Below are 144,179 nucleotides of genomic sequence, written 5' to 3'. Positions count from 1 at the left end.
TTCTCACATTGAAAATCAATGCATCTATCGTTTTTCCTGACTTCCATCAGAACTGTCTGGCTATCAGATTACAACTACTATCACAGTTTTGAAGCCAGGTTTAGTAAATAAGAAAGGCTGCTGCAAACAAACTTGCATCCTCTAGTTACAAGCACTACAATTGCTTCATGAAAGAAGAACCCTTGACAGCAGAGTGCTTCTAGCTCAACAGCAGAGCAAAAGTTGAGTAACAGATGGTCTAATGTCCTCTACTGATTCATTAGAAACATTTTTTGCAGCATTTGAATATTGATCACAGTTGACTCCACTTAGTTCATAGGAGGTTGATCAGATCATGCACTCAAACTGTCCCTCTGCTGGTCTGCAGTGTAACATACAGAATGATAATCTATTTGAGTTGACGATTCCTTTGTAAATGAAGCCAAACCACAAGATCAGAACACTGTGATTGCATAGAACGGCAACCAGTGACATGGGTTATTTACTGATTGATACTTCCCTATAGTAATAACACAAGCTTCTATTGGAGAACATCTGGAAACATTACAGTGCAATAGTTCTTTAAAAATAATGAGGTCTATCAATCATTCATCTGACCACTGAATATGAAAGAGCTTCATGTTGTCTATAAAACAACCAGACTCGATGCTACTCACTCATGACTGGTGATTTCACTTTGGCCAGGACAAGTAGGTGTCTGCAGAGCAGCTGCTCTAGTCATAATATAGAGTGTCTTCTTTGAATGGATTCATGTGCCAAGACTAGGGAGTGCACGATGTAGAAAATAGCTCACCAAAGAAAAGAACAAAGCCACAACTACAAAGGTAAATAAGTCAGAGACATAGCTCAATAAGATTTATAGGAGTTATCAAATCTTGAGCATGACTTCAACCATCCAAATGCTAACAAAAATCAGAGCCATTGGTTGTTTAATTTTTTTTTTAATTATGCCACTTCAAAGAACACAGGTAAGTCATGGTCTTATTAATTCTTTCTCAGTATAAACTAGGTAAGACTAATGTGTAAGAAGGAGATGTTACCATACAGGGTAAGCAAAGGCAGGCCAGGAAAAATAGAGGTAGAATTCAGTCTTGTGATCACTTACTGCTTACCAGCGGCAGTGTGATTTCAGAAAAACAAGCCCAATGCTTACATAAGTGACTTGCACTATTCATTATAATATCACTTAGTTCTGCAAAGACAAGCAAACTGAACTGTCAGCTCTTCCCAGCTGTTTCCACTCTCCATGTTGCACAACTGGTCAATCCCACATCTCCTGCTTACTGCACACGTTGCAATGCATTCTGGTGAGCATGAGAAGTGCATGAGTGAGGAACTGGAGAAAGAAGAGAGGAGGAAACAGTACAGATGACAAGGGGGAGAAAACGACAGTGAGGAATTCTTGAAGGTGCAGAGAGGGACAGAAAATGCAGAGAGTTATGTGGTAGCTTAAGAGGCTCTGCATTGCTCGGGGCAAGTAGAATACACTTGAGGGTTTTAGTTTGTGAATTTTCTAATGCCTGCCAAAAAAAAAATGGAATTCAATCTCAGATTTCACAGATCAAATCCTTGATCCAAAATATTCAGACTTGGGCAACTAATATTAGACATGTCTATCCACATGAAGGCATCAAATCAAAGGTCTGAATTTCCTTTGCAGCTCCTACCAAGCAGAATTATTTCAAATTGCTGGAATTAAATGTATATGGAAAACCAGTTACTTGGATCCAGAATATGACTGACTGCCTCTTTCCACACATTTTTCCAGGAAAACTGAAATAAGGGCATAATTCTCATTTACTATCCAAAATGCCATTTCAGGAGAACCTTTTGCCTGGGACCCTGAGTTCAAGCAACTTTCAAGTTCGGTGCAAAGCCGTTTTCTATTTCAATAGTATTTCCTCTACTGTTGAGCCTCTACTTTTCTCACTAGCTTTTCCTTTCTTTGTTTTCATTTCTTTGTCTAGGTGGGGAGGAAAAAATTGGCTAGCCAGTCACATTTCCAAAATAAAGGTAACAGAAACAACTTTGGAGCAGAGAAATCAAAGCTAGGGGAGAAATGCACTGACTTCTCCTATCAAGCACCATTCTACCCTTTCAGCAACACTGCTGTAATACTACTTCCCTCATTATTCCAATCATTCAGTCCTTTCTTTTTAAAAGTTATTCCAAGGGTCATAGAAAAAAATGAAAGTTATCTAGAACAGTGCAAAGTACAAGTGATCAATGAAAATATGGAGAATACGGAAACCTCCCAGGCATGCAGAAGGCCAATGAATTACCCCTGTCACTAGAAGTAAACAAAGTCTGATTGTCAGTTTGTCTATTTTTTCACCCAATTTTGGGGTGAAAGAAAGATCTGCTATCATCCATTTATACTAATAATATATAATACTAGCACATCACCTTAGGGAAACCCATCCAGGACTGTGACATGATGTATCTTCTGATACAGAACAGGCAGCATTTTGTGAAACATAGCCTGGCTTGCACAAAAGCCAGCTCTGGAGAAGGTACAGAAATCACAGAGCAAGAGCTGCCCAGAAGGCAGTTTGACTTTTTGAGTCACAGAGCTTCCTGGTTACTGTCAAACACCACAAGGATTCATTGCCGTTACCCAAAGCCTATGCTTTCTGAAGACTAGCTCTGAGAGTCTCTTTGTGGGAAACCTTGACATAATATATGCCCTCTTGTATTGGTTGGACCATGCTCACTCTCCCCTTTTACTTCAGCCAGAGCAGAAGTGGCACTAAAAGGACTCTCTTTTGACACAAGCTGAACTTGCATCAAGACCCATGCTCATACCACCACGTGGAAGACTCAGCTACCCTAACGTCAAGCACAACCAGCAAACAAGGGCAACAACAGGAGTTTGCAAAAGAAGGGTTGGTAATAAATCTGTTTCTCAAGAAAGTACCTGTTCTACAAGTACATGCACTACAACTCAGTACTTGGAAAGCAGCTATTTATAAGCAGAGAGACAAATTAGGCTCATTTTTCACATTCAGTACAAGACAATTTCTCAAGACCAGACTGATGAAAGGGGTGAATGCAGAGTCTGAGGCCAGATGGAATGTTGCCCTTCCAGATCAATGTAGAAAAATGGTCTTTTGCCAAACAAATAAACAGAGGGGAAAAAAGAAAGCAAGCCTAATTATACAAACCTTTCTAAGAAACATTTCCAAAAATACTTATTGGCCTTATCCGGAGTGGAAAGTTTCAGAAGCAGCACCAGAGGTGTTTTATTTTAGCTTGGCATGAGTAGAGAAATTAGAGGAATGATTTCTAAGCATGGCAAATGCAGCTGCTTCTCAAAGACACAGTTTAAGGGTTCTACATAAAGCCATAAAACCCTTCAAGACTTGTAAAGAGGTGGTGTGGTTTCATTTGAATTTAAGAAATCTGGGAGTTTTTAAAGAGACAGTGGAATTCTGTTTTAACAGAGCTCACGGCAAGACCGTTAAGACAATAGTGGGAATACAGTGATCAATTGCTCCTAAGCATCACCACGTTCAAGGCCAGGCCCTGTAAAACTATTAAAATGACACCAATCCAAAGATTTTAAATAATGAGAGGAGAAAACTTGCCAAGGATTATAAACTCCCTTAGTTTTAGCAGGTCACAGTTACTGTGCAGAAACAGGCAGACACAATTCAGAAGAAGAAAAAAGTCAAATGCCTGACCAAAGCTTGCCAGACTTGTGTTGTGACTACAGGAAACATTCTTCTTGTGTGTGAAGAGATACGAAGGCTGGTGGCCAGCCACAAAGAGAGCTTTGGACTAGGCAGAGATAACATTATATGGGCACATTGCTGAGTATTAACTTTCCCCTTTAGGGGGTCATACCAGCCAGTGCAGCGATAAGGGGAAAGGTTAACACACAAGCAGAAAGTTTCCCAGTTTTCAGCATGAAATTCTTAATCAAATACAAACAAAGAGGAATGAAAAAAAAAAAACCAAACTCCATTGCTGAAAATATTTTGGTCATTTGTGATGCTAACACAACCAAAGATTGCTCCAGGCAGTACAGCAGTATACCAGTTTCCTATGAAAGCTGGGTTTTGGCTGGATAAACCATAAACTCATGTCCTTTAGGTGGAAAGCTTTACATGTCTGTCCTCTGCATTCTTGAAAGGCAGGAGGTTTTCTAGCAAAAAGGTTATTTCACCAAAATACTTCTACAAACAAAACCCAGGTTGGAAGGCAGCAAGTAGGGTTACAGGGGTTGGTCTGGCTTTGAGGGTAGGCACCAGGGGCGTTAGCTGACTGGACGCCAAGTATGTTTTAGACTCACGCTCAGGAAGTCCAAGCTCCGCTGGACTCTTCAGTTCACCTCATGGCTCACACCAAACATTCACACAAAGTTCTCTTACTCTTCCTTCTCACACAACTTGTCTTACTTTTCCTTCATACCTCTTTTTTTCTACTGCCTCACAGGAAAGCAGACAGACTGTTAGGAGTTTGTTCAGGTCTACTCTGCAGATCTACAGAGCACTTGGATCTCAGTAATGGACGAGTACTTAAGATTTTAGAGACCGCTGATGAAGATGGGACTTTCCCAAGGTTCATTCAGCATTCATCACACATGCAGCAAAAATCCCAGTTCCTCTGCTTTGAAATTTCCAGCATATATTTTAAATTTCATTTCCAGTGCACACGCACACCACATTTATGATTTACTAGGAAAATTCCCACATGGCATTCAGTAAGAATACCAATTTTTGTTGTATTTATCATTCTTTTAAAACCTTGCTGACTGTAATTGCAGTTTCTAAGACTGCAGGAACTATTTAATACAGTGCTAATCTAAATCTACAAATACAGTTCATCAGGAAAACAGAAAAGGAGGTTCCGTACATTTTAGCGATTTATCCCAAGCCAGTACTGTTGCATAATGCAGTAGAACCATTCATTCTAGTATTTCACAGAAAGATGAAAGATTGCCATTTCCGCAAAGTGTGAATGTCAACAAATGCCATCCCTAGCAAGCAGGAAGGAAATCATAGCTCCTGGACATAAGATATTTCACTGAAAATACTCTCCTCTATATAAAGCAAGGATATTTCAGTTCAAATATGTCACACAAGCACTAAAATTGTTGCATTTTCACACAAGGGGTGTGGAATTACCAATAAAATCAAGCTACTTTCATCCAGTATAGATTAAAAGCAGCACTTCAGACAAGATCACATTCAGAGACAAATCGTGAAATAAACACAGCACATGTAAGTGAAGATTTTATCAGTAGCAAATGTCATCAAGATGAAGAATGAATATTTTACAGCTATATTTTCAGGTACATTTCAAGCGTGTCTCACTTTGCATCAGGTCTTTAGGCAAGAAGCTTGCTGTTCTAACAACAAATTCACAACATTGCTCATCAGCTGATTTTGAATATAAACAGTTTGCACCTTCACATATGATAATATGAGAACAGAAAATAAATATTCTTAGAGGACTATAACTCTGCCATCTCCCACTATTTGTAGTTCTTCCTTTCGTTTCAGCAAGCAGTGGAGCTGGCTTGAAGTTATGGGGAGTCACTGACTATCCTTTATTTTGAGAAAGTCTAGAATTTCCTTACTCTACAGCAACACAACTCTATATAATAATCAAAAGAATAATCCGCATGCCACCTCATTTTACTTAAAAGCAGAACAAGGGAAATGAATTAACCATTAATAAATTTAAAAGCATGTATTTCATTCTAGGTGTCCCTTCAGTGGTAAGGATGATGATTAACTCAGATTAGGCATATCAACTGCTAAACTTGTCTACTGCAACCCCAATGGGCATGCTGAGCCTTTTACTTCTCATAACAAGCATGTGATTTTCCCCTTAACATTATCTTTCTTCAGATAGGGGACAAGCAGTCTAGCTATATTTTATGCTAACACTCCGTCCCCAAGTCACTGGTTTTATTTTCAGCCTATAGAATTAACCCTCTCCTGGTTTTGGGGTTCTTTTCAGAACAGATAAAAAGTAACTGTTCATACAATGGTGGTAATGATAACCAATTTCCCAGGCTCTGCCAGAATGAAATATGTCTGCAATTTCCTATTTTCTAGGTCCTCTGTCTCTCCTGTCTATCCAAAGCATCAGCATCAGCTTTCTTCACTGCTTTGTTTCACAGTTGAGACTCTGCCAAGATTCATCATTTCCTGCTTACACAGCAATCTAAACCAGACCTTTTAATCAGATTCTCTATTGTGAATCTTTTTCCTTTTCACTTTTACCTAAGACTCACGAGCCCTGAGAATTAGTGAAGTGTTGGTTTGTTTCCATCTTCTCCTCTCATTTCCTTTCTTTTATCACATATTCAAACATGATTTAAAGGTGAATATAAACAAAAATACAGAGATTGTATCTGAACTCACACCAGTTTTTATGCTAGCTGAGGGGCACTGACTAAATTTAAGTCAGTTTCTATCCACAAATTTCTAGGCAAGTATCTGTTCAAGCACTAGTTTAACATAGAACCTATCAGCTACAACTCCTGAACCAAAAGACCAATATTTCACATAAAAGTGTTTTAAAAACTGGGCCCACACTTTTTAGAAAGCATTTTGCCCCAATTATTATTCCTTTGCGATTTAAGAAAAGACTGAGGAATGCGATTTCCCCATAACTGCATTGTTACGAGAATTATCAAGAAAGATGGGAAACTAAATTTAGTTATTACAAGCCCCAAGCAGCAGATTCTCTTATAACATTAATTCTTGGGCATGGGAGAGAAGGAAAGAAATTTTCTGTATTCAACATACAGCAGTTTTAATTTAAAAAAAAAAAAAATCTTTGGAATAACCCCCCCTATTTCTTATGTAGGTTCATGTTATCCTCAGTAAAACATGGTGACAGTTTATGTCTTACATTACTCATTAATAAATATATATTAAAATAAGCTTGTTAACACTACACATATCACAGTAGTGGATTCTTTAACAAGCACAAACTGGTATACCTGTCATTAGCCCAACAGGAATGGTAGATGTGATTTTTTTACTGCTAGGATGTTAGTCCACAAGTTTATAAGTAGTCATTTTGTTAACTGCAGGCAACAGGGATTAACAGAAAAGAAGTTCTGTAACACTCTTCATCTTCTGTGGTTACATGTTGGCAACTCCATCTCCTATTAACTTCCAAAAATTAGCAACAATTTCAAAGCTTCTTTCATTAATGATATTAGTGATTGAACGGCTTAGGGAATTGGCTAGAGCTCAGCGTATTGCCCCTTCAACTCGGAACAACCCTTACTTGTCACTCAGAGTAATAGCTATCTGAAGGTTAACTTCCTTGTGGCATAGTCTGGTGGACTCAAAGACCTAGCACAAGATGGGCTGAGAGCAAATTCATACTGCATTCAAGATGAGACTACATTCCATATACAAATTACCAAACTAACTAACACACATTCTTACAGCTACGTAGTCAGGAGCAGGATGCTAGACCCAACCAACAAGCCGGGCGAACAGTTTGGAGATGTCTCAGACAGCTACATTGGTAAATGATGAGCTTACAGGTTGTTATTCCCTTTATCCTTTGTCATAAAGCAATGGTTTATTCTTGTTAATACAACTGCTGCTGTTCCTGTTAACTGTGTAAATGTTTCATGCTTCTCTTTTTATCATTTTAAGAATATGATGTCCCTATCCTTCACTTGCAAGTATCACAGATATTTTTTTCAACTTTGCCATTAAAGGAACTCCACAGTCAGAAGACGAGCATTTGAAAGGCGCTGGAGCCTAAATGATTTGTATGCCTCTCACAGCTCAGGTTTCCAGAGGAAGCTTGGAAGAGATGGTGCTTGTTAAATGCTAAATGCTACAGAGAAGGCTTCCAGGACTCTCTTTCACTGGCACCACAGTAATGTCTAAACACAGAAAATCCTTGTGTATCACAGACTCAATTCTCTATTTTCATAGTTCACTCCCTAGCTCACCAGAGAAAGAAAACAAGATAATAACTGTATGTTTTCAAAACCAGTTTTGCTGAATACCTTCATTGTGCATGTATGAATAACCAACAGTTTTCGCATTGAAACATCTCAAGCTTACGTTCTACGCCTGCTGAATGCTCTTTGAACTATGGCCTTCTTGCTCATAATCGTTTTGGAAAAGCACAAAAGTACTAACCTTGGGTTTTCTCCTTACCCCTTTCCCCACAGATTATTAGCAATTATGATTTTAAACAATTCACATTTCTATGGCATGTTATAGAAGCATTCTACAACTGATCCCATAATATAATGCACAGTAGGCAGTATGTTACCAGGGGCCCACCAGGCACATGAGACCAAAAAAATGGAGGGTTTGGTCACTGAAAGTCTCATAAATATACTAGCAAGCATCATTAAAATATACAAACTATACTGATTTAGAGCTCTTGAGAAGAGTGCATAGTCCCTTGCTCTTTTAAAAACACCCAAACTCCTCAAGACTTGCTTACAAGAGAGGAAAGAAACTAGTCCTTTTCTAAAAAAATCTGGCTTTCCCAGCTGTTTGAATTGAATTGTCAGTTTTTGCTGCTCACTCACACTTAAGGTATCCTGCATTCCTTCAATACTCTGGATATCACAAATAGAAAACACTACTTTGAAGGAAATAATAAAGCAATAGGACATAAGCAATTAGAATAGGCATTCTTATCTACATCTAAATGTGACTTTTGCAAGAGAAAGGAGATTTCAAAATACTATTGCCAAACTGAATTCTTCCCCCCCCCCCCCCCCAGGTTTCCTTTAAGTGACAGAGACCTTTTTAAGGTGGTTAGACTATTAAATAGTTCAACACATAAGGTTAGATAAAGAAAAGTATCACATAGTAAATATACCCAATTGGTGTAAAAGGTGAATGGTTCTTAAAAGTATCTTTTCTTTTTCATATCAAAATCCAAATAAATGCCTGAAAAAACATTTGCATCTTCTGCAAAGTGTAGGAGAAAATCAGCCATTGATTAAAAAACAATTCTCTCACATGTAAAAAGTAGAGCATTCACACAGTTCAATACATTAATATCAGCTGGCAAAAACTGTTTTCATTTTATAATCTGTATAAATCTACAGAAGTCCCACAGATACAACAACTTTAACAGGGAATGATTTAGCCCAGATTCATTCACTTGCTAAGTACAGGAGTGATTATATCTGAGAGATGGTAAAGACACGCCATTATATTGGTCTTTTATAGTCTTCATTAAGCATTCTTACAGCTGTAAGTAATTTGAAAATTTTTACTGGGTTAATCTCAGAAGTTTCTGAAGCTATCTTATTTTGGAAATTTCTAGAAAAGCAAATTACTCAGTTGCAAGTTAATTATACAAGCTGATGAAAAGGTTTGGCCTATAGACATGGATTACTCTGATAGAATTAGTTTGAAATGTCAAAGTAAAATGTCTTGCAAGATCTGTAGGGCCTAGAGCAGATGTTATCTGCTTGCAATTCCAAAACTACATTGTGATTCCTAAATTATTATCTAAAATTTGTACTCTGTTCAGTGATGAAACATTATAAATTTGTTTAAGCACACAACAGTTTAAGAACAGTCTCTTCCACAGTTCTAGTCCTGTTGTCAGCTTGGATTGGAGGTGGAAGATCTTAGTCATACTGTGTTGATCTCTTGCTATGTCATGAATGTAAGCATTTTTCTATGAAAAGTAACATAGACTGACAATACTACAACCTACATAGGTTAGACAGATCACCAGGTTGCATACAGCTCCCAAAGAGACTAACACAGGTCAAAAATTGGCAATACAACTACATTTTCTTTAGCCTATGAGAAACCCCATAAAAGATGTGATAAGGGAGGCTGACCAGAAGCTGCCTGCAAAAAAACTGGATAAATCATTTAATTAGGTATTAATAACTGCTAAAAAAAAGTACAGAAAGCCAAAGAAACTTCAGTACCTCTAGGAAAAGCACAACCTGAATCTCTCCTATCTTGATGAATGTGGAGTTCATAGGCTCACAGAATTATGACTTCTTAGTCATAATATAAATAGCTCGATATGAACATATTGCATGTACAAACAGCAGCAATTACAATGGAAGCTGATACTTGAATTCCTTAAAAAAAATAAGGCATTAAAGACATAAGGCTGCAAGAATACCTAGGCTTTGACAGGCTCCCATATTGCAGCCTTCCTCTAACTCCTGTGGGCACATTCAAAGTAATGTTCTCCACCATAAGCGATTCATAGTAGGAAAGATGATGGATCTAGAAATGTATTTGAGATACATGTGTATGTACATTGGTATGGCAAAGCTAAGTTGTAGGCAAAACTCTAGTCCTTATTAAATGACAAACATTTCTGTGGCATGGATTCTCTCTTGAGATCTCATCTGAGGAAGGTCCTTGAGATAACCTCATAACCTCAGCAAAATTTCTTTGAAATTTCTTCCAGAACCCTATGCCTGCAGGAGAATCTGAATTATTTTCCTCTGGGCCATTTAGTTCTTTGGAGGGCATTGCATGAGTAACCAGCCAGACATACAAAATGGTTTCACACAGGATTCAAATGCCATTTGTCTTTACTTACTATACTGCAGTACTTTTGAGAAAGTCCCTAGAGGATGTGAAACCATCTAAAATGCTCTGGGATCGTCCTCAGAAAGAGAGAGTTGTTTCAGCCCAGCTTAGCTCACTGTTTTTGACCTTGGTCAACAAAACTACCTCCCATCTTATAAGCATGCCTGTATCTTCTCTCCTGCTGAAAGTATTTTTTGAATCTCCTCTAGTCCCTCTTACAACATCTGGCTTCTTTGTTCTGCCTTTATTAATTTTCCACTACTTCAAACCTCCTGCCTGCAGATAGGAAGAAAAAAACCCCAGCTTTCTCAGCCCATTGTCACAAACTATTTCCATCTCAACAACTAACTTCCACAAGGTAAGCCTGGTCTGCAAGGAATGCGGTGAAGCCCTGGTCATCAGAAACACGTTTGAAAGAGATTTTGAAAAAATTAAGAAGTCTTATAACTCCACAAAGTCAACCAGCTACACACAGATTCTGCAAAGTTATCAAAATCATAAAAGTTCAGCCCAGAAATGCTTGCACACCCTTGGCAAATGCCATTGATTTCCCTGCCAAAGTTTATGGAAGCTTTATCCATGTGGGCATGAATTAACACCAATTCATAAATAATGAATAGTGAAAGACAATTTAAATAAATTATTTGCAAACAACTCATGAGTCAAAAGCTTTTGCTTGAAATGTTCTCTCAGCAATTTCAAAACAAGGAACAAATTCACAGAAATCTAAGTCTTGCACTTAAATAGACCGCAAACTGAAAAAGGGCAACATTTGCATATATTATTTACTACAAACGGACCACCCTTCTCTTGACAAAACTCTTAAAAGGCTCAGGGTAAACTGACCTATTGTGCCTTTTCAGCTTCTTCCTCCATTTTACAGAACAAGGGAGTATTTGTATATGTTTTAAGCAAAAAATACTAAGGACCAGATTCCGAAAGGAACACCAAAAAAATCAGGCCGTGTGCAAACAGACAAAATACATACACGCAGAATGTTTTTAAGGTAGGCTGCACAACAGCCTGCTGAGTAGAAACAGATACATGTCTGTAGGTATACACCTGTGTTAATGCCAGTGTGACATCAAACTAGATATATATGCACCTCACTCAGTTTCAGCATAGCATAGCTATAGGAAACAGCCAAATCAGGCACATGTGCCTGGCCGTGACACTGGAATGTGAACAGTTGATGAATCCTGATGTATAGAGTGTCCATTCAGCTCCTCAAATATGCATGTGGAAGAAATATGTATTTTTAATGTAATATATTATTGTTGTATATTGAAAACATATTTCCAGCATTTACAATATATTGTAACTATAATGAACCTGCCACCTTTAAATAATATGAATAATGTATGGACAATGCTGTATGGCACATGTGCTTCCTATGGATGAAAATAAAATATATTTGACAAATGGTCTTAACTGTCTCCCTATTCTCTAAATACCTGGCCAAGTAACAACTGAAATTGGTGGAACAGCATTGGGCCAAAAATAGCAGTATGTAGGTAAAGGTATGTAGGTAATACCATGAAAAAAACCAGACCAGCACATACACCCCTTGTTGCCAGTTAAGAATTACATGGGTACTCAATAATATTAATGTAATTGTCAAAATGTGTGACTACATGCATATATTCTCACCATCTCTAGAGAGCTTCAGTATTAACAGTGTATAAATTTTAGCAAAAGGAGACTCTGAACGAAAAATTCTGTGCTTTTCAAAATATTGCCTAAAAAGAAAGATAGGTAGAAATGTGATAGTCTTATTTTTTCTCTTAGCTGTGAAAAAGACAACCCCAGAATAAAAGCTATATATTTTTTCCAGAACAGTGGGAAAACTATTTGGGGCAGAGCCCACTTTTATAAAGATTAATGAAATAGTGGAGAATGAAGTGTAAAACAGATTAAATGTTTTATAAGGAACATAAAGTAGTCAAAGGAATATCCTCTGAGTGATAAAGACCATACAGTCCACCACCACTTCTTTTGGTGTTGAGAGAATACTTGAAGAAAGAAAGACTGGGAATCATGTGATTGCAGTGGTAAATGACACTTCATAATCCATATTATGAAGTAATGATTAAAAATAAATGAGAAGAGCTGAGCACCAGTTATGGTGCAGTATTTACACCCACATCTTTGTAAGCTCCATGTCTTGTTGTTTGTAAAGGAGTTGGTTCCTTTTAGGAACCAGCTGCAGCTGGTTGCTTAAAAAATTAAGAACAATAAAAATAAATTGCTAAATAACTCTTGTTCTTCCTCCTTCTGAAAAGAGATGATTTTCTGACTGTCAACATTCTTTTTATGTGCCAAGTTTTATATCATTTTATATCACTGAGATTTCTGATTTTTTTTTTTTTGCCTTCCTATCTACTCAGTGATCTAAAGTGTCAATAAAAAAAAAAAAAAAGCAAACAAACCAAACCAGAAACAAAGCACTGAAATGGATGAAAGCTGGAATACAGACAAAAAGTGAAAAAAAGCTGACTTTTTTTTTTGGGGGGAGATGAGGAAGAACAAGGACTGTTGGTCAGATATGATTAAATAAACCCCTGCTCCACTTTCCCATCATGGAACATACAGATCGCTTCATTAACATTTATATTTGAAAAACAAAGCCAAAATGAACTGAGTAATAAGCTCATCAGAAAGAAAACATTACTTTCTGAATATTCTGTACCAGAGAGTAAAATTTTGGCATGGTCTTTTTTTCCCCACTTCATTTCCTGCTGAGCTGCTGAACAATTAGAAGCTCTGAAATCTGACTACAAATCTTGGACACAAGCTCGCCCACACTGTTCTTGATGAGCCTACAATGTGTTCTTTACCAGACAAAGTGCAGAGGCTGGCAACATACGGCTAATCTTGGGTGAGCAGATAGACACACAAGTCTATATGAAAGAATTTGACATATAATGTGCCACAGGATCGTCTGAATAAAATACCTTAAGTTTTGCATTTCATTTCTTCACAGGAACATGGTCCTTAGATTACGTGTTATAATACACAACTATGTAACTGTTGCATTGTTGTACCAATTACATTATGTCAGTGCTATTTTTCACATAAGCAGTGTTGACAGAAACGTATACTGCAGCCCTGAGGCTGTAGAAATGTGCAAACTCCCAAATGAAGCTTTTATTTTATCCACATTGCTGTTTGATAAATCTGCTATTTGGTTCTTTTTGTTCTCTGTCTCTAGTCTGTATTAGCGCTTAAAGTACAACCCTGGCCATTAAGGAATGTTGTTATATGAGAAAATTATCAGCTCGGGGGGGGAAGGTGATTATATAAAAGACATCATTGTTGTAAACCGAAGTGTTTGATTGGAGGTATTTTATAGCTAGGAGTTATGATTTTCATAGCTTAAAGATAACTTTAAAAAATAAATAAATCTTCTAGGAAAATGTAATAAGAAAACAGAATCTCAATTAATTTTCTTTTCACTGTTACCTTGTCTGTGATGCAGGAAGCCTAACAAGCAAGTGTCTATTAAACTTGTTCAGCTCTATAATCACTTTTGTGTTTCTGTGAGATTGAAAAATGTTAATTTAATTTGGAAAACGTTAGTGTGATTTTTTCCTTATCCCTGTAGGCTTAGGTCCTGCAACTACCTCTGAAATCAATGAAAGACTGCCAGTGAGTACACTGAAAGTTGAATCAAATCCCATATCAAGGGCTTCACCTTATTTTGACTGAGATTAAGGGGCAACAATTGGTTTATGACTTTGGTCTCAGTGTCATAGCATATGAACACCAAAATGCTAAATTCAGTTATATTGCAATATATACTTAACAGGTGACTTTAGAACGAAGGATCAGTCCCAAAATCCAGCAGATCAGTATCCTAACATTTACAGTCACCAGCACCTGGTAGAGCAGAGTGGTCTAAGGCCCTAAGGAAAGTACATATGGGACAACTGTCTGCCCATGAGATGGACCAGCTCAGATAAAGGATCTCAACACCCATATGTAGTATACTGAAGCATTTGCTCCTTTCTGTCTCATCCCTAAGACAGAATCCAAACTTAGGAGTTATGCAGGACAGATTGTTTACACTCTAAATTTTTTTCTTCCTCTCTTGGACTCAGCTATCTGAATCAAGAGTAGAGAGCCTTTCACCCACAAAATCTAAAGCCCGCTCCTGCTGCAAAAGATACTGTTGTAGAGAATTTAACAGGTTAAAAATAGTTTCTGTAAAAGAGGAGTGTTACCTGCCTACCGTAAAAGAGCAAAGAGGTTAAAGTGGTTACCAAAAGAGCGGGGAAACCTTCCTTAAATCCACTCATTAGACTAAGAGGATTCAAACTTACACTTCCCACCTCCCAGCAAAGTGTCATAACACCTAAGTTGAACGCCACTGGGAGAAAAAGTGCCATCCAGCCATCCTTTTGAAACTGGACCTCTGTCTAGTAAAAAATGCATCCAGAAGGTTGCCATATAAAAAGAACAAACAATAGCTGGGTATATAGATAGCAGTGCCGCGTCCCGGTCAAGGTTTGCACTCCCAGGACTTCATACAAAATTGTAAATACTCTCTGGAACAGGGAACAGAACTTTTACAGTCACTAAAATCAGTTCAGATAATTCTAAGTCATTTTGTTGTCTATATAAAACATCCCATTCCTTTTTGACTCACTCAGTTCCTGCCTTCCACGACTTATTATGGTGGAGTTCCCACTCCAACCACACATTCTGTTGGTATTTCTTTTCATCAGTTTTGAATTTGCTTCCTTGAAATTTCATGAATGTGCCCTTGTTGCACTACCCTCTCTGAAACCTTTTTTTTTATTGTTTTATTGCAGCTCTTTCCCTCTTGTCTAAGGGAAACAATTCTAGCCTTTTCATTTTCATTTCTTTTATTTGCATGAGTCATTTTCCACTGGATAACTAGCAAAAAGCATTATTCTAAATGATACAGCACAGTAGGTTTCTATAAAGGCATTTAATATTTTCCATATGATCCTTCACCCTTATACATTCTATTGTATAGCTTACATTTTCAAACACAGCTGCACACTAAACTGTCTATAGTGACATCTTGACATCCCTAGACCAATCAACACAAGCTATTAATACATATATTGAATGCAGCTACACCATGTTATAATTCTTTAGAGAATAGGAAATATTCAGTATTTTATCAGATTCATTAATTAACCCATTCATGCCTTATTTCTTACATGTTTCAGGTTTTCTTCATCTGTTCAGAAATTCATCTTTACCACTCTCTATGGTACCATTATGCTCTGCCTGCTGATCTCTGTCATCAAATTCCATTGGAAAAACATACTGTCAGCTTACTATATTGACTATAAATCCATTAGGAGGTGTAAATGGAAAGGGAAGGACAGTCATTTAATCATCTTCTATGTTTAGGTTGTAAATTTCTGATTAAAAGCAGAAATTTGTTATGGAATAAAGTTGCTCCAGAAAACAGAATAGCTGAATCACAGAAGTAATAGAACTGTATTCCTTTTGCACTGGAAACACACAGACTAGGAGCACTCGAGGGATGAAAGGGAATGGTTTATGTCACTTGGGAATTATTCCATTGTCAAAGAAATTCCTCAGGAGCCATTGCCATTGTGTTTGCAGACCTTCTGCAACAGGGCAACTAAACAAAAGAACCAGGCTAATAAATTATGTAAAACACATTCAGCTGAAATTGCATGCTCGAAGATATAGGAAAAACACAGACTTGCACATTCAATGGAAAACGGTGAATGACATGAAATCCAATACAAACAGGGAAGACCCACTTGTTCCTCAGCTGCTGTTACCTGACAAAACCCCTTGGAAAAGGGGTTTTGATCTAATACCTTGGAGGTGTAAAATAAGGATATATTCCTAGAGTTCAGAAAAAAGAAACAGGAGGAACTAGTGCTGAGTCTACCCTTGAGAGTCATAGACCACTATGCAATAAATGCCTTGTACAAAGATCAAAATGAGCTCTACATTGCACTCCCTGCTATGTGTGTAGGTGGTGATCAATGAGAGTTCTGGGTTGAATTTGGTAACCATGAAATAACTATGTGTGTATTATTGCAACAGCTAGTTTTACAAACATTTGAGGAAAAGCCTAGGAGAAAGTGAGGGATCTGCATCTCTCACTCCAGCTGCTAACATTGGTTCTTGCAAAATTCTGGAATCAGAATTTTACAGAGGATGTACCAGTTCCGGCTGGAGCCAGAACTTCATGGAGTCATCTTTAGCTATCACTCCTATAACTATGAATACTATTTTAATATGCTCTCAAAACCAGAAATAAACTTTTTGTTTGAAACCAATTTTTGCAACTATACTGTAATGAAGACAGTGCACCAAAATTTTGTATAATTAGAACAACCATCATACATGAGAATTTTCTAAATTCTCTGTGCAGGATGAAGTGCCCGATATATTCCTGATCTACCAGAAGAATTGCAAGGTCTCTGAACATTTATGGGAAAGACGTGTAAAAGAAAAGTATATAGCCAACTGGTGGAATTTACAGAGCCATAAATGCTATTGAACTTAGTAAAATGAAAACCTCAAGCAACTACACTTCAGAACAGTACATGTGCTGTTTTGGATCCTAAAGAAGTCAATTATACAGAATAAGATTAACAGTGAAAACTTTTGGAAACACATTACTTGGGTAGATTGCTAAAACTAGATTCTACCTGTGTTATTGTCTATGTGAAGTGGTTAGTCATCTGATGTACAGAGAAGCTATTTTACAAATTAAGAAATAAAACTACCAAAAAATAGAAACGTAAGAAAAACAAGCCTAAGGTGCCCAAGAAGGTGAGCTGAAGAGAATGCACTCAGATGAATGCCTAGACATGGCACAAGACCATGTTCAATTTTACCTGAGCTACCCAATAACAATCTGGACTCGTCTAAAACCATAATTAGGCAAGACAAAAGGTTTAGGTTTACAAGCTATACTGCTGATGTTTTGGTCCTGAGCTCCATTTTATCAAGTTACCATAATTATGGAAATACCAGTGGTCTCTGTTTTCTACTCTTTCCTAGAGCCCACCCAGCTAGGCTTGTGATGTCCTGTGACTGCTGCTTCTTGTGCCATGTCCTGTTTCTGCCCTCCCCCTAACTGCTTGCATGCTTATTTCTCCCCGCATTGTTCCTCATTAACAGAGACTAAGCTGCTCTATTTCAAGGAAACATTACTGTTACAGGCACAGCACTGTCCAAAATAAGGCCATTTATTTCAGAACTTAAATCTGAACAAATCACAAAGTTTAGCTTTACAATAATTTTTTCCACTACATTTGACCAGATGTGGGCCTAAGCAGCAAAAGCCAAAAATCAGTTTATAGTTTCTCTAACACTTAGGAATATACACAAGATTTTGATTTTCAGATCCATGTCTAATAAATTATATCAGCTCAGGTTTTTGTACCCTTAGACAACTTCCCTAAAATACAGACATTTCAATGAATATTAGCAATCCATAAAGCGCACCGTACTGTCACTACTTTTCCTATTATGAAACACAGAAATAGTAATTTCACACACTAAAAGTGACAGAAAAATATCATGGTGCTTTATCAGAACAGAAAAAAAGTTATTCCCTAACAGATGTGCTTATTAGTGCAACACAAAGAGTGGGACAGCACAAGCTATCAGGTAGAACCTGAGGCTTGAAATTATTGAAGTGCCATGCATATAGGTATGTCACCCTATATTTTCTCCCCGAGGCAAATTTCCCACTGACTTCAGGGCCAGATTTGCCCTGAATAAGAGGGAGAACCTCCTCTAAGAAAGATGCCGCAATACAGAGCTTTGTTGAACAAATTCTCTAGGGACCTAGATGCTAGCAAAGGTGCCCTTGGAGAGCTCACCCAACTAATTTGTCTCTGGTGTTTTAGCTCTAAATAGATACCACACTTCTTCTGAGAAATAGCAGCCCTGTGATATTGATGAGTTACAACTTTTTTCTAATTTTGGAACAAACATTACTGAGAATTCAAAATTACGGCTACTTACATTGCATGCCTAGTGTGAACATAACCCTATATGTTAGTGTAACAAAAGAATCAATCCATTAGAAAATACTATTTTAAGTCATAACTTTCAAAGATGACAAATTATTGAAAAGTCTTTACTCTGACTTGCTTAAAGCATGCATGAGAAATCAAGCAAGAAAAAAAAAAAAACAAACCCAAACCCTGAACATCTATACTCCTCCCTCAAACTAGCATCAAACCCAGTTTGCCAAGCAAGGATATCCAAATTCTGAAAGTCTTTGCCTGAGTGATCTTCCTCTGCCAGAACTAAAGAAAAATCTTCAGCACTTCAGAATCTGTGCCAAAAGATGCTGAACACCAACACTCAAGCACTTTTAGCAGGAAGAGAGGTGACAGCACCTGACAGAAGGACCAAAATCCATTGCTGCTTTAGGATATTTGATATACACTTCACATAGTTGGGAAAGTAGGCCTGGACAGTTTGTACACTCAAGCCACATTCTTGCCTCTTCTGTTTTCAACCTGATCACCTCCTTATGGACCTTTCAGCTGATCACACATTTTATATTTAACACAGCCTGGACTGCTCCTTTGTTGTGTAATTTGACAAAATAGCATGCACTACCCTACTAGAAAATACCAGAGATCATACAACCTACTCATGCTTTTTAAACATAATACGTCAATCTGGTGGAAGAGGCTCCTATCTGGAATAATACCCTTGACAAAATTGTTTTAAAATCAATTTGCAATGCAAAACTCATGTCAAAGAAGTAAAAAGGCAAAGAAAAACTGTCATTACAGACAAAAAAGATAACTCACCACCATAAATTGCTTGGTTTCCAGGTGTTGTTTCCTTTTCCTGTTGAAACAAAAATGTCACTGTGTCAGACACCTGACTTGACTCTGCTACACAAAGCATTCAATGGCTCAACATACCTTGCTATCAATCTGTTTCCAGTTTACTGTACTGCTTCCCTCCAGATAATTCCAAAATGGCTAAAGACACATGTTGTTATCCATGGCCAAACACTGCCATGCTGGACAAAGCCAATACAGCTAAAGATATCATCAACCTATATCCTCAGATAGGAATTGCCAGTTCCATCTCTTTCATTCACTCTTCACATGGAGCACCCTCAGATCTTTCTTCCAATCTTTCTTGTAAAAAGAGCTGTTTCTCAGTACTGCGCTGTTGACAGAATGACAGAGCCTAATAAATTTTTATAATGATCTGAACATTTTCACCTAATGAATTCTGTGCAGCAACACAGAAGATTGGTGGTGCCATGTTTTGTTCTTTTTCTGCCATATTGTATAATCCAGAAGACCAACAAGCCAGAAATAATGAGAAAATAGAAAATTGTAGGTCTTTCGCATGCGATAGGACTCTAGTTCACTACCCTATCTGTGGGCACAGAAACAAAAGAAAGATTTTTTTGGTTTTGGTTTTTTATTTTGCCCTGACATATGTTTTGCATATAATAAAAATTCCTTGTAGAAATGTGCTGGTAGAATAATTCCTGTAGTCTTGTTTAAACACCAACTGTTCAAACCCAAATGCAGATCAGTACAACCCACCTGATATTGTACAAACTACCAAGATTTTTACATTGTTTTACATTTTCTTTATAGTTTTCTATCATTGTTTCTCCCAATGCCTACAATCCTTAATTATCTTATTTTTCACAAACATCTCAACAGAATGTTCTGAGGAAAATATACTGAGCTATACAGCTGGAGATCCAGGTTCACAGAGTGAATGAAATTCAAGTTTTTGGTCACAAATATGATTAAAAGCGCAATTGGAGAGGAGAATATAGGCATTAGTAACCAGCAAGTTCATCAAGAAGTAAATTTAGTTCAGCATTATCTGTGCTGACAAATGCATCAATGCCTTTCAAGATATGGGAAGCTTTTCCAATGGAAAAACTCACACCTAAGAAGAGAAATCCTGCTCTACACTGTGATTTATCAGAACAATTGAAATTCGAATTCTCAGCAGAATAAGAAAGCTCACTGACATCTATAGTTGTGAATACTACCTGACCTATGAGGTTTTTTGCACAAGTCAGTAGGATAGTACATACAACTGAAAGAGACTGAAACAGTTGTACAATTTCCACCCCTGGAGGTTTTAAAGAACTGGCTGAATCTGTAACAAATGTTTTAGGTATAGCTAACCTTGTTTTGTGAAACAGGAATAAATGGATTAGAGCTCAGGATGCTTTCTAGCCCTACTTTCTGTGATGCTGTGACAGAGAAAACATGTCAATGTAAATGCTCTGAGCATGGATTTCATCATGGGCAGTACAGCCTGAACAAGTAATAGAGTTTGAAGCATGCCAATTCTAATACTAACATTAACATACAAGTAATATTTATTTTATTGGCGTTGACAGCAAACAAACTACAGAAAGACCAACAATAAAATCTGAGCCCCTTGCTTGTCGGTCAGTAGCGTGACTCAGCTGGTACTCCAAAGACCCTCATGGCACACCCAGGCTGGAATCTTGCCTGAACTTGATATTCCTCTGCCACCACCACATCATGTTTTCCTCAAACACTTCATCCATCAGTACCTGCAAGACTACTAGAAAGAAGTGGTTCTGCTATTATTGCCAGTTAAGCCTTCCTACCCAGTAAGCCTCTTCTGTGCACAGCCTGGCACCCAAGGAGCAATTCTGCCCCACTGAAGAGCTTTAGCTGGAGTCCTTGGGCATCTGGAGCCCATTTGCAGGAGTATTCCCAGAATCATGACAAGACTAGAAAACCCACAACACTTTCAACAAGTCTCCCTGAAGCAATTATAAACAACCCAGCCATGCACAAGATAAACAATCCCCAGTTCAACTGCTGAACAATTACTGTTGCAATAACCAAATAGAAGAACAGAGATTTATGAACAATAATATTCAAGTGTGAGGAGATAAAGAGGAGGAAAACATCAGATAAGTGTGTTAGACTCATTCCCTACACTCAGGGAAGCACCCACATTTGTTCTTGGCTTTTCATTAATCGTGTGCTCTGATGTATACTCATCCAAGCAGATTTTGTTCTGAAGATAATATAACATTATTAATGGAAAAGCAAAGACATTCTTAATAAGTGAGGTGTCACTTCTTCCTGAATCTTCAAGTGTCATATCTGCAGATAGAATGTTCTTTGAAAAAAGGAAATGGAGCAAAACAACAGCTGCAAGGACAATGAAAACTTTTGGAGTTAAGCCATTGTAATGTCTTTGTTTTGCTAAAAATCTTTTGATGAATCATTACTAGTTTTAATTGCCAGTGGCAGTGATAAAAATTATGTACTTTGAACAGCAAAGTGGATCTACAGTCTTTCATCAGGGATCAGATGTTTTTAAAATATACCTAAGGTGTATCCCGTATGTAAGCTGTTTGCTGTAGATGAATAAAAGCATCTGAGGAGTAAAGGTAGGCAAGCATCACAGAGCTAAGAGATTGTTTCAAAAATATTGAGATATTGCCATTTCCACACAGCTGGGGTGGTATTCAATCAAACTGGAACATCAGCTATTCCAACTTAATAACACGAATTAGCCAAAGGAATAAAACAAATAATTAGAGGTAGTTACGGATCTAGCCACTTGAGTAATCTAGGTCATTTGACCCGGGGAGCTTTAGAACAAGAAAATTATGAACAGATGATTTTTTTCAACTAAAAGGACAGTAAGCCTTGTCACCTTCTGTACTGCAGATTAAAATAGTTTCTTTAAAATACAAATGGATTCTTCTTATTTCATGAAATGATGTAATACTATTTTTTTTTTAAACAAAGGATAAGTGATTTAATCAAACCATAGAAGACAAGATTCTGATAAGATCTTGTTATAAAACCTCAGGTGGGCACTGTTTTGAGTTCATTTTCCATGCCTTTTTAATGTTGCACATGGGTATTCACAGGTATAAATTTTCATCTACAAAAATATTCTTAGTTATTCTACCTATGGGATTTGTTTGTTGGCTTATATAACCCCCCAAAGCTATCCAACCAAAAAAAGGTCATCTCATAAATTTAAAATTCAAATCAAGCAAATGACACTGATCAGAGAAAATCCACAAGGAGAAACAAAAGCTAAATATGACAGTGGGAAAAACATACTAAGCTCAAGCTTTTAGAGATGTGAAACATATGAATTGACCACTTATCTTTCCAAAACTTCTCACAGACCAGCAGACTCTTAAATTACCTGAAGCACTACTTCCATGTTTTTCACTTGGGCTCTGTACAGAGTATAATACCAAATATGCAAAGTTTCATGTATGCAACCATGGAACAAAAAAGTCATCCCCAAACTGTCTGCACTTGTCTTTGAAAGTTCTGAAGTAGGCAGCTACAATAAGAAAGAACAAAATGAAAAAGGCAACAAGTTGTCCTTTTTTGCAAATTCAAGATCCCTCCCATTGAGTATTCAGACTCTTTTTTCTGCTACAGCTTCAGTTCCAACAGAGAGGAGGGAATCAGAAGGAGAAGGACAGACCACCACCCTGAAAGCTGGAATGAGATGAAAGAAATGTGAAATTGGAAAGGGGAGGGGAGCAGAGCAGCTCCTGAGTCAATGGCTACAGCAGCAGAAGTTTACACTCTTGATTTTTGTCTCACAGACATAAAATCTTCACTTCCTTTCTTATTTTTGTTTTAGACAATTGCATTCAAAGGGTACAAACTAACACTGCTATATTTTATGCAAGAGGAAGCAGTGTCTAGAAGAGAATCCAAGAAGCAGAAAAGGTATTGTCCTGGCTTTGAAGCTCAATAGCCTTTGTACCACTGTGCTGCAATCCTTTGACCTTCCTTCCCTTTGGATGAACACAACTTAATGTGCCTCCATGACAGCCTATGAAGGCTGCAGGTATTAATCTGGTATTTGGCATTTAATATTATGCATAACTTTCAGAGTTCGTTTTTAAAGCATTGCATATTGCCTCCTACATTATTATCAGAGCTACCATAGAATACTACAGGAGCCAAGCTATACCAAGAGCGCGCTTCTGGAAATACCTACCCTAAGGTACCACATGTAACACTGCTATCGATCGGTTCACAGGGCTACACCATTGTAGAAGAAACAGGCCCATTATTCCACACACTGCAGGTTCATTTTTCAAGTTAGTTATGGGTTACCCAAATCTGCAGCTTTACCTAAATGTAGGGTACCCAATTTCCCATGTCATCTGTGCTGTCACTTTCTCCAACAGGGAGAAAAAGAAGACAGCCAAGGAGTGAAACTGATATGGTTCCAAGCTACCACCCTCGGAATCACTTTGGTTCCATTCCCTGCTCTCCTAGTCTCTTATGACCTCTCTGCAACTCTTCACCCTCTTAATCAGGTTAAGTATCAAAAAATAGCACCTCTTTATCTCTAGACATGCTTGGGAGGATAAGCACACTAAAGGCTGCATGTTAATTAATAAAGCATTGGGAACCAAAAAGTTCCAGGCTGGCTGCTTTGCATTTCATAACAGCAGGCTAAATTTTGTAAGGATTATTTCTTACCCTTACACCAAGCAGGTTGTTTCAAATAACTATGCCCTACAACAGGCAGCAGAGAGCGTGCCTCTGGTTTTGTTCCTAATCACACTTGTGTGTCCTGGAGAAGAATGGCTGGAAAACGTTTCTTGGTAATATTTTTTATTTGATTTGCCATTGTTAATTGAAGGACACACTATTTCATTATGTTTCTTTTCCTGGCAGCCTGCACAGTAGTTGCACACAGTAGCTAGAGACAAGTGGACTAGCAGTTCTGGAATTGTGAACAGGAAAGATGAACAATTTGAAAATTAATGTCATCTTATGGTAACAAACAACTGAGGTATTTATGAAAAAGCAGTTTTACACCAGTTCCATTTTGCTGCACACTGAATAATATCAACCTATTATGAAAGGTTTTGTACTATTTAAATAGTAAATGAGCTCCAGCTCCTTCCTGGAGTTCATTATTCTATAAACTTGACTTTCATGGGGGTCCAAAGGAAAATAAAAGGATTTTAAAGGAAGAGATGCCAATTTCAGCTGGAGATTAGCATGCTTTATTCCATTGCTCCTATTTTACATGACACTGGAGAAGGAACTCCTAGATCAATCCAAAAATGTGGCTTGTTAATGAGTTTGGACTGCTTACAGCATGTAGCATGAGAGTCACGCCTGTGAGAGGAAAAAGGAAAAATATAACCCCAGAACATGGACACAGAAACTGGTTTTTTCCCCTTACTATAAAAGTCAATCCTATTATTGCTATGACAGCTACTTATTTTTCTTTTGTTTTCCTGAACAAAATCCTCAGACAGATCATACTACTGATGTTTAACTGCAGGTGACAGGGTTTTTTTCAGAGGAAATAAAGCCTTCTTGTTAAAACACAGAAACTAGTTCTCACATCAGCATCCAGATCAGTAGGTGGAGTAATACATGAGAGGTGTTGAGCTCTTCAGAAAAGCCAAGTCAGATAGCCAGAACAAAAGTCCTCTGTAGAGGCTGCATTAGTGTATTATTGTTGGTGTATGCCATGGGTTAGGCTCACCTTTCCCAATAACATTAAAGTAGATATTGAACAAGTGTTCCTAGCTCAAACATTGGAGCTAATGTTCTGAAAATTAACACAGGCAGTTTTAACAATTGAATATGTACAATTAGTGAACTGTCATGAATTAGATTTGCAAAGTATTACATGTATAAATTACAATTACATGTATAAATAACTGCATATTCACTGTGAGAATGGTGGCAAGCAATACTGAATAGTTGGGCCAAGCTTCTTTCCATGACAAGAAAGAAGGGAACTTTGTTCAACTATACATCTAAAGCATGGCAAGGAAGAGAAGACTGATAGTATCAAAAAAAAAAAAAAAAAATCAGGAAAATAAAACTGCTTCTTACTGTTTTAAGCATCCTATTTAAGACACAAAATAATATATGTCTTTTTTTCAGTGTTTAAACCTTATAATAAACAGAATAAAAATAAAGGACCAGAAATATAAAAGAAAGTGCTAATAACAGGAGGCATAAGGTGCAGGGTGTTCTGGATAAAGGCCATCTGCTCTTTGTCTCTATAAGGCTCCATAATAGGACCCTTGTTATAGCTTTGTGAAAGGCAGAAACTTAGTCCTTGATGATTTTGTTTTCTTCAGCAGTTTCTTGAAAGTTCTATCTATATGCATGTGAAACTATACCTTCGGGTACTTAAAAGAAAACTAGTACGTCACCTAAGGAAAAGGATGTTAAAGTATTTGAAAGAGTCACTTTTGGGGAACAAATACCTTCTTTCAGATGCAGGGTATGAAATTTTGGGGGGGACACTCTTCAGTATCGGACTGGAGAAGTTTTCTTTCAATTAGTTTAATTCACAGATTGGTTTATCAAACCAGATCATGTTAACATGCAGCCATCACAAGTGGGCATAACTCAGAGCATCATCTTAGGCCACCAATTCATGCAAATGAATGCACATATTCCTGAATCATCTTGGGAACCCTGTCAGCACACCTGTACAAGCTCAGAACTGCCCAAGTTATCCAGGACACCCTGGGAAGCAGGCTGTGTTAGCCTGGACAGCAGGAAGCAATGTGCATTTCCAGTATAAAGATATTTTATTCAGAACTAATCCAGGCATCCCTGCATAAGTCACATCCCTTGTGCAAAAGAGGCTGTCTGTGCTTGAGCATTATGCAGGCTTGATGCAACCTAGAACTCCTAAAAATCTACAAATTAAGCGATAAAATAAATCACAACATTTAATTTAATTGTTGATTTTGTAAACATATTATAAAATTCCAGAGCAGGTTGGAACTCAGGCCAATGTATCCCCGATTGTGCAAGATTTCTTCCACACACATTCTATTTTTTAAAACCGTAATTTAAAAAAAGGAAAACCTCAAATGACAGGATTTAATCAGGAGAAACTGTTCCACAGTAGTGGACATTTTTTTTCCTCCAGATGTTTTGGCTAGAATTTTTCAATTCCACTATTTCCAGTTACAGTCCCCTTTTTTCCAAGTGTGAGTTCTTCGCCCTCTCTGGAATTTCCGTGTAACAACTACAAAGCCATCATGGTCTGTCTTGGAAATTGTTTGGCTAAACTTCCCATGTTTAGTTGCTTTTATCTCTCCTTATTAATATGTTCTTCCACCCCCCTGAGCATGTTTAATTCTCGATGGGCTGTGTTTGAGGGTAGAGATAAAAAAAAATACAAGGAAGAAAGATGGTCTAAGGTAACATCAGATCTTTTCCAGCTAACTCCATAATTAGAACTCGTTCAAAACTGTCCTAGAAGAATATTTTCATAGATATAAGGAGCAACAAACAACAACAAACAAAGCAATTTTTCCCTTTTGTTTGAAGTGCTTAATCCTAACTACTTCAGGTGATTTCCACGTGGTTGACACATAGGAAACCTATGACATACGTGCTGGCACTAAAAGATTGTGTGATGGAGAAGACTGAAGGAGAGGGTCAGCACCGCAGGAGTGAGAGCTAGTATCTTAAAGGTGGATCACATAGTAACAGATATTCACGAGACAGAGGAAGAGCAAACATCTGGAAGGCATATCAAATTACTTGGAGGCGGGGAGGGGAGAACATTAAAAGCATTGAATCTCAAGGATGACCCCAGTCTTCAGTGTTGTAAGGATTAATACATTATTAAGAGTTTATAACACAGAAACTTCAAAAAAACACATCAACACCATGCTGTGACAGATGTGTTTTAGATGTACCTGAAGCAGCCAGCTCTATCCTAGCCAGGGTAGCAAAGCAAAATAGTACAGCAGACTGACAAAACCCCAGCATATATTCAGTAGCTAAAGTCTACTCTGCTGCAGACCTGCTGCTGTGCATATATAAACCTGTTTTAATTGGACAGTTTAGACACGTCATGAGCTGTAATCATTCCTCTGATCACAGCAAGACATACTCAACTCTAGCTGAAGATGTAGATTGTTTTTGATTTTTCCCCCTAGAGTTTGAGAATTGTATGCACCTACCTACATAGAATTACACAAACTCATATATACACACACACACGTGTGTGTGTGTGTATGTATATATATTTTATATATATATATATTGATTTAGGGTTCAAATTTGTGCCTCTGATCCATGGAGTTTCAGATCCAAATCTGGATCCAGATGCTTCATTTGGGGAAGTGGGTGCAGGGAAGAGAAGGATTCAGAGTTCTATGTACAGCAATATGGTTAGAGGTTCTGAAACTAACACAAACTTTGTGCAAACAAACAAAGAATAGATGTATATTTACATTAAAACTAAGGAATAGTCTTTTTGATCTATATCACAAAGGAGAAAAACTTAAGAGCAATGCTCTACAGGTGCAATGTTTGTTCTTGTAATAGCCATCCATTTAGAATCAGGTCTGGCTCACCTGTGAAAATCTGCTGTTTCAATCAACTCCCAGTAAAACCACAACACACCCTTTGCGTGCTGGTGGGCACAAGAAACATTTCCATACTACAGCTCATCTCCTTGAACACAGGGATTTCTGCTTCTTACACCTGAACTGAGCATCTCTTAGAAATGCTAAGACTAACAGGGAGAAAACAGGGAGAAAACTGCTCTTTGTGTATTTCTTACACAGTAAGGCATTTGGCCAACATGATATAGGACTGTTTTGCAAGAGGGCAGAATTTCTCTCCCAAGTAATGGGCCACATTACACTGTTAACCCAAAGCAGAGCCAGTACCTGCAAAACATGAAGTCTCAGCATGAGGTATACAGCTTGATGATTCTTATTCCTTTTCCCAACCTGAAATCCACATTAAAAGGAGTGATCAGAGATAAGAGGACTGTACATAGCAACATACAATATAGTACATTTTAAAAAAGCAAGTTCTTTTGAATACTTTCCATCTAAAGTTTCCCTCTGGGCACCAAACTCGGAGGTTCAGCACTATGAAGAGGATTATTTACACTGAAGCAGAAGTCCATAAAGATAAGTGAACTTGAAGTCCTTATAAATAATTTTTGAATGGTGAGTTCCTGAATTCGACCTACTGATATATTAATACATTACAGATACAGTCTCAAATACATTAAATGGCATTTCTTTCTCACCTGGAATAAATTTTTAAGAATAAATAATAAATTTTTAAGAATAAATTTTTAAGAATTGGTACAGTGTACCAATTCTGTAATTGGTAATAGTGTAATTCAGTATTTCAGCCAATTTATTAATTGGCTAAAGCAGGAACTGGTGTTACAAAATAAGGGAGAGGAATCATTTCAATAGATATAATACATGATTTGCTGTCCCATGAAGCAGTAGAAATTTTTCTACATTTCTGCAGTGCCACAATTAGGAGAAACACGAGATGTAAGTTAGTAATACAGTCTTACACAGGAACTAATCAGAAACATAAATAAAACAGTGAGATTTGCAAGGATCAGAACATAGACAATATGCTTATTTACCAAGAACTAGAAAAACACTTTAGAAGGAAATATGCTAATACATACATAACCATAGGCATGCTCTGACTTATGACATGTGGCTGTTGTTCTCAAGAGCTAAGATGCAGTCCTGTAAATCCATCACAATACTCGAATGCAATTACTGTCAGGAGCAAAGGGACTCAGAACATGACCTGGAGTTGAAAAATATCCCTATACATCTACAGAATGCTTTTATCACCTTTTCACATATTGGGGGGGTATACAGGACTGTAGTGTTATGGGTACATTTAAAAAACCTTTTTAGTGTCACTCAGAGGTCCTTCTCACTGGCCCTAAGATCTTTTACCAGTTCTTTGTTGAAGAGCTGCACATAAAACAGCCTTGAAATCAACTTACACATCCCTTTCTATTGTTGGAGTAATATGCAAAAAAATATCACAGTGTTAAAAAAAATGAAAGGCCACCCCTAATTTACAACTGTGCAACTTCCCACTCCTCCCCAAGACCGCCCCAGTGTTTTGTGGCATATTCAATTACAAGTAAGACCAGACAAGCCCAGTGGAGAATTCATAAAGCAAACATAGCATATCTTGTGTAGCAGTATGAAGCCATTCAGTAAAAGCAGACATATAGGCAACAAAATGCGGCTGTTTGACAAAATAAGACAGATTTTTCTCATTTCTGACCTGTTAGCTTTACCTGCCAAAAGATACGGCATCATAAAGCACCAAAAGAACTAATGGACACTACCGATCAAGAGAGTGACAAACAGAAAGGGCAGGTAGAATCTTCTGGGTCACGGGCAATACACAAAACTGCAAGTAGGAAAACTAGAGGATCAGGAGTCTTTTCTCAAAACCAAGCTGAAGCTGTGACTAGCACAGCATCACAACTACACATTAAAGACTCCTTAACATAATTTTTTCTGTATTAATAAGATCCAGCCCAATTTCAGGCAAAAGTTTTTTTTTTTCCTAATGCAACTTTGATTCAAAGCAATTGGAAAAAACACTGAGGTTTCTAGAGCTATTTAGTCTAACCAAATGTGGGCAGATCCTGCTGATAAAGGAATGATTTAGATGAAATGAATTTCTATAATCAAAAATATACCAGGCTCCAGACCAGTCTGAAAGAAAGAAAACTTTAAAAACATCAATTATTTGTTGCAGCACAGTTAAATATTAATGCATTCTCTTTAAACTCCTTCCAGTCAATCACTTTAAAAAATGACAAACATGGGGTTAGAAGGGAAATAAAATGTAATGTCTGGCTAACTTCCCCTCTGTGTTATATCCAAACACTGGAAAGGCCCAAATAATTTACACAGACGAAAGAGGACAGAACCTGAACTTCAGAAATATATAGCAAAGCCCAGGTTTAGGCCAGACTTAAGCCCCTGCTACAGGAGCCCCTTCTTGTGCCATCCTGCTGCAAGGAGTCTTAAGGACAGCTTCTTAATTCAGTTCCACGGCACAAGGAGAGGCAGCCACCTTTCCGCCACCCCACAGGATCCACAGGGGAAGCAAAGCAAAGCAAAAGTAAAACCAAACAGACCTCTCCTGGCATGCACATGAAGCCTCTCCTCACAGCTCAGCCTCACGCACTGCACTGCTAGCTGCAGGCGCTTGCAGCTGAAAGCCATGAAAGGAGGTGCGGAACACCTGGCTCCCCCTCCCCAGCTGAAACCTATCCAGCCTTACCCAAAAGGTGCCTCGCAGGGCATTTGTTTACTGTCCTGTAAACATTTTAGGCACTCTTTGTGTGTTCAGACTAGGGCATTTTCCCCCTTTCCCCATCTCCCTAACCCAAACCTGCAAGTCCTGGGAGTTGGTTATTTGCAAAATTGAGCAGAAGAGTTAAGCAGATCAGTGCAGGAGGGTGATCTCTCCAGTATTACCTGCTGGGAGGTATCACACCACGCCTACACGCCAGAAACCTCGACAGTTTCTCAGAGCTGTTTGTTTGTAATCTGGTCAGCCTACTTCAGCTTACTGGTTACATCACATTTGCAGGAGAAAATATCTTCAAAGCATTCCTTACCCTGTGAGCTATTTGGTAAAAGGAGAATGATGACAACTCTTCCTCCTCTGGCTAGTCTGAGAAACCCTCTGTTTCCTTTGCTCTTTAGAAGTTCTGACCAAAAAAAAATTATATTTTAATTGCTCCAAACCTCTCTTTAACCTGCAAAATCAGGGTAAAATCTAAAGTTTATGAGGACATTTACAAGGCATTTTCAAATACATGTTTTAGCATATATAAGATAACATTTTCTAAATACATTTATCGCACAGATTACCCTACACTTTCCTAGCTTTCATGTGCAGGATCATGGGTCCCAGCAATGCTCCCAGTAACTGCCAGTACTCAGAAATCCTCCCACAGATGCAGCAGCCAGCTTGTCCTTCCACAGTCAAGTCATAGGAAAGAAGGCAGCCATGCCATGAACTTTTTACTACCCCAGGCATTCTCTTGCTTTCAGCAAATTCCTGGTTTTTTGTGTATGTACTTCTGAGAGGTATGTGTAGACAGCAGGTACCTCAAGCCAACTCAAGAGGCCATCCTTTTTCCTTATCCGAGACAAACAATTAAATTCTAGTTTTCCATTTGTCTTGGGCCACTGGGACAGGCTTCAGTTTTCTTCTACAAAGCCTACAGCAGTGTGCCTGCACCAAATAGCCAGGGGTGCCCCTGGGCTGGAAACTAGAGTACAACATAACAGGATTTTTATTACACATTGCCTCCATCTGCTGCCTTCAGCAGTACTGTCCTTGAGTAAACCACTGCCTACCTCGTCATTTGCTGCCTCACAAAATCAAAGGGGAAAACTTCTCCCTGATGTATGTCTCTGACTACCTGTCATTGTAGTAGCATCTCCAGGACTCAACCAGATAGTCTAGAATAAAGGAAGAGGTTATTAACAAAGGTGCGGAAATACAAAGCAATGCAACAAGAAAGGAAGACATTAAAACTAAAGATGCTTGAAAGAGGTCAAGGTTTCCTCCTTATGCAGTAATAATCCTTAGATTAGACAACTGAAATATCACCTGGAGTGCCATGGAAAGACTATTCTCTTTTTTCACAGACTAAAGTTTCTTGCGTCAACATCAGCCTACATATTCAGTTTTCTATGGCCATTTGCAAGCAATAAATATCCCTTTATCTTGAAGGCTCTTCTGACATAAGAACGTCATTTGTTGAGTCTCAGTTAACACCTCGGATGACTTTGCCTTCCAGATCACACCAAAATTGTAATTTCCTTCATTTGAAACACTGTAACAGTAAAACAGGGCACATTTTTCCTCAAATGCTATTTCTGAAAAACGACAATTTTTTTTTCCCAAACATACAAACACTTGAGCAATACTGTCATATTAAGCAGTGAGGACAAGCTAGGTCCTTATAGATATACAACTGCTGATTAAGAAAGGACTCATTATCTTCTTTTTATTTTTCCAATGTCATCAGTCATCCTTAATGATTTGCCCAAAACCATTTTTGTGCAGATGTTACCATTAATTAGAAGTGTCCTCCTAGCCCAGTTTCCCAGGATGCAAAGTCATTTAACTACAGGTCATTCATATTAACATAGGAGACCACATAGGTGCATAAAAGTGGAGCTGATCTGAGCTGACTTTGGGCTTTCCATCTTTTCAGTGACATTTTGCCTGAACCAGACAAAGGGGTGTTTTATACTAGCAATAGGACCTCCTGCACCATTTTGAGGAGAAAAAAACAAGTAACCTTCACATAACATTATGCTGTCTCAAAATAGACTTTTAACAGTGCATCTTGCAGGATGATTTATTCATTTATAAGTGGATGTTGCAGCCAATTGTAAATTTTTTGCCTGAAATCTTTATTGTGTTGATTATTATGAAAAAACTTCCTTTGGGGATTTTGACTATTTTTGATTAATCTGAATTGTTTAAGCTATTTATTTTACACTCTTTGCAAATATCATAGCAAATGTTAAACTTCCTCAGCTACAGATGCCTACGCTTTTCCAATACATAGAATCAGTCTCACAGTACAGTCCGTGTAACACATAGACAGCATAATCATTTTTGCTACATTCCTTCAATGTCCAAAGTTTACATCTTGTATGGTAAGGCAGATATATTATTCTTTCTTTCCATAGTCTGCACATATCTCCATAAATAAAAACATGCATTTATATCAGATGTGACAAAACAAATATACATACCTCCATTTATGTCCAGTTTACCATATTTATTAGTCACAACTGACACATAGTCACTATAATCCTAGAATCTAGTAAATGTTTTGAACAAGATAAACTTAGTTCCTGGTCTACCTGCCCCAATTCTTAAGATCAGTTTTTCTTTCTTGTAATTACACTGTCATTTTCAACAAGTGTTTTTCCTCTTCTGCTCTACAGAAGACCCTAACAAACAACAGTGAAAACTAGTATGAATTAAATATTTCCCCTTTATGATATAACTATCCACAAAACTGTTCCACAGTTTGTGAACTGTGCCACCATACACGTTTTTAAGAGTATCTAACCCTGAAAAATGTTGGAGTAGAAACAAGCAGAAATTTGCTAGTTTCTGGAACAGCAGGGAAAGGAAGGTACAGCCTTAACTCTGCTCCCTGAAAAACACAGGTATAAATCACTCCTCACCAAAGAAAAGGGAGGAAACTCCTTGGCATTCTAGACACAGGAGTCATTATGAAATAGATTTAATCACTAGAGGTTAACTGTGAAACCATAGGGGTAAAAAACCTACAGCATCATTTTGAAATTGACAGTATGAGATAGATGAGATAGATTAAAACAAAATCCATAGCTAAACAATTCTTAAGAGTTTCTGTTGCTTGGGAGGGAGGTGGGTTGTTACAGAATACAAAACACCAATTATGGAATATGGACATTTTTTGACAGTGAAACTGAAACAGACCCAATTAGAAGTAGTTAGCTGGGGGTTTTGTTTACAAAAATTTAAAAGTATTGATATGCACGTCAAATGTCAGGAATACAATTCGAAAAAGAAAACAATATTGTTGATAGTTATTGCTATTTGCAAGTGCTAGTATGAAATACTAGCACATCATTTTGCTTTAAAGCTAGTTATTCTTTCAATAAATAAGCTAGAAACATGTAGGATGCAACTGTGCAGTGACGTGATAAAAATCATAAACATTTAGCTGTTTTATTACTTGTGCCTTCTTGTATGCAAGTCCATTTTCAAAGCAGGGGAGAGAAGATATTAAGAAAAAATTATTGTTGTAGCTTAAGATTGCACTAAGATTAAATTTAAATGGACTGAAAATGCTGAAAGTTATTGTCACCATTTTAGGTCATCTTTCCCCCTTCTGCACACATAAAATATGTCTTTTGCCTGGCTTTGCCACCAAATACATTCTTTCTACAGGAACTACTGGAGTGTTTGGTGGATCAAAGCTAGTCATAAAGGTCTGTGTTCCTGCAAATCTGGTGTGTATATGTTTTACTTTAGGCACACGCGCTGTGACATGAAACTTGTAAAAGGGATGATATACACAACATTGAATATCTCGATAGTAATGTATGTTCTTAAAGATTTCCACCTAATAGTTTTTTAATAGACATTAGATTGAGAGGAAAGGATGACAAAATAGAAAGGTACCATAAGTGATTTAAATACATTGATGTACTGTTTCTAGCCTAGCCTCTTCTTGTATAGCCTTTCCTTACATTTAAGTAAGTCTGTGATACTGAACACAAAGAAGAATTTTTCGTTCATACATTTAAGTGCATTTGTTGCTAACTGTGCCTTAACTTAGACTTCATCTTTTTGATAAACAAAACAAAAATAAATTAATCATGTTGTTCCATTATTCTGAGCTAAAATGTTTTGCCGCAGGTTAAATGCAGTAGAAATGGATCAAAAAGGTAGCTGTCATATGAAACAATCTGTTTTCTTCCTCTCGTAATAGTATATCTAAGTATAAAAGCATCTCAGTCCATAAGACATCTGAAGTTAGGCAGAATTTAAAAAAGCAGTAAAATTTGGAATGAATTGGACTTTTTGCAGCTGTTTGAATCCCAAGCCTAAAACCTCGAACTCTCAAAATCACAAGGGAGTGAGCTGATTTTTTCAACCTTAGAATTAGAAAGCCTGTTCCCATCTGAAATACACAGATTTGACCTTCTATCATGATAATTCTCTAACAAAACCAAAACAAAACAAAACAAAACAAAACAACTTCGAGAGGTTGGGGTGTTTTTTAATTTTTCATTGCAGACTTACTAATGTAGTTGGAAAAAATAATCAGAATTTTATAGTCTGACAATTCTCCAGAAGACAATCAACGAAACATGGAAATTTTGGGTTACTCTATAGCCACCACATACAGTGAATAAACTCCATATAACGTACAAAGTGAAGATGAAGAAAATGGGACAAGAGAATAAGCTTCCATTCTGCTTTACAAAAAAAAAAATGCACTTAATCACCTCAGTGGAGAATTTTATTGGCTTATCTAAATGGAAATATCTTGATTCTTCTCTTACTTTACACCCCTTTTTATAACCATTGTTCCATAGAGCTCAGCAGAATTACCTGCAATTCAGGTCTGGATCCAGCCACTGCCAGAGCCAGGACTCCAGTTCGAAGAGTCCTGGCCTTTGGAGAGGCATCAATTTTCTCAATGTAAAACAGAAGCAAAACTGATTCTTCTTGGCTTGTCAAAGGAAGAACCTGCAAGCAATGAATATGAAGTATGTCTGGCAACAGTGCATGTAATGAAACAGATGTACAGAAATCCCACCTTGCTTAAATTGGTGAGTTGGTCACTCAGTACTCTAACTCTCTGGGGTCTAAGGCTGTGCCTTATTCCTTGGACTATAGTGCTGCTCAGCAGGACTTCTGATGTCAATGACAAAGCCAGAAGGTGGGGTTGGGCTTGATGATCTCTCAAGGTCCCTTCCAACCCAAAGCATTCTGTGATTCTATGACCTAAGGAGAACGAAAGTTGATGAACAATTTCCCACATGACATAGGAGCCTTCATTTCCTTATGTTATACATTCTTCCAGGTATAGATTTAATAATGCAACAGGAGCAGGACTGTCACCCACTTTTGATCATGATAAAGGATTGGTTTGGGGTCAACTCAGCTAAAGATTCAGTATTAGTTCCAGCAGAGCCAGAATCTTTCAAGGTCTTGAAGGTCAAAAGAAAACTAGCAGGAAGATAACACTTCAAAGGCTCCTATTAATGAGATTACCAATTATTTTACTCAACTTCTTTTGAAGTTCTATTAAAAGATGGAAAGTGCTTTCTCCTAGGTGACACTTTCTGTTACTGTGTTTTTTCAGAAGAATACTGGGTGCCAGTCTTCCGAAACTCTTCATCATCTAAGTTTCTGATTATTTTATTGTACCTAGATGAAAACTCTACATACTGAAATGTAACACACTAAGTCAAAGAAGCAAAAGGAGAATCATAATCAGAGAATGTTATGCAGGCCCATCATGTACAGAAAGAGATGCAGAGCCTGTCAAAGTGGCACTCACACCTCCAAAGAAGTGGGATTGTCTTTAACGGGAGGAATTTCAAAGCTGCCTCCACTAAGTAAGTTAGAGACAATTACCTTGCTGAGACAGAATAGAGAAGAGACTGAATGTACATGATGTGTCCAAATGACTTTGAAAAAAAGGATTGGCTATGAAACCTCAAATATTTCACGAGGAAGCGTTGCCTTCTGAGAAGCTCGACCTGAGATGCACAAAATTAAGGGAAAGAGAATTGCCAACTACCTGCATCATTCTGTTCAAATCTAAGAGACACTTTACAGGTTTAATTTTGGTACAAAATACCTGAGATTTTCTTACATTCCTTAGCCTACGTTTTTATAAGAATCTTTACTTGTGTTGTCTCTTTCAAATATTCTGTTTGCATATTACTATATCATTGTTTGAGTTAAACATAATGGGATAATAACCATTTATTTTTCAACCAATGGCATGGCAGATGTGAAACTGGGTGAAGTGGGACCTATTAACAAGTGTTCAGTTCCCCTCCATATCATCCTAGGCTGTCCAAAAACTAGTGGGCTGTAACAGAATAGTATCTGTACAGACTGATTGTACAGTTTGTATCCCAAGAGTCATATGCAGAAAAAGATTTTTCTGGTGACAAGCAATAGCCAAGAAAGCCAATGGGCACATGGAAAAGATATGAAGCACACCTGATCCTACAAACTCAAAAGGAAATTTATAACAATTGAATTCTTGGGACCAGGGAAATCACCAGGTCTGATGTCATAAAACCATTTTTTCCCCAAGTGAAAAACTGTGGGGAAAGTTCTTCTGCCTCACAGATCACTGGGGAGTATAGCACCTCCTTGGGTTCTTGTCACTACAAGATCCTCAAATATTGCTCTTTTCTGCCTTGAGTTCTGCCTCCTGTTCGGTCTGAAATGATTTATACAGTGGTTGGTCTTGAAAACGGATATTTGGGTGAAGTAATTCTCCTGTGATAAACAAGAAATATGGCAAAATATTCTAAAATTTCCTTCTGAGTTAGGACTTCCTGAAATCCCAGCTACCCAATATGAATCCATGAGGCTCTACAGAGCACTAAGTCTCATCATCTTCCTCTTTCCAGGTTGCTGCCAAGTTGTGACTCTGCCTTCATTCAGTTATAGCATGTACCAAGCATCCTTGCTGTTCTGAGATGGCAGAGATCCAGATAAATAGCTTGAGGTGCTATTGCAGCAGGTAGTAAGAAGAAATGATCGTGGCCACCAGTTATTTAGAACGGACTAATCCGGGAATGCAGCCTATGTGCCAGTGCTTGCCCTGAATACACCCTAACTGAATGTTCTAGGTCAACTTACATAATAATAACATACATAATATTACACAGTTAAAAAGGAAGCTGTCAATAAAACCCTGCTAGCTAAAAAAAAAAACCAAAACCCACAACCAAACAACAACAACAACAAAAAAACCCAAAAAACCACCCAAGAAACCAATGGACTTGCTTTCTTGCTTTCCCAGACTGTTTGACAATGGAACAATTTCTGTGGAATAGATTTCTTAGATAGGACGGATGCTTTCCATTTCCTCAAAAACCCTGATGGCTTAATGGCTTAAGCATTATACATTCCCTTCTGGATTGAGCTGGTAACAGCCTAGTAATGTAAGATCTATTAAGATTCTCAAAAAATCCTGGATTTTGCTTTGTTTGAACTCTTAATTATTAATTCATTTGGACTGAATAATATCCATTATATGCTTGGAGATTTTGCTGTGGAAAATCCCTTTAATAAAGAACAACATCTGAGATCTTGAATAATGCAGAGGTGTTTTTGCAATCCCCGGAGTACAGAAAGCCTTGAATGCTTACCAAAGAGGGTGACGCATGTCTATTCCATCTCCTAAAAATACTTCCTCCTTCAGATTTACAGTCACTAAGAACACAGAGCAATTTTGATCAAAAGAAGCAGCAGCAGCAGCTGTAAGGGAAAAGTGTTCATTTCTGATTGCCTCATCTGGACTAGAAGGGGGTAATAGAATAACTTTATTACACCAGATGCAGTGAAGGGCTTTATTTCATTTAATCTGGAGAACAGAGGAATTTGTCACATAGAGAAGATGAAAATAATCTTGTTCTTCTCGCCACCACCCAGGCATTACGGTTATTGGCTGAGTCCACAGAAGAAGCTGGAGTTTATGATGACTATTTACTAACTTTCTCCTGCATGACTGTCCTAAGAGGGCTGGTATTTTTCTACGCTCCAGAGACATCTTCTGTTGAAAAGTTATTTTTGTTTGGTATTTGCTGGAAAGCATTTGTTTTGGGAATGTGTGTTTCTGGGATTTGTGGTAGGCTCAAATTTTCAACTGTACACCATAGCATACTATTTGTTCCTTGGTACAGGCTTTATATTTAAGTTGGAATTTATTAACACTTATTCTTACAACCTTCTGTATGCTGAAGCCATTCTTGACTGGTGATGCACACTGATAACATACAATAGCCACAGCTGTTTGGGTTTTGGGTTTTTTTACTCCATATCCTTTCAGTGAGAGTACATATACCATGTCATTTATTTATTTGAACTTAGTTTTGAGGGTTGTGTATTCTGTAATTATATTTACACCATTAATTCAATATTATAGCTCTGGGTGAAGTCCTTTTTGAGCAGGAGCTTTGGGCAAAGTTAATAGATATGATTCATCTATGACTTTTTTTGACAAATAAATTTTAAATGCCACTGTTTCTGACATGTTAATATATTACAACTTCTTAGGACAAGCAGTAATATCTATACAGAATGCAAAGTAGGGGGGAGTCAAGCCCAGTATTTACCAGTGAAAGAAGACCAGGCAGAGGTGGGGTTTTTTAGTGCATTTTCTAGAATATAGAAAAGGAAAAGCAAAAGTTATTAATTCTTTTTCCTTTAAAAGAGCAATGATAAGTAATAACTTGTTTTCAATGGACTGGCAGGTTCATTAACACATATTTGGCCTACAACACAGCCAGGAAATCGGGATCCAGATCACGTCCCTTCAAGCAGAGCATCCAATGTCATGACACCAACTTGCTCCCATTCCAAGTCATGAGAGAGTACATGGGGAGAAAGTACTTCAAAGTTAGATACAAAAATATAGTTCTGTGCCTTCAGTCTAAAAGTGCACAGACCAGAAGTGCCAGACCAATCAAATCTTGTAAACATGACTGACCATATAGACATATTTCTGGAAAAAACAAGACTTTATGAAGATGAGTACATAAAGGCCATAAATGGCCCTCGTGCCCAAGTAATGATACAATACTAGGAGAAAAGAAGGATTTTGGCAGACAGACAGTCTAGCAGTTAGACTCTTGCCTGAATTCAGCTCTGTCACCCATCAGTAGAAATTCTCTTAGTACTCAGCATGTTTCTACTACATTTCCCCTGTTTTCTGGTGTCTTGAGTATCGGACCAGAAACCAGCACTACTGACAGAAATCACAGGTAAACCACAGGTAAAGATCTCTTTGAAACACAAAACAATACATCCTCACAGAGATACTCACAAAACATGGTTAGGCATAATTCTTTCTAACACCCTTTTTATATCTCAAGTTGCAAGAATAATCCTGCCTCATTGCACTACTTGTGATCTAGCTGGAATCCCACTTGTTATTACAGCTAATGACTTAGTGGTCACTTCATCTTTGGTATCTTCATAGCACTGACAAGCTTCACAGTTTCCTTAGTTTCCAAGGCCACAGAGGTGAAGCATGATTACAGGGGCTTTGTAAGTACGCAAACAGAACAGCAGCAGGAGGGACCTTTGATGGCCCTGTAATGATCTAATACCACTTGAAATCCTGTCCTGTCAGTGTTTTTGCAATTGACTCTGCTTGCAAGTTGTTCTTTTTATACCCAGAAATACAGATCTTACTTCCTTTTTACCCTTTTCATTGAAATGTCTAATTTCATTCTCCTAGGGCCTCTCTATTAGCATTTACTCCTTCCCACTAGTAACTATATTAGCAAGAAACAGAACATCTTTATAAAAAGATTGGATGGATTATCAAGCACTGGGAGGCAGTGGCTGCTAGTTCAGAGAACAGAAAAGTACAAAAAAATGTTTCTGAAATACGCATTCATGGCACATAGTGCCCTGTGCCTGAGGGATTGCACCTACTTTCTCCATTAATTGCACAGAGAACCAAGAGAGCCAAGGCCTATCAGGTCTGCATTATTAATGCTCCAAACCGTACATTATGGCCCTAAATATCAGAGCTGCCTAACTGGTTTAGTCACTAGAGTAGGCAGTCAGTATAAAACTACTGCCAAAATCCTTGTGTTCTGTTAAATAGAGTAAAATGAAGTCATGCTTTTGCTAGGTTGAACTGAAAAGTTAGCAGCTTGTTCTTAACTGAAATTCTTTTGCACTTGGCATAGGAGAACTGAAACACTTTTCCTAAAAAAGATTAAAAGTATCAAAAATCAGACTGTAATTCAGAAATACTTTTTGCTTTTGTGTAAAAAGCACTGGCTGTTTCTGATCATCCATAAGCTAGTTATTTCCTTGTGCTGATTTCATTCACATTGGTATATGTTTTTGTTATATTTAAGCACATTTGTTAGGTGTGCAGCTCCCAGTTCGGGAAAGTGCTTCCTACTAAGAACAGGATGTTAAGAACACTAATCACATCCTTTCCTGGATCATAGCCATTCCAAGGAAATGAATAATAGTCCTTATACCCAAACCAACTTCACTGATTCCAAAACTTCCTTTCTTCTCACTATTTATTCCTCATCTCCCCTGTTTCGTGGGCTATCACTCTGCTTTTAAACCATGTGTATTAGAAGACACTGATGTTAGCAGGGCATCTTCCACAGCTTTTGCAAAACCTGCAGTGTAAAAGGGTGTTAGCGCTGCGTAACTGGTGCGTTTCAGGGACTCAAGCACCACTGCTGTGGCAGAGGGGTGGTGCATGCTGCGGGAAGCAAACACACAGGCATTTCCAGAAGTTTGAAATGCAAATTTCCTTTCTGAATGTAGGAATAGCCATATGAGAATGGAGTTGGAAAAGATGACCTCCTGCAGGCCTCCCCAACTTAAATTATTTTATCCTTCTAGGAACAAACTGTCAAAGCAAAGGTATTCAAAGAACGATGATTTGTATGATTTTTTTCCCCCTAAGTGTCGGTGCTATAAAGCCACAAAGCCTGCTCTAGATCTGAAACTCCAGCTGTTTGCTTCTTTCCCTGTACTATTGCAGCTAATAAAGATTTTGAAACCTGAATCAAGTAAACAATTGATGATACACGAGCCAAGAAAAGATCCAATTATGTATCTTCCACACTTTGCAGTCCCTGGAGACAAACTTCTGCTGTATACCACTTATACAAAAACTGTTTCTGGAAAGAAAAACTTTAATATTAATCTCTGGCTATCATGCTGGGCTACCAGTTTCACAAGTGAACAGGGCACCTTCAAGAAAAATAAATTACTTGTCTTTTCAGCTGACAAATTGGAATTATTCCATGCTGAGCATGCATTTGGTTTCCACCTTAATTTCTGTCCAGAACCTGAATGAATCCGACGAAGAAGACCCATTACAGAGTCAGAAAAATCGATGGATGCCCATGTGACTTAATGAAAAAGAGGAGAGTTACACAGAGCTCACTGAAGCAGAGAAGCATCAGGCAGAAGGCCAGTCCAAACTAGCAACAAGAAGAGGAGCAGTCCTTGCCTAGGAGGGGCTGTGCTTGGAAGAGGCTCTCCCAGGGCTGTGATGTGCATGTTCCCATTTCTCTAATTAGCCATATCACCCAAAGAGCACCCATATCACGTAAGAGCAAAGAATTGAAACTGACTGAATCATAGAATCATAGAATGTTTTGGGTTGGAAGGGACCTTTAGAGAGATTGACATTAGAAAGAATAAGCAGTAGACTGGGATGGGATTTCCAGTGGTTCTACAAGCAGCAGAAAGCAGCTGATGATAAATTGTTTTAAGCACCAAGAAAAACCTGGAAGAGGCAACTGTGGACTCATTTTGAATTTGCCAACTGACACGCTCATAATTCTTTAATCTATGGTCAGCAGGCTAGTGCCTGAGGACAAACACTGACTCATTACTGCTTCCCTATAGGCAAGGGTAACATAGTAAGAGTTGACCATAATGTAAAAACAATTCCCACTGAGAGAGCCAGCATTCTATCCCCTCACTTCTCATTTTCACCTCAGATCCTCTTCTGAGAGTGGAATAATCACATGCACCTTGTTTCAGTCCCCTGCCTGTGGATAAACTTAATTCTGTGAAAACATAAAAAAGAAGATGAGTAACACAAACCTGCCCAGCAAATTTGCCTTATATCCTATGCATGTAGAAGCTGCTTCCACAGTTGCCTTGGAAAGAGTTCTTAGTCCTTCCCTTTAGGCTATGAGGAAAATACCCATTGGGCTGACTAACTTTTCTCAAGCCCAAAAAGATACATTAGCAATCCGCAGGGAGCGAGCAGCAGTGGCTCTGACTAACGATAGCAGACCTGAGGACCTAGCTGTCCTACCTGCTGGAGAGCTCAGCTGAGCAAACCACTCACAGCTACAGCAGATGTTAAAGCTTTGCAGCCGCATTTGTTCTCCCCTCCCAGCAGCAAGCTCACACAGCATGGAAGTCTGGAGAACAACGGGGCACTGGTACATTAAGAGCACGCAGCATACAATAAGGGATGTCCAAAGGCCTGCTACTATGCTATTCACTGGCATGCTCAGCCTAACCTTTTGCACACTCAGCAGCTTCATGGCTGCACACCAAGGAAAGAAACAAACTAAAGAAATGCAATTGTTGCTCAAGTTGCGTGCTTATTTTTGATTCATTTAATCAAGGAACTGAATTATCAATACTGTTTTTCAGCACTGATGGTGTTTTATGTTTCTGAAAATATCTTAAATGCTTGCAAAGTGAGCTTTTGGTACAGATGAGCTTGGTTTATGCTATCTTACGCAACTTCACAGCTAGAACATTTAAAAGCTTTACAAGATAGGAAGGTGGGAGAAAGAGTCTAAAGACATAGATCCTAGGTTACAGTTACAGGAAAACAAAGTCCACAAGTTCTTAATGATATTTGAGTCTTTTATTAGTTTCAGGTGGATTTGTGTCTTCTTTACAGTTCACTTTCCATGGATACTCTAGCAAAAAGTTTAATGGCAGACACAGCCATCAAAATAAGGATATCTAAAAAAGGAGTACAGAAAGTGCACCTAATGTATTTTAAAGTGGCAGTCCCAAATGTCTATCCTGAAAAATATGTTTTAACGTTTGTTCTGAATACCACTAAAGTCTGTGGAGATCATTATGGAGGGTATAAAGTCAAGCTACAGGAATATTGTGATTCATGCTATTATTAATTTGCATCACAGTAACACTTAGGAGCCTCATTTGTGATCCATGGACTTTTCTGAGCAAGGGACATACAGAAAGAACAAAAACTGATCCCCATATTAATGACAAATAATCTTCATTTGAAGTATATTTTGAATACTCACTACAAATTGCTTCTGAACAAACTACAAGCCAAACTACTCTGCAGACACTGTTTGGTGAGTAATGCTGAACAATGAATAAATTCTAGAAAATTGCAAGCAGAACGGCACAGCACAGACCAGATAATTTTTTCCTCATGGTTTGTTCATCCATCTCTCCTCAGCAGGTACTTCTGGGGCAAGTTGCGATAGGTGGTGTTGATTTATTTGATTAATAAATGTCTGTTCACTTACTAAGCAACCAGTGAAATGAAGTCTCCCTGCAATAAAAGTATTTTATATATTACAGTAAATTAAATGGAGTCTTTTAAAGCCTCAAACAGTAATGTATTTTTAGTAATCATGTTCCCATCACATAATTTTAATGTAACCAGTTCCATCTTCAAATAATTTCTAAAATAAAATGAGACAGAATTATAATGTGCTACAGCTGGTAAGACAAAAATTTTTCTATTCCTCCCATACTAGGTCAGTACCTTCAGGGCTTTAAGTATGATACAGGGCATACTCCATATCAGCTAAGTATGATACAGAAGTCAAGCCATAAATCCAGTGCAATAGGATGGTTTAGCACCAAAAGCACTTCCAGGTTTATTGTCAGCCACACCAAACTTCAGCAAAGTCACCTCAAAATCTTTCACTTCAAAGTGTTCTTTCAATAAAAATACAGTGGGATATCACAGTTCGGAGATAAAACACACATCAACATTTTAAAAGCAAAACATTTTAAAGGAGGAAAGTTGCATAGAAACTACTTTGCTACACGTTTTACACATACAATACAAAAAGGGGTTTCTACAACAACATATGGAAAGTATCTGAATCACTGAGACAATGACCTTCATAAATCACTCCAGGTTCCAACTTTAAATTACGTCTTGTTCCCTCTCTCATGGGATATTCACTGCACCTCATACAAACTCATGGTTATGTGTGCACAGTATTCCTAAGCTTTATAGGGAATGATGTCATATCAACACATAGAGGGTACGTTAAATGTAGAGTAAACACATTTTTATGTGACTCTGATCAGATGAACCCACATACTCCACTCTATCACTTCCCTTTGGTTTGAGGATTTTTTTTCTTTGTACATGATTTATTAAACGGACTCACCAAAACTTTGGGGGATTCCTCTTTAGACTATTTATGCAACAGTGCACTGTGGGTGGCAATGGCCAATAATAATGTGGAACACAAATACCATTTCCCTAACCTCATGTGCATGAAGGCTTCAGGTTCATGCAAGCCAAAATACAGTTGCCCATGAATACAATGAAGATTTACAGTATTTTGATCAAAAGCATCTTATAATTTAGTTAAGACAGCTGCTTGTGGCTAGTCTTACCTTTCCCTTCTCGTCAGGGATATGTTTACTGGACAAACATAGTCTATAGATTCAGCCTTTTGTTTTGTCCTCAAAAGCTACAACGGGGCATATTCCCCTCCTAAAAATAATGTAAAAAGAGAGTATATAACTGTACATGCTCCAATTTTATCTCCTGCTTTCAGTAAATGTCTACCTGATCATCCTGTTTGTATAGTCTCAAATGACCACCTCAAACTAACATAACTTTTGCCCAGTGATTTTAGAGAATAACAATGTAGCTTGAATTGCCTGTTCAGTACGCTCTATTTCTTCTCTAGAGCTTTCTTATCCAGAAAGATCTTCAGAGAAAACTTGTAGTAATTTTAGTCAATGATTTAGCAGTCAATGCTTCAGAAAGAAATCTCTCCAAATCCAAAGTTTAGTTCTACCCATAAAGGCAATTATTTGCACCCAGAACATTCTCATTGAACAGCTGCTAACAACTATTTTCATAAGCTAGGTATGCAAAGTCCTATCTGCCCATTGCCTTTGTAAAGCCAAATGCAAGAATTTACATCATGCTTCATGGATGTGATTGATGTCATCACTGATATATTTCTATCAAACTATTCTCTACTTTAGTGAAATTTTAGTGAAGGCAAGATACAATAAAAGCTGAATTTTACAGTGCTGGCCTTGAACATACATAGGTTTGAACAACACATGATTTCAAAATCTTTATTATTGAACATGTAATAAGAACATAGTCCTCTGAAAGGATGCTTGAACTATTACAACTACTTTAGTTATTTGTGAACTAACTGAACTTGTTCTGGAATATGCTGACACATGATAATCACAAAATCCTAAAACTCAGCTCAGATGAGGATCATACTGCAGTAGAAATCACATATCCATCTGTATAGTTCAGTTGTATGTGGTAAAATAAACATTCTTTCTCCAGCTTTACTTGAATTGAGCTTTAATTTGAAATTGTTATGTAGTTGCTGGAACTTAGAGAAATGAGGTGTCAGTCTACAATCCAGAGATGGTTCGGGTTTCTGATCTGAGACCAGAGATTCTCATAAAATAGCATTTTCCTCCCTCTCAAACCATATTCCTGGGCAAAGTTAAGAATATCAAACCCCAGAAAAAAAGAAAGCATGATATTCAGCTTTAAATCAAGATATAGTTTGGACGTACAGTATGTAGGCAAAGCACAGCCACACTGCAATAAAGACAAATTAATAAACCACAACTACATAGTGCAGGTAGCTGTGAAGAGAAAGAAAATACTACCAGTGCTATTTCTTAAGCAAGATACAGTATTTTTTACTTTACTGGTGCTAAACAATTCAGCTTCCCCCAAGGGTGGCAGGATCTTTCTCATCTTTTCAGAAATACAGATCAGCTTTCTGGAAGTAACCAACAGAATTTCAGTGGAAATTTTGCACCCTCTCCCAACTGGAGTATACAGGTGAGTGGACAAACACTATGAACAACTAGGGGATGTAAAAACAGCCACCTGGAAATAAAAATTCTTGTTCGTGCAGGTGCATGTTAATGACGTTCTCAAGCATAGCTTTGAAATTCATGTTACAGGTCTGCTTCTCTGTTTTTCTGCATGCAGAGCCAAATTTAATCCCTTGGATAACTCCCTTGTCCTCATTAAACTGTGCCAGCTTAAACCAGAGGTAAGGAAAAGTTTTCCCTTTTTTAACCTAACACAGATGAATTTTTCTGTATGTAATATCACCCAGTTAAATATATAAACTGTTTAAGTAGCAGACATGTAGATCTGGATTTACATTGCTAAAGGGCATATATATATAAAAAACACCTTTTTTTTTTAATGCATTTAAGTTAATGGAACTAGAAGATTCTCATTTGAGATTCATCATAACAAAATAAAGTAGTTCCGGCTTTCTGATGTCTGTTTCCCTTCACTGATACCAGCCACATGAACACTGCCAAATTTACCACTTCTTCTTGGAATGTCTCATTTGCATCCTTTACTGCTCACGCATGTGTCAGAACAACTGGATCAGGACTTTCCCCACCAGCTTCTGCACTGCAGTCATCAGGTTTCCTGAATAACCTGACTTCCTCCCCTAAAGTGGAGGGGCCAGAAAAATTCCCGAATGTAACAACTAGTAAAAACTCCTTTCCAGCACAATATAGTGAGGCCATGCCAATAATTCCATAGTCAAAAGGTAAGAGTTTCCTTTAAACCATAGTCCCAATATTGAATTCCTGTAACAGAGGGAAGGAAAGGTGCCTTTCAATTTAAAATATCTCCTGTCTACACCATACCCAGAGGAGGACATTTATCACAAAATAATCAGACAAACCAATTTTTCATTATTATTTTCATTTCATTTTTTCATTATGAGACCTGGAAGTTTGGAGTTGGGGGGGTGCTGCTTGAAAATTATACTCTTTCTTGTCCCTCGCCTCCCCCCCGACAAAGGCTAAAGAACTTCAGAGATTAAAAAATTCCTATGCAAACCAGCCCTCAATGGGCACAAAGGCTTTTTTCCAACAAAAAGAGTAATTTGGATATACATGGAATGATTGGGACAGGGGTCAAGAGCTTCCCTGACATAACTGACAAAAATTACAGTCTTTGCCATGCCTTATGTAAATTTTTCATATTTGTGTTTTACCTGTATACATTTTATCTTCAAGGACATGTTTGCTTACAAAAACAGTAGTGCGTTGGGTCTGTACAGCTGGAGGCCAATTCCTGCATCACTTAAATCATGGGAACAATTTGGATATTCAGCATCTTTGAAAAAATACTTTTGCTTGTATATTTAGGGACCTAACTTCAGGCAAGTAATCTGTTAACTTTCCATTATGGAAGTAAATTATAGCATATAACTGCAGCTCAGCTTGTAAACCTGTCAGAGATGGTTTTTTTTTCCTTCCCCCAAGAATGGTTCATATTGAACCCCCACATATGGTTCAAGTGACCAAAACCAAATTTACTGCATGAAGTCTAAGCAATTAGCCCAAGTTCTATAGTTTTCTTATAAACTGGCAGGACAGTTACTGCGTTTGGTATTCTCTGAACATTGGGTGTGATCAGAAGGATCTGGACCCATAGACACAAACTTTTTTCCCAGTGAGCATCACCACCACTGCCAACAACTTCAGTGCCTCTGCCAGTTAGGAAGGTCTGATAGGTAGAATATTTTCTTGAACTATGGACACCCAGAAGTAATACTGCTGCCCTATAGACATGTTTCCTTCTTCTGGACTATCCAGTGTCACACAGTCTATAGTGCTGAGGAGGACCAATGACAAGTTTCAGACAATCATCAGTCATTTCCTCAAAAAAACCCAAACAATTTTTCGTCTAAATACAACAACCCAAAACTATCAGGGGAAAAAGGTGAAAACTTAAAATGCCCTCACAGCCCAGTGCCTCTCTTAAAGTAAATGTGCAACACAAAATATCACATTGCACATTCCAAAAATAACCTCCTTGCCCTTGTATTTCTACACTGCCTCAGGCTATTGACAAGAACCCTCGTAAACCACCACTCAGCAGCAGCATCTGGCAATTTTTAAAGTTCTGTAATAAAAACAAGAAAGGGTTGATCAATTTACTTGACACTTAAAAATAAATCTAATTCAGCCAGGGATTAACAGCAGAATTTTTAGGCCAAAGAATTTTACCAGGAAGAGTTATACAGGAATAAATACTGACAAATCAGATTTCTAATGAACTCCTGGTCCTAACTTTCATTATAGAGAAAATACCATATCTAAATAACACAGATTTCCTTGAGTATCATAGAATCAAAAAGGGTTTCTCTGATGGGTTGTTGCTTTAGGTTGCTTTTTGCAATCTGTTTTAAGCGTTTTTTAAGCCCAGGTTTTGCCAAAAAGTTAAAAGCCTCATTAGTTAGGCATGAAACATGCTCACAGAAGTTGCAGGCCCCACAGGTAATGCCAGAAAAGTTGATAAGTTTCTGTGGAGACCTCCAATACTTTTTTTGCTCATGCTGGTTATAAATTTGTAAGCTCCTGAGAACTACACATGGTGCCTCATAGGACACCACCGCTCTTGACAGCCTTCTGGAGAACTGTCAGTCTCAGGTGAACTTCTGATGCAATGGAGGTCTCACTACAACTAGAAGTGCAAACTATTCAGTCATTTTTGCCATTTTAGTAAAGGTAAAGGCATTTCTTAATAAATATGCTTAGGTGAAACAGAATTAAGACTGGGGAGAGATTGTCCTTTAAAATACACATCCCTTAAATGTCAGAAAACCTGGAAATTTGTAGTTAAGCTCCTTATCTCTGATCCTGTAACTTAACTGTTCTTCTGTCTCAAACTGTTTGTGCCAACTCTCTTCGCTATACAGACAAGACAACTCTCTACCCCAGCATCTGAATTCTACACTGGACAGCAGATTACTCTCCTTCAGTGCCTTCAAATATTGAAGGGAGCATGACATCTGGAGGCAGACTTGCTCTGGTGGAACTAGTATGGACAGGAACAGACTAGAATTTGACATTGAACTCTCAGTTTGAAGACGCAGGTTTCTGCTGAACTTCCTTAACTGCAGGCATAAAACATTTTCAAAGAGATGAAGAGTAAATCTCTGCTCGAACTGCTTGGATATGCCAAGAGATTTCAGAGCCAATAAGAAAAAACATGCCAGAGTTAAACTGAAATTAAACTAGCTACATTACTTGTGTAGCTTTTGCATTTCTCTCTGGCTGTCTTTGCTGCTCATTGTTACCATTTGGTTTCAGCTGCCTTGGGCACTGCTCCATCCAGTTCAAAATTAATTCTCACAGTGGCCAAAAAGCTTAGGAGATTTCTTCTGTACTGGAGTCCCCAGCCCATTTTGAGAGATCCAACAGGCTCAGATCAGCATCTGCACTTTTTATTGCTATCCAAACTAGAACAAACCTCTGAATATTTTGAGATTCACACATCACCACCATACTATTATTTCTTAGACACTCAGGGTTGCCAGTATAAATTAAACAAGCTTTGTAACCTATAGTTATGGCTACCCATGAAATACGACATAAAGTACAATGCAGAGAATACAGCTGCACTCACTTTAGTTCTACAGGCATACACAATTTTGTCAGACTCTATGAACTCTAATTACATTGGGGTTGCTACTATACCCTTAATTGGTTTAGTGGTGGACTTGGTAATGTTAGGTTAATGGTTGGACTGGATGATCTTAAAGGTCTTTTCCAACCTAAATGATTCTATGATTCTACATTGAAATACCCTTCCTCTCGTTCATGCTCAGAAATCACCTTCTTCTGTGCATTTGTCTCTATAACACACTGCACCTAGGGGACAGAAGGAGGATGACAGCCTTACCTTTCAACTTCCTTTCTGTCCCAAGAGCTAACCAGTGGCTCATATCACATTGCAAACAGTGGTTTTATGGAAACAGGGTAACCCCATAGCCTAGTAGTAACATAACATTTACCTCAGGTTTCTCAGCTATAAACATTAAATCCAAAAAATTCCAACAACAATCTTTTCATTTTCCACTATTTTCCCACACTGAGAACAACATGCTTGTTGACATGTGGGGCATGATACTACACAGCTTCAGCAAGGAATGTTACACAGAAACACAAAGCAAAATGTGATGAGTAAGTAGGACACAGATCACAAGGAAGCCTGATCTGGCATGGGGAAAGCACAGCTGAATAGCCATCAAGTTACTCTTACCTCAAAACCAGAACAAGACCCCAGGACTATAGCTATTAATTAACTCACTAAGCTGATCATGTCATCTTTCACCCACTAACCACCACAATTTACCTCGGCTTTTGAGAATAAGGCCAAGGGAAGAAAAAAGGCCTTCAGCTAGTTAGGAAACTCATCAACGCTGAAACACGTTGGATTAAAGCACAGTGGGCTGGTCACCACCCAAAAGCACTAAAATTGTCCTCCCACCAACTTCTCTTTTGCATGTGGGAGCAAGGTGCACCTGGAACTAATAGGGGTGGTGGGTAGTTTGTCTTGTTCCCTGCTGTTGACGGGGCATTTTGTAGAGTGATGTGCGTAGCAAGACTGTGAGCTATGCACATGTGTGTGAGTCAGAGATCACCCATAAGCTTGTTCTCACAGTGCAGGCAGGTAGAGAGCACCCAATACATGACATGGCCTTAAGAACACTTCAGAAGTAAAACAGCAATTTAAAGAGGGATGGGAGTGAGCTCTTTTGGGATAGGGGGTGGTTTTTTGTGTGTATTTGGTAGTTTAATGTTTGTTTATTTTTTTTTAAAATGACATTTCATATATAGAAAGCAATAATTTTCTACTTCTGTATTAAGTTAAATGGTCTAGATCTGTTGACCTCAAAGCAGCAGCACCAGTTTACACTGACCAAGAATTACATAAATCTGGTTTTATTAAAACCGTAATAGTTGAGCTACAGACTTCCTCATTTTTCCTGTGATCTTGTTCTAATTGCTCACTGCTTGCTAATTTAAAGTGTTACCAGTCTGGGGTTTGTTTTTCTTTCCATTTCTGACCAACATGATAAAAGTAACTGTAGTTAAGGAGAATATTTTAACAGTAAGTAAATGCAAAAGGTTCTGAAAGACTTTTATAAAAAAAAAGCCTTTTTATAAAATGAGGTAGACATTTCTTTATCATTTAAAGTACTCACGGCTCAGACATTGACATATTTTTATGTGTTAGCTTATTGGATCAGACATGGAGGCTATTGTTAAAGAAAGTGGAAGCAGATTGTGGGAAAGAATGTCATAACTGCAGACACAAAAACACATTTCACTCTCACTGAAGTTTGTGGTAGTGATTGGTTTGACCCTGAGGTGTCGCATGTACAGTAAAAGTGGACTGAAAGCAACTGAGACTGGTTTAGACTGAAAAAAGATTAGGAGATCTTCATTGGACCATAAAGAATAAACAACTAGGAGAGTGAACCTTAATGTGAAAGGAACATAACAGAATTCTCATTACCTCACATTAACTTTATGCAGATTTCACAAATGCTTCCTTTCAAAGTCATTACCTTGCATTAATTCTTCAGCAAAATTAAATACACAATAAATAAAACCAAATATTTGGAGGCACGTGCATTATTTCATGGAGCTATCCATTAACAGCATCTGAAAAAAAGACAATTTCTGGTTGCACTTCATCCTGTGAAAGCAAAATTCAACAATTTATAGCATAGCTTTTTCTCAACTTCTCATATGATCAAGGATAATAAACGTTGCCTTCATTTTCTCTTGCTCCTCAAAAATAAATGAAAGCATTACATTAGCCTCCTCCTGAACTCTGTGGCTGGTGAAAAAACCCAGGACATGTCTCTAAAATTTCATTCCTTAAAATTGGTGCACCAGTAGTACTTTTGTGGTTGTAATAAATTGCTTTGCCTGAGACAGTTTTAATAAGAATAGATCTCCTTCCAATTTTATTGTGGTTAGCATAAAGAAAAACTCTCTCATTCTATAAAAAACTGGCTGGGTGGCCGAGCCCAGGGAGTTGTGGTGAATGGAATTAAATCCAGTTCGTGACTGGTCACAAGCGGTGTTCCCCAGGGCTCTGTTTTGGGGCCAGTCTTGTTTAATATCTTTATCAATGATCTGGATGAGGGGATTGAGTGCGCCCTCAGTAAGTTTGCAGATGACACCAAACTGGGTGGGAGTATCGATCTGCCTGAGGATAGGATGGCCCTGCAGAGGGATCTGGACAGGCTGGATTGATGGGCCGAGGCCAATTGTATGAGGTTCAACAAGGCCAAGTGCTGGGTCCTGCACTTGGGTCACAACAACCCCATGCAATGCTACAGGCTTGGGGAAGAGTGGCTGGAAAGCTGCCTGGCCGAAAAGGACCTAGGGATGTTGGTCAACAGCCGACTGAACATGAGCCAGCAGTGTGCCCAGGTGGCCAAGGCGGCCAACAGTATCCTGGCTTGTATCAGGAATAGTGTGGCCAGCAGGAGCAGGGAAGTGATTGTCCCCCTGTACTCGGCACTGGTGAGGCCGCACCTTGAATACTGTATTCAGTTTTGGGCCCCTCACTACAAGAAAGACATTGAGTTGCTGGAGCGTGTTCAGAGAAAGGCAACGAAGCTGGTGAAGGGTCTGGAGCACAGGCCTTATGAGGAGTGGCTGAGGGAAGTGGGGTTGTTTAGCCTGGAGAAGAGGAGGCTGAGAGGAGACCTTATCGCTCTCTACAACTACCTGTAAGGAGGTTGTAGCAAGGTGGGTGTTGGTCTCTTCTCCCAAGTAACAAGTGATAGGATGAGACAAAATGGCCTCAAGCTGTGTCAGGGGAGATTTAGATTGGATATTAGGAGAAATTTCTTCACGGAAAGGGTAGACAACATTGGAACAAGCTGCCCAGAGAGGTGATGAAGTCACCATCCCTGTAAGTGTTCAAAAATGGGTAGACGTGGCACTCTGGGATGTGGTTTAGTGGGCATGGTGGTGTTGGGTTGATGCTTGGACTGATGATCTTAGAGATCCTTTCCAACCTTAATGATTCCTAGTTTTTACTTCCATTAAGAAATAATCCAGCCACCAAGCCAGGAAACATGAAATTATTACTCTACCCTTAATTGGTTTAGTGGTGGACTTGGTAGTGTTAAGTTAATGGTTGGACTGGATGATCTTAAAGGTCTTTTCCAACCTAAATGATTCTATGATTCTATACAAATTAGGCTTTTTATAATGAAGAAACTCAAAGCCCCATAAAGACATGAAGACATGTTCCTTACATATACACAAGACAACAGTGTTGCAAGAATATCCAAATAAAACTGGCAACATATCTGTTTTTCAAGGATATTTATAGACACAAATGAATCTGCACCATTTGAATTAGTTATGCATTCTGTATGATCTGTGTCTAATTTAAACCATAAAATCACTAGTACTGCAATTCAGCTTTTTTTCCATTCCATTGAATGCAGTGTCCTGCTCAACTAGTCAGAAACTGAGCAGGAGCAAATAACAGTGACTTTTTAATGATTTCTAAGACATACCTGGCAAAAAGCTTTAAAAAAAAAAATTCACAACCAAAGTCATTGTCATAGATAGACACAGGAATCCATTCTTGTTTCTTTCAGAAGGTTGTAGTGCATACTAAATCTCCTTCACCAAAAGATTTGTTGCTCTGTCTTTTTTCTAGGAAAAACACTCATTAGCACCAACAGGTTTTTCACAATATGTACTTACATTTAAAAAAAAAAAAATTCTTTCACAAAATGCAGGAAAAAGTGAAAAACTGTTTCCAATTTTGATTTCTTCAGCGTATGAGCAGTCTGTAAAAGACATGACGAGGACTTGATTGTCTGAAAATGAGAAGAAAATTCAGATTCTTCTATGTGTCTCACATTAGAAACATGTAGACTCTTTTAGCAAGGTATTCAAAATCACTAGTCACTTTGGAAAATCAAAAGCTTTTACATTGAGCCTCTCCAGAGTAAAACCAGTAAGACAAGACAGTGCAAATGCAATTAAACTGAGACATCATGGTTGTTCTTTTCAAGGTGCAACCCTTCCATCCGAGTTCCTAATTGGGATTTTTTTTTTCCTGAGGATGAATGCAATAAATTTTTTCATGACTGGATTGCAACAACCTGACAAAGACTGCTTGGTGGCTGCATAATCAGGTATTTATCTGCAGTATAATGATACAGAAACAATAAATATGTCCCTCTGAGTTCTAAGAGACATAGCAGACTCAATCACAGGAAGAAAACAATAAATGAGAACAATTTTTGGCATTTGATTTTTTTGTTTGCTTGTTTAGTTAACAGGAATAATACTTTTTATTTATATACATATATCCAGAACAAACATTTTAAAAACAGATGGCCACAAAAAATGCTACACCCTTTTTAACTATTATATTCCAACAATAAAACCACAAAGTTCAGAGCAACTGCAACAAAGTCAATGCTTCTTTAATAGCTTTATTTGGGATTTGAACTAAGAAAAGTCACAGTGCTACCACTGTTAACATACCTACTACAAACAGACTAAATACCAAGCAACAAAAAAATGCAGGAACAGAAGCTTATCTTTTTTCCTACCATTCGTTGTTGGAATGCTGTTTCACTGCTTGGAAAATGGCTCCTGGCACCTTTTTGCCTTTGATTTAAATAAGGGAGCTACATTATGGAGTTCATCTCATCTGCTAGAGCCACTCTCTTTTGTGCAAATAAACATCAATTGTATCAAACCAACACTGTAGCCAAGAGTTGCAAAACAATCTTTGGGAGGTCCAGACTGAGTAAGGTATCAGACAAGGCAAAACACATCACTCCTCCATTGCAGAAGAAGGCCTATTTATCTCTTCTCTAGCATGTCACTCCTTATAGTTGTTCTTTAATGAATGAACATAGGTTCCAAAATCTCAAAGTTTTATGCTAAACAGAATTCTAGCCAGACCTAATGAAGACAAACATGGAGAAGGCACTCAGCTGCCTTGTCCTTCTCATCTTTCTTCATCTCCTTCTCTCTCTTACAGTTATATCCTTTCTTGCCACGTTAAGCCCTTCTTCCTGGGCTGCACATTACATCTGCTACATTGCCCTTAACCTAAGAACATTCTATTTTAAGCAGCTTCGATCAGTCCAAACCTCAGCAACCAAGAGACTGAGTACAGACGCAAAAGAGATTTTTGCATCTCGCACAACAAGAGTGTGGATCCAAAAGAATAGTTTTCTGGTAGTGTCAGGGCAGAAAATAAAGAGGAAGAAAACAATACAATGAGATGATAAGGAAGAGAGAAAGACCTGGCAAGGGAAAAAGAGAAAACAAACCAAATCTACCAGTACCTGATCTTACCTTCACTGGCATATTGGGCAAAATTGCCAAGGGTGACTGTTTTAGTGAATATGAAATACTTTTTTTCATGCATTTCTGAGCAGTTGAAAACTCACTTATCCAGCCGGATTAAACATTTTTTGAGTCCTCAGTTAAATCTTGTGTTCATATTTTAGCATTTTAAGTTAAAAAATTGAGAAATATTTATTAGGAAAGAATAAAGCAATTTAACATGCAGAAAATCAAAATAATATGTCTTGAGAATATCTACTAATATTTCCCAACATTTTGCACTACTTACAAAGTCATAAAATATCAAAACAGGAAATTAGAAGCAAGAAAGGAAAACCAAACATCTTCAACTGAGATCTGAAAACAAAGTGTATACAAACAGAAGGCAACTACAGTTGATAATATTCTATCAAAAGAGTATTGCATGTGAAACTATCGAACCAACATATCATAACTGGGGTTTCTGGAAGCAGAGTTATAAGTTTAAACTGTAAAGGATATTTTTTGCCATAGGTGAAGAACAAAAGAAAATAGCAAAGTGTTTAAAAGATCATAGAATCACAGAAACATAGAATCGTTTAGGTTGGAAAAGACCTTTAAGATCATCCAGTCCAACCATTAACCTAACACTACCAAGTCCACCACTAAACCAATTAAGGGTAGAGTAATAATTTCATGTTTCCTGGCTTGGTGGCTGGATTATTTCTTAATGGAAGTAAAAACTAGGAATCATTAAGGTTGAAAAGGATCTCTAAGATCATCAGTCCAAGCATCAACCCAACACCACCATGCCCACTAAACCACATCCCAGAGTGCCACGTCTACCCATTTTTGAACACTTACAGGGATGGTGACTTCATCACCTCTCTGGGCAGCCTGTTCCAATGCTTGTCTACCCTTTCCGTGAAGAAATTTCTCCTAATATCCAATCTAAATCTCCCCTGACACAGCTTGAGGCCGTTTGGTCTTCTCCTATCGCTTGTTACTTGGGAGAAGAGACCAACACCCACCGAGCTACAATCTCCATTCAGGTAGTTGTAGAGAGCGATAAGGTCTCCCCTCAGCCTCCTCTTCTCCAGGCTAAACAACCCCAGTTTCCTCAGCCACTCCTCATAAGGCCTGTGCTCCAGACCCTTCACCAGCTTCGTTGCCTTTCTCTGAACACGCTCCAGCAACTCAATGTCTTTCTTGTAGTGAGGGGCTCAAAACTGAACACAGTATTCCAGGTGCGGCCTCACCAGTGCCAAGTACAGGGGGACAATCACTTCCCTGCTCCTGCTGGCCACACTATTCCTGATACAAGCCAGGATACTGTTGGCCGCCTTGGCCACCTGGGCACACTGCTGGCTCATGTTCAGTCGGCTGTTGACCAACATCCCTAGGTCCTTTTCCGCCAGGTAGCTTTCCAACCACCCTTCCCCAAGCCTGTAGCGTTGCATGGGGTTGTTGTGACCCAAATGCAGGACCCGGCACTTGGCCTTGTTGAACCTCATACAGTTGGCCTCGGCCCATCAATCCAGCCTGTCCAGATCCCTCTGCAGGGCCATCCTATCCTCAAGCAGATCGACACTCCCACCCAGTTTGGTGTCATCTGCAAACTTACTGAGGGCGCACTCAATCCCCTCATCCAGATCATTGATAAAGATATTAAACAAGACTGGCCCCAAAACTGAGCCCTGGGGAACACCGCTTGTGACCGGTCACCAACTGGATTTAACTCCATTCACCACAACTCTCTGGGCTCAGCCACCCGGCCAGATTTTTTACCCAGTGAAGATGGATGTAATGTAATTATCAGCAATTTAGACTGCTGCCTTTTTATCATCCAGTACTTCAGAATGCAAGGATCATGTGAAGAAACAGTTAAGAACTTCCTTAGTCTCTCTTTGCAGACTGTCTTTAGACATTTGTGTACCATTGACAGCTACTGAACTAATAACTTATGAAGGCAATAAATTCTAGTTGATACTGTTTTATAAAGCAATAGTCTTATCAAAGACACTTGACTCCCTTCTCAAGGGTTATTACAGAAAAAGTAACTGCATGGATGTAACAGATACAGACTTATACAAGATCTCTGACTTTATTCCACATCACATTCAGTTTAAATCATGAAAAAGTGAAATGCATCTTAGATGGCTTAAAAACAAAGTGTTAGAATCAGTATTAGAAAAAACACGAAATGGCATTATTTCTTGTGGGTTCTACAGTATTAAGTCTCATTCAAATGGGCATTGTCTATACCCTCCAGAAGTCCTTAATGATGATGACAGTAGATATAGTAAAATACAGCAATAACAAGGAAGAGAGGTTTTTAAGACAAACTAATCTGAATTTCCTAGTAACTTGCATCCTTTCAGATTGTATTAATTTCAATTACGTGAAATATGAAGTAATCATTTGGAAACATGACATGCAGGCCATACCTACAAAATGGGGACCAACAATCAGGAGCCAACGCAATTAATGAAAACCAACCTCTCAGAGCTATGCTGTGACTTAAGATGCTGTCATGCCTTTCAGATGTATAAACAAGGGAATGCAAGTGGGAGACAAGACAGGATCTCATCTCTGCGTGCAACAAAGCACAAGGGAGCACCTCATCCACTTTTGATATCTGTGTTTTCTCTACGTTTTTCAAAATTGTTTGTAAAAACATAAGTAAAACAGAAAGCAGTATTTTTTCTTCCTACTCCAAAGTAGAATACAGCTAAGAGATGCATCAAGACTTTTGGCCAATTTTAACACATCATATAGTATTTCTAACCACTGTCTCCTGAGATCTCACTCCATCCCACTCTCAGCTTTTCTCAGTGTGAGTTTGAAAGCTGCTGACTACGTGAATGACTTACTAACCTTCAATCCTCCCCATCCCTGCTCCTGATGAGGGATTCTCATGTTTAACTTTTGCAAAACTGTAAGGGATTACACTGGGGACAGCTTATATACACAGATGTATAGCAATACATCTACATATATTTGTGAAATAACACAAAGTGCCAGAAGACAAAGTTCAACAATGCCCATCAAACTTTGATCAGGAATGAAAAAAGCTGTTTGTTCAAATCCATGTTAAAGGCAATTTTCAAATTTTCAATTTTCAAATCCACTGAGTAAAACTAAATTAAATTAAATAAAGCCTCTTAATCAGATGCCTATATCTGGTCATAGAATCATTTCATTTCAAAAAGACCCTTTAGGTCATCGAGTCCAACCAGAAAGCTAACACTACCAAGTCCACCGCTAAACCATGTCCCTAAGCACCATGTCTACATCTTTTGAACACCTCCAGGGATGGGGACTCAACCACTTCCCTGAGCAGCCTGGTTCAGTGCTTGACTACCCTTTCCTTGAAGAAATTTCTCCTAATATCCAATCTAAATCTCCCCTGACACAGCTTGAGGCCATTTTGTCTCATCCTATCACTTGTTACTTGGGAGAAGAGACCAACACCCACCGCGCTACAACCTCCTTTCAGGTAGTTGTAGAGAGCGATAAGGTCTCCTCTCAGCCTCCTCTTCTCCAGGCTAAACAACCCCAGTTTCCTCAGCCATGCCTCATAAGACCTGTGCTCCAGACCCTTCACCAGCTTCGTTGCCCTTCTCTGAACACACTCCAGCAACTCAATGTCTTGCTGGTACTGAGGGGCCCAAAACTGAACACAGTATTCCAGGTGCGGCCTTACCAGTGCCGAGCACAGGGAGATCATAGAATTATAGAATCATAGAATGCTTTGGGTTGGAAGGGACCATGAGAGATCATCGAGCCCAACCCCCCTGCAGTAAGCAAGGATTGAACCTGTGAACTTGGCGTTTTTAGCACCATGCTCTAACCAACTGAGCTAACCCAGCTGGTCACTTCCCTGCTCCTGCTGGCCACACTGTTCCTGATACAAGCCAGGATGCTGTTGGCCGCCTTGGCCACCTGGGCACACTGCTGGCTCATGTTCAGTCGGCTGTTGACCAACATCCCTAGGTCCTTTTCCGCCAGACAGGTTCCCAGCCACTCTTCCCCAAGCCTGTAGCGTTGCATGGGGTTGTTGTGACCCAAGTGCAGGACCCGGCACTTGGCCTCATACAACTGGCCTCGGCCCATCGATCCAGCCTGTCCAGGTCCCTCTGCAGGGCCATCCTATCCTCAAGCAGATCGACACTCCCACCCATTTTGGTATCTTCTGCAAACTTACTGAGGGTGCACTCAATCCCCTCGTCCAGATCATTGATAAAGATATTAAACAAGACTGGCCCCAAAACTGAGCCCTGGGGAACGCCACTTGTGACCGGTCACCAACTGGATTTAACTCCATTCACCACAACTCTCTGGGTCCAGCCATGCATCCAGTTTTTAACCCAGCAAGAAGTACACCCATCCAAGCCATGAGCAGCCAGTTTGTCCAGGACAACACTGTGGGAAACAGCGTCAAAGCCTTTACTAAAGTCCAGGTAAATAACATCCACAGCATTTCCCTCATCCGTTAAGCAGGTCACCTTGTCATAGAAGAAGATCAGGTTAGCCAAGCAGGACTTGCCTTTCATAAACCCATGCTGACTGGGCCTGATCACCTTGTTGTCGTAGAGACTCTGATTATTATCCAAGCCAACAAAAATAGTAAGTAAACTTTATGACTTCCAATATGAAAAGACAATACAAACTGCCATTATAAGCTGTGTAAATAGCATTAGCAACAACTGATACACCTCATTCACTAAATAATTACAAGTTTCCAGATTATTTTTTTCTCCTGTACACATAGTATAACTATTTCCTTAGTCCCTAAATAATCTAACCTTGAACTAGATTAAAACCTCACTAACGGAAGAGCAAAACGTAAGACCCCTGAAAACAACACCAGGTACAATTTCATTCATCACGTTTGAGAAAAAAATGGCCACTGTTTCTGCAAACAGGTGTAGTTCATACACATTTGTGAAACAGAAAACAGGTTACCTAAGTATCTCAAGCATATTTCTATTATGACACTTAGATAATGTGCTTAGCAGCACACAGGGTATGGAGAAATAGGCAGCTTTTCCCTGTATCTCCAGCTCAGCGATTGCTTTATTGGTTAGCGTTATCACAGAAAAAATTGAACGTTTCCAATTAGAACACCAAAAAAAAAAAAAAGTATTTTCCTCTCTCAAACCAAAGGTGGTTTTTAGATGAGTACAGTTTACCTTTAGTACTAAGCCCTGACAATGCATGGATCACAGCATCAGACAAGATTAGGGTTGCCTCTCTACCTGCACTACAACTGTTGAACACAGCTGGATTGCAAGGGAACAGCTACCGAGATGATATAAAAGATGCTTATTTCAAGCAACCCACCTAGAAATTCCCTCACATTCTTCTTTAGTTTGAAGGCTCGAACTTTTTCTGCAAGCAGGTATCAGCAAGCTCTTTTAAGAAGTGAGATCTGCCTGAGAAACACTCATGACAGAGATAATGACTAAGAGGAAAACTCACGTATCATGTGACACCACAGACACTGCCACACTTAGAACATCCCTTCTGCTATCCACCATCTGCTTCCGTTTTCACAGGCGGTCTAGAATATGAAACAAGATAATAATTCAGAATGATCACTTCTCATCCATCTTGCTGACAACAGCTGTAAGGAAGCGGACCAATCACATTACCTCCACACTCTGTGCAAAAGATTAATAAAGATAAAGAAGAAAAAAAAATTACATTACTCTGATAAATATTCTTTTATAATTTTCTACAAAGGCAAATATGAGAGAATAAATGCATATGCTAGCTATACAATGCATGATCTCATTTGCAGTGCATTACAGAAAATATGCCCAGCAGCATATTGTTTGGACATATGGGTCACATTGACTTTTTGGCTCCTTATCATCAAATGCCAAACATGAGCATGCAGAATAATGTTTGCTTCTTTTATTCTTTTTCTAGTGAAAAGTATTTCCTATAGGTACTTAAGATATAAGAATCTTAAGAAACACAAAAGACTTCTCCTACTGCAGGATTTGCTTTTAAATTTTATTTTTTCCCTAAAAGGCCTAATTTCTGACATCAAGAGAACAAAGGAAATGAGAATAGAGGTCTCATATCTGCTTATAGATGTACTAACTAAAGAACTTCCTAATTAAGGAATGATAAATTGTCTGGGGTTTAACAAAGACATTCCTATTTTCTGGATTAATTTTTAGTCTCTAGAGTGGACAGATTTTCCAACATAAAACAGAAAAGGTTAGCGGGTTGCAGATCATATGCACTGTTTGGCATCATTTTTTCCAACCTATGGACTGACTTGTGTTAGGATATGCCATTATGTCAGTGCATTCAAACAGGATTAGTGGCAATTCTTGCTATTTTTCAGCTTCTCTGATGTCCTCTTTTGAGCCTATAACCTTTTCATTTCATACTCTGTGAACAGAAATACATTCATACAATTCTGGTGGTCTTCCAAAGAATACACCCAGTGCTTTCAGTACGTAGCATAAATTACAAAGATAATCAAATGAAAGGGAGATACGATAGTTGCTTTTTTTCCCTGCCTGGATGAAGAGAAGGAAGCAGGAATAACTGCAGTCCAGCTCTTCATTTTATATATGTTTCTTCTCATCAGCTCAGTTTCTGACATTTAAGGAGACTTATTATTCTTTTTACCATGCCTTCATTTAGAGAACAGGCCATTTATGACAGTTTTCTACATATTATACTGAGCCCCTGTTGGTAAACTATTTATTGTAACAGATGAGTTACAACTAAGAACTTCATAATGAAATGGTAATAGTACGTAAGACTTTCTTCTTCAAAGCACAAGCCTTTACTACTCCAGCTAATGGAGAATCCCTGACAGCCTGTGACAGCTACACAGTTGTAACCAAACCCAACCATAATTTCCTCCTGTTCAATAGAATTTCAGTCTCAAAAGCATTAATGCTGTGCCTTCATGGACATAATAAAATAGATTTCATTATTCAGATAAAGGGCAAAACTTTTGTTTGTTTGCTTAACATAAAAAAATAAACTTCCAAGCCTGTCTCAGGGTATTTAATAAGGGCCTAAGCAATTAAGTTTGGATCTTTAGTGCAGGCAGATCCTGTATTTTGTTTAGATTCACTAGCATTTTCTTTCCAACTGATCTTAGTCAAATTACAATATCAAACTTTTAATCCTTCAGACCCCATCTGAGTTTTCTAAGAATCTGTGGAAGGTTAGAGTCTTGCATTACCTGGCTGGACTTGAAAGCTGGGGGGGTGGTGGAAAGTCAGGAAAAACAGCACTGCAGATTTGCATTAAGAACATTTATATTTGCCTTCTTCATGTGGTTTCCATTCAGTACTTAACATGTAACTCTGCATGGAAAAAAAAGAATTTTTGTTAAAAAGTTCTGCTGTTGCTAAACGAGGTCTCATCTGCATCTGCTGACAAAAGGTTTTATTAGCATAAACTGGAAAGCCAAGGAAACCAACAGCAGCAAAAAGCAAACCGTCCTGACAACTTTATTTTTGTCAATGACAAACAGAAACAACTGCATGATCATTGTCAAGCAAGCCCTGGGGCTGATCCAAATCAGTCTGGTGTCTACTTAATTTCAGTACTTGACTTCAGGAAGATCATTTTGGGGATCTGAGTGTGTAGCACTGGCAGTTATTATAATTTCAAAAAACATGATCAGGTTAGTTGGCTGTGACCTACATTTAGTAAACCCATTTTGTACTTAATTCCATATGCCACTTACCTTGAAATTATCCTTTCCTTTGAAATTTGTTCCAAAGTCCTGAATAATATTGCAGTGAAGCTCATAATCATCCCAAGTTTCCTTTCTGCCCTGTCTTAAATATGCATACTATCTGAGATACTCTTGAGGGACAGCCTGACTAGGCAGACATACTAAAAATACTTGGTATTGTACCTAAAGTTTTAATATAAGCTTTTTCAGAACTCTGGGAAAGATATAATCTAGTTCTCCTTCTCTCAGTTCATTAAGATCTGAGTTTCACTTTTCTTTCATTATGGGAGCTTCTATATTCTCATCTTTATTTTCTTTCTTGCTTTTACCCCTTTGTTTCGCATGAACTTTGATGAAAGCTAAGAAAAGTATACTCTTGGGAAACTTGCCTATACTACCTCTTAAAGTCTTCCTCTCCCTCCTTTGCACAGATATGAAGATGTGGGAAATTTATGACACTGGTAGAATGTAAGAGCAGCTGGAGTCACATCAACAGTCCATTGATCCCCATAATCTTTCTCCCAGAGTGGTCAGACACATGACAAGGGAACAGTACAAGAACACAGCAAGCAGCTGGGGATGCTGTTCCAGAGTATGCTTTCAGCTGCTAACTTTTCTCAACTTGAGAGACTTCACAGGCAGTATCTTCATAGTACGTTAAATTATGGTTTATGGCAATGATAACTGACCCTGTTGACTAATATAAGTAATCTCTCCTATGTCCATGCCAAGAAAAACTTTGTCCTGTATAACTTGCATGGTACAGACTTCGCAGGCATGTATTTGATGTGGCTTCTTCCGTATTAAGAGAGTAAGGTTACTCTCAGGCACATAGTCATCAACCTAAATGACATCCCAAGCAAGTTTCTATCACTGTAATCAGAAGTTTTCAAGGAAGCAGAAGAAAAATAAAAACAACAACCACATAAAGTATCACAGTGGATAAGAATGTTTTATATCCCAGCCAAAACCAGCACAGAGATAGAGTTATTTTTCTTCATAGTAGCTAGTACAGGGCTATATTTTGGATTTGTGTTGAAAACAGTGCTGATAACACAGGGATGTTTTAGTTATTGCTGAGCAGTGCTTGCACAGCGTCAAGGCCTTTTCTGCTTCTCACCCCACCCCACCAGCGAGTAGGCTGGGGGTGCACAAGAAGCTGGAAGGGGGCACAGCTGGGACAGCTGATCCCAACTGACCAAAGGGATATCCCACACCATATGATGTCATGCTCAGCATACAAAACTGGGGGAAGAAAGAGGAAGGGGGGGATGTTAGGAGTTATGGCGTTTGTCTTCCCAAGTAATTGTTACGCGTGATGGAGCCCTGCTTTCCTGGAGATGGCTGAACACCTGCCTGCCGATGGGAAGTAGTGAATGAATTCCTTGTTTTGCTTGGCTTGCACATGCAGCTTTTGCTTTACCTGGTAAACTGTCTTTATCTCAACACATGAGTTTTCTCACTTTTACCCTTCTGATTCTCTTCCCCATCCCACCAGGGGGGAGTGAGCGAGCAGCTGTGTGGGGCTTAGTTCCTGGCTGGGGTTAAACCACAATAATCTCAATTTTATATTTAATAATCTATTTGTCTTTGAAGTTGCTAGCAACAGCAACAACAACAAAAAAATGGAATATTATATTGATCTGGGACATATTCTGAACTTCATTAACAACAGACAAATCATTTACAGAAGACCTAGCAGGTTTGTAAATGACGAAATAAATATGTAAGGGGGGAGAGGGATGGAAGCTAACACAGTACAGTTGAAGAAAAAATAATTGATGACACCAGTAGTCAACTGGAAGAAGAATGTATTGTCAAAGAGAGTTAATGTTATTACGTATCTATATTGCAACAGTGCCTGGAAGACCTGCTGAGAACATGGCCCTACTGTATTAGGAGTTGTGTAAAAACAAAACAAAACAAAAAACCAAACAAACAGCTTGAATCCAGTCCCCAGAGATTTCTTTCTCTGACAGCAAATCAGGAAAGCATGGCTTAAAGTTACATCATGTCAGGACCAAAGAGATGGTCCTCTGCTGTCAATTATGTATAAAGTCACAGCTGTTAACACTGCACTCTTATACTGTGCCCTTTACAGTTACAACGAGAAAAATATAATAAAAGGGGAAAGAAATTCAAATAAGAATTACAAATAATTTGGGACTAATTTATAATGAAAAATTCAGAGTGCTAAATATTAAAAGTAGGGTATGATTAAAAGGCCTTTTCAAACATTGACAGTGAAAACTTCGAAATTTGAATTGAAGTAAATATCAGAAGTACTTTTGAAAGGCAGAGAGAAAACAGTTATGTATTATTAACATGAATAGAATGTCACCCTCAAGGGCAAACCTCTACAGTATTAGCATATCACAAAGTTATTAGGTTGTTTTTCCTTGTGTAACAAGATCAACTACTTCATATCCAAGAGTAGGAAATTACAACTACATGCACCAGGTAGCATTTCCTCACATGACTTCATCATTGGAACAAAAACAACCAAAAAAAATCATCAAAATGTTACAGAATCTGCCTCAGTCCCGCATGACATCAAGCGGAAATTAGGTTAATAGAAAATTGCATTTTTCAACCAATACTATAGATCCCTTCCAGTATATTTTTGTATATTAAAGCAGATAGCAAGAAGCTTTGCTGTTAGTTGTCTATTATGCAAAATGACATAGTATTGTTTAACACTTCAGTAGTTTTGACTCACTTTGCAAAAAGGTATTCTGGGTTTGGAATTTTGTTGATCACACATTTGGAAACTGATTTAAAGAGACATGTTTCTTTTGAGTTTTACTGCTGTGGTAGTTTTCACCCCTTTTAAGCCAGACCCTATTTTTTTCTGCCAAAATGTGCAATTACTTAATAGCTAGCAGAATCTGACTTCAGCTTGTATCCTCAGTACTGACTTCCCAAGTGGCTATCACAAATGGGCACTGGAGGGTAATTAAACCAACGAGATTGCAGCGAGTGGAAAGCTTGCTTATCTTGTACTTGTCAGCATGTATATATATTACAGCTTTCCTGTCTGCCAGGAGCCCCTAAAGCTCTGCAAAATTGGAACCTCCTGCTTCAGCTGATTGTTTGGCAAATTGTTCTTGTGCTACAGCTGAGCACAGTTTTTTTGGCCACAGATTATTCTTACAATATTTTTAAAACACAAACCACTGACATTGAATTTTTTTAAACATGCAACTTTGGTGCACTGTTGGCTAGTTAAGTGTCTTTATGCAAAGTCCATTCCAACAAAATGAGCACTGTTTACTCCAACAGTTTGGATCTGGACTGAATGAAAAAAACATGTTTATTTTCTGATCACCAATGTTTCAAAAGTCTTCAGCAAGGTCCATCCACTGCTACAATCTTTCAGGAATACTACAAATTATCCAACAGATACTGCCATGCTGTTGCAGGCAAATTATTAAAAGGAAAATCTGTTAGAATCAACTCTAAAGTCAACATCAAAGACTAGGGGAAAAGATATTTTAATGTTGAGTTTAATCACAGAAGATGTTACATCCTTTGGTCTTCACTCAGTCAAAGAAACTTCAGTGGATGTTTTGCCTGAGAAAGCAGTTCAGGATTGGGTTTATTACTGGTCTTAGGATCCATATCAAGTTAAAACTAGTGGGGATTATCTGCCTTGTCTCAAACACTGACAACACTATCTATCACTTTCTGGGCTGCAGACAGTCAACTTTCTGAACAGCTTTTTAATATCTGATTAACTTTCTGATTCTTAAATGTTATCTGCTTTTCATGTCCTTTATTAATACTATACATTAGTGATTATTAGGCCAACAGATTAGAAAGCAAAGTATCTGGGATCTATTCTGACCTTCAACTGTTTGCTATGTATCATCACATACATACAATCTCATCTTTTCCTCTATTTCCCTCTTGTTCACTTCAGCTGTTAATACTGAGAAAGAATACTAAGAACTGTTTACTACTCTTAAATATGTTTGTATGGCAACGTTTTAGTTTTGCTCCGGTCATCTGCATTGTATTGTTACACAGTGACACTGTTGAATATCCCTCTGAATTCGCATAATGTTGTTTATGATATGTCTCTGCTTAAATAAGAGCAAACGTAGCCCCAGTAACCCCATATTCCAATGTGAGTCAGTGAAGGCTCCTGTGTAGGTTTGAAAACTGTCTGTATTTAGGTACAGTGATTTCAGGTTAATGTTTTTCATGAGATCCTCTGAATAAATGCATATATTAGGAAGCAAGATATAAGAAATACCAAAGTAAATATACTTGATACGTGCAACAATACTCTAACAAGGTTTTGATCCAATAATGTAATTTTACATGCCATTGGCTTGTAATGGCTGCCAGATACAATAACAAGATGGGAAATTAGGTGGGGAATATATTCCGGAAGAAACTTAAAGTTTCTAAAAAATAACAATAGCATTGCTGACTAATAGCAATGGGGCTAATACACTGCTAACTAAATTTATATTGACCCTAATAAACCAACAACCAACTACTGCCAGTGGAAAACTTCCAATACATTCAAAATGCATTTTTTCAGATAGGTGAGATACCACTACCTACCTTGTTTTGACACAAATGCCATAGTTTCCCATCCCTCTTAAACCTTTGCAAGGCAGGATTAGTAGTGCTTCAGGTGTATTAGGAAACGTCTTTTTTCTATATACTGCCTAGTCCCATGTCTGTTTCCCAAAACTGTCCCTAAGGAACTTCACCCCCTCTGACGGCTGCAGTTCAAGATGTCAGGGGGAGCTGAGCCTGTGTCCCTTAGGCATATGCAACCCCCTACCTCAACACAATTCCCACCAGCAGAACTGCGTTGACCACACCAATGCAGTAGCTCTGCTCCACGTCCTTGCCAAAGAGACAGGAGCAATGCCAGCTGTAGACGCAGAAAGAAATATGTAAAGTATCGACACGCATGATTTTGGGAGGGTTTGGGCACAGGCACAGAGATGAGCAGGAGCACAGGAGGGTCAAAACAAGCTCCAGAAAGCAAGGTGTGTTGTAAATACTGTACTATTACACAGCTACTACACTAAAGCCACAACACTACTGTGGTACTGATACACTATTCACCACTAGTTCACACTTGATAATCCTATGTATTTAATGAAATAGAGTCTAGAAGAGTTAAAAAATATCCATTGAGGAGGCAGGAATAGTATAGTCATTTATTCTCTGCATCAACTTTTCCAGATGTGTCTTTTAATTCAGCCACATTAAGTGATGATTATTTGTATTACAGCATTCACTAGCAGCTACAGGAAAGCGGGGTCGCGCTTACACAGAAAACTTAGCATTTAAATAGAGAGGAAAAGATTCCTTCTAGACAGAGGATCAACAGACAGATAATGCAAGGCTAGGAACAATGAAACCAGTAGGAGATGGATGCCTAAGGAGGGGTGGATTCACCAACAAGGCAGAAGCAATAGCTGTGGTAGGACAGAGCAGCGTGAGCTCTCCATCCTGTGGGACAGCCGCACCCAGCTCAGCTAGGCACCTCTGAACATCTGGCCACAGTGCCTTGCTCCAGGTCACATGGGGAAGAGGCAGCGAAGCCAAATCCATTTCTTTCCAGATCCAGCCTAGCTCTTAATCATAAGAGAGCCCTTCTTTTGGGGATTGAATTCACTAGGTTTAGAATAAGAACGGTGTGCCCAGAACACTGAGACAAGAATGAAAGAGGAGTGCTAGGATATAGATATACTTTTTTTTCCCCTTGAAGCAGCTGCAATTGCAGTCACAAGGTTTGGGGCTCTTTTGTTTTGGGGCTTTTGTTTGGTTGCTGGAAGGGGAGTTTGAAGGGGTGGGTGGGAGCTGTTAAATTTGTTTTTTAACCAATGCATCTGATCTAGAAGGTTTCAGGCATTAAAAGGTACATCAAGCCAGTTCCAGACTTCTTATTTCGTATGCCACAAATAACAAATTATACTTGTTATCAACAAGTAACCCACATTAAACAAACAAACCACTGTAGAAGGACCACTCCTGGTAAATACACAAGGCATTCACAGACATTACACAGAAAAAACCAAACCATTCAGGCACTTGATGCAGACTATTCACTGGGATTTAATGTTCATTATCCAACCAATGGGTTACTAATTTATCAATATACATTGTGTCAGTTGCACAAAATCTCCTGTAACTATAACTTGGACAATAACTTTATGAACTATACCTGACTTACTAAGTTCTATCCTTTTATTCATGTAATAAACCTCCATATCACTTGCAAAGTAACAGGGTACTTGGTGCAACTGATGATGACAGTGTCTTGCTGTTAGTAGAACAATAAAATTTTCATTGACTTGAAGAGGTTTGGAATGAATAGGTTTCCCAGCAAAATGCATAATCAAATGGTTTGATCCCTGTCTTCTTGAGGCTTGCTGTGGAACAAGTGAGAGATTTTGCCAGATGAGCTTAATAAGTTCTTTTGGAATTATTTAACAGCACTGATCTGAAAAGCTTGTTGACATCAATCTGTACCTCACTGCTCAGGAAATTATTTACTTTTTTCATTTCCCCTTTGCCCTTAGCTTTCTTACCTTTAAGCTATAGTGAAAAGTTTATCAGCATAACTTCTACATTTAAATCCTTCTCCACCAGCAGTGTGCTTTCAGTCTCTGTAATTTCCTCTCAGTAAAATGGTGGTTAAAATTGTTTGCAACAGCATTCCCAACCTGTTCTCATTGGTTCCTTACTTAATGCCAGAAAAACTGATGGCTGAAGTGCTGTATTCTCAGTCTTCATATGTAATATGAATTTAGTTTTGCCTTCCTTTAAAAGTGCCAAATGCTGAGCAGGTGGTTTCGATTCATTATACAATTTACACTGTGGCTCACTCAGCCAAAATTCAAGCAGAAAGGTAAAAGACATGCTATATGAGAATACTCAAAATAAGGAAGCAACAGCCAAACCAAGAGTAAAATTATTTTGCAAATTCACTGAATGTTTCTCTAAGTTTTAAGATGGTCTCATGTTTGATGCTGCCCACCTCCCCCTTTTTTTTTTTTAAGGCCCAAGCTCAGCAAATATTTCAGCATAAGCCTGACTGGGTATCTGCCACAGAGCAAAGTTTAGGATGCACTTGACTGTGTTTAGTCAAACAATGCAGTTAAGAATCAGATTGTTAAAGTAAAAGAAAATAGATTAATCATCAGATATATGCTAAGACAGAGGAAGGGATAAGATCATACTTGGACTTCATGCTTCCATAACATACTTGTCTGAAAAAATGAACCAGCAGGTTCACCTTTTCTAGAAAGTTTTCACTCTTTTCTGGAAAAACAGTAGAAATATGGAATCTTACCTTCCCATTCCTGAAGAGATAATGTTTCTAGTTCATTCGGCCACCTTTACAGGTCGGAATCTGGATAATATGAGGGCTGTCAAGAGAGGAAGGTCTCTGACATTCAGTCTGACACTAAAGTCTGCCTTCAGTCTCAGAATTCCCAATCTCTGCACTGCGATGCAAGTCTATGCTTTTTATAACAAAAATAAAGAATTTTGAAAAGGTACATACAACTGTATGTAGCACTACTGCAATAAGTGTTACATCTGATTAATGTCAATAGACATTTTTATTATGTTCTTACCCCATGACTAAAGTGTTACTCAGCCATGCTGCTCCTGTTTCAAAAGAAGTCTTCTTGAGCAAAATTCAATCTTCAATTCTCCAGCTGAAAGACAATTATATGCATCATGATCAAAATAGAATACGGGAATCAAAAAGCATTACTGCTGCTCAACATTATCATTTGCCTAAAAGGTGAGACAATTGGTGGGAGGTGCTTTTTTTGTAAGGCAGACACAGCATATTTGAAGTTAAGAAAATTTATGACTGAGGAGCCAGAGCTGGAAGAAGTACTTACCAAAGTATGTCAAAGAGACAAAGGCAGATGAACAACACCTGAAAAAGGTCAAGCCCTACAATGAAGAATTCTATAACTATTTTTAAGGTATAGGGGCTCCGCTCCTAGAATCTCCAATGTATCCAGACACATTATTCATCCATTTCTGTCACTGCTGGTCAATCTTAGCCAAAGTAGTCAAAGTTGTTTGATTTCCTTTGGAAGTTATCATTCACCTATGTCAATGTGCATGTGAGGCGTTTATTGAACCACAGACTGTTACAGAATAATTATTGTTATATAGTTTATTAATCTGTATAATCCTTATTACAAGCAACAAGAATGGACAATATTTACAACACAGGACAAATTTAATTATTCTGAAGCCAATTTTGTCCTTCTGAATTTAAGGAATTATAAAATTTTTACTCTAAATCCAGCTCGCTTAGTACCTACAAAAAAGAACTAGTAGCACATTTTCATTGTTAATCTAAAAAAAAAAAAAAGTAGTGTTTCTGAGTCTTTGAAATAAACATTGTTCAAATGAGTCAGATAAATTCACATTAAAAACCAAATTAATACTGTTCATGGTATTTTCTTAATTGTTTTTCTATGTGAATACTTTCCAGGTTCCACTCAACATCAGGATCTGGCAAAGATATTGAAATAAAGCCAGGAAGGACACTTTCATGCTCTTTCCAGCTCCCATCAAGCTTCTGGCATGCAACTTGTTGAGCCGTCTGTGGGACGAGAAGAAGAAAGTGGCAGTGGAATCAGCATATGCATGACAGCAGTTAGTCTAAGTCAGCCCAACAAAGAGACCTGATGACATTCAAAGCAATAGAAATAAGTGGAAAAGAAAAACACATCCTAACCCAGCACAGTCATCCTAGGATGCAATCTTTCTGATTTTGCCTATTGTTCTATAACATGAACTGGGACAAGACCTAAGCCTTTGGCTGTTTTGTGCAGCAAAGGTATCCATAATTGACATTTTGAAGACATGTTAACAAAGGTCCATCTTGGATATCTTCATAAATCTCATTCTGCATGATGTTGAGTGCTTTAGCCACCCTTGAGTTCATCAGAAATCAAAAATATCCAATGCTGCTTTGGATCAGATGCTCTTAAGAAATGCAACAAGAAAAGCGGAAAATTTGGCTGAAAACAGGTAGCAGTCTGACAAAACTGCTACGTAACAGCTTATTAGTCGTTTCTGACTGCTCCAAGGAAAGTTGGTAGATATTTATTTGGAATGGACACATCTGGAAACAACAGAATCATAAAAAAGGCCAAGAGAAAAATGAAATAATAAAACATTGTGCATACAGTTGTTCAACACAGTTGGGCTCTGTTACAAAATACACTTAATGTTCCCTTTCCTGTAAAAATAAAAATATAGGTGAAAGCAGTTACTTCTGTTCTTTCCCTTCCTGAATACAATAAGTTTATAGTGGAAAACAAATAGCAAAATATTCATTACTTTTTGACTTACAGGTGCAGAAACTCAGCTGTCCAACAATCAAAGCAAATCCTCCTCAAATTCAGGCTCCTTCTTCTGCCCACAAATGAAGATGGTAGTTTAATGTCCATTTTCCCTCTTCATGGGAACTGGACAGTACCCTTCTTTAAAGAAAAAGCTCATACCAAGAGAAACAGAGCAACTAGATTTATGCCTAAATCCTCTGTGACAGACAAGATGGTTTTTTTGTTTGGTTTGGGTTTTGGTTTTTTTTTTTTTACATTTCATTGCTCCTCTAAGAAATTAGGTGGACAGCTTGGAGAGGGGTGTAAAAGACTGTGCTTGGCAGACACAAGGCAAGATTGATGGAAGAAGGCCAGAGGAATTACAAGATGCAGCAGGCCAGAGTTGCAGCAGGAAGGGGACAGAGTCACTTCACTTCCCCCCTTCATATAGGGGACAGAGTCACTGAATTGACGAGGGTAAGGACAAGCCTGCAAAAAAATAGAGCAGGCAGGAGAACTGGGGTGCAGTGGGTGCAGGGGAAATCTTTAAACCTGTCATGCCTCTCCCTATCAATCAGTCTTAATTTACTTTACTCAAAAAGTTAATTAGTCTATTTTTTTTTTTATTGTAGGAAAACCTAGCCTTGAGCTTAAAAGCATTTGAGTCCATTTTATGGAAATCATAGGAGGTCTAAGGCATGCTAATACTGAGCAATCTCTGGCCTCAAAGCCTTTTCTTACAGTTTGCAAGGATAACTTTCTTCGTCAAAGTGAGAGAAAGACTACAATGAGAATACAACTGAGAAGACAATATTTTTCCTTAGTTTTTCCTGAAGTTCACCTTTTCTTTTTTCCTTCCCCCCCCCCTTTTTTTTTTGCCACCTGAAGATATAGATTAATAAAGCTATGGTAACTCCCATGGAACAGATGTCCTTCTACAGCTGAGGAAGTCGGTACAGTACAAAGATACATAATTTTGTCTTCTTATAAGATGGGGGAAAAAAATCATACATCTAGCTTTGTTAGAACAAACAAAAGCAAGTATTTTTATCCCAAAACACATCCCTCAAAGTGTCCAGATTTTCTTCCATGGGTCAGTTTTAACATCGCAACAAGTGATTTTCATCAGAGCAATAAGATTTTTAAAACCTTTTTCCTAAAACGTTTTGTTCTTCCCTTTTCTCCCCCAGAGTTCATAGAATAATTTAGGTTAGAAGGGACCTCTGGAGCTCATCTGATTCATACCCCTGTTCATAGTAGGTTACTCAGGACCTTGTCTGCTTGAGTTTTTAATACCCCCAAGGATGGAGGTTTCACCTCCTCTCTGGGCAAGTTTTTCTAATATTTGAGTACCCTTGCTGTGAATATGTTTTTTTCTAATAACTAACAATTTCATTTGTTGCCACTTGTGTCTGTTGCCTCTTATTTCTTGCATGTACCTCCAAGAAGTGTCTGTCTTTGTCTTCTCTAAACCCTCCCATTAGGTAGCTGTAGACAGACACAAGATCTCCCTTTAGCCTTCTCAAAGGCTGAACAAAGCCAGCCCTCTCACTCTCCTCTTGTGCTTCATGTGCTCCAGTCCTCTGATGATCCTAGTGGCCACTCCCTGGGTTTGCTCCAGTATGTCAATGCATGGCCACACTTGGCTCATGTCCTCCTTGTCTCCTCCTTGTCTCCTAGCAATCCCAGGTCCTTTTTGGCATAGTTGTCACCTAACGCTAAAGCAAAAAAAGGAGTTAATAGTCATAATTTTAAGTAGGCATTCTGACGAAAGATCCTAGTGTTTTACTTTACCAAGGTCTTAGAACTCTATCGGTTCTCTTCCTGAAGAGTTTGGATTTGGTCTTAAATTGTGAAAAGATGATTGGGCAAGTATTCAAAGAGTCTTACAAATACCCTTAGAATATAAAACCTACAATTATAGTGCTCTTGCATGTGTTATTGGGGCTATTCTACCATAACCTTGCATGATGAATAATGAATCAGGTATCTTTACTTCTCAGTCCAATGTCACATCTTAATAATCCAATTTTTATGGAAAAATGAATCAACTCAATGTGAGTAGTAAATAAAAGTAATAATTTCATTTGCTTCATTTCCAAATAAGTTTGGGCTGAAACCAAACTATTTAAACTGTTGTTTAAAAAGGTCAGCTAACCGATATTTATTATAGCCAAGGGACTCTTAGCTTGCATAATATCAAGACACAGGAGGAATTTATAAAGAAACTCTTAAAAGAAAGGTCTTCTGGGGAAAGGATTATGCTGTCCTCATCATACAAGGGGAAGGAAGAGAAAGTCTTTATTATTCATTAAAAGATTTAAGCAGTTTTTACAATGTATTTTTTAAACATTTTAATTGTATGAAATTCCTGCATCAGAGATGTCTACATATGGTGTTTTCTTATTTAATTTTGCATGTCATAGAACAAATAAGTTCTCCCAGAGTTAATTAACAAACAAAACTGTGCTATTTGTAGTAAAACTAGTGGATCCAGGTGGTGTTCATGTAAATCTCTGACCTCCTCCCACAACTGTATCTAGTATTACTTATCAACATTAATCAAATCATCATCCTCAGACCCTGTTCTTGAGGTAAATGACAGTACAGTTTTCTTTCAAGCATGGAAAGAGAATCGAGGAATTCAAAAAGTTTATAAATCTGAAAACAGGACACCAAATGTACTCAGCATTTCTTTTTCATCACAGGATGCCTTATTACCATTATATTTTCTTATCTTGCAATGTTTTTTTTCTTCTGTGATACTGAAAGGCTGTAAGGTCTTTAGCAGACTGCTTCCCAGTTAACTCAAATTCAGAACATTCATTTCAGTAGGCATGTGCAATGTACACCAGCAATAAAACAGCCAATGAGATCTCTATAATTTTACCACCCTCAACAATTCGATGTAATAGCAGCACACTTTGTACCATAAGATTTTAAAATGTTATCTTCAGGTGTTGATTTAAAAGCATGAATAGGTATTATATCCCACACACTCTGAAAGGACTTTCCAGTATATTGAATACAGAGAAGAGGGGTATTAAGCTCATGTACTTCAAAAGTACACAATAGTTTATCTGTATTTTTATATAGATTTTTAGAGAGTTTTTATATAGATTTTCTTTTTTCAGTATTTTTTAATGTAGAGATTTTTAGATGTATCCTAACACTCTACATTTCTAAGATGGCATAGAATATTCTGTTGCAAAACAAGTTTGGTTTTCAGAATTAACAGCATATTTAAACAACTACAGTATTCCATGCAGGACAGTTGATATCAATTTGTGTGCGAGACGACTGTGTAGTAGGCAATGATGTGATACATACATCCATTTGATATGAATATCAATGTGATTTTATACATATTTCATTTTTAGCCAGTTTATAATCCACTCTTCAAATGGCAACCCTGTGATTATGAGTGTGTGTGCCTGTATGCTTGAACACAAATACATACAAAAGCCTTGAAAACCATCTGAAAAATGGCCACCTTCAAACTTGGGTGGTTTTAGAGTGCATGCCCCCCCGCCCCACCGCCTTTCCCCTTTGGGCCTATTAGTAGCACTAATGGCAACATCCAAATCCACACTTCAGAACTCTTCGGATTTTGATAGAGGACAGTAACTGAGGATTTATTTCAAGTACAGTGTTAGGCTAGCAATGGAAATACTTCAATTCTTTGTAAACACTGCTTGCAGTGCAAAAAAAGTTTTTGCTTCCATCAAACAGGAACGGTATTCTGACCATGGCAGGGACAGGAGTTATTTTATTCCCCATCTCTGTCTATATGCACCTACTTTATATTGTTTCAACCCTCTGTGTAACAAACAATAACATCACACCGGCATAATAGAGCACATAGGGCCCAGGATTTTTATATAGAAGTTGTTCACTTTCTACACATTTTCCCACCACCAGATAACAAACTTACCTCAGTAGGGGCTGGAGTGCGTGGTTACAGCAAGCCTAATACTCCAAAAGAACCACAGATGTGCACACTTCACTTGGGTTACTCCTTTTGAAAGAGAAGTAACTTACCATGAGGCTGTAGAAGTAAGAACCTGCACACACAAGCAATTTCCAGAGGGCAGCTTGCTCTCTCTGTGCTAACATCACCGCTTTCCACTACCAGTTTGTGAGTTTGCACCATTGACCTCTGTGAGTGAATCAACGCTTTCCTCTTGAATACACTTTGTATACTACAAGTTGTCATGCAGCAGTTACACTTAAAAACATTAGTAAGAAGAATATGTTAAGAGGAAGAGTCACACTACTTGATATAAAACACTCAAGGATTTTTTTTTTTTTTTCAACCACAATGAAGAACAATTTGCAGTTTATGAGTGAGAATTTTCCAAAAATGAAGAGTTCCAACCCTTTCCCAGCAACAAAAAACACAGCAATCAGGGCTGGCAGCTGGCATGTTAAATTTCAGCTGGGTAAAATTAGAAATGCCTCACATGTGGGAGCTTAGGAATTGAACTTGCCTAGCAAAAATGCAGCAATTCTGTGTACAAACACTTCTGTTTAAGAGGTTTTAAAGTCCCTCACTACCATAGATGTTTATTTCCATCTTTATAAACTACAATGAATTATTTTTTGTTCAAGGCTTGTATTAACATCTGTTACAAGAAAGACTAATTGTCCTAAAGTAACTTTTTTTTTTTCTTTGCAATTACATCTTCTTGTTGCAGAAGGCAGTACCTAGCTCAAACATAGTCTAATACAAAGTGTTAGTAGCAAGACCTGTTAAAGCCTTGGGCTGCAAACTGTGAACTTTCACCTAGATATGCTGATTGTATGCTGAACTCCTACTTAGCTTCATGAAAGAAGGCCCTGAAACCAGTGCAAACCAGAAAGATAAGGTAGCCACAACCATTAACAGAAGCTGTATCCATTAAGATAAGAAAAGGAATGTCTCGCCTGGAGACAGAGAAAAGATCAGATGAGGAACAAGAAGACCCCAGACCCAAATATTGCTATTGGACTGAACCATTGTGTGAGGGGAGGGGAACTTAAATTGTGAGGGTATAATTGCCCAGGGATTTCTTTGTTCAGTGTCCCTCTCCGGAGGCACCCAGCTCGAGCTGTCATTTACCGGTGTGCCACTCAATAAATTCATCCGACATGTGTCATGTCGGAGACTCTGCTTCAGGGAAACCTAGGGCTGAGCCTGAGGGGAGAGAATGTGCCCAAGAGAGAGCAAGGGAGTGTGTGGGGAGTTGAAAGGGGCACCCATCAGCTCAGTGGAGCTGCCTGCTGTGAAGGGACTGCGGTCCCAGCGGTGAAAGCTCCGGTGGTGTGTGAATGCTCGGGCAGCGGCTGCTCCTTTAACATTCTGTTAGGATTAGGTAAATACCTAAACTAGAAGTACCTTCCATCTTCATGCATTTCTTGCTGAAATCAAGGTATGCCTCCCCAGGTACTCTTGTTCATCTGACATTCACAGCAAACGGTTGCTGACACTAGTCACTGGAAATCAGCAAAAAATACGGGTGATCAGCTTTCAAACACAAAGCCAAAGCAGTGTATTAGAACCATCCATACATGTGCATGTCACACTTGCCAAACAGAAATGCATAATGGATAATGCTGGTCAATAATATACACATTTTCAAACTTTTAATAGGCCATTACCAACAATGGTGGGTAAACAAAAATTTGAACTTAACAATAGTGAGCAGCATTGTCTTTTGAAAGAAGTTAGAAGAGCTAAAACACAGCTTAGCAGTTTTAATCATTAAATGAGTTCTCACTAGAATTGCCTGCCTGCCTGCCTGCTGTTTATGATTTCCATATTCCAAGAGATTTTCTGTAATGAAGCCACAAAACCACCAGGCATTTAGCCCTATTGGCTTTTCTGGAGTGCATAGATCCACCAAGCAGCATAATCAGTAAATACGTTGTTCCTCTTTTGACATCATTAGGCTGCTTATGTTCCCCTCAACCTTATAAGGAAGAAGAATTTGGTCACAGCTGAATGCTTCTGCAAGTCACATTCCTTTATCACTGCACTCAGAGTGACATATGCAATCTGGGAACTTCTCATTCAGGACAAATTATAGTACAGATGAATATATTCTGTAGAGGGACATTCCTATGGACCAACTGTATACCTTTGTATAACTCCTCCTCTTACCTACAGTATTTCACCTGCATACTCCTACATCATGCCCAGTTTTGTCTACACTTTTCAAGGGTCTTTTTATGAAAGAAGAGAAAGAGAAACCATCACATGTCTAGGTAATTTGTTCCAACTGGTGATCATGCTTACTACAAAATACATCCTTATTTCTCATTTGAATTTCTTTGACCAGTTTTGAGACACAACTGTGTCTCTCTAGATCAAGGATCTCTGTTCCTCCCCAACTTTAACATAACTTGGGCACTTCTCAGTTTCTTTTTGAATGAATTGAATGAATGATGGAGCATTTCAAATATCTTTCTGTAAAATGTTTTCCAGTTCTAAATTTATTTTGATCTTACTCTGATTTTTTTGGTATTCTTCCCTCCTGTGCTCACCTAAGATAGAATCTGATGCCAATCCTCCTGGTTCTGTAGAACAACAGAATCCCACACCCCCTTCCTACTGCTGCTCCCATTCACTGTTTATAAAAATTAAGAACTGTAGTAGCCATTATAGTCTCACTGCAAATAAAGTCTCAACATTTTTCTCACTACAACACTATAACCCCTTTTAGTGTTTGCACCCTACAGAATTTGCATGCTATATTGGTCTTTCCACTATTTGAACCACAGCCCTTATGAGAAATAAATGATTAACTCACTGGCTCACATGAAAAAAAAAAAAAGCCAAACAAAAAAAACCAGAAAAAAAACCCTTAAGATGAGCCTCAGTGAAGGTTCTTAAAGTTCACTGCTCATCCACTGAGCTTGGTAACTATCAATTATGAAACACTAAGGGCTTTTAAAGGAATCATTTCCTGATCCATATGAATCTTGCATTTTGTCATTGCTCTGCGTAGAAGGAAGGTCGGCTTTATTTTTTTGTTATTAGAAGGTAAAAACCTAAACCAGGGCTATGAAATAAGTTACTAGAGCTCATAGTTTTGCATTACAGTAAGACCACCTTCCAAGGCTCACCTTCTAAGTTATATTTCATTTCTTCTAAGAGACAAAAATTACATTATTTCTTCCAAAGCTCTCCATGCAGCTGGAAATATCTTGATACCATGACCAATCAGAAGACAAACTACAGTAATGGTGTTTAAAAAAGAAACCCAAAACACCACACTGTCTCCAATTCCCTTTCCTATAATTTTTAGCAATAGGAATAGAATTAATATTTCCTAATCAGTTCCGTATTCTGTTGCCTTGAGCAGTACAGGTGCCCAAAATGCCGATGAAACTTAGAGTTCATACATGCTTTCGGAGGTCATGTGTTTTGGGGTTGTTCCTTTTTTCTTCTTTCTAGTAATCTACAAGACTCCTGGCTATAAATTGTTCCTTCTAGCAACCACATGCCATGATTTTGCTGGCTATTTTTATTCATTAATACCAGCTGCTTCACAGTGCCTAGAGGTAACAGAAAAAATATGTATATGTGTTTTAACCATATGGTAAAAACTGATGAAGGCCTTTTATGTAGGATAATCCACATACCCAGGGTAAAATTCACTCTTATGCAAAGACCAGGCTAAAAGGCCTGTTCTCCACCTGAACCCTCGAGGACCCACATCACTTCAAGTTTCTGAGCCAAATCCAAATGTGTACGTTTTCATTGCTCCCATGAAGTCAGCAGAGCAACACCCATTTCCACCAGTGTGGATTTTCTGATCCAGTGGTAAGCAAGCCTTTATTAGCCTTCTGTATAGGGATAGATTTTACCATTGCATTTAGAGCTAGAAAAGCGCAGGCTCCTTTCTAACAACTATTAGTCATGCTACACTTTGGTTCCAAAAGTGCTCTGTTGTTCTGTTCTACTTGCTAAACAAATAAGGTTTTCTCTGAGATTATCTAGTTCCAAATATTAACATATAGACAAAAATTAAAATGGGGATGAGATAGCTGCAAAAATAATGTATTCAAATTACATGTTCTAATTGTATTAAAGTATTAAATTAAATCAAGGACATTAAGTGCTAGCACATAATCAAGTGTAGAAGGCTTTACTTTGGCAAATACTAACTTTGTGCACAATAACAAGTTTCGTACCTCTTAACCACAATAGTCCTGAACACAGCATCATAGGACACATCAGAACAAAATAAAAGAAGATCAAAATAGAGAGGGAAATGCAGTTGACAGAAGAGTAACAACAGAAGAAGGTGAAAAAGAGTAATGGATGGATTTATCCAGGGGTACTATTAGGATCCCAAGCTAAACTAATTCCAGGAAACTATCTTGATTTCTTTTTCCCAAGGTTACAGACTATTCTACTTGACCCTTTTCTTTCCAGGATGATCTGCCAATTCTATTAATGGGTTATTTTTAATTCATTACATTTCTGTTACATAGCAATAGAACAGGGGTTTTTTTGTATGCACAAATGCATTCATTTGTGAATTTTCTTTCATATCAGTCTCTCATTTTCTCCTTTACTACTATTTTCAGGTATGAAACATTTTCTCATTAACATAGCCAGCGTATTCCCTGGCATAAGAGAAAAGGACAATCAAGTCCTATGAAATCTTGAGCATTCATTTGTGGTGCAACTTAATTAAAAAACTGGACATGGAGAAAAATACCCTTGTATCAACAGGGACAAAATGTTTTCAAGATTTGCCATTGGCTTAAATAGAAAAAAATTCCTAAGCCTGGGACAAAGTTATGCCTACTTGGAAAGTTAATTCTCACAGAACTCCTCAGTGTTATAGAGTAACACTATCTCTTAAAATGACACCAAACTGAATTTTATGAAGTGATTAAATGAAACTTAACAGTGGACTTTTTCCTTACTATACTGTCCGTGAATATCAACCTAATTCAAATCACGATTTTTCTGTTCTATGTATTACAAAAGAAAAAAATGTTAAGAGCTTTGCTTGAATCTAAAATGGCCTTTATGAAATCCTGAACAGTAGTAAAAACTAATAGCAGTGAAAATCTCTTTACCTTTGGCTTAACAGGAAAACTTTTCTCAGTGACATTAACCATTCTTTCTTTGTCATGGTACAAGCACCCTTAAGATAAAACAAAGTATTGTAAAACCACACTGAATGTGCTTCTCTGAGTAGGGAGGACACCATCTTGAATTCTAAAAAGCTTTCCTTACATGTTGTATGTTGACTTTGTTCTCTAATGACAATATTAAGAGGCCAAGGAGGTTTCTCTAGATAACTCGGACAACTGAAGTAAGTAACCTGAAAGTGCTTAAAATAATATTCTGTATACTCCCTTAATCTCCAAGAAACATTCGAACAATGAAAAAGATACCGTTTGCTCTTCCTCACTGATTTTCATACTACTGACTTTCAAAACACAAGGCTTGGTTGTATAGCATGTATCTTTTTCCCAACTGCCAGCAGAGCAAGAATGACAGGATCTGAAAAATCATGTTGTATTATTTCTGCCAGAGGCTTTGCATCTGTCCTCTGCACAAAATAACCAGACTAACCAATCACTTGGCTGATTAAGCAATATGGCATCCAGCTCATTCTTCCTTATCTGTATTAGCCTGCAATGCCAACAGGGATAATCATGTGGCTTTGTCACTGAAGAAAACAGATGAAACTCAATAGAAACATATGTTGTGGTTAAGATACTTTCTCTCTTTTCATGTATCTCTCTCTATATATATCTATACATGTATATACAAACACTTATGAGTACCTTAGTATCTCTTGAATGTGAACAACATTGAAGAAAAAAAATATGCCTCCCAATTGTTACTTCATTATCAAAAAAATCTTTATATTACAGGCAAAGGTATTTTTTAAAAAAAGCTCTCTTGTAGTTCTCATTATGTGATTCCTACTAAATAACACTTAGCACTAGAGCTCTACAGAACTAATTCTGCAAGCCAGAAAGGATCAGTAACAAACTCACCTCTTGGTCATAAGTTAGGATAAAACTCATCTAGTAACACGATTTCACTGTACTGAGTACACCTTGCTCACCCATCAGGCAACTTGTCCTGTGGAAACAGGCTAGGATTTCTAGTGCACATTCCCAGTAAATAAAAAAATCATCACAATACGAAAAATGAATGTAAATTTAGTTTGAAAAAAAAATGTTGCTTCTAACGATGGCTGAAGATTCATGTCTGGTTTTAATGTTAATTGAACTGATTAAGCCACAAGTAAAACAGTTTGGTTTATGGGTGATAAGTACCATTTAGCATAAATCCAGAGAACCCAAAAAAACAAGTGTGATAGAAGTCAGATTTGGCACATTCTTCTGAGAAACAATGAAAAGCCCTACCAAACAGTAGAAAGATGAATCTAGCCTAATTTTATGCCCCTCACACTCTGATGAATAAGAATTCTTTAAGATGAAATAGAAGCCTATAAAACTACATACCTCAAACAAAAATGCAAATAGTTTTGCTTAGGACTTACAGCAAGAGAAAAATTATTAATTTCATTCATTTTCTTTATGACAGAAGTAGCCTGATGTCATTACACTAAATGTAGGCTTCCCTCAGAAGGAAATGAAACAAAAAACAACAAACCAAACTTTAGTGGCTAGATATCTCTTCTTTAAAAAGAAAAAATGTAGAGCAGAAAGGACCATGTTTCAAAAGTTCTACTCAAATAAATACACACTCCACAACTGTCTGCATAAAAGAAAGCTTAAATAAGCCCATAATTAAATCCTATTCAGTTCCTGCTTTTTTATTTGGGCAAAAGATCAGAGCAAATGCAAATAAGCGTGTCACATATGAACAGCAGGTCTGGCTGGTATTTAATTCTGAGGGAGACCAATACAGTCCTGCTTGTTCAGCAGAACTCTGCAAAGGGAAGACTTTTATTCTTCTGCACATATTTACAGAGAATGTTAAATTTTACCAAATAGGACAGAAGGGGAAAAAGAAACCCCTCAGCAACCGCTGAAGTTTTCGACAATATTCCAATCTTCCAATTAAGTCATTCTAATATACAAGACAGCAAGGCCTGCTCAGCAGTTTCAGGAAAAGACCAAGTACTGACTCCTGCAGTGAAACCGCAATGCCCTTTTTTTGCACTTACACAATTACTTTTCCAGGGACAAGGTTCACCTCTGAACGTAAAAGGGTGTCCTGGTTTCGGCTGGGATAGAGTTAATTTTCTTCCTAGTAGCAGGCATAGTGCTCTGCTTTGGATTTAGTAGGAGAAGAATGTTGATAACATGCTGATGTTTTTAGTTGTTGCTAAGTAGTGCTTACACTAGTCAAGGACTTTTCAGCTTCCCATGCTCTGCCAGGTGCACAAGAAACTGGGAGGGGGCACAGCCAAGACAGTTGATCCAAACTGACCAAAGGGCTATTCCATACCATATGACATCATGCTCAGTATAGAAACTGGGGGGGTTGGCTGGGGAGCAGCGATTGCTGCTCGGGAGCTGTCTGGGTATCGGTCAGTGGGTGGTGGGCAATTGCATTGTGCATCACTTGCTTTGTATATTATTATTATTACTATCATTATTATATCGTTATTATTATTATTACTGTTGTACTTTATTTCAATTATTAAACTGTTCTTATCTCAACCCAGGAGTGTTTCTCACTCTTACTCCTCCGATTCTCTCCCCCATCCCATTGGGGTAGGGGGAGTGAGCGAGTGGCTGCGTGGTGCTTAGTTGCTGGCTGGGGCTAAACCATGACAAAGGGTATCTGCCAGCACTGACTGCCGCAGAAACAAGGTCCAAGCGGCTTGAAAGTCTACCAAGGTAAGAACATGCTATGCCAGCTGTTCACATAGCAGCCTGTTCTCACACCAGTCTATGCAGAATTTTGCACTGCACCCATTAAATTAATCCCAGAGCATGAGCAGTAAAGATAGATCTGCTGTTATCCCATTGGGAATGACATCTTCTAATTAGCACAAGGTCAACAGGCCCAGAGAGGCTGTGACAGAGCTCATAGACATGCTCATGTGTAATAACCATCAATCTGCAGATTCAACTTTATATTTTCAGGATGGGTTGAAAACACTCATGGTACCATAGACAAGGGAAAAAACTAAAACATCAAGAAACTTGCCACTTTCCAAGTTCACTTTTCTGCCCTGCTACAATTTAAAAGTGCTATTGATTAAAATAAACTTAGCAGCTCTCGGATAATTGAAAGTCAGCTTAAAAACAAGAAATGGTGATGCTCAGTTCCTTGAACAAGCTTAATCTTGCAGCTTTTATGCAATGAGCTTTTTACTAAAGAGCCCTGCTTAAGACCAATGTTAGTGGAAACACTGAATTCCTTTAGCATTTTGGCTGTGATGATTTCAAGTTCCAACGTTCCCCCATCCCTCCCACTCACTGCAGGATTGGTATGTTTCTACTTGGAGAACAGCAGGCTTCTCTTTTGCTCCTTGTTTCCAAAGAAGCCTGTAACAAATATGCCTTTTTTATTATTTCCCAGTTTGTGCATCAGTACCATGGATGGTGTTAGAACAGTTCTGTGAACATTTTGCAAATGAAGAGCTACCAGATGCATCTTAATTGTGTCACACTGCAAACAAGGAGGCTTTCCTCCCTACCATGATTATTATTTTACCTTGAAATACTGAAGAATCACAGCCTTTATGTCAGATTAATAGCAAACGAGCTTTAATCTCTTTGATCCATATTGCTCATCATGGAAGCATTAGAGAAAACAAAATAGAACAATGGAGAGATGAGGTCAAAAGATGAAGTATGTATTATCAAGAGACATTAAGAGAAAAAGGCAATTCAGAACTCTCTACTTTCTTGATTTCAGTTCAGAATTTCAGTTGCTTCCATGTCGCTCGAGCTCATACTGTTTTTCCTCATTTTTGAGGAGAAACCATTCTGATTGCTGTACTAACAAAGTGATACATCATGGCAAGAATAAAAAACCTCCTACAAATAATTGCAGTGGTCTACTTCCAGATCTGGCACAAATTCTTTCAGCAGTCTTCACACTTACATTGCCACTTGGTGTTCCATTGATAGAAGCATATAGAAGTAGAGATAGAAGCATATGGAAGTAGAGCAGTCACAAGCAATTGCAACTATCTTTACCGTCTCTCTGGCTACATCAGAAGAGCAGTTTCTGCCCAATATGGAAAAATCTCAGGATTTCTGGAGCTGCAGCTGCTCCAGCCTTCACAGCTCTAGTTAAGAAGCAAAGGTTTATTGGGTTTGGTTGGCATGGAGTTAACTTTCTTTACAGCAGCCCATATGGCACTGCATTTTGGATTTGTGACTAAAACAGTATTGGCAACACACCGATGTTTTGGCTATTGCTGGACAGTGCTTGCACAATATCAAGGCTTTCTCTGTTTCTTAGCAAGTAGGCTGTTGACTGGAAGCCATGACATGAAAAGCAGCAGCAGAAGCAGAGAGATGGTGAGCTAGGACCCTTTGGTACATACTACAGTAACTGTTGCTTTCAGCTCCACAAAGCGGGGGGAGTGTCCCTAAAACCACAGACCACGAAAACACACTCCAGAGATAGTAAAAATAGCAAAGCTCACTGAAAAGCACACTCAGGAAACCCAAAAAATCTGGCTGTGAAAGAGATCCAGAATCTGCCACAGTGAGAAAGCAGCTGAGAGTCTGAAGAGAACCAGCTCCTGGAGCCCCACAAAGATAGCTAGTGTCCAGGTATACCCTAAGTATGAAAGGTCAAGGCCAGCAGGCCCAAGACAAATAATCCCAAAGCAGCTGAGGTTAAGGCAGCAACCTCATGGCAGACAATGCTTGCTTTTCTCATTAGAAAAGCAAGTGGAAGAACATTAGCACTCTACATGATTTCTTTTTACACCAACAAGGTTCAATATTTTGTTTACACAAGACTATTCTAGATGCACATTCCACCAGATAAAGTAGTGGTATTTGCCTTGGCTCCAACTCCGTATCTAATGTACAAGAGATCCAGTCCCAAAGTTCAGGGTCTCAGTTCCTCTTTTATTCCACTTCTTTAACTGGAGGGAAAGAGTTGTCTTTCCTTCAGATGCTTGCCTTCTAAGCCTTGGTTGGTTTGGAGCTGTTGTCTTAGCTTTCACTGGTTTCTTACCTGCATTTGTGGTAATGTACAAACCCAGAGAGCCAATATATACCAGCAACTTTCTTGTATGTGGTGGATGTAAAATGGAGTTTGACCTAAACTGGAACATGCTAGCTCCTCAAATACTGCCTACTCCATTTATAATCTTCTTTTATTCTTTCCTTTTATTTTTATTTGTTTCTTTGAATGCTTCTGTACTTTGTAATTTTATATAGACAAAATTTATGAAAACTTATTAACTGTTATTCTAGAGCAATGGTTTTAAACTTGTGAGCTGCACTTCCTAGAGAGTCTCACAGACTACCATTAAAAGAACCTCAGAAGATAACTAAACAATAACAAGATTACAAGCTGACTAATGCTCACTAAAACAAAAACCCAACCAAACAAAAAACCCCTACACACCTGTAGTAGTGTGCAAACCAAAAAAAGATGTAGGCCTCTGTTATACTGGCCCTGACCGAAATCAGAAACTCCATTGACAGAACACTCTCCAGCTCCTTCTCTCAGTTTTCATGGCTGACTGATGAAACTGTAAACTGCATGAATTCCCTTGTAAACTGCGATGCTTCCCTTGGCACATACAAGTCAAGAAAATTTTCAGCCTAAAGCAACAACAGAGTATTTTTATGAAAAAATGAAGATGCAAGAGTGCAATGTACTATGAGCACATTTTATTAAAATTGCACATGGAGATTGAGCAGACATTGAAAATTCCACAGGAACCACAAAATGCATAATAAATTCATACTGCATAAAATCCTCTTCAATGCTGGAATTGTTCACATTACTGGTAGTCTCCCTGGAGATATACACAGGCACAAATCTCTGTGTTTTAGTGGGCAGGCCTTCTTTAATTTGTACTGATCATTTTGTAAGCCACTGGCTAAAAAGCTCCCAGTTTACATTTTTGTCTATTTGGCTAGTTAAGATAAGCCTGTTTCTTTGGAAACCCCCATTGTATCACATTTAAGAAAACACTGACTTACCCCTTTTCTGTCAAAATAAAAAGGCTCCGTGTAGTCAGTCACAGACTTAGAGAGAGGAGAGTTAGCACACACTCTGCAGGCTCTCAATACTATCAGATTCATTTCTCCAGAGGCAGCCAGATCTTTCTTCAAGTTCATATTGATGAATGTCAATGATGTCTTCCAGAGTTAATGTCACAAAATCTATGTTGAAAGTCACCTACTTCCTCAGCATTAATCTCAAGATCTATAGACACATGTAGGATAATAATCAAACCAAGAGTGGGTAAAGAGGCTGAATTTTCTTTCATTAGTTACACAGTTATGTAGAAAAATCCAAAATGAGGAGTTGTTGCAAATTACACACAGGTGGAAAAAGTAAATTAAGTATGTCTAAATGAAAAGATGAGTTTGCTTGTTTGAAACTCTCTAGTGTAGGATTGGTCTAGATGGACCACAGTTTTCAGTTCATTGCCAATATTCAGCAAATCCGCAAACTGAAGACAATGCAACTGTTTGAATAAGAGAGAAAACACATTGGTCCCCCATCAAGACACATCTTTAAGGATGGAAATGGAAAGATCAGGACATTTATATTTAATTTTTCAAGTGCATTACTGTTATTCCTCCCCCCCTCCCCCCCCCGAAAACCACTGACTGAAGAATGTTAATTTCTTTCTGCACATCTTTTAGACAGAACATGCTGCTTTGAATTTGCATTTATATTCCAACTATGATTATAGAAAAGGCACAATATTCTTTTGAAAGAATTACGTATTACAAGATGTAGTCTTTTATTGTTAGTGCTTGAATGAGGCTATCCTGGAGTTCTCCACCACCAACTCACCATCTTTAAATACACTTTTCTGCAGCACATGAAGTATCTGACAAGAAATCCTCACAACATGAAGGAAGGACATCCCTGAACCAAAAGCTTGTATGAAAAGGAAATCAGCTATAGTTGTTTCAATAGTTGATGAAAATTCTGTCTGCAATCTCTACATAAGATTGACCTTTATGAGACTTTTTCTTTGTACAGAGGGAAAAATGACCAAACTGCTGCTATAAGTAAAATAGTCAAGAATGTTTACAAAGAAAAACTTAAAAACTTTAGTGTTCTTTGCAAAGCCATTTCATTGTGGAGCTCAGAAATGTGCATGTATTTAAAAATACTCACAGTAAACCAGTAAAAACTATGAAGAATCACTGCCATTCTGAGTGTCTCTAACTACCAAGTAAGGCAAACAGATTTTCAGCTTTCAGAAAGAAGCAGTATTTTTCCTTGAAGAAATAATGAACAAAGGAGTTATAAATAACTGTCTCTAATGAAGAAGTGTCAATAATACTTAGTATTTTGCACTGTACTTCTGATGTTGACTCTGATGGCATGTTTATTGCTCCGCTGTCACATAGTACGATAGGAAATTTTTGCTCATTAATTATAACACTGGATCTTTCAGACTGTATCCTAGTTTAAATATAAACTATAATAGTGCTAAACTTTTTCCTAGCAGAAAGTTATGCTTAAACATGATCTTCTCTCATGATTGTCTTCATTGTCTGGAAACAATTGAATCAAATGATCAAAATATTGTTTTTCACAGGTGGTAGACGAACTATAAACAAGGCAGAACTCCGTGACACATGAGCAATCCTGCAGACAACCTTCTGTGGACTATCCAGCTGCAGGTTTCCATTCTACAGTGGGCAACCCATTTGAACCCAACATTTAAGGGTCAAGGAGTGTCTTCTGCTTCCACTTAAGCCTTTGAGAAAGCTGTTAATGAAATCAAATTAATAGTACAAAAGCCTAAACATTTTCTCTTTCTCTGAGGAGCACTCCTGAAATCAGAGAAATGTTTCCATGTTAGAGGAGTGGGTTTGTCCTCCTGAACAAAATGTTGTGTTTTGTAATAAATAAAATGCACCAATGATGTTCAGGGAATATTAACACATGGACACTGGTGTCTCTCATCTGTCTCATCACAATTATTGCAACAGACTTTACTACCAATCATTACAGAAATAATTGATTTAGACCACAAAACTTTAGGCATAGGTCATCTGGGTGGAAAGCCTGGAGATCTGGGGGTGCTCAGCAAAAACTAAAAACTCACAGCTTACGCTGCAAGTCTTTTACTTGCAATCATAACTGCTGTTATGAGATGAAAATAAGTGGGTATGGCCAAAATGTTTGTATTCTTCTCGCACAATGCAATTTAGAGTGATAAGTGTAGGACTCCACAGACAAAACAGCTTTGCAGAGGATAAAAGCAAGATTTGGGCATTATTTCCACCCCACTGAAGTTTACACTGAAACTGATTTTTTTTCTCCTTTTATACATAGACAGGTAGCATTCTGACTACAATCATACTTCAAAGCATTGTGTAGATGGATTTTAACATGAAGGTCAGGTGACAGTCCTTATACTGAATCCAAGGCTCCTTGAGTTTTATGGTATATAAAATCTCTGTATTCTCTGTTTTAAGTCGGAGCCATTTACTGTCTCGGCATTCCAGATGTGGCTTTAAAGCAGTGTTTTCTAGCTTTCAGTGTAGTTGCCTCCCCCCCTCAACTTCAAAATGATATCAAGATGAGGTTTCTAGGGCAAATAGCTCTGGAAATGTTGAAGGCATGATTCTGGCTCACCCTCCTATAAAGAAGAAAAAAAGTGATTTTAATAAAGACTAAATAATGAAAAGGGATACAGGTAAAAACAATCCTAATGCCAGAAGAGCAGACAGAGCTTGCAGGAGACTCAAAGAAAACCCTTCAATGGACACTTCAAAAGCCTAGTAAAAATCCAGCTATATTCATAATCAAAGTTTTTTGTGAAATGAGAAAGCAAACTTAAAAGAGGCCCTGCTATTCCAGCCCTCAGGCTTTCTTCAAGGTAAAACAACACAACTGAGCAGAAACCTCAGCACAGTCTTCCTTTAAATCACATATTTACCCAACACCTGTTTGGCTGCTGGCAATGAACTCTCATATCCAATGAACTGGCCATTTAAATTTACCCTTGGCAATCTAGCTTCTCAGCTCCATCTTGTAAAAAACTCTAAACATGAAAAAATGGAACTAGTGTCACTCTCCTCTTTAACAGCATCTAGATCAGGAGTTTTGGTAAGCAAGTTTCCAAGACCAATTCATAAAGAACAACAAAATACTAATTCTGAGCTATCACTTGCTTTCATTCTAGCATCTAATTCAGCCAACTCACTCCAGGCTGAAGTCCGTATTATTTTACAGGTGGTGGTGAAGGATTCTGTGTCAGGTTTGAGGAGTAGAATACCATTCCTACACATTTCTTACTAGTGTTCATGCACCACAGTAAATCTCATTCCCACAGATGGATAAACAGACATGCATGCAAAGTTAGATGAAGATTCAGTTTCCATCTTAAATTTTCCTGTGGATTCTCCTATATTAAGTGAAGGAATAGTTTTCCCTTTCCCTGTCTTTGGAGATGGTGCCATAGATGCAACAAACTTATCTTCTGGCTCACAAGGAAGCAGAGATGAGAGCTTTTTTCTGTGTTCCTAGAGTGCCTAGCACACAAACTTAAAGGTTCATGACCAGAGATACAAGGGATGCTGTGTGTGTAAATACTGAAAGTGACACACACACACACGGTTTTGAAGCTGTCAGTGTTTACAGGGAAAGGGAGCAATACATTGATTAGCACCTTTAATCTATCAGGAAGGGAAAACGATCTGGACTACTCTGTTAGTACTTGGTCAGGATGCTCAAAGTAACTTTTATTCTTTTTGTAGCATGGAAAGGCAGTAAGTTTAACCCTCTGTGTGACCCACCTGTGGAACTTTTTGAAATTAAGGAAATATGAAATGCAAGGGAGGTCCAAACTCAAGCCAATTACAGTATTGGCTACACAGCTCATGGTAGACCTGTTCTGTTTCCACCACCACCATCACGCCAAGACTTCAACTCACTTCCTCCCCCTCCTGACTTCTACTGAATTATTCCAGATGTAGAAGCTTGGTTAGCTCCAAACTGCATCTAAAAAAACCTGTGACCTAGTCTACATTTTCCATTTCACATCTCTAATGTATTACCGAGTTGTTAGTGCCCACATCCCCTACTGAAAGGAAAAAAAAAAAATCAGACAGAAGTCAGCATCCTCAGCATTCATTTACTATTTTTCCATCACAATTTGTAGATCCTTACTTGAACAGTTACCCTGAACATTCAGGCTAGTCAAAAACAGGCATATGGGAGCTCACATAGGAAAACAGAATTCCCAGCCATGAGGTTCTTTAAAAAAAAACAACTTACCTTTTTCTTAATTTGCTCATAGGTACTCCAAGAATCAAAGTCACCTGGAATTAATCATTTCACCTAGGAGAGGTAGTAATCTTGTATCATTTATTTAAATGCAAAGATTAGGGTTTAGTAATCTCCACCTACCTTATTAATCCTTGTATTTTGGAAAGCTGAGTCCAGATTGTCCTTGTATCAGCTATATAGATCGAGGGTGTTATTACTTTCATACATCACATGCCCAATACATCAGAATGATCAGCTAGAAGTGAATAATCATCCTGAGACTGTACAAAAAGCACAGGATAATAGCCATAAATTATCCTGTGCAGGAGTAGCAGGCAAAGAACCATCTATAAGATAGATCAATGTAGAGGCAGAAGGTGGGAGGCAGGGGGAACACTTTTTGACATTTTTCATCTTAATGAACAGAGTAAAACTCCTCTTGATTGTTAAAGCAAAATGACCTTTAGAAAAAGGACATACTTGGAAGTTTGATTTTGCTGTTCTTCATAAGAAGAGAACACACCTATATAACTGCTTGAATTCATGATTCATGTACATACCAGTATTTTTCCAGTAAAAAAAAAGAGTTGTTTCAGAAGCTGAAGAAATGAGACAATGGAGCTTTTTATTTTCCCATCTGGAAAGTTAGGTCCTGCTTGTCCTCATATCCATCACATGGTTCAAGAGTATTATTACTTCTGTATGGCATGCTGCTGAGGTCATTGCCCTTTGGTGACAGAGCAGGTGTGGGAAGACAGGTGTTGGGTGCAACAACCATTACCTCATTAGTCCCATTGCTGCCTCCTGGAAGACACCCAACTGTTGTCTCAGAACACCCTCCAAATACCATAGCACCCTTAATGATGTTGAATCTACTGTTAAAAATTAGAATGTTAGGACTGGCCAACTGACAATGCTACCCACTGAGATAAGGCAGAGAAAAACTATAGAAAGAGAGACACTGGCAAAAGAATAATTGCTGGGGTAGCCCTTTCCTGTAAGTATGGCTTCCTTAAATAAGGCAGCTGCAGACAAAAGGAAAAATTTGAACTCTACAGTGAAAGCCCACATGATACAGGAAAATATTGTTGTATAGAGCAAGTCCTGCCCACAAATCAACCAGATGCTCCTGTTCTTAATCAGCATTATGCTGGGAATGCCGTGGCTGTTGGCTTAAAGTTAGAATAAACCTGAAAGCTGCTTTAATACAGAGCCTTGCAAGGAATGCTTTCCAGAAGCACTGTAACAACAGGGCCTCAGCATCAAACCAGCTAAGTATGAAAACTAGATCTGCTTGTTATCACTGTATTAATGTGCTTGAAGGCATTCCTGCTTCTAAATTAACTTTACAAGATGATTCACATTCATGCTCACCACTCCCACTTATCTTCCCAACTTCATATAGCACACATAGCATTTTTAAAACATTAACTTCTGTAGACTTTCACCTGTGTTTGCTATTCTGCCAAAATATTTTTATTATCTTTCATCATAGCTAGCAGAAGAATCAAACCTGACAGCAAGGAGTCCAAACTCCAACTTCGAACAGCTAATCCCATTTTAGCAGCTGATAACTCTTGTTCACCTTCATAGTTAAACTTGAAGTTTTGCATGAACAGCTGCACACAGATGAACTGACTCTTTCTTCTGGATTTCACACATCCTACATAGTGATACAATCTAAAAAGAAAGCCAAGTTTGAAGAAAATCTGGTCAGCAAACCTGAAGAAATAATCTTTACACTACCAAAACACAGTCTCAAGTAATTGTTGTGGTTTGCTAATAAACACGCCTCTTGTCTTTTCACAATTCTGCCTTACTTTCTATCAGAGGTAAGAATCCCATTAAAAGATACTTTCTACATCTCTTCAAAGAGACAGAGGAAGAAAAGAGAAGGAAGTAATTCTCAAAGCATTTGTCTTAAATACTTCTGTGAACAAGTAAACAAAGATTGCAAGCAGCATTTGTCCCATTCATTACACAGGTCCCTCATCACAACCTTACCCCAATCCAAAAAAAATCTAGATGAACATATGCTTCATCCAAGCTCAAAAGCAGGCCAGTATCAACATTCTAAAAACAATTTTGAGCTGGTTCCTCCTATATACATTGTTTAACAACAGAAAAGTAAGTTTCTGTGAGAAGATATGAGATAGTCTCTAGCTAATAAGCTAAGAGGGGTTATGACTGTTCCACTGATTACCTGGTTGAAAAGATCCCAATATGTCAGTGTTACTTTACACTTAGAGAAGTGTTTTACTTTTCATTTTTTATGTTTTCCTTTAGCAGTTAATGTTTGTCATACTGAATTAACTAACTTCAGTATTCTTGAAGAATCCTAGAAGAACATATGCTTTGACTTTCAAGCAAGCAAAGCTGAACTAGGAGAAGGTTACTCTTTGGAGACCTGGAAAAATAGCCAGAAAATTAACCTCAGGACTAAGCATTTGTACCACAGGAAATGCCAAGACCTAAGGATTTTTGGTTTGTGCCTTGCAATAATTAAACATGAATTCAAGGTTGGTCTGCCATACTTTTTTTAAAGTTGTAGTAGGATGAAGAAGTGTATCTGGAACCCAAAACTGACAAGTTATATCAAATGAAATAAAACATTCCCTACTGACATCTATGGCAACAAGCACATATAAAAAAAAAATCTGGATTAGTTATCAATTCAAAGTGAAAACTAGATACTTTCTTTTATTCATTACTTGGCCATCTTTACAGGTCCACAGCAGAAGAAAATCACCAGACACCTCAATGAACTCCAAAACTAGACAAAGAAAGCAAAAAAGTTTAATTATGCTACATAAAAAAACCTCTACTTTTTGATTACATATGGTGAGAAATTAGTGTTAAGTGCTTCTGGAGATGATGATCAGATAAAGATGAGGACACTTTTACAGATGTTTTAAAACTTATTTACTTTTTTGATTTACAGATAATCTATCCATAGTTAAGGGTCTAACCATTACATTTTCTCCTACAAACTACTAAAACCAGACACTACCCAGCAGTTTAAATAACATGAAAAAAGCTGCATCTATTTAACAGCTGCAGAACTCATAGGACAGAGGCAGTAAAATATAAAAAAAAAAAGACAAGAGTTAAAAATCCTACTGCAAGAATATTAACTATAATAAAAGAGAAGACATTAAAACCAGCAGCTAGTTAGGTGCCAGGACATAATAGAACCCATAAGGACAGGCAAAGAATGATGCTAAGTTAGGGAGAAAGAGTCTGTTTTCAGAGAAGAACTTCCTGACAGACACCACAACAAAGCAACATGAACGGTGACTGTGTGGTCCCCTTCTCGTAAATAAATCGGGCGTCAAAGATTGATCTGCAGTTAATAAGAGGCCTAAGCCTTCTCCAAGGATTTGTAGTATTCTGTCAGCACAGTCCAAGCCTTAGGAGCCATGAAGCCTTCCGGTGGGTTTTGTCCTTCTCGAGCCAGCTTGCGCATGCGGGTCCCCGATATAAATTCAAAGTCTTCATGGCTGAGAGAATAGGAGTGGGGGCAAGGGGGGACAGGAGAGAAGCAAGGGAGGGGGAAAAAAAGAACAAATTTTAAAAGCAGGCAAAATTGCTCATATTCCTTTTGCTTTCTTGATAATTTATAAAGTTCTTCTTGGGAGTATAATGCTGTATAGCAACTGTCATTTCCAGACATTCGGCCCACAATGCCAGTAAATCTCTGGAATATACACCCTCTACAATATTCAGCTTAGGTAACTCCTGAGGTTTAGCAGCATGGTCCAACTGATCTCCTATGGACTGAGCTGAGTCTGTGCTTCCATCTAGCCTGGCTCGCTCTCTATGAGGAAACAGGGAACTGCTGTTGAGAGAGCACCATGTCCTCCACCTCCTGTCTCAGTCTGCTGCCAAGCAACAGCAGCCATCCTGTTTTGCACCTCACCCTGCCATGGAAGCAAACCAGCCTTACGTGCTCTTTGAAGGTTCCAGTGCTGGTTGAAGAAGGTAATTTCAGTGCCACTACAGAATGTGAAAAAAAGAACATTGCACAAAATCTTAGTGAAGGACAGTTTGCAGAACAGAGAAAGTAAAAGCCCCACAGTCTAGAGGTAAGCTCCACAGCTGGGCCATTGCAAGCCACTGAGCACGCATATACATATATATATATATATATATATATATATATATATATGCGTATCAGAAATGTGGCACATACAGTTCAAAATAAAGAAAAAAGCAGGGGAATAATAAAAATACCTTCTACTAAAGATGTTTTTCCCTAAAAAACAGAATTCAGTTGGACAAATGCACAAATGAACCCAGATCAGGATTGTTTATCATTGTTAACATGACAATCTAAATTAATATTAACTTCTCAGGTATGTGGTCACAAGCAGCAAAAGCTCCACAAGTTACACTCTTACTCCTCAGAGGACTGAAACAGTAAAAGCAAGACAAGAATGACAGAGTTCTACCAAATGATCCAAAGGAAAAATTATTTATTCTTAAATTGAATATGGAATTTTACTTACGCCATTTGCTCAGTTTGCAACATGTATGGGTTACTCATTCTTTACTTGTCTGTTTGAAATAAAAGCCAAGTATTGATCTCAGATGCACATGCCTTAGATAGAAACAAGAGCCAAGTGTGCGCATCAGAGGGCAGAACTTGGCTCTAAGTGCTGAGCTATGCTCAGTAGGGTATGCAAGTTAGCAAGATGCAGAAAGCATTCCACAGTTCCCTTTCACAAAACGACTAGCCCCATAACTTTTTGATTTGGATTGTATACATTTACACAGCAGCACTGCTATACACGCTCTTTTCTTACTGCTCTCAATTCGGGACTGTGGCTTTCTGGAGCATCACAGTAAGGCAATAAACCCTACTGTGCTTCAATTCTACAAAATACAAATTACAGAAAAATGAAAACTTAAAGTTGATATAAGCCCATGGGAGAAAAAGTTATGTACTACTATCTATAATGCCTGAAAATTTTGTTCCTTAGCAGAGAGATGCCTACTGTTCACTAAAACTGCTTGAAGGTAACTTGCGTTCTTTGCAAAGAGCTATTTCTATAAAATATGTGGGGAAGTCATAAGCCTGGTTAATTCTAGCAAAAAAACCCCAACTAAGTCTTCAGATGATCGGAAGAGAAGAGTAAAGCAAATGCTATAATGTTCCTCCATGTGTGGTTTTCTCCACAGGGTGGTAGCAATACCAAAGTTTGAGCATTAAAAAAGGTTAGCTGTTTTATCCCCTCCTTGCCTGTTAAGTTTTCAGAAAAACACTCAACTTCCTCCTGTGCCCTACGAGTGAAATAAAGGTTCTAAGACAACAAATTTAGATATGCCATATAAATTTGCTTCAATAAGACCCCCAACTCCTTCTCTTCTTTTTATCCCTAGTTGCATAAAAAGCAGCTCTAGGAATCAGAGGCATCATCAAATGGAAACACGAGAAGAAGCTGAGAAGATCTACAGAAACTATAAAAAAAGGAAAGAAAAACATGAGTGAGGATCATTTAAGAAACATACTACATTCAGCATCTCATAAGATTTCTAAAAATGTTTCAAAAATTACTAATAAAAAGTGCAAAAGTACTCATGATGCCCTCTCATTATCCCAAACTCCTCTATTCAATGGGTTTTTCTTAAAAAAAAAAAAAAATTACCTTAATTGGTAATCACTAAAGTGACTCAAATGGAGCTTTGGCAATATAATACTGTGTACTGAAACAACACAGTAATTTTTGCCTTTTTAAAAATTACTGCATTTGCAATTTTATTGTTTCCAGTTTAATCTCCACTTTCATACCTAAAACAGAGTACTTGAATAACCACTCACTACTCATTGCCTTTACTAATGTTAAAATCAAATCTTTTGAATATCAGAAACTGAGATTTCCACTAAGCAGAAATACCTTATCAGTACTGGCACTGTGGTGTGATGTGAACCAAGAGCATTTTGAAATAAAACATATGAGTAATTTGCTTCTGTGGAAAAAGAAACCAGAAAGAAGAGTCAAGTAATTTTGTTCATAGTGAATTTTGAGGATATTAGGAGTGACTCTACTTAAAATGGATTTGAGCGGAACATGAGGTGGAAACATTTGACCAGTAAAGCCGCTATGAAATGTAAGTGCCAAAGCCATCCAAATTCCATTCTCAAGTGACATTTGGAATGACTCTCAATGAAACTTAACCCAAGCCTTTTCTGAGCATGGGATTTGAGTGCCATTGGAATTTTTATTCAGTGGCTGCTGGAATTAGCTTTCTTTGAGCCTCACTGTATGTCAATAAATGCTTGTAATATTGATTTGACCTTTTACTACCAATTGAGTTTGACCACTATTGACGTAATATTTGGTGCCAATACAATTAAAAGCATTCTCCAAAAGAAAGAAGAAAAAAAGGCAGAAATAAATCCACAACAAAAACGTGTCAACAGAAAACCAGTCTTGAAACATATTGAGACTGGTATTTGCTCCATGGCATAGCATCCTAGAACCCTATTACACTCACAGTGTGGAAAAAAAGCCTTACATACACACACTGTGAAATCTCCTTCCTTATGGAGGACAGGGCTACGCAGACAGAAAATACGTAACTTTTCTGTGCTCTCACACACCTACCAAAAGGAGAAAAGGAACCTTTTCTTACACTTCAGAGTGTGCCCTCCTTCCACACACAGAGCTCTACGTACATACAGACACCCACAGGTAGTATTTTATATTTGGAAAGCAGTGATTTATTCAGAATAACACAAGAACAAATTTGTGCTGTTAATTAATCTTCAGCCTATTCACAGTAATGGAGCATCAGACCCACACCACAAACCATGCACAGAAGATTAAGAATTCATACACCAGTCCTTTCCTTTGTTTCATTTACAAAGACTAATGTTTTAATCTGTTAAATGGATTTTCCTTTTTTTTTTTTGCATTCAGTAGTTATTTTTTACTATAATACCACAAGTGACCCCAGCAACAATGACAGCTCTTTATGCTTTGTTATGACCTCAAACACTCTAAGAGCAGTTTGTGAGAAGGCTAGGATTTCAAAGACCTTACAGTTCTCGTGACAAATCAAAGAAGTTATCACCAGTCTGCAAGTGGAAAATGACTGCATGAATACACCCGCAGTCCTACAGGAAACCTCTGCTGTATCTCTGATCTGTCAATACAGTACCTTAACACAGCGACTGAGGAGAATATTTTTTCCACTTCAACAATTATTCCCTACAGGTTTAATCCAAGTATAAAATACCTATGTAATTGATTTTTCACTTGGGAGCACTAAAGATCAGTCATAACCTTGGGAACCCTGACCTTCCGTTAGTGTATCCGGCACTGCGCAAACGACCTTCTTGGAATTCCCATTCTCTGTGGAGGGCAATGTCTGGTGCTCTTGAGGTCTTAAGAAATTAATCTTAAATACAAGACTCATGATAAAAGTACAGACCATTCATTCATAGTTTTGCCTATTCATAAAAATATGTTTTTTAGAAAGAAATGTATGGAAATAAAACAATAACATGACTTATTCACCCTGGTCTGGCTTCAAAACAACTGCCATGTTCTACTCAGCTGGTAAACTTTAGATCCAATTAATTCCTAGCACAATTCACAGCCTCCTTATCTGGGGTTCAGTCCTTTAACAATTCTGCTCCTCCAACTTCATGCTTCCTGAACAGGAACTATCATGAGGTGAAAGCTAACTTTACAACCCTTTTCAGAAGGATTTTCACTGAATTTAAATTTGCCTTTGCAGCATCAAGTCATGACTTACACCGTAACTCCCACAGGAACATAACATTGTCCCCTACAGCAACAAATCTTTGTTATATCAGTCTATGGTATGCCTTGGGAATGTCCCATGATGCTGAATGAACTTGCTTGTATCAGCTAGGTTCAAAACCTAACTAGCCATGAACAAACTCTTTGTGAAAGTAGAACATAATGTGATTAATATCAACATATGCAAAGCAAATCCTTTACCTGCTGTGAATGAAATTCCCTTCTGACTGGCAGGAGGGTTTAAGTCTTCTGAGCTGTTGTAGTGTTTCAATGTATCCTAAATTACATACTAATGTTAATTGAGAAACCGTATTTCACATAGCTAAATTAAGGAGGACAGTCAAGTGTGCTTATTTCAGCCTCTTAACTATCACTTTAAAAATCAGGTATCACACCAAACAAATTTGGGAACAGAATGTACTTAGTTGGAACAGCTGTCCTGTAAGTATGACTTGAAATATTAAAGCAGTCACAACAACCATACTAAAGGTCCTGTGAATAAACTATATAAAGATAAAATCTCTCCTCTTCACAGATACCCATGCTTCATTCACATTTTACAAAAAGCATGAACAGTCTGTTCCAGTAACCTTATTTATGGGCTGCTTTTCACCAAAATGATCTCATGAGTTTTCTTTCAGGACAAAAAGAAAAAAATCCATTTTTCCAGACACTGCTGTGGCTTTTTTAATTGCCAGACTAATTTCCTTTCTTAATTGAGTTTTTTCTCAGCAGCAGTCTGTGGCTGCATTTTATAGGACTGATCTTCTGTAAAGAATTGGGAATCTCTGCTCACCCAAACAACTACTATTACTAAGCCACCAATCCCAAATTACACTTGTCTGTGGTAAGTGTTTGAGAGGCATTTTTGGCTGAAGAAACACACTAAATGTTACTTCTGAAGGGATTTCGGCATTGGGTAGGGATTTTGGGGGGGCGGGGGGGAGGGGGGGTGTTGGTTGTTTGGTTCTTTGGTTGTTTTTTCTTTACAGTTCAGTCTAATAGTGGTTCACAGATCACGCATTCATTTGTAATTTCTCCATTATAACTAGAATTCTTCCTACAAACTTTTCCAAATCATGTTTGGACATATTCAATTATTGATCCAAAATTCTATGAAATCAAAAAGGGTAAAAACTATGATAAGCAAAGGACTGTACCAATATTCATACCAGTTTCTATATGTATTATTTCTTCAGAATTCTATGCAAGTGAAAATGCTCAAACTTCCCACAGAAACTTAGATTAGGCTTGCTATCTGACTTCAGCATTTTTTTTTTTTTATATTATCCTCATTTTGACCACAGGGAAAATAAAATTAAGTTAGCCCTGCCTGTGCTGCTACACATTGCTTCAAATGCATTCCTCAAATCCCTTTCCTAAATCTTAGTTTTAGACATAAAAACATGTTTTAAGACTGTGATTCCATGAGGTGCTAAACCTAGTTCTAAGATGTCCAAGAAACAAATTAAAAATTGTGGTGGCTTCATGAGGGAAAATACAAATATAGTTTCAAGTCATTGGTTGTTCACAGGTCTTAGTATTTTAAAGGGTAACTTTAGTCAAACAGTTTATATAAGTTAAACTTCGTGCACCACTCTGCAACTACAACTGCTGTGCAGCTAGTATAAAGGCTTTTACATCAGTCTTTTCTTACCCCCTTTCCTCACACACAATGCTCCATGATTACCCCTGAATGCAATCAGGATATCTCTGCCTTTCCTTACAAACAGGGGCACATGTAGATAGACTTGCTGCCAAGTGACTTCAGCTCCAACACAGCACCACAGCAGCTCAACACTCTTAACCAGCAGTGTGAGGCCATGAGACTCAAAGTTAACAGTCATGTTCTCCAGTCTGTTCCCAAGCAGATATACCAGGTCTACTGAAACTCCAAGGGCAGCTTGCATTCTGGGGGATACTAATGGAAGTGAGAAACAAACTTAACTTCTATATCAACTCCACAAAACTGCACTTTCATGGACACCTTTGGGAGCTGAAGACCTTAAGAACAACAACCTCTTAGAATCACAGGGGGCGCACCTGAGAAGTGCGTGCCTTTGTCACTAATTTGGAGGCAGGGCCAGCGGTAGGCTTTTTGATGCTTCCCAGGTTTGCCACCAGGTCATAAGCAGCTTAGCCACAGCAAGGTATCACATAGTTGCCCAATATCTTATGGTACGTAGCTGACCAGTACCAACCCAGCATGTGAAAACCTACCCCCACAGGCATACGGGGAATGCTATCAGCAAATGTTACATCTTTCTCATAAAAGCTGAGCATGAATGTTTTGAGATGTCACAAGCAAAGCAATTCTGCCACTGCTGATGCTGCAGCCCCAAGCTGTCAGACATCCTTCTGGCAGTCGGATCAAGCTTTTGGTAACCTCTCACCACTAGCCAAAGACTCATCCCTCACTATCCCCATAGCTTGGGATTGCCTTCAGAAGCAGAAAGATAATGCACCAACACCAGCGAAGAGCCCAACTGCAATAACCTCTGCATATCTTTGCTGCCAAGCCAGCTGTGGGTCCAACTCTGCCAAATTAGAGAGCCACCCAACACAGCAGATGGTGTCCATTATGGCTTCTCACAAGCACCTTCCCAGATAGAAGAGTCTAGGAGGCCTGAAAGAATAGATGACCACTCAGGGAGAGAACAACTACTTCAAGCAGCTAAGACACACAGCGCAGCTATAGCTCAGTCCAAGTGAAACCCACTTGTTGCCTGCTGTGCATCCATTAGCGATGTAAATTTGTGAATTGCCTAGTTGGCTGTCAAGTCTCCAAGCCTCAAAGCACTGAGAAAGGTGCAATAGAAATCAAGTTACCCATTTCCAAAACAAGTCGGAGCAATGCTTCTATGCATACAACCCTCTTCCCCACATTTTCATGCTGGGTTTTGCACCAGGTAAGTGGTGAGCTCAGGAGAGATTTCCATAAACATCACCATTTCACACCCAAGGGCCTTCCACCAGTACTGATCCTCTCATGTTTCCAGACAATCCTCTGTTCTCTGCCATCCTCCTTACAGAGTCAAACACCACATGGTCCAGGAGTCTGCCACATTTTCAGTATTACACAGACTATCTTAAAATACAGCCAGCTGCACCCACCCAAGCTCTAACTGTGTCTGGAGCCTACCACAGTGTTCTGTCTATTGCAAGCAGGAGCAATAATGGCGCTCTCTTCCACGAGTCTCCATGTGTCAGCATTGCCATCTAGAGGATTGCTGCCACACTCCAGTCCACCCTGTAGTTTACAAACAGCATCTAGGGAAGGACAGGACAAATGGTCTTACATTCTGACAGCAGCAGGGCAAAACTGCACACTAATAGCAGCATGGTCTTTTTTCCAAGACAGTGACAGAAACATGAAAAAAAAAAGCCTCAAACCAAAGGGTCCCCACAGGCATGATGAAAGGATAATAGGGTATGCATAATGCAGTCTGTGACAAAAGGCAAAACATGTTACCACAGAGATTTTTTTTTTTAATCATTTACTCTGGCTAATGACAGAGGTACAATTTTACTCCCCTTGACCTAAATCAAATCTATCCTGCTAAGAGTACAGTATCAATGATCACAGAATCAATATTCTTCTACAAAGGTTTTCTGTTCTGTGCAATGGGAGTTCTGGCCTCTCACATTGCTACTCCCCTTCTATTCCAAATTATTAAGAAGTGACACACCAGTATAACTATTTCACTTTAATCTTTGTGTATTTATCTTCTAAAACTTGCTGAATTGCTTGGACAACAAACAGGACAAATACCCATGGTATCTACTACAACAGCCTTTTGAACCTTATGTCATAATGGTATGTACACAGGTTTGCATAAAACTAGCAATATTTACATCACAATCTAGTTACTGTGCACAGCAATGAGGACTTTTAGATGCATCTCAAATAATGAAAGGCACAAAGGCAGTGAAGTGTTCAACGGCTAGCTAAGAGGCAATAAATTTAAGAGAAGACCTTCATGTCATATACACTAGGAGTATCCTTCCCTCTGATTTTATTCCTCCTAATGAAAATACTGTATGTATCAGGGCATAGCTCTGATCTGATGCTACTGTCCATAGCTTCACTTGAGAAAAAAAAAGCTGCTGCAATGCTATCCAAAGAGAAGCTTCACAACACTAAGGAGAAGCTTATGCTGGAATGCTGCCTATATGGGAGGGAGGAGGAAGGAAGAACAACATCAGCAAACTGCAACTGCTAAATAAGCGTCCTTGATTAGCTTCATTTTTAAAACATCTGCAATGTATCAAATCATCAAATTTCTAAACACATATGGACGTCGTAGAGTAATACACAGTGAAACTATTTTAATTCTTGTCAGGTTTCAGCAGATTTGCCTTTATCATGCTGCTTATGATTTCCAAACAACAGAAGAACATACCATAAAGTTATATTTACTTATGTAAGAGGCAATAACGCATTGCGGCTTTTAAAAATAAAAGCAACCAATTCAGGTACTTGGAATTTACTGCTGAAATATAAAGCAGTTACATAACTTACAATCAAGGTTAAGCCAGCACACTATCTACTAATAAACATAATTCATGGTAAGAAAGACACAAGCTGCTGAGTAAAACCTGTTGGCTGCTAAGATTGAAGTGGTTCAGGTGGATCTGGACTGGCAACATAAGGGTGAATTATTTATAGCTCGGTGGGCCCATGACACCTCAGGCCATCAGAGAAGAGATGCAACATATAGATAGGCTCGTGATCGAGGGGTGGACTTAATCATGGACACTGTTGCACGGGTTATCCATGAATGTGAAACATGCACTGCAATCAAGCAGGCCAAGTGGTTCAAGCCCCTCTGGTATGGAGGATGATGACTGAAATATAGATATGGAAAGGCCTGGCAGATTGATTATATCACACTCCCACAAACCCACCAAGACAAGCACCGTGTGCTCACCATGGTGGAAGCAACCATCGGATGACTGGAAACATATCCCGTGCCCCATGCCACGGCCTGGAACACTATCCTGGGCCTTGAAAAGCAAGACCAGAAAAATGGTGGTGATTAATTGGAATGTATTGGAAAGTAGATGGTATAGATCTACATAGATCCATAGATATAGGAGGGGTGGATATTGTCCTGGTTTCAGCTGGGATAGAGTTAATTTTCTTCCTAGTAGCAGGCATAGTGCTCTGTTTTGGATTTAGTAGGAGAAGAATGCTGGTAACACACTGATGTTTCAGTTGTTGCTAAGTACTGCTTGTGCTAGTCAAGGACTTTTTCAGCTTCCCATGCTCTGCCAGGTGCACAAGAAGCTGGGAGGGGGCACAGCCAGGACAGCTGACCCAAACTGGCCAAAGGGCTATTCCATACCTTATGACATCATGCTCTATATAAACTGAGGGGAGTTGGTTGGGGAGCAGCAATCACTGCTCACGGATGGGCTGGGCATCGGTCAGCGGGTGGTGAGCAATTGCATTGTGCATCACTTGTATATTTTTTTTATCATTATTATAATTATTATTATTTTCTCTTCCTCTGCTGTCCTACTAAACCGTCTATATCTCAATCCATGGGTTTCACTTTATTTTTTTTTCCAATTCTCTCCCCCATCCCACTGGAGAGCAGGGGGAGGCAAGGTGGCAAGAAAGCAGCTGTGCAGTGCTTAGTTGCTGACTGGGGTTAAACCACAACAATTGTCACAAGCCACAGTGACACCCTTGGAAACTTTTATACTCTGTGTAACTGCAGTATAAGCAACTGAAGAAGAAGAGATAAGAGATGGGTTCATTTTTACAGATCATTCCATCCCATGCCAATTTCATGCTTTCAGAGATGAACTGTGTTGTACAGACATCCTTCTTCAGTTAGAAGCAGTAGAAAATTGTCAGAATATAAAAAATACAAGTTTTCTTTAGAAAAACATCTCGCTTGACAGTTTGTATTTCAGTACTAACTTCAACTGCAGTTTGATGTAAAACAAAAGTACAGTTCAATAATCTGAATAAAGGGGTTTAAACTAAAATGACAAGTCATCTTCCAGTCCCACTTACTGACACCACAGCAACACACACAGTGAGTTTTGGACTCCGGTATGCCACACAAGTGAAAAATAATATTGGACCATGCAGAAGGTGAAATGACCTGTGCTGCAACTGAATCAAAAAAACCTCACAAACAAACAGAAAAAACCCCACCCCAGCTGAAAATCCTGGGACATACAATGGACTTAGGGCATCATTTTGCATTAAACAGAGCAAATAGCTATCTGCCACCCTCTCCTGTCCACTATCTTCTCCCTGATGCACTGTCTCATTGTTTCTCTTCCATCATATTTGATGCATACTTGACACCTGAGAAGCATATTTAGAAACATAAACCAGCAGAAAGCTAATCTTACCATTATAATAAACAGTAATATTTTTCTGTGGATTTAGCAATCTGTGCCAGCATGTTCCAGAACTAGAGAAACTCCAGTACCTGGGAGGAAAAGGGGAGCTTCCAGTGGCAGCTAAAGTTGGATCAGGTTAGTTGTGCTGTGAAACAGCACCCAATCATGCTCAAGTCAAGTTGCATTCACGATCTAAAACCACATCTAAACACTGACATCTTTGAGCAATATGAATTTAATTAAAAACAATTTTTTTTATGTGGGCAGAGGGTAAAAGGCAGTTATTGCTCAAAAAGTCTTAGAACAAAAATACAACTTACTGATCAGAGTCATAATAATCCATGCACTTCTTTTTCTTGTTATAAGCTGCAACTCTGAAGGGTACAATTTCCAGTGCTCGGAGGCCTGGAGCCATTGTCAACACTTTGGCACCATGGGTTGGTTCATACAGATCTTTCCCAGTATCAGGGTGTGGCATCCCTGCTGGATCTCGCCCTACAATGTAGAAGTTCGCTCCTGCAACCATCCGCGATCTACAGTGCCACTGAACCTAGAACAGAGACGGGGAAAAACAGTTAACAGAAGACAACGGTCAAAATATGACCCTTAAAATGTGCATGCATTGTATAATTACCACTTTTTCCCCTAATCAGACATGATTTTTACTATGGAGCCACAACAAAACAAAGAATCAGTTACATGAATCACCACCAAACTTACAGCTAAGATATACTATTCCCCTGTTTCATTTGCACATCAGGATACTTAAAGTTACTTTAGCACAGTGTTCGGAACCGTAGAATCAGGGCAAGAAAGATGGAGCTCATCCATTTCTTAGCTCGGTTCTTCCTGATGTTGTCACCCTCTATCCTTTTCCTTTTATATAAAAAGATTAACACAAAAGCAATTGCTTTGGGAAGCTTAGTGGGATCTAGCCATAGATTGCTCTATTTTAATCACAGTAATTTCTCTAAGACGACACCCTGACCAACAGATAGCTGCAAAACATCTCATTGGAAGAAAGACAAGATAGGCTACTTAAACAGTGTTCACGAGTGATCTAATCAACCTATCTACACATTAAAAAAGAAAAATTACTCATGCTCAGCATTTTCACCTGGTGTATGTGGCAAGGATGTTGTCCAAGGTAGGACTTTAACTCTTAGTCTGTGCTAATACTAAGACCCAAAGGACATATAAACTAGGTACATACTGCACATGAACGCTTAGAATAGCCTTTCAGAGCGCTAAGGCTGCCTATTTATACCACAAGCTTCCAAGATGAAAACTGATAAAGCAGCTCTAGCTCTGGTAAGTATTTAGTCACTTTTCCCTCATCATTTTGAAATAATTTGATTCTAACACATCTATATGAACTGGGGAAGAACCAATGTCAAAATCAGAAACTTTAGCTTTACTGAATTTTTGCTTGGATGCACCAACTCCTTTCCACCCAATATCTGAAGTATTGTAAATAGTGACAAACAGCTTTCCCACATTACTTCATTGCACATTTCAAAATGAGTGGTTTCATAACTAACAAGTTGATTTTTACTTTTTTTCCTTATAGCTCAGTTACTACTAAAGGTAAAAAAAAGATACTTCAAAGGAAATTCTGCACACAGTATATTCAATTATCTGTAACCTACAGCCAAAGAAATGCTTTCAAATTATTTAGAAATCCATCTCTTACTAAATACGGTAAGAGGATTTTTTTTTCCTCCCAAAGTCTGTTTGCAGTATTTACTAGATCCTAGACTGTTAGATAAGTTACACTTATGACAATTTTTAGACTTATTATGTTATAGGACTGTTGGTGAATTTTCTTAATTTTTCTATGTAATATTTTCAATAGCAAAATTTAACTGTACAGTACAGGAAAAGTAAAACAACTATTACATTACTTTAGGTAACAAAGACACACCACTTCAGGAAATGTCAATTTGTTCTCATACTGGGAAGTATGTAACAGTTTCTTACATGTGCAGCCTTACCTTCACACAAAACTAAAGGGCCTACCCAGTAACTACATAGTGTAAAATAGCTTCACAAGTTGAACAGTAATAAACATCTGTCAAAATATCTGTTAAGCACTAAAGGGAAAAAAAAGAAGGGGAGGCAGGAGGGAAAGAACCCGTAAGTCATAGGACGAAAGTTGCTGCCACTACTTTGTAATAAATGGACAATATGATGGATAAATTTTCCTTCTATTACAAAAAAAAATTTGCATCTGCATAAAACAAAAATCACAGCATTTCATATTTTAGTCACTGTACATGCTGTTCTATGTTAATAAGCTTTAGGCAAGAAGCTCAAAAGTGATTTCTCAAAGTAGTAACTAACTGTTGGTTTACATTAGTTCTAGAACTAATCGTTATAGAAACCATTCAAGGAGGAAGTTTTGCAGTCAATATGGACAGAGTTCTGTATATCAGTAGTCAAATAATGAAATCAGGAACCAGTCATGAGTTATGAGGGTACCATTGGTATCAGTTTTCATCTTGACCACGACAGGCTCCACTGCTATTCAAGCATATAGGATGCTATGGCAGCATCTGGATGCTGACAGCAATGCTAGTAATTTTAATACTTATGTTACAAGCCCAGAGTGGGCCATACACATGAAATTCCAGCATACCATAGCAGCTAGCAGCATAGTGTCTGAAACTATTCTAGCATAATTAAGAAATTTAAGTTTCATGTTGTCATTTGGGTAAACAGCAAGTAAGAACTCAATTTTGAATAAGTGAAGCTATTTGACTAAGACAATTTAGAACAATGTAAACCACGTGTTTGAGACATAAAACTAGCAGCTCTTGTCCCGCTTCTATACAACCATACTACTTCAGAATATATTTACTTTCCTAAGCAGGTGATTTTCTCACATTTTGATACAGAATTTTCCCTTACAGAACTGTTTCTTTTCTTCTAAGGTAATTATCAGGAATGTTAAAAATACAAAAATGCTAAATTGATGCTTATGAAACATGTCCATTAAAATCTTTACAGACTGGAAGGCCACATCCATCCTGTAGATAACCATATTAACAGGTGCTTGTTGTTCTGTAAAGCACTTGTGCTAAAGAAACCAATCTGGTACCAATGTCTTTTAAATGACCTATGGAAAATGATTAAAAGAAGAGTCTCTTTTATTACTTGGCTACAAACATTATTGTCAGGCTGTACTCTTGAGGTCACTGGAAATGACATATAGGTTAGGAGAAAACACTTGTTCTATTCAGAATAAGTATTGTGGATTTTGTTCCTCCTCATATGCCCACGAATACAAGACTGAAGGAGAAGATTTCTGTTAATTCTCACAAAAGGTCTATGGGAACTGCACAATATACCCTACAGTAACTCACCTACACGCCCCAACTAGATCTGGACTACAGCTTTTTTTTTTTCTCTTTTCTGGACTGAAAGGCAATGCAAGCTCTGTTTGATTAGTCAACTGGCCAGCAGAAAATAAGTGACACCTGTCTAATTTAATTCCACTGGCGAGATCTCCTATCTATCTGTCGTGGTCCGAAACCAGGCCACTATCAAAAAGCTGCCACAGAGGTAACCTCTTGAGTCTGGTCAGAATTTCAACTTCCTGTGACTCATGGAGGGGAGAAAGGGAGGAGGGGGGCAAGAGATGTAATGAGATGGAGAACCAATATCCCCTAAAGGAATTGCCCTCAAATGAGAGCATTTATTCTCTCTGCTGCTTCCCACAGCCCTCTAGGGATTCCAACGCAAGACCTGGCTTCTAAATAAAGCATTGCCAAAGAATTATTTCATACAAAAGCCTTGAAACAATTCTCTCTGAACTGAGTTTGCCAAAAAATAAACAAAGCCTTTTTTCCCCAAAAAAAATTTGTGTATAGCCCTCCAACACACAAGCTTTTTGCTTAACAGTCATAAAACTTAAGTATCTTAACATTCAGGACAACTATTTGATATGTTAACAGATCTTACAATTCCTTCTGAAAAAGACTGTAAAAAAGGAGGAAGGATTAATACATCATCATACCCTTACAACTGTAAAGAAAGGAGCACATAAACCCAATATTGTCTCCCACCTTTCCCAGAAAAAAACACCAATATCGAAGTTTCTTCATAGAAGAATGTTTTGGTTGATGACAGAGGGAGCCTTTACAGTCTCGCTTCCCAAGGAAAAAATTAGTCTCCTCTCTCCATTAAAAAACCCACAACGCACAAACATCAGGCATAGCACGAAATACTTTAGTGCACTATCAAAGGGATTTGGTTTTCTTTTAAACTTTTGATGTATTTACCTCAGTTGGTCCAGCGTACATCATGGGGGAAGGGAATATAGCCACCACTGTTGTTTCTGGATTCAAGATTCCCTCCTCCAGTACTGCCGCGTGTTGCTTCATGCGCCACATGAGAGGAACGTCATCCTCCTTTGTCCAGCCTCCAAGTGGATGCAAGAGTAAAACTGGGCGCCGGTAGCCACGTTCCAAAAGCTGCTTATGAGTATCCTGCATTAAAAGAGCATGCCCATTGTGCACCGGATTGCGTAACTGGAACGCAAAGACAGCATCTATGGAGAAAACACAGACAAAAGATATATGGAAAGCAAGTTATTTTTATCTGGAGTTGTACAACCACAGAAAACTCTTCAAACAGTACAATCTTTCCCCTGAACTCTATTAAACAAGTATAATGGCAGTAGTCACAGGCCATTAAAGGATTATGAATTATTATGAAATCATTATACTCAATAAGCAAAACTAATAAAAAACAACTGTACTAAAAAAAACCCAAACCATAAGTCTGCTTCCTTCATTTTTGAGATTTCCGCAGAATTACTCTAGTTTCTCCAGTAACTATAAACTTCTCTTTGGATTTTTCACTTGCATATAACACTAAGTTAAATTCTAAGAGGAAATCAAGCTACGCTACCTATCTTAAAGGCTCAAGGTATCATCAGGAGAACAAAGGGACATGTTTGCAACCAAACAAATAAAAGGGGATTTAATGTACCTTAGTAAGTTTCCTTCACCTAAACAGCTGAGTAGAATTTACACACAGTAAGAACAAAGCAAGGCTAACTGCTATTCCAAAGTATTACAAACTCTTCAGCGAAAACCCCTGACACAGCCAGGATTTCTCCCTTCTGCAAATTAAGACAAACTAAGGCACCCTGGCAAGACAGCAAAATCACCATAACTGAGAGGTTTGCCAATAAGGAACCAATGACATCTAGAGAACAGGGGTTTTTCAGGTATCAAATATATTTATTTAGGGGCTAGCTAAAACAAAGACTGGTATCTCAAACCTGCAGATCCTGGAAATACTGACCACATACAGGAGCTCAAGGCCAATCTTGGTTTGCATTCTTGATGTTAATCTCTTCCCTAACACTTAGAAGTGCTTAGCAGCTGCCTGCCAGTCGCTGTCACAATGAAGGCAGTATGTTTGATTGTTCTCTGCTTTATGACATTACTCAGCCTCTTATTTTATCTGCCTAGCACAACTGCTTTAGTGAGAAAAAAATGTGTTGTTTCTTCTGCAATATAAAGCTAGCAGTTAGGTCACAATTTTTAACTGCGATACATTCCACTTTGCACCAGTCTACTTGCATTACTGTCATAAGCTTTGCTCCACACAAGCAGCATGGAACAGACTTAAAAATAGAACAGCATGAAAGCTCAGCACTCAACCATAACTCTACGATTTTAACCAAACCTGATAATTTTTAAATCACATTCTACCACATTTTAACATTTATCTTTTCTTGCATTAGCAACATGTCTGGTGTGCAGGGAAAGATAAAATTCAGAACCTCAGGCATTACCAGCTTCTCTTGTGTATTTAGGCAATGTAATGTCTGAGATCATAATAATTAATACCAGTAAAAGACAAAGAATGCCACTTAAGAGAGCATTCAAAATTTTCATCCTTGAAACAATGCTAGCTCCTGTGGTATTGAGGCAGCAGGCATTGGGATAAATCTTTGCAGGAAGAAACAGAGTAAGAAAAATTTACTCACCGGCATTCATTTCCTTGAATTTCTGCCTTAGTTCAGCTGGAGTGAGACGGTATTGATCAAGTCCATCATTCCAATAAATACGATCAAGGACCTGTAGATCTCCACCTACAAGCCAGTTCCCTTGCTCCATAACCATCTAAGAAAAGAAAGGAAAATCCTCATTAGGATTGGTTGTCAGCTTCTCCTGAGCATCTGGAGCATTGCAATGGGCACATCTTTACCAAGGGAAGAGTTCCGGGTTAATTTTATTGGACAGTCTCAAGTCAAGCACTGATGTTTAAAAAAAAATTTAAAAATAATAAAAAAAAAATCCAGTGGAACATAGTCCAGACATGTTATATCATGCTGCAGGAGAGATGCACACATCTTCAGTAGGCATATGCCTTTCTTTCAAAATAAAGGATTTTAATATATAGAAATGCAAGTAGCTGGTATTCTTAACCAACATTATTACACGACAAAAAGAGATGGTGGCCAGAAAGCCTAATATATGAAGTACAATGAAGTTGCACACTTTATAGTTGTTGGTCAAAGCAAATGCAGTTCCAGTATCTCCCTGCAGTTTACAAGACTCTGGTCAGCAATAAAGTAACAAATAAAACAGTTCTGATGAACTACTCACCCATTTTACTTTACAAATAAAATCAGAATCTTTGAAGTAGATAGCTTTTGGATTTGTTTCACAGTAGCACTTTACCGAGGCAACATATATTGTACACTCACTACAATTCTTTTCATAACTTCAAATACCACCTGACCCTTTATGAAAAAATAATTATGGCAAGCTGCTTAACATAGTCTAGCAATGGCCATATCAATCACTCAGAAATTGTTAATTTCTGAGAATGCATTTGCTTTTGAAGATAGAACCACAAAAAACTTCCAAGTTCCATACACATTTCTGATAATTTTTTAGCCTTATGTAATTTAAAGATGACAACAAATGTTGATATAAGACACTACATACTAAACCAACAAGCCAAGATGTTAAAATTAAGTGTGGATTTTTCAATTAATTTTTGCCTTGAGATAGAGGACCTGCTGGAATTAAATGATGCGACAGTCACCACACCCTTCCCAAAGAAAATGACAGACTTTGACATCTTACCAAGGTAGGGGAAAGGTGTGATGAAGATACGAAGATGAGAAAACTGCACTACAGTAACTCTCAGGCACCTAAAGATTTCTGATTAATTTAGAAGGGTCACCATATTCATGTGCTGTCCTGATACTACTATGCACATATTCAGATGCTCTCATGTTACTACTACACACCCCACTACAGACATAAGAACATAGTTCCTTATCTCCTACATTAGCTTCAGCCATGTCATTCTGTAATTGGTAATGCATTATAACAAGTCATTCAAATCTTGTCTGCATGAGATTTTCTTAGAATTTCTTTAATTTGTATTAAGTTCTCAGTAAAGGGGTGATCTTATGTTCTTCAGCACAGAACACATCAAGGGCTTTGAAAATCTTCCAGAATACTCTTACTTGTATCTAGCAGGAGACGTCCTTTTTCAGATATACCCCTGAATACAATTTCAGTCAGTAAAAGGATGTCATCACACATTAATAAAAAAACTGATTACACATTAATAAAATAAAGAAGTCAAAAAATCCACCGTTTTCACATATGTATAACTATTAGTCATACAGATACTTTTAGAACAAATCAAAGGCTTTCCGTTTTTAAGAGCAAGCTCATAATTTGAGGTTTGGTTTGTTTTGATCTGATTTTAAGTCATAGCTGTAAACAAAAAGATACTGTAGAGACAAATGGGGAAAGAAATGTATTTTGGCTCTGTAGAGCCAAGATGTAACATTTACATCAGCTTGCAAAACCAAAGAGAGCATTGCAATGAGTATGTTACAATTAGAATATTTCAGTATGACATACACATAAGGTCAAGGTAATAAAACATATTGAACACAATGGATGGGAAATAAATCCCCAGAGTTAAATGATGAACTCTCCAGGAACAGGGCCTATTTCAAAAGCACCTAAACCAGGCAGTTCTCATGTGCTCCACATGCAGGCAGAATAGTCGCTTTCTTGCCTTCACAAGATCCACTGATTAAGGAGCTTTGATGATCCACCTGGCTACACAGAGGGATGTGTTTCCTAGGCACACTAGAGGGCAAAGTTCACTCTTCTGTAGCACAGATTCTACAGTACATTCTGAATTAATTTCATGTGTACATATTGACATTAGATTTTCACACTAAGTGCAGACTATTTAACAGCCGCATAGAACAACAGAAAAAAAAAAAATCACCTTTGTTTCTTCTCAAATGTTTTAAGTAGTTCTCCAAGTAGTTTTGCTGTCGAAATACACCAGTCACAGACATTATCTTCACTTAATATGCAGCTCAACAAACAGTACAGCTAATAGGACTAGATTTTCAACTTTTAAACAACACACCTTGATATAGGGATGCTCCTTGCATGTCGTTCCCCATTGCCTAGCACAGCGTTCCTCTTTCCTGTGCTCGTAGAATTCAGGATTACGGAGAATGGCTACACGGCAACCTTCATACACCAGTGCAATTGCTGTACACCCATCCAGTCTTTCTTTGTCTTCTTGAGTAGCCGTTAGCACTATAGGCACTGACAGATTAATAACTCCCCCTGCAGAGTGAAGAGAAAAAAAAAAGCCCTTATCCTTAGTAATGGTCATCAACGATATTATGAAAATCTACCCTCCTAACTAGCTACAGTCCAGGCTGTATGTGTATCACTCAACAGGTGGTTCAAGTACTTATTTTAACAGGGGTTAAAAGCAACTTTTAGAATGAACTCTTGCATAAGATGTGTGTGTTATAAAACTGTGCAAGCACCTGGGTTTGAAAAAGAGCAAAGACAGTACTGAAAACAGCAAGTACTTACAGCTGCACACAAGTATTTAGACTGTGAGGATACTGTTTTGGGGGGATCTCAAATTAATACCTTGTTCAAGAAGCTATATAGTAAGCAGAAATACACAACTGACATTTTTAAACAGGTCATCTAAAATATTAGGCTAGATTGCCACTGGACTGAATAATGAGTAAAAAAGTAATAGCATTCTCAGTAGCCATACTTTCGGCCCATAAGAAAAGTTCAATGAGATAGAAGCAGCCAAATGTACCCAAGTAGTTAGCATATATAATTCAACTATTTCAAAAGGTGACTTGATGTTTACTTAAAACTATATTCAGATTCAAGCATATATATTTCAGAAGAAAACACTGAGTCAGGCAGACATTTTTGCAAAGTTTGTTCAGCTGAAAGCTTACCAGCTACTTTACTTCTAAAATTAAACCAATGTATCTGAATTTTAAGGTTATGTGTGGTCCTCATTTTAAGCATTTACTTCACTGCTAGATGCTGGAAGTCTTGTTTTTCTTGACTACAGGAGTGAGATTTGAGAAACCCAGTGGAATAAATACTGTAAGTTTCATACAAAGGCTGGAATTCTAATGAGCGTACACTTGCTGAAAGAGTGCAAAACTTTTGGGTGGTCTCCAGGAGAAAAGTCACAGGCCCCTTGAAGTTAATGGGGGGTTTGTTATTGGCTTTAGTGAGGCCAAGACTCTAGATAAGGCTGATTTCCCTGTTATCTGAGCAGTACATTTTTTTATAACTTTCTCTCAATTTTACCTTAAGTGTAGTAAGAAGTTAAAAATTATGAAGCTAGATAAAAAGTTTAAGAGAAAAATAGGTCCCCCCCTTATTTCATAATGCAAAATGAAAAGCATGCTGTACATCTTCTAAGTTTGGTCTTAGTGCTCAGAGTTATTTTCAAAACAACTAGGTCATAAAATTGAGCTTGGCAACAGTCACAGAGAAGGTGATCTGCCACCCCTAACTTGATAATTAAAAAATCCTCTTGCTTTGCGAACAAGTAAATAAATATTTCAAACTGGGAAGAGATCTCAAACCTGTTGATTATTAAAATTTTGTCAGTGACTAATAATAAATATATAATATCTCTGACATCTGTCTTCAGCCACTGTACAAATGAGAAACTGAGGCAAGGTAGTGGAGTGAGTTTGTTAAGTCACAGATGAGCAGTGTCAGCTTGACACTATTTCAGATAATTCAGATATTAAAATGGGATTATCAACACACCTGCACTGATTTCTATAATGTAGAAGTCAGTCAGTATGAACATTGCATTTAGAGCCCAAAGGATGAGGTGCATTACAGGTATTAAACAATTTCACTCTCTTCAAAATCAAAACCCTGGAAAATGACTGCTGTTGTGAAACTCCAGAACTAACGTACCAAGCAGGGCGGAAACTTTCAGGATGTTGTTCTGACTTAACTGTTGCCACTGCTTCAAGCAGCAAAGCAGCTTTAAGGCAATCACATTTTTCTAAAAAGCTTCTCATACATAAATATTGCAGTAGATATCTAAGAAGAGGAAATATGGTAGCACCTAGAGGAACATGACTGTTCTATTCAAGCTTAGGACTGAAAATTCTTTCCATCAATAAGTTTTGTTATTTTTCATTGCTTACATTTTTGCAGCATGCATGAGGTACTAAAAACAACTGCAAGAGAAGTTTAAAAACTTGTAATACTGCCATGTCTGAAACACTCACCTGTAAAAGGTCTTAAAAGCCTTATAAAAATTCTGATTTACAGAAGACTACAGGGCAGAATAAGAAGCTACAAGCTATTTTAGCAGTTGAATGCATAGCATACCATCTGCAGAGTACGTTTCACCTGGATGGACACACAGAAGGCAAATGGAATGAAAACAAAACTAGCAGTCCAAAACAATACTGCAAACTTTAGATACTCCAGAATAACAGGATGGTATTATGTTGTCTAGGATAATATCCGAGAGACTTACAGAAAAGGGAACTAGAAAATGTAAGAGGGACAACAGATGTCTGGATCACAGAATTGAAAGACAAGTGACATTTTTTTTTTCTTTTTCCTGCTACTTGGTCTCCAGCAAGAGAAGAGTAATGAAGAAGAAAGTGGGGAGACAGGAATTTTTACTATCCCACTTTGATATAGAGAGTGCAAAAAAACCTAAAAGGCTGGAGTAAAACAGAGCCTTCAAAGAAGAATAAATGAAAAATGACAGAGGATCACAATCAAATTCCAAAACCTGAGGATGTTATCACTTGTTGACTCCCTTAACTAATGCTTGCTCTTAGCCAATCGGTAATGCAAAAGAAAATGTATTCATTTAAATCATCACAGAATAATTACTAAGTCATAGTAATTCAATTACATTGGGCAATTGTCCATACTAAGGCGACCTCCTCAAATTCCGATTTCATACTTGCAATAGCTCCAGCACTCAAGTCAGTTTGTTGTCCTTTCCTTCATTACTGTTACAGAACAAATCTTTGGGCACGCAGAACTAAACAGCAAGTAAATTGCAATTGTGAATTCTAAAATCAATTTCTTCAAAAGAAATTAGAAATGTGGATTTTAGGTTTAAATGTTTTTCAAAAATGAAAACATTTGAAAAATATAATTTGTAAAGGCAAAAAGACATTCAAACTCCAACATGACGGTAGGTATAAAAAGAATAAAACCATCAAGTTCAAAACTGATGATCATAATATCCTATTCTCTTACCCCAGGTTGTGCACAAGCCTGATAACACATTACCACACCACCACTAAGCAGCAAAGCATCAATAACATTTTAGAAGCAGGATTAGTTTGCTCAGTTTTACAAATGGTAAGTTTTACCCTACCATCGAGGAGACAGTCAAAGTGAAGGCACTGTAGGTATTCTCTCTCTCTCATAAAGCCATTCAGGGGTGTTGCCCAACCTTCTGCTAGCACTTGCACCCATTGCATATCCACCTTGTAAAGAAATTGAGAAATAGAGCAGGTAAAAGTTGTTGCTTAATGATTGACATCAGGTATTAATCATAATAAGTCATGATTTACCCATAAAATGCAGGACAGTATAAACGGAAAATTTCTCAGTATTACAGGTTTTAATCGCAAAGAATTCAAAGTTTCTACAAGTGAGAAAAAAAGAACAACTTGTTCCTCACTGTTCAGATTTTTGGCTATTCTCCAGTCTTTGCACTAGATAAAATTTCCTTGTGTTAAAAACCAAAACAATAAACAAACAAAAAATGACAACAAAAAACTTTATTTATAAATGTTTGATAAAGTTCAACTTAACAGAATTAGAGAGACCCGCTTGCATTTATTTTTTTAACAAAGCAAGATAGCCAAGAAGTAAAAAAAGAAAAAAAAGAAAAAAAAAAGGAAAAAAAAAAGAAAAACACCACGTAAAATTACCACAAAAATATCAGAAATTGGGGGGTGACTATTAAGAGGTCTAATCTTAAAAGAGATAAGAAAGAAATTTTTTATTGCAGAAACTACTGAGACGATCCAAAAGTGAAATTGTCTCGGGACTAGTACTTATTTTAGTTTAAAAGTTACCAGCATACAGGGCATTTCCTTCCTTAGCACTTAAACAGTCACACTATTACTTAGTGTGTGGCCTCTTATTTCTGCATGTACATCACTAAGACTTGGTCAAGTGTTTGACAAGGACAGGCTTTGCTTGTCCAAGTCTCTTTTGCAAAGGGCACGACTAATTTTATTACACTGTTTAATTTATGCTGAGGCAAGTACAACACAAATTTTCTTCCCGAGCTTCTGTTATGTACTTGCTTGATATTTAACAAACCACTGGTTGGGAGTGGGGCGGGAAAGGATTTGTTTTGCTAGATAGGGAGTAATTTAGAACGAGACACTACAGAAATTTACTAATGGTGACAAATATTTATTCCTCAAAGCAATAAATAGTTTTACAGACACATAGGTGAAAGGAATATAGTAAGATGCAGTGAAAGGAAATATTAAAATTTATTAGTAGTAGGCTAGGCAAATTTTAAAATTATTTAATTCAGTACTTAGTATGTCATCTCAATCCTTCAAAGTCAAGTTACTCACTGCAGATATTCAACTCTGAGCTTAGTCAGCTCCTAGATCAAATGCTTAGCCCTAAGTTCTAGCAATGCTGTCAAAAAGTCAGTGAAAAAACTCATGCATTGTATCTGTGTTTAGGCCTCATTCTTCAGAAAAAGAAGATGAGGTAGAACAGAAACACAGCCAGAAGCAGCTTTGTCTACTTTATCCAAGTCGGAAAATAATGCACTTAACCAAAATAAGAACAGAGTTGATCGAGGTGATCCATGCTTTTCCATATTTTCTCTGCTGGAAGCCAGAAAAGTAGCAAGAATATGTTCCAACCAGAAAAAAATAAAGTAGATCTGATCATCTCTCTTGTAGGCTTAAGTGTGCAACTGTTTGATGCTGGTATATAAGGTTACTATTGTTCAGCTGAAGGTTACCAACAAGGAGAATCAAGAAGCAGTAATTGATTTCCTTCATATTTCTAGGTCATTAGAAGTCAAAATAAAATGGTCTGTGTAAGTAGGAAGTTAGTAATTCTTCTGGAAACAACTACTCATACAAGACATGCCATGCATGGTTTAGTCCTTGGATGTGGGGGCAGGGAAGAGGTGGCATGGGAGGAAGTCACTGTAAATTTAATCTCCAGGCTCGGGATAAATTAAGTAACACCATACCAGACATTTATGAAATTACAAAGATTCAATTGTTACCTCTAGTAAGTGATTAAAGAAAACACAGATGCTGTGATTTCTCTCAGGAAAAGACGGGAAAAAGTATATCAAGATACACCCTGTAACCAGTACAGGTATTTTGACTATATCTAGTTCTACTGAGTAACAGACTAGACTGTCTTTCAACTTCAGTAATGAGACAACTGAACACACAATACCTTATTTATTTCCAAGGTTAACAGAGACTCAGCATCAGTTTTGGCCAACTGTAACTTGTTTTCTGGCACATAAAGCTCTTTCACCTCGTAAGAGGCATCCACTGGTACAATGTCCTGGATAAAAGGAAAAAACAGTTTGCTCAGAATGCTTCTTGGACACTGAATACACGATCAAGAAGTAAAATTCTAATGTTGCACTACTCTGTAGCAAGAGTTTATTCATTAAGCAATTTTTACTCATTTAAAAACCAGCACTGTTCCAAGATTATTACATTGCTAGCCAAGCTGCTGGCTTGAGTAACTGAAGTGAAACATTCTGACAAGAGATTTTTTCCTAAACCTTAAGTACCCCATATAACATTTACCTGGTAAATATTTAACTGTTAAACTAAGTGCAGTTTTTATGACTTAATTAATGCCTACACTGGAAGAGGTTGCCCAGAGAGGTAGTGGAGGCCCCATCCCTGGCAACATTCAAGGTCAGGTTGGGTGGGGCTCTGAGCAACCTGATCTAGTTAAAGCTGTCCCTGCTCACTGCAGGGGGGTTGGGCTAGATGACCTCTAAAGGTCCCTTCCAACCCAAAGCATTCTATGATTCTACATTATCTACAGCAGAAAGGAAGACTCTATGCTTTTATACTTGCTAAAGAAATAAAGTTTTAGAAACTGAGCGTTTATAAATCTAGGTCATTCACTATACAACATACATTAGAAGTCATAACATGGTGGTAAAAAAAAAAAAAATCTCTTTCTCAACAGAAAGTGATTAATACAGAAGTACAAATTAAATGTATTACCTACAGCTAATGACATAACACCAGTGTCCTAATCTATATACTAACACTTAGAACATTTAAATGTGAAGCCATCTGTGCATACATATATGCAATGAACTGAAATATAGTTTTATAACCAGAATACCACAGAATACCGATTTTTTATTTGAAAAAAATTCAGTTTTCCTCCATGCATTTCAAACAAGACATTCTCACTCCATGATGCTCAAGACTCAAGACCTTAAACTTCTCATACGATATGAATATAAGGATAAAAACATAATGAAAAAAAAAGGGAGAAGGGAGGCCATCATGACAAAACTTTAAAGAGTCTCCTCTGACAAAGGATGGTGTAAAATGTCAAAACCCAGCCAAATGTTCCAGTGATATTCAGTAGCAACAAAGCAGTGAAAAGCAGCTGACAATTCATTTTAAAACAGGTTTTTCAGAGTTTTGGAAACTTTTTTGAAGTAATGCTTTACTTTTTGAGAAAAAAAAGCTCACCCTTACAGCAAAGTATATACAGACCCATAACGAGAATAAAGAAATTATCTTTATTTTTCCAGTACACACAGCCCAGAGTAAACAGGCAAGCCTGTAGGAAACACAAAGTTTGCCCAAGCATTTTAAAGCATTTATCAGACATTAGGTACTACGTCCCTGGAAAGTAAAACAAAGGGAGTGGGACGATGGAAGCAAGTGGGAGATAAAATGACAGCGGGAGTATGAGGACATGGTGAGTCTCACTGGCTGGTACTTAATTCATATCTCCAAAGACAAATAAAAGGAAAACAAATTAAACTAGCACTTAGAAATTGTTCAAGGCAAAGCTCAGCCCATTACATATCAGACATCATTTGGGAAGCTGATTTTATTAGACACTAAAGGTAGGCAAAACCTGCCTTCTATTTTCTCTGCCTAAGCAGCAGCATTACAGCCCAGGGGAGATGCAAGCAGACTCCTGCCACAGCAATAAGCCCAGAATGAAACAAAGGTATTGCCTGCTGTAAAGAAAGCAAAGTATAATGACCAAGTACACATTATGCTGCTCCAAAGAAGATTCCCCTCTGGACCCTAGCTCATTACCATGCTAGAATGTCCTAATTTTACAAACCATCAAAAGCTTAAAATACATGTGCCTATTAAAAAGGTCACCACATATTATCCTGTTTTTAGTGTCCCACTAATGGGCAAAACAATAGAGAAGACAAAGGTTTCACAAGACAGTTTCTGTCAACAACCTACCTCATTATAAGGATGTAAACAGCTTGAAGACAGTTCTAGCAACACTGAGTCAGACATTTAGAGAATTTGTAGGATTAGTAAACCTAGGCTCCCTTGCAGACATAAAAATGGTATTTAAAACAACATCTTATATTAAAAAAACCCCAACAAAAAACCCACAAAAACCAGCAGCAAGAGGAATCCATAGGTCTTCAAACCATATGAATTTTAGAAAAATGCTAGGTTAGCAAGCCATCTAGTGACCACTTTAAGGTAGTAACTTTACTCAAAGGTTCATTCTACCAAAGGACAAGTTACACAATATTCTTCAACATTTATTATTTCTCAATGCCTTCATATAAATAATGGCAAAATAATAAAAAAAATAAACTAGATGCTTAATGGGAATGTGCCTCCTCGGACTGTGGGGTTCTTTGCTGATGCTGTCTAGCATCCTCAACAGTCTGTAAAGAAAGGGCCTTCAGGCAAGTTTCCGGTAGATGGCCATTCATAAGTGACATCCAATTTACATTACTGAATGACTAGTCTTATAAGTTCATATTAATTGAGGTGTGAGGCCATTGAATTACTTATATATGAAAAAACAAACAGAAGTATTTGCTTGACTATAATAATCACTGAAGTTTTGGTAGCTACAGCTTGCAGGGAAGTTTGTCAGTTCTTTAAGTACAGGGAAAACTGAAAAATGCAATGGCAGCCTTGACCTTAACAGAGAGAGGTATGATTTTCTGGACTGAGGGCCTCTTCTCTGCCTGTCAGTTGTGTCAGTTGTGTTCTATCATGTTTTAAATTCACTTGAGCCATAGAAACACTCCTCCTCTTATGCCAACAAGAGGAATTTCTGACCCCAGCCATTCACTGCTGTTTCTCTCAAATGTGTAGAGGCACCCTTTACACATTTGTTTTGGTCAAAATAAGTCATGTTTAGCTTACATAGTACATCTATATTGACTTAAATCATTTTGACCGAAAACATCCAGGAAATACTCATACAAACCTACCAGTCAACAGATCTAACCCGATGATTGTTGCCTAACCAGAGTCTCAGCAATTAACACAGAATGGCTCTGAACAAAAACCTTGTCTGTGCCTTTTACCAGAATGCAGAAGAACGAGAAGAAAGCAGAAGAAATAAGTGACAAAAATGACACCATCACAGTATTTAATGATTACACAATTCAATATAACTGAAGCTTGTTTTTTAGTAACAACTCCAGAATTATATATGCTTTTTTACCAATTTGAGCTACTGAAATCTATTTCTGTAACAGTCAGTAATATATCTTCAGAAGAAAACAACCACAACCAAAGCACACATACCTCAAATATAGGAAATCCATAACTTAAAATACAGGAAGTTCTACTTACTTTCCTAAGCATGAGAAGAAATCAATGTTTTATTGATGTGGGAATTAAAAAAGTTGAATACTGAGGTGTTTTTTTTTTTTAAATTATATGCTTAAAAGCTTATACTGGTTTCTGCTCACTCTGGCGTACATCTTCACTGTTGTGTGTTTAAATCTTCACTGTAACAGTATAAAACTAATAGTATAATCTTGCATATCCTTTACACAGAGCGTAGTTTTTTTCCCCCCAACTTCTTGCACAAAATAACTATTAGCCTTATCACAGAATCACAGAGGTCATCTAGTCCAGCCTCCTGCTCAAAACTGGTTCCAGTACAGCAGGCTGCTCAGAAACTTGGCCAATCAAGTTTTGAATATCTCCAAGGATGGAGCATCCACAAACTCTCAAGACAACATGTTCTAATATTTGATCATCTTTATAGTGAAAAGGTTTTTCCTCCCTAAGTCTAGTTTGAATTTCCCATGTTTCATCTCTCATCTGTGGCCCCTCATCCCACCTTTGTGCACCTCTGAGAAAAGTCTTCATGAGTCTTCTCTACACCCTCCCACTGGGATGCTAGAAACAGCAACAAGACGTCCTTTATCTTTCTCTTCTCCAGGCTGAACAAGTCCAGTTCCCCTCAGCCTCTCCTTCTACAGTGACGTGCTCCAGCCCCTGACCATCTCGGTGGCCTTCCACTCAATTCACTCTAGTACATCAATGTCTGTCTTCTGCTGGGTGAGGGAGAAGGGCACAAACCTGGACATGGTATCCAGATAAGGTCTCACAAGTGCCACATAAACCAGAATTGCTTCTTTCAACCTGCTGGCTATGCTTTTGCTATTACAGTACAGTATGCAGTTGGCCTTCTTTGCTGCATGGGCACATGTTTTCATAATGCTGACCAATTTATTTCAGTTCTCTTGTATCCTCCTCGTGTCTTAGGAAGAGAGATAATTTGTTTAGTTATCAAAAAGGCGAGTTATTCCACACAATGTCAGCATATATCAAAGTTAAAAGTATCCTGCAGCTTAATGTCATTGTACTGTATTTCATGCAGATGCTTACTTCCAGCATTATAAACCATTTATAAAATCCACATGGTCTGCACTTTGTCTTATGAATCCCAGTTTGTCCCACCCAATCACCTTTTGCTGCAGGTATTTGGTTTGAACACTGCATCCAAACAAGTAACAGTTGTATTTGTACAAATTTTCTGCTGAAATGATTTTGGAAGCAGAAGGAGACAGGAAGCAAAGTTTCATGTAAAGTAATGATTCGGTACCCAGCTAGCAGCTGGATACAATCAATTGTGTCAAATATACTCCAGTGAGTGCCTAATTTATAGTCAAATAATGAAAAAGTGGGCTGAAGACCTCTAATGCCTGCTCTACATGAATGTTACAGTTATTAAAAATACTAAGCTTGTATGTTTGGAAGTTTCTCAATTAAAAAAAAAATACTGAAAGATGTTTTGGAGCCTGCTGTAATTCACATTGATGACCAAGGTGATCACACAGAGTATTACTTATTAAATTTTTGATAAATGAATAAGGAACTAGACAAGATTGAGAACTTTGCTCCAGAGAGAATCATGGTGGTGTTACAGTGATAGCTGCAGTATAATTTGAGGTAAAAAAAAACCCGAACAAAAAAAAAAAAAAAAACCCCAGATGTATAGAACAGCAGAATCCATTTCTACATATTTTCCAGGGACCACCAGCTTCAGGCTTCACATCTTAAAAAAAGAGACTGACCTTATAAACCACCACCACAAAGAACAACCCCTATCTATTACTCTGCTCCAAATTCTCACTGCTCCAAAATACAGAATTTGAATAGCTAGGAAATCAGTACTATAAGATACCACAAGGACCACCTACCCAAGTACGAGTATAATGATAAGCTTAGGTAAGAACTTGTCTGTAACTGTTGGGGGATGGGTAGGAGATGGAAGAAGGGACAGAAAGTTTATACATACATGTACAGTGGATTGATCTAAATAGTAGAAGTGCATGATCAGATTCCAGTTTCAGGGGTCGTATTTGCAGAGCCACCGTAAGTTGATGTCCCTAAGAATGGGACTTTTATACAAAGGTGGTTAAAAGTTTAAAGTTACCTACCGGAAATGCAACTCTTTCCTTCTACACTTTTGCACTTCCTTAACAATAAAGGTGGCAGTCCTGAGCTATGACTTCTTCAGAAAGTATTTTCCAGGCTAAATATTGAACTTATTTCATAGTAAGGAAATAGGAACTTTGTGCAATGGGCTAGATCAGCTATACTTGTTGACAGGAGAAACAAGAACGAAAACAATGAAATCTTTACAGCCAAAGACCCGCACTAGCCTTGTCTGACTCCACTGGAAAATATCAGCAGTTTGAAAGCCAAATTTATCAAGCTCACAAGCCTTTCTGACTGACAAAAAAGTGTGCAAGCACTGATTTGTATAGTACTGAAAGCAGTTGGGGGTAGGGGTGGGAGGGGAAGGAACCTTTCATATGACTCAGACTTGGTAGCTTTAGGAGATGCTCATCAGTACCTTGCACTCTAGGTGCCTAAAAAGAACTTTGAAGTATCTACTCCATTTACATGCAAAGAAACCAAACCAGGTGACACTCAAAACCAAGTTATACCACACAAGAACTTTCCAGATTCAACAGCTGCTTATTACTCCCATTTCTGTGTGGTTACCTCCCTTTTTCTTCCATAAAGGATTGAACAAGTTTTTGGAAGAGACCCGATAAATTTGTTTCAGAGTTGTTTTCAAATATTATGAAATATTCTAAGAACCAAATAATTCCACTACCTATAAAAGAATAATGTTTCAAATTATTGTTTAATAAATATATATCTGTGTGTATCTGTGTCTCTCAACACACACTTACTCAGTTCCAGCTGTCTTCAGTTTACTGCCATTATTGTCTGAATTAGTATAAAAACAGTCCTTGAAATTCAACGATTACCAATACTTTGACCAGACCCAACAGTTTTTTTACACAGCTATTGAAACAAAACAAACATCCCAAATTATTTTTAATGCTGCTGACCTATGGTCTTTTTCTTTACTAATCACAATGGATTATTAAAGAACACAGTCATGGCTTGTCCCAACTAAAGGAAACCTACAGAAATTATATTCTCAAGATACCACTGTATTAATATGGCCTGAGAACAAGACATGCCTGTTCAGCCATGCCTTGGTTTCATTGTCTCTCATTAAAGTAAGCAACCAGTAAGATATCTTGGCATTCATGATACTGTTGTCTACAAAGGAAAAAAAAACAAACCACAGTGGTAAAATGTGCCTTAAGCAAAGGACAGAGCAAAGCTGACTGGGCCAGGAGCCAGCATTCAGCACTGTGTACCAAGTGTACCAATGCAAGACTTTGGGGATCACTATCTTGGCACACATGACATTGGTTTCTGCAATTACGAAACGTACTGAATTGTCCTTCTGAGCAGGAGGCACAGGGCCTCCCACAGTCAGGAACTGCCACCTCCCATAGGTAGGACTCCAACACAGCTGTCTCCTTTTTTCTTCCAAAAAACATTGAGATGAGCATTAGGGTAAAAAAATCTAGAATTCTGCTGTAGTTTTCTGCCCTGTCTTATCTCCTGAGCAACCCTGAGCAAGCAGTGATCTATTAACAGAGTTTTCTTGAAAATTTAGATACAAGAGACTAAATCACTCCAGAGCTGTACTGGCACAGGGTGTTAAAATTAACTCCATGGTGGCTACATGATGAGGTCTTTTGCTTGTACCAACTTCAACACTTGGTGGAGGTTTACTCAAGCTACTGCCTACACCCTAAATTTCCAGAACATCCACCTCAAAAAACCCATGAATAATTGTCTGCTAGAGTATCTAAATCAAAATAATTGTTTGAAATGTCATCCCAGTACCCACTGACTATAGATAAGAATGTAAGGAGACACATTTCTTCTACATGAAGATTAGCAGATTCTGGGGGTATGGTTTCAAGAGGATAAAGCCATCTCATGGCTGCCTTCACTTCTAGTGAGTTTTGGTCTTGGGATTTTTTGTCTGTTTGTTTTCTTTTCTGTGGGTGTTTTGTTGGGGGTTTTTTGTTTGGAGTTTTGTGTTTGTGGTTTTTTTTGGTTGGGTAATGAGCTGAACCCATTTATCAGACAATAGGAGGAAGCCCGGAGGTTTCAAAATGGACAGTGTAGGTTGCAGGCATGAACAAGGAAAGAGACCTACCTTTTCAGAAGCTATGAACCATTAACTCAACTCAGCCATATTAAGAAGATCAGCTCCTGAACTGGTCATTGCATAATTGCAGGACCTTACTTAGTGCAAGAAAAACAGTGGACACAAGGGAAACCAGACACAACCACAGCAGCCCCTATTTAAGCCAGCTCAAATTACTGTGTAAGTGCACTCCTGTCTTCATATCTGCAGTATATATTAATTTGTACACTATAGAGGCGAAGTAAAATATTTCAGACTCTTACAAATGCTAGCAACCAATCTTAAAGTCAGCATTCATCATTGATTCTGTAACAACTGAGGCAACCTTCTCTCCCTTCCAGTTATCAGTTATGATAATTAATATAAATCAATTTTCCACTTATCCAAATCTCATTTCACTTAAAGATCAATGTTGTTGCAATGTTTAGGTTTAAAAAGGAAACACGCAATAGGACAAGTTTAAAAGCTAGAATTTAAAGACATATAAGCCTTTAACTCTTAAAAGCTGCTTTTTCCAGCACATACATTCAGATTGCAGGCACAAATGCTTTGAAATAAGTTACTAAGATATATCTGCATTTCTGCTCACCCTCTCTTGAAGAAGTTCCACAACTTGCTGTATACAATCATTCACATCACAGGAATCAGTTTTCAGCACAAGCTCTGGTGCTTCTGGTTTTTCATATTCAGAGTCAATCCCAGTAAAACCTACAAAACATAAGACAAAAATCTTAAGTGACTTTTTCCAAAAGATTACTCCATTTTAACATTGTTCAGAGACAGTTTTCTAGATATAAACCAACACAACAGGCAAGACCACAGAGTCTTAGCTTCCTTAATACAGGATTTCTTAGGGAAATCAACAGGTTTTTTTTCTTTATCAGACCATCTGCTAATCCTACTACATGACTGCATCAAATTTCAGCATTCTGCAGCACATACATAGCACATTTTTGTTGGTGAATTTATTTGATTTATAGGGTGAACGAAGAAAGGAGTACTGGCAGAAGAACTGTTCACATCAACCCAGAGTTAGTCATCCATCAGCTATCCTTCATTATTAGCTGTGATTATTGGGTTTTTGGTTTTGTTTTTTTTAACACAAAGCCTGACGTTGAACAACCACTATATATGTAAATTTAAACTCATGCCACCAAGCAGTACTCCGAAGAGTAAGGAATTCCAACACTTATTACATTAGTTTAGCCAACATACCCATCTTAAGATAGCTGTTAATGTAAGGTAGGTGTGTATGTTTATTATAGTTATAATAACTATTGTCACAGACTGTACAAGCTACCAGTGACACTTGTTCTGGCCTACTTAGTAAGTAATCTGCTTTGAAACAGAGGAGATTCTGACTAACCATGCATAAACAAGAAGGAAAAATCAAGCCCAAAGGCAAAGCATGTAAGCACTACAAGTCAGATCTGCAGCAGAAATACCAGCTGGGCTACAGCAACTGAACATCTGCATCCTCTACAATTGCAAATGCAAACATTAAAACTCAAGTTTTTCACTTCAGACTTAAATACTCTCAAAATGCGTAGCTTAATTCCTCATCTAAGAAAATGATCAATTGCTGCAGTACCCCATGTAATAAAGAAAGGCTGGTATCTGTTCCAAAACCTGTATATTTTATAAGCATCTGATTACTGGAAGAGTGGGAATAGGGGGCAAAAAAAGTGTCCCATTACCATTGCCAGAGAAAAAGAAAGTAACAGTGACTGACATTCCTTGTGAACAGGCAAGTTCATTTAATTTTCATCCTTCAGGTATCACGTAGCTTACTCAGGCACTGTATACCTCACTACCACTTCTAAAGTAACACAGTTCCATTATGGGGCTTGTAAAATTAGTAAAATTTTAAGGAAGTTCTACAGCACAAATAAGGATTCTGTACAGAACTATATCTTTGTATCACACCATCTCGCTTTGATTGTGAGCAAACTATAATATAGCACAGAGCAAAGAAGCACTTGAAACAATACTTGCAATGAGTGATCACATATTTAAGCCTTTTTTATTGCACACTGTACTTAAATCTTGATCTGAGGCCAGGGATAGGAAATAATTTTCATGCGCACTAGCATAGAACCCTAATTTAAAAAGAAAAGTTAGTCTCTTCAGAAGTGTTCTTAATGGTCTTTACAGAAAGATGGTGATCATGCTTTACTTTTTGGAAGAAGTTAGTAACTCTCATTAATGCAATTCTTTATAGACTAGCGAGAATCAGGCTCTTTTTTAACTAGTCAATGGACACACAAAGGAGATAGAATAATCCTCAATCCTAAGAGCTTGCAATAGAAACCATGTAATCCGCTCAAGGTTTTTTGATGTGGGGATAGCCAGTTTTGCCCTTTTACCATCCTACGCATTTAGCTAGTCAGCTGAATAAACTAGAAGTCCATCCCAATTTTCTGCTTGGTCCTGTCCCCAGCCTGTGCTGCTTTTAAGGGCGGTACACTCACAGATTCGAGCACATCCATTTGTGCGGAGTCTAATTACCCTAATGTTTCTCTTATGTAGAAAAGATGTGACTACATCTAAGTTCACCTTTAATTTCTCCAGCCCTGGCTTTCTTATAGAGTCCTTTAACATCTCTCTGCTCACAGACATGCAATGGAGCATCCACAAATACTTCAAAAAAAGGCAAACTTGCACCTTCATGAATTCGTCTGGCATTATTACGATCCTGAAAGAAAACAGAAAAAAAAACCCTGAAAGATTTCACCCACATAGTTATTGCCTTTCTGCTTTCAAAGTTCATTTTAAAGAAGCTGATAGTAAAATGTAAACAAGTTTTCAAATTTTGAAAAAAGAAACATGATTTGATCAACTGCTGCCCTGCAAACTACATCAGTTTGGCTACAGTTCATCACATGGTAAAAGCTGACGTAAGATCTGTGATATTTTACATTAACCTGATTTATAAAAAAACCAACCCAGGCCTAGAGTGCAGAATTTTCTATACCTCCCCCTATCTTAGAAGTTACACCCCCAACAGTTACATCTGCATAGCTCACTAAAGTCAGAGGAGGTATTACCTGCTGCTCCTGATACAACCACCCTTCTCTCCAGAACACCAGATTTCTCTATATTCATTACTCTGACAAGACTTGTACGCTTGTCCTGGTTTCAGCTGGGATAGAGTTAATTTTCGTCCTAGTAGCAGGCACAGTGCTCTGTTTTGGATTTAGTAGAAGAATGTTGATAACACACTGATGGTTTAGTTGTTGCTAAGTACTGCTTATGCTAGTCAAGGACTTTTTCAGCTTCCCATGCTCTGCCAGGTACACAAGAAACTGGGAGGGGGCACAGCCAGAATAGTTGATGCAAACTGACCAAAGGGCTATTCCATACCATATGACGTCATGCTCAGTATATAAACTGGGGGGGGCTGGCCGGGGAGCAGCGACTGCTGCTCGGGAACTGTCTGGGTATCGGTCGGCGGGTGGTGAGCAATTGCATTGTGCATCACTTGCTTTGTATATTGTTATTACTATTATTATTATATTGTTATTATCTTACTTTATTTTATTTCACTTATTAAACTGTTCTTATCTCAACCCAGGAGTGTTTCTCACTCTTACTCCTCCGATTCTCTCCCCCATCCCACTGGGGCAGGGCTAGTGAGCGAGCGGCTGCGTGGTGCTTAGTTGCTGGCTGGGGCTAAACCACGACAATACTCCAAATATTATTTTATTTGTATGGCTTGCCAAGCATTGAAACAATTGGTAAATTTCATTTAGAGAACAAAAAACTTTGCAAAAATCCACTAAAACCATCTCTTACTAAATATAGTTATTTTTCCTCATATCTAAAGACTTCCATTTTACTGCAGGATCTTGAGTTCCCCAAATTATTATGAGAACTGTTTGTACCGCTACAGCTAAAGAAATAACACCTTCTTATGCTGTCAAATGTCTGAGCTACAGCCCCTAGATCATTCTTCAAGATACTTGGAGCTCACACATCCTTTCTGTCTCTCCCATCCATGTTCTCATACATAGACAAAAAAAGTCTCCACAAAACAATGTGAACATGGATTTAGGTTGATTTTCAGTATTCTCTGATGTCATGTTGTATACACAACATGAAATAAAGTAAAAAGAACTACCAGCAATTAAACATTTTTCCCTTAAGCCACTTGGTAAAATAGAGCTCATGCCATTCATTCACTGAAGGAAAAGCTGTTTTTAAAAACAATTTCACTGAGTCTTCAGGTTAAGTGTATACCTAGTCTTCATATCTATAAAGTACTGGAATCTACACAGATCAAACAAGATAGTGTAATTTTAAGACTAAAGAGTCTTAAAAGAGTATCATTTGGGTTTGTTCCTAGTATTAGATTAATAATTCTGCCTAACAGACTGAAACACAGTTCCAGTTATATGACTAATGTAAAGTTTTCTTATATTTAAGATTAATGTTTCTGAAATTTGAGTAATCATCTCTAGAAAGCACAAACGTCATAAAAAAGAAAACAAGCAAGCATTTGATTCTGGCTAAGTTCAGTGAGGGATTACTATAACTAAAATTCTGAGTGACATTTTGTATTTTGTAGTTTTCCTACATTTTACCTACAGGGTTTTCACATTTACCTGAGTATAAGGAGAGATGAAACTAGTAATGCACACCAAACCAGCATCTGCAAACAGTTTAGCAACCTCAGCAATACGACGGACATTTTCTTCTCTATCTTCTGGTGTGAAACCCAGATTCTTATTAAGGCCTTGGCGAATATTGTCACCATCCAATGTGTAGCATGGAATGCCATGGCATACTAAATACTCCTCCAGTGCCATGCTCACTGTAGTCTTCCCAGCACCAGATAGACCTAGAATATTCAATAATAATATAAATATATATTATAAGCACAGAAACAAGTTAAGGCAAATTGTAGTACACGTACCACTGCTAGTATGAAAAACCCAAAGTGACAGGCATCAGCAGCAATGCCTTTTGGAGATGCTTACCTGCAATATAAGCCAAGTGCCTTTTACACAGACAATAGGTACAAGGAGAGTAAGGCACAAAGTTAAGTATGCAATTAGAAGCAGAAAAAAGACTTTGGCCTTGAGAGCTGCTGCCACTTATAGAGGCGGTGCACATTCCCCAGTGCTGCTGCTGGCAGTTGTTACTACCCGACCAAACTAAATTCAGAAACCCAACACAGAGTTAAGATGTTACATTTACATCAGAAGAGGAAGATCTCACACTGAAGTGAATTTCAGTCAACAAAAGAAATGCGATCAGACCAAACCACACTCTGTTCTTACTCCTTGCAGAATAACAGCACTGAATTAGACACCACAGACACAACAAAACTCACTCACTCAAGACTCATACATAGCAGTCGTGCTCCGCTAACCAGAGTGTGTTAGCAACAAGCAAAGACAATTTTAATATTAAACTTTGGTCCAGTTCAGAATCTTTGGCAACAAACCTTTAAGCAATTGAGAAGTCTTGCTGGCACTAAAAAGTCTACTGTTTGCTTTAAGTTGGAAATGTATTTAAATAATTTTCCAGACTAGATTTCAGGAGTTTATCTGGAGCACATGCTTCTGCTTATACAGAGCAATCAGTTCCTAAATGGGACACAAACTCAGATCTTCATAAGATGACATTAATCCTTTGAGTAAGAAAAAAAAATAAGGGTAATGGTAGTCTAAAAAGAAAAAAAAATAGCACTAGTGGATGAAGAAAAATATTTTGATCTTTATTAGTGGTGGTTAAGAATTATTCTAGCTTTCAGAGAAAGAAGGAAAAAAAAAATATCACACAAACCAGCTGTTTGGTATTACTTCTAAGACCTTTACAGCAAAGGATGACAATCATGCTAACAAGCATGTTCTAAGAAAACAAAAAGTGCAAAGGAAACCTTGACACCTGCAATAGTTTAGGGTAATTTAAAGAAGAGGAGTCATTGTATAGGTTCCTCCTTCACTCAATGTAATATCCAGAAGATGCAGAGCAGTCTATGAAAACATAAGAATATGTGCATCCCAGGACAAGTCCTACATAAGAACTTAAGCCAACACCTCTCTCAAGAAAAGACCCCACCATCCATCTCACAGATTTCAGTATGGTTTGGCTCATACTCAAACCTCTAAAAAAATTGCAGAGCTGTGAATAATGACCTATCATTATATATAAAAATTATCTACCTTTGCTTGGACAACTCAAGTTGCTTGTGTCAATACTTACCTGTCTACTTTGAAAAGAGCAACAGCTACACCTGATGAAGCTGAATGTTATGACTTAGGCCAGAACCAGCTTCCAAAAGGGGAGGTCCTGCTCTCTTGCCCTCCCCTCTCCACTCACACCATCTTACCTCTATTATTCCACTACCTCTGGTGCCTGTTAGCCAACTCAGTTTGCTAATCTCCCCCCCGCCATTTTTTTTTTCTTTTTTTTCCCCTTTTTTGTGTGTGGCAGGAGGCTGTGTTAAGTTCACTGATGATTTAGCAAGTTGAATCAGCTCAAGGTTGGGCTGGGCAAGCACTACAGCTTGTGCAAGGCACGAGAAGGAAAGCAAGGCTGGAAACAGAGCAGTCATCTTTTGGCAGCCATTAAGTACACCCCCACCCTAGAAAATAACCATGACAGTCCATACTAGGATTTCAGCAACTTCATCATTTGCTTCTCATTAATGCAGTCTTTGACTTGCAATTTTTGTCCCCACATCTAGATTGCTATTCACTCAAATGCTCTAGCTTTTCACATATCATTTGGTCTCCAATGTGTAATGAAATGCAAAAGTTAATGTTATATAATAATGAATTTTAAGAACAGCTTTTGAGCTGACAAGGCTTTAAAATAACTTACACTCTCAAAATTGCGTATTATTTTACACATGAAAGTAATGCTTTTCCATATTTTTCATAAATTCCTCAGGGGTTTTTTTTACTAGGACCGTTTGACTTGACAGCACAAAACATTCTTTAGAATTTAGGTCTCAAATAAATCTTAGCTTAAAAGTGATCTCTGAAATAACTTTCTGTACACTCCCCCCGCCTTGAGTACTGATGAGGTGAGAGAATCTTGAAGGGAGTATATCACTGCTTCAGCTTTTATTCTAAAACCTAGCAGAGTTTTGAAGTCTCAAGTTTGCACAATTCTCGAATGTGCAGTATTGCTTACTTCAATACCTACAATTCATTTCACTCCCTAACATCAGTGCTCAAGCATCTTCAATAACCTAGCTTCCCGGACATGCTCTTCTTAATGCCTTACAGCCTTCCTACTTTTTTGTATTCTACCACCACCCTTCTTACTCCTGAAAAAAATTAAACTGGGCACTAAGATTACGTTTGCTTAAAAAGAATGACGACTGGAAAATGTTGCCGTGTAGATAACTGAGAAAACATTTTTATCATGACCTTTTTCAAAAGGATATTAATGAATTACCAGCAGAAACAGAAAGGCAGCCTACCAGATCATTTGAGCACTGAGAGACAGGCTGGAGCTATGTGACAGAAATAGGAAGAAAAAGGACTCCGTTCTTTTACCAAAGAAATAGATGACAGCACGCTATGGTATCAAATCTGTTTGGAATGGCTCCCAGCAATTTGTTATCAACTACTGCTTTACCTTTCACACATGTTCATTAACACTAGTGGAAACAAATTTTACTTAGTGTAGTAAGTTTCTCTAAAACTCTGTGAAGATCTTTTGTATCTCAATACAACAGCGCTCTAAATGGTTTGCAAACTAATCAACACATTTTGTTATTTATTTTTTATTTTCAGTTTTAACTGAAAAAAACTCCAAAGGAAACATGGTAAAGCTTCCAGAAACGTTGCAAGACAGAACAAAAAAAAAATTCCCCTCACAGTTATGAAACAAAGCAGTCTTCCAGAATTTACTTATCCTCTCTTTTTACAATCAAAACAATTCAGTGAAAAAACCCACAGTGCTGATTTCAAAAATAACTCCCAGTATGAATTGCCTCAACATACAATTGCTGTCCAAAGACATAGGTTTATGTTGAAATGTTATTTCAACCTAAGGAGCCAAGAACATCCAGAAGAGAAGAGACCTTTACAGAAAAGATTCAGAAACACAGATTCTAAAAAAAAAAAAAAAAAAAAAGTTAGGTTTCATTTGTTAATAGGTAAAACAGACAGTAAGAAGAGCCAGAATTGGTTAAAACACTACACCCCTGCCATACACTCCAAAACTCAACCAGGATTAAACAGCAGACAGTGCCAAATAAACAACACTCCTAGAGCACTGAACAGAATACATTCTCAAGTTACTATCTGTCCCAGAGAAATTTCTTGCTAGTCTACCTAAAAATAGTAATAAAATTGCATCAAGGTCTTAGATTCCACATTCAACTCTGCATGGAAAAAAAAAAGGAGCTACAGCTAAGCAGCTTTTCAGAAGAGTAACTAAACCAAAAGGATCCTCAGAAATCTGTGACTGTACCTGTTAACCAGACTGTGCATCCACGGAAACCACTTCTTGTTCCTACCACTTGGCCTCTCTTATTCCTGCTGACATGATGAGCTTGGTAGGTAACATTGGTTGCCCTCTGCATTCCCTGTAAAAGAAGAAGTTGGTTAGGCCTTCAACTTCTGAGAGGGTGAGCTGGCAAAGCATACTACAACTTATTCACAGGCACAAAGAAAGACTGGGACACAGACCAGTGGAAGTAAAAACAATACCCAGTCCATCAGCTGCGACATAGATCAAAGGACACAAACGAAATTAGAAAAGCCACCCATAGTAAACCGCATCCCTTGCACTGCTTCTGTGAAATGGGATTGCCAGGTTAGTCAACTACTACTTTCAAATACAACTTGTTCAAGAAAAATCAACTGAAAAGCTATAAAAATATAGATAAACTGCTGAAGCTGCTAGACTTGACTTCTATTCAAGTGATTTAAATCTAAGAAGCTCAAATGGATTCTCCCTCTGAGCTAAAGGTTTCTGTCATAAAACAGCCAAACATTGGCTCATTTTTAACTCTTAGGAGGCCTTTTCATTGCAAACTATGCATGTCTGGGCCAACTTTCAGTTCAGCAGACACACCTCCGGACCACTCTGCCTTTACCTATATCTTCAGTGTCCAGAATTGAGACACTGATCATATATTCTGAGTGTTTAAAGAAAGTACTATTTCTAAGTGACTTATTAAAGAATTTACTTAAAAAGGTGGGGGTTTTGTAATACAATTTTAATTAAAACAAAGCTGGTTATAGACTTTCTTAAAACTCTTTATTCATCATAATAAGCTGCTGTACAAATATTTTAAGTAAGATGATACTGTTGTCAAACACATTTCACAATCTAAGGCGAGAGAACCCACAGGAAGATCACCCTCAGCATTCCCTTAAGCTTTAATGGTATCTAGTTATATGAACTTTGTTTATAAAAGATCAAGACCTTAGATAACCAGACAGAGCATGAACAATCAATCAGAAGAGAAGGCTTGAGGAAAAAAAAAAGTGCGGGTGGGAGGGTTTAGTGGTATATGTAATGCTGCTTTGACTTCTCTTGTTTACAAACATATTGCAAGACACTTGTGCTATCTTCTCTTTCATCATTATATCAGTGCTAACCGGAAAAGAAAGCACTTATGACATTTAATAAAAAAGAAAGAAGGAGGATATTCATCTACGGAGTACTAGCAGAGAGCTGTTCATAGTTTTAGAGAGAGAGACCACAAAGCAGGGTTAACATTAAAAATGGCATCTACCTGTGGCTTCAAGAACTGCTGCTACATCATTCTTCTGTAACACTTCAAAAGTTTACCTATAACTTAATTGGAAGTTATGAATTTGTGTGATTGTATGTCCCCACTTCTATACACAGCTGGGCTCATAGTTAATACAAACAGAAACTTAAGGTAGGAACAGATGTTCAAGTTCTTAAATATAACTCCATAATTCAGTGGTGACAGTCCAGCTTCTAAACTTAGATGAAGACTGAATACCAACCCATAAGAAACCACCACCTGCAAACAGGTTATAACCATACAAAGTGAAGTTATACTTGCTGATCGTGTCATCTCCAAATAATTTATCTCCTAAAGCAAAGCTGTTTTGCACACGCAGTCAGTGCACTAACCAAAACCAGAAGTCAGAGTCAAAAAAATCAAAAAGTCTTTTTTCTTATAGTAGAAACAATTATGCACTACATAAAATTGGAGATCTCAGTGAGCAAATGCATAAATGGTGGAATTAAAAACAACAAAAATAATTTAAGTACTTAGCCTTCAATTAAAAGATATGCTGCGCATCATGAACATACACAGCAATTCAAACTAATACATTCACAGCAACATTCTTTCTCATTAATTCCAGTTGTGCCGTATTGTACCAGGCACTGGATAAACAGAAGACAAGTCTCAAAGCACAGCTCCCATGCCACTGTCTCAGTAAGCTCTTTTACATTAAAAGATAAAAACACACATGCTTTGCTTTTGACTCCTGGCAATGAGTCTACTATCAGACTCAAGTACTTTGGAGGTCAAATGCCTCATCCAAGGAGACTTCTTCCCATCCATATTCAGTAAGTTACATCAGTTTTCTTTGTTTTCCCAAACTAGCAAAGCAGCAATGAAACAGATCGGGGTATTGCACTAGGCTTACAAAACACATGAAACCCTGAGGAAGCAGGCAAGAGGGATTCTTAAAATGATGGAAAAGACACAACTTTAAAAAAGAAAAAAACAAAAAGTATCAAGTACCAAATTAGCAGAGATGACAAACCACAGCAACGAGAAGGCCAACAGATTGCTCGAGTAGAAGGCACACAAGTGCAACAGAGCAGCCAGCAAGCTCAGCCGCGGTGAGACAATAATCCATCCGTACTTCAGAAGCAGGCATCTAAGACTAAAGGTTAAAGTGCCCCAACAGTCTGTGCATGCATTCAAAAACACACCTGTCCCCCAGCAGCCCCACCTTTTGTTTATGTGTGCATGCACACAAACAAGACAGCTCAGTACTGCTCCTGGGCAAAGTAGTAGCAAAATGCTCCTTATCTTCCAAGAGGAAACAGCTTTTTATGGAGGTGGTCTAAAGAGTTAATAATTTAGCAAGTCACTCTCTCTTGCTGCAGAAAAAGCTAGTAATGTTTCCTAATCATGTACACTTTGCTACTAGGTGATTCACTACCACCACTGAGCAACAAAAGCTGAACACTGGATCCTCAACAATGTAAGTTTTTAATTACTATCCCCGATATATACTCTTACTACAAGTATTGATGTGGCACAGAAAAATACTCAGGAGCAGAAATCAGTGGCTCACATTGGTTGTGCTCTTAAATTATTTAGCCAGTCTTCAAATCCCTGTACATTAAATTTGATGAGTATCAATTGATGAAATTAAATGGCCATCCAAATGATAGCAGAAATAAAGAAGAGTCATTTCCTTTTACAGTATATCAAAACCTTGCTCACCTTGGAGATCCGTATTATCATTGTTAACAGAAATTAAACCTAAGAAAATTAGTAACAGAAAACCTCAATGTGATGAGCAAGTACTCTTTAAAAAAAAGCTATTTTAAACTTCTTAGCCTAATTACATTCACTATAATAGTCGCTACTGAAAGGACACACTAGATTTTTTGTAAAGGCACTAATGAAAAAGGGCATTAATCTCAAAGGTCTATTTATCTGCTTTCTTTACAACCATCAGAAATTTCCTCTCTGACTTGCCCACAAAAATATTTCTTCCACCCTGTGTTACACATTAAGTGCTTCCGCACTACTTACACAAACACTGCATTTTAATATTTTCCCTCCTACTCACCGTGTTAAGTAGAAATAACGCTTCAGTCCACTATGTTTCACTGTAACAGTAATGTCAGCTGAGAAGGCTGACATATCCTTCCTTTATTCTCCCCCACTATGCTAGTTTGTTTCTCACATGAAATCTGAAGTGCCATAATAGGGTGATACCTTTGTACTGAAGATAAAAAAATTGGAGTATTAAAGTAACAAGCCTTTCACAGATGTGCACTGAAGAGCTCTAATGATAAGAGAGCAAGGAAGGATGACTCCGTAGCTTACTTTTTTTGGCATAAAGGTAACCTTTTAGCTTTGCAGGTAGTTGACCGGGGAAATGAATACAGACATCTAAGAGCTATGTGAACAGAAGAAAGGAAGATGGGGACCAAAAGGGAATACTAAATCTGTCAAATTCTCTATGTAAAGATTTGCAGAGATAGACTTGAGCCATATTTTTTTTACTTATCTTATTCTTGATGTTTTGCCCAGTTGCAATGATAACTTTTCTTTGCCAAAGCCAAATCTATCAATGCCAAACACCTTTGATGTAAGAACTCAGATCAGTCATCCAGATAAAGAAGAGCAAACCCAAGTTGCAACACCAAGATCAAAAGGCAGCAGAAAGAAAAGATTATTGCTTAACTGTTTCATAGTTAACAGACAGATCGCTACACTGGCATAAACTGAATTTATTCTTCATTACTTCAGAGCAACAATGAAACACTGTGCTTCTACAGTCACTTTACATCAAATTTTAAGTTTTCACAAAGCAAGACCTCTGGGGTAGGAAGTAAAGCTTTCAATGGCAAAACTCCCCAAGCTAAAGCACCAATGTGAGACCGCTCTGAGTTTGGAAGCATCAGGAAAGAACCGTGTAAAGAACAGGCATGGTTTCTATACAAACCACATAGTCTCAAGAAGCTGTGACTAATTCCATATTCTTCTGCTCTAAGATGATGGCATTGATTCCCCAAGCTAACAACTCCCATAAGCCAACAACAGGAACACATCCAGCATCACATCTGAAATGTAGTCTTATCTTTAATGCTTTTCCCATTTCCCAATCACCGCAGATACTTTCTAGGCCACTTGCTAACTTGCTCACTGTGTGAGTGTACCATCACTTGCCACCTGCTGCAGTAACAGCATGACCAAAAGCAGTGACAGCTTATTCACCAGTGCTGCAGTGGAGCCATTGGCTGGCATCAGAGGGAACGGACAAAAACAAAGGCAGAAATGCCTCTGCCGAATATGCGCTCAGAAACGAGATGTGGAGCAAGTTCTTATTAGGCGTTACCTGCAAACTGATGCAACGCATCAGTCGTGTTAGGAATTCGAGCTACGCTAAAGAAAGTGTTCCACAAGCCCTTCTACCAACTAGTGTAATGGAAGCATTTGCAGCTATGTTGTGTGCTGCTCTGTAACTTGGAGTTTGCCGTGGGCAGAGGTGGGCTTGGCGAGGGGATTTCCTCAGACAGAGGTGTATTTTGAAGAGTGCTGGATGCCCAGAGAAAGTTTGGAAGCCAAGGCTCTGCCTACTCTCCTAGGAGCTGTCGATTCCATTGCGGTATAATAGGTTGCTTTGACTTTGCTCTCAGCTGAACAGACGCAGAGTCAGAAGTGCCAGAACATTTGTCTGTGGAGCATGTGAATCAGCAGCACTTTTTTCCCTGGTGAAGCTTACTGGGTTATAAAGAGCATTTCAGTTGAGGTCTTCCGAAGAAAAAGGGAGAAGTGGAAGACTTCCTCTGCTTGCCACGTAACGTATACAGGGTTGCTAACCTCAACTGAACTCAGCAAACAGTTACTGTCAGTTAACCTTTTTTTAATATATGATTTCCCTGGTTCGGACAAATTGATCTTCACTTTGCTTCTGACAAATTAAATGATACAGAGTAACTTTGGAATACACTGTTACCGCCGCCCAGACATCATCCATTTTACTATCTTCATAACATTTGATTTTGCCTCTTCCTCATAGGAACTGAAAGAATGTTAACTTACCAATTACTGTCTTATGTAAACAAGTCTGAACTTGCACACAGTGCAAGAGGCTTGGACAGGCACCACATCCACTGAACACTTTTTAGTACATTACCAACTTCCCTGTTTTTCAGGCAACCGCAAGACTCTTTTCTTCTTCTTTAATAGATTTATCATTTTAGCAAGAAAGTTGTGGCCTGTACTACTCATGGTGAGACTTGAAAGACTGTTTTACAGTGTTACTTTCATATCAAATGTTTTCTGGATCTTATCTTGTCTGCTTCAGCTCAGCATTGTTTGAAAGAAATCATACTCTTTTTTTTTTTTTTTTTCACTTGTCTTGACTCATCAAGAGTATCCAATGTTCTCAGCAAAGGCATGCAATGTATCTTCTAAATAGCTGCATTTTGGTCTCTGCTGTAAACCGATCTTCCCCCATCTTTATGACCAAGAATGAAGGCTTTGGTTCGATTTTTTTTTTTTTTTTAAGCCCTGTCTCAGCAGTTTTCCACATAACACCCACCATACAAAGAACCTCAGTCTTTGGCCAAGCCAGGTTTATGAATGGCCGCATTGTACATCGCATTCTTAAGTCTTCCTTCTTCCAAAACGCTGGAAGCTGCGGGCTCACGACGGACGAGGCAGGGATGAAACCCCCCGACCCCCGGTCCTCTCCGGAGGGGCTTCCTGCGCTTCCCCGCGGGCAGCGACGGGCAACCAGCGCAGCGGGGGCAGGGCGCAGCCGCCCCCCGGGGCCGCCCCCGCCGGGCTGCGTGGCGACGCGCCCCTCAGGGAGCCCGCGCGGCCGCTCCGTTAACGGTCCCGGCTCGCGGCGCCCCGCATCCCTTCCCGCCCCGGGCGGGCGGCGTGGAGCGGCGCAGGGAGCCCCACCCCCCCCCCCACCATCCCGGCGCCCGCTGCCGCCCACTGCCACATCACCATCGGCCGCTTCTTCCTTCCCTCTCCTCTCCTCTCCCCTCCCCTCCTCTGCCCCCGGCCCGCCCGCCCGCCCGCGCCCCAGGCGCCCCGCTCGCTCACCCAGCTCGGCACCCTGTTGCTCAGCTTGACTTTCTTGCACTGGCTCTCGGGCAGCTCCATGGCCGCGGGGGCAGCGAGAGGAGGAAGGAAGGAGGAGGAGGAGGAGAAGGCGCCTTCCCCGCTGATGCTCGCCGCGGAGGAAGGCGCTGCCGCCGGGGAGCTGCTCGGAGCGCGCCGCCCCGCCCGCGGCCGGCCAAAGGTGGTGCAGGGAGGAGCCGCGGCCCGGCGGGGGGAGAGGGGGGCAGAGGGGCCCGGCCGCGCGCCTGCGCCGCGCCGTGACGCCGCGCGCGCCCGGGCGGGCGGGCGGGCGGTGCTGGCGGGAGGCGCCGCTTCCGCCCCCGCGCGCTGCTGCCCCTGGCGGGCGGCGGCCCCTCGGCGGCCGCCCCGCGCCGTGGCGGGAGGCCCGGGCGGCGTGGCGGAGGCGCCCGCTCCTGCGTGCGGCGCTTGGAGGGCGCAGGCAGCGCTGCGCCTCCGGAGAGGCGAGGCGGCTGCGGCAGGAAGAGGCCGTTTGCCTGCTCCCGCTGCCGGGGTCGCTCGGCTGGCGCCGGTAACACAGAAGCTCGCCCCGCTCTCCGGTTACCCTCCGGAGGAGGGGCTGTTAGCCCCTGAGGCCACCAGGAAAAGTTGGGGAGCGGGAGGGGGGCCGAGGTGGCTGTCTCGTTCTTCTGTGACGGGGCAAGCTAAAGACGTAGCCCAAAGCGAGCGCTCCCTGCCCTGCCTTTGAAGGAAGCCGGGGCTTTGCTGCAGAGCTGTAGCTGGGGGCGGTGACGCTCCGGGAAGCAGCAGAGTGGGCACGGGTGGTGATGTAGGCAGGAGTGACTGGGAAGGCAAGGATTCTTTCGATCGCATCTGCCACCTCACAAGGATTTCCCCAACAAAGCGAGCGCATCCTGCGCTGCGCTCTAGGAAATGGCTCTTACTGTGAATTTAGAACCAGAAGTCTCGGATTCTTACTTCCAGGAAGGAACTGCTTTAGCACTCGGGTGGTAGTCTTAAGGTGGAGATGATGCCATACGAACAAGGGTTACATTTGCTGTATAAATATTAGTCCATTTATATTAGTTCAAGAAAGAAACTGCTTTAGCACTTAAGTGCTAATCTTAAGGTGGAAATGGTGCTGTGCTAACATGAGTTGCGTTTACTGTAAAAATAGTAGCCCATTTACAATCTGTCTCTAGATTGTTCTCTGACACTTGAAACAGGAAACAAAAAGGCCCTCTGTGGATGAATGTTTACTCCTGCTATATCAGAAAGACATCCTTCCAAAGATACTGAGGTGTAGCTTTTAAAGCATATTTTAAAATTCAGATTAAAAGCTTAAAAACCTTATGCAAGGTAGATGACCTCTCTGAAATCAGGAAAAATACTTAGAAATGCTCTCAGGCAATTTGAAGATAGAATTAATACAGTGCAA

General features: G+C 38.5%; 1 protein-coding gene across 1 annotated transcript; it reads right to left on the bottom strand.

Moving 5' to 3' along the window:
• Positions 1-95,560: 95,560 nt before the first annotated feature.
• PAPSS1 (3'-phosphoadenosine 5'-phosphosulfate synthase 1) lies at positions 95,561-142,825 on the bottom strand. Its single transcript, XM_075708978.1, has 12 exons — positions 142,766-142,825; positions 136,435-136,549; positions 132,603-132,838; positions 130,555-130,693; positions 128,588-128,706; positions 120,415-120,528; positions 118,337-118,448; positions 115,055-115,260; positions 112,626-112,761; positions 110,905-111,173; positions 106,942-107,171; positions 95,561-95,983 (listed from the first exon to the last, which is right to left on the bottom strand). The coding sequence occupies exons 1-12, from the start codon at positions 142,823-142,825 to the stop codon at positions 95,845-95,847; spliced, it is 1,875 nt and encodes a 624-aa protein (XP_075565093.1). The 3' UTR covers positions 95,561-95,844.
• Positions 142,826-144,179: the final 1,354 nt, after the last annotated feature.

The sequence above is a fragment of the Pelecanus crispus genome, chromosome 4 (assembly GCF_030463565.1).
Source record: "Pelecanus crispus isolate bPelCri1 chromosome 4, bPelCri1.pri, whole genome shotgun sequence".
NCBI classification, from domain to species: Eukaryota; Metazoa; Chordata; class Aves; order Pelecaniformes; family Pelecanidae; genus Pelecanus; species Pelecanus crispus.
Note: the sequence above shows the minus strand (reverse complement) of the source record. Positions and strands in the feature narration are given on the sequence as shown.

Bases quoted from the DNA above. Each gene is read 5' to 3' on its own strand.
- PAPSS1 (XM_075708978.1), bottom strand. From the start codon at position 142,825: ATGGAGCTGCCCGAGAGCCAGTGCAAGAAAGTCAAGCTGAGCAACAGG. The intron at 130,694-132,602 runs GTAAATGTGAAA...GTTTTCTTTCAG, and splicing joins TCATCTCTCCTTATACTCAG to GATCGTAATAATGCCAGACG. The intron at 120,529-128,587 runs GTGAGCAGAAAT...CCTTTTATCCAG, and splicing joins TGGAACTTCTTCAAGAGAGG to GACATTGTACCAGTGGATGC.